The 128831-nt window shown below is 40.0% G+C and overlaps 2 protein-coding genes and 2 pseudogenes across 24 annotated transcripts; 3 read left to right on the top strand and 1 right to left on the bottom strand.

Moving 5' to 3' along the window:
• Window positions 1-16654: 16654 nt before the first annotated feature.
• Window positions 16655-18004, top strand: LOC116274129 (annotated as a pseudogene). The gene has a single exon (XR_004182643.1). The product of XR_004182643.1 is annotated as a WD repeat domain phosphoinositide-interacting protein 4 pseudogene (transcript).
• A 3323-nt stretch (window positions 18005-21327) lies between these two features.
• On the top strand, window positions 21328-36418 carry LOC101014630 (annotated as a pseudogene).
• Window positions 36419-37309: 891 nt separating this feature from the next.
• Window positions 37310-110461, top strand: TLR2 (toll like receptor 2). Of its 19 annotated transcripts, none has more exons than XR_002522260.2 (8): window positions 37310-39006; window positions 42545-42652; window positions 67295-69869; window positions 75310-75420; window positions 76197-76236; window positions 77999-78124; window positions 103561-105144; window positions 109714-110461. XR_002522260.2 is itself a non-coding variant. In XM_009207730.4 (3 exons), the coding sequence occupies exon 3, from the start codon at window positions 57748-57750 to the stop codon at window positions 60100-60102; it is 2355 nt and encodes a 784-aa protein (XP_009205994.2). In that variant the 5' UTR covers window positions 37365-39006; window positions 42545-42652; window positions 57732-57747; the 3' UTR covers window positions 60103-63664. The 19 variants fall into 19 exon arrangements, 3 of the variants coding, with proteins under 3 accessions (XP_009205995.2, XP_009205994.2, XP_017814631.2); XR_004182639.1 differs by having other exon boundaries at window positions 75310-75469; XR_002522263.2 differs by having other exon boundaries at window positions 67295-67646; window positions 69806-69869; window positions 75310-78124.
• On the bottom strand, window positions 65006-114141 carry RNF175 (ring finger protein 175). Of its 4 annotated transcripts, XM_009207726.3 has the most exons (9): window positions 114082-114141; window positions 106038-106075; window positions 103199-103380; window positions 82921-83075; window positions 78181-78288; window positions 75002-75122; window positions 70339-70472; window positions 67300-67401; window positions 65215-65335 (listed from the first exon to the last, which is right to left on the bottom strand). In XM_009207726.3, exons 3-9 carry the CDS (start codon window positions 103361-103363, stop codon window positions 65215-65217), a joined length of 906 nt encoding a protein of 301 aa, XP_009205990.1. In that variant the 5' UTR covers window positions 103364-103380; window positions 106038-106075; window positions 114082-114141. The 4 variants fall into 4 exon arrangements, with proteins under 4 accessions (XP_009205993.2, XP_009205989.1, XP_021794573.1 ...); XM_009207729.3 differs by lacking the exon at window positions 103199-103380 and having other exon boundaries at window positions 65006-65335; window positions 114082-114135; XM_009207725.4 differs by lacking the exon at window positions 114082-114141 and having other exon boundaries at window positions 65006-65335; window positions 103199-103340; window positions 106038-106227.
• Window positions 114142-128831: the final 14690 nt, after the last annotated feature.

Raw genomic sequence — 128831 nt, 5'->3', positions numbered from 1 at the left:
TTTTTTTTTTTTTTTTTAAAGGACAGGATCTCACTCTGTTGCCTAAGCTAGAGTGCAGCAGCACAATTTTGGCTCACTGCAGCCTCAACCTCCAGGGCTTGAGTAATCCTCCTACCTCAGCCTCCCAAGTAGCTGGGATCACAAGTATGTGCCACCACGCCCAGCTAATTTCTTATTTCTTGTAGAGACAGAGTCTCACTATATTGCCTAGGCTGATCTCAAATTCCTGGGCTCAAGTGATCTTGCCACCTCAGCCTCTGAGTAGCTAGGACTACAAGCATGCACCACCACACTCAGCTAATTTTTGTATTCTTACTGTAGAGACAGGGGTCTCATTTTGTTGCCTAGTTTGGTCTTGAACTCCTGGGCTCAAGTGATTCTCCTGCATTGGCCTCCCAAAGTGCTGGGATTATGGGCTTGAACTATGTGCCCAACCCCCTTTGATTTTTTTGTTTTTCTTCTTGTTTGCTTTACTCATAGGAAAGAATATACACATTTATAAATCCTGATTCAAAGACTACTTTTGTGTGAGGGTATTGAGTTTGATTTTTTTTCTCTTTCCATCTAGGTCGTGTGGCCTTTGGGAGGTGTGTGTGTGTGTGTGTGTGTGCGTGTGTGGTAGGATATGTGTTTAATTTTTTAAATTTATATTTTGGTGCTGTATGTTGTGAAAGATTTGTTCATAGTGGATCAATGAACCATCTTTTCTAGGCAGTTTTGTTGAAAATGAAGGTTTCTCTTTGATTTCAAGAATGACTAAATTAAAAAACAACAACAAAGTATTAATTTTCTATTACTACCATAAAAAATTCTCACAAACTTAGTGGCTTAAAACAACACAAAGTTATCTTAGTTTTGTATATCAGAAATCTGACACCTGCCTCCCTTGGCTATAATGAAGCTGTGGCAGGGCTGTATTCCTTTCTGGAGGCTCTAGGGGGCAGTCTGTTTCTGTCCTGGCCTTTTCCAGCTCCTAAAGGCCGTCTGCATTCCTTGGCTTGTGGCCTCTTCCTCTGTGGTCAGAGCCAGCAACGCAGCATCTCCCTGACCCTGCTTCTGTCTCACATCTTTTTCTCCGAACACAGCCAGGAAAGGTTCACTTATTTTAAGGACTCATGTGATTAGATTGGGCCCATCTTAAGGTTCTTAATTTAATCACGTATTTTATTATGCAGAGTCACATATTCAGGGGTTCCAGGGATTAGGATATGGACCCTTTTGTGGCAGGAGTTATAATTCTGCCTATTACAAATGATGTAAGAGCATATACATTACAGTGTTTAAAATAGTAATGAGTTGGAAATAAATATTCTACAATAAGAAAATGCTTAAGTTATAGGACAAACAAATATTGGAGTACTAGGAAGCCTCTAAAAGTCATTGTAAGAGAATAACATAGGTGATGAAAGAAGTAGAATACAAAATTTATAAACAGTGTGATCCAGTACTGCATGTGGGGTGGGGTGATGCCCCACTGGGTGTGTAGAATTGTGAGTGATTTTCATTTTCTTTTTTTGTATCTTTCTTTTTTGGGGAGGGAGGGTACTGTCTGCTGTAAGAATGTGTTACTACTATCACATCCATCTCCCCCAAAACTTTTAATTAAATCTTAAGGGAAAGTGTATTTTATTTAACAGTGGTAAAAAGTAAGTATCTTAAAAGCAAATGCTAAAGTCCTAATAAAATTTACATTATGCTATAAAGGGACATAATTTAAAGGCAAAGGCAAAGTGAAACTTTCAGTAAGCATTCCCTAATAAAAGTCCTATAAAATGAGGTATGTAGTAATTACTTGGGCTGGGATTAAAGGGACATAAGAATGTCTTTACATACAAGTATAGCCAATATACAAAATGCACAACAGTCTAGTTACCATTAATCAAAATGGTGGGCAAGTATTATAAAAGTCACCAATAAAATACAGCTTTGTTAAAATATATATACCATAATATTTATGCAAACTAAAACTGACATTTCAAAATAATTATTTCTGTGTGCCCTAGACATTTGAGCAATTTAATACTTCTGCTGGAATACAGAGAGGAAGTCAGTAAGATGGAATGTATTTGGATTTCAACCAGTTATTTTTAAAGGAAAGCTATTACTTTAGAAACTAAAAACAAAACAAAAAGCAAAAACTTTAACCAGTGTCCCTTCATCTAGCTAATTAAATGTTGTTCATTCACTATAGATATAGAATTTATTTAAAACCTCAAAATGATTGAAGTAACAGACTCAGCACTGTGACTTTGGGATTGAGTAGGCTATAAGACTAGGGTGAAATATGACCACACATTCTCTAATTCAATATTAAAACAAATTCCTGCAACCAAAGAAACAAGTAGCACTGGGTTAGGCCAGGTTCCCAAGTTCATTGTGTATTCTAGATCCATAGTGCTAATAAAGAGAAGACAATCACTTGTTTGCCTACCTTATTTCATTGTTAAAAAAAAATCACTAGGTCAAAATAATGGGTCAAGTTGTTGATTGAAAAACCCAGAACTGATTTTTTGTATTTGCTGGGATAAGCGAGATGTCTTAGTTCATTTTGTGCTACTATAAAAGAATACCACAGACTAATTTCTAAAAAAAACAGAAATTTTCTTGTAGTTCTGGAGACTGAGAAGCCCAAGATGAAGACACTGGCATCTGGTGAGGGCCTTCTTGCTGTCTCATCACATGGCAGAAGGGCAAGAGCACAAGAGAGAGAACCCATTCCGGAGAGTGTTTTTCATAATGGCATTAATCTGTTCTTAAGGGTGGAGCCCTCATGTCCTAAACACCTCCCATTAGACCCCACTTCCCAGTGCTGTTACATTTCGGATTCAGTCTCTAACACATGAATATCTGGGAGACACATTCAAACTATGGCACTAGGTTATTCTGTAGTAACAAATTATTCCCTAAACAGGCACAGATGACGCTCCAGGGCAACTGTCCCCTGGTGTGAATCAGCAATTCAGGTCACTTGACTCTTGTGACTGTGGCATCACAGGGAGACAAGAGGTCTCCCTGTTTTCTTTCTTTTTTTTTTTTTTTTTGAAACTTTAAGTTCTAGGGTACATGTGCACGACGTGCAGGTTTGTTACATACGTATACATGTGCTATGTTGGTGTGCTGCACCCTCCCCCCTACCCCTTCCCCACAATAGGCCCCGGTGTGTGATGTTCCCCTTCCTGTGTCCAAGTGATCTCATTGTTCAATTCCCACCTATGAGCGAGAACATGTGGTTTTTGGTTTTCTGTTCTTGTGATAGTTTGCTGAGAATGATGGTTTCCAGCTGCATCCGGGTCCCTACAAAGGACAAAAACTTATCCTTTTTTATGGCTGCATAGTATTCCATGGTGTATATGTGCCACATTTTCTTAATCCAGTCTGTCATTGATGGACATTTGGGTTGATTCTAAGTCTTTGCTATTGTGAATAGTGCCGCAATAAACATACGTGTGCATGTGTCTTTATAGCAGCATGACTTATAATCCTTTGGGTATATACCCAGTAATGGGATGGCTGGGTCAGATGGTATTTCTAGTTCTAGATCCTTGAGGAATCGCCACACTGTTTTCCACAATGGTTGAACTAGTTTACAGTCCCACCAACAGTGTAAAAGTGTTTCTATTTCTCCACATCCTCTCCAGTATCTGTTGTTTCCTGACTTTTTAATGATTGCCATTCTAACTGGTGTGAGATGGTATCTCATTGTGGTTTTGATTTGCAATTCTCTGATGGCGAGTGATGATGAGCATTTTTTCATGTGTCTGTTGGCTGTATGAATGTCTTCTTTTGAGAAGTGTCTGTTCATATCCTTTGCCCGCTTTTTGATAGGGTTGTTTGCTTTTTTTTGGTAAATTTGTTTGAGTTCTTTGTAGGTTCTGGATATTAGCCCTTTGTCAGATGAGTAGATTGCAAAAATTGTCTCCCATTCTGTAGGTTGCCTGTTGCCTGTTCACTCTGATGGTAGTTTCTTTTGCTGTGCAGAAGCTCTTTAGTTTAATTAGATCCCATTTGTCAATTTTGGCTTTTGTTGCCATTGCTTTTGGTGTTTTCGACATAAAGTCTTTGCCCATGCCTGTGTCCTGAATGGTATTACCTAGGTTTTCTTATAGGGTTTTTATGGTTTTAGGTCTAACATTTAAGTCTCTAATCCATCATGAATTAATTTTCGTATAAGGAGTAAGGAAAAGATCCAGTTTCAGCTTTCTACTTATGGCTAGCCAATTTTCCCAGCACCATTTATTAAATAGGGAAACCTTTCCCCATTTCTTGTTTTCGTCAGGTTTGTCAAAGATCAGATGGCTGTAGATGTGTGGTATTATTTCTGAGGGCTCTGTTCTGTTCCATTGGTCTGTATTTCTGTTTTGGTACCAGTACCATGATGTTTTGGTTACTGTAGCCTTGTCGGATAGTTTGAAGTCAGGTTTGAAGTCAGGGAGATTTTGGGCTGAGACAATTGGGTTTTCTAAATATACAATCATGTCATCTGCAAACAGGGACAATTTGAATTCTTCTTTTCCTAACCGAATACCCTTTATTTCTTTCTCTTGCCTGATTGCCCTAGCCAGAACTTCCAACACTATGTTGAATAGGAGTGGTGAGAGAGGGCATCCCTATCTTGTGCCAGTTTTCAAGGAAATGCTTCCAGTTTTTGCCCATTCAGTATGATAGTGGCTGTGGGTTTGTCATAAATAGCTCTTATTATTTTGAGATACATTCCATCAATACCTAGTTTATTGAGAGTTTTTAAGCATGAAGGGCTGTTGAATTTTGTCAAAGGCCTTTTCTGCATCTATTGAGATAATCATGTGATTTTTGTCTTTGGTTCTGTTTATATGCTGGATTACATTTCTTGATTTGCATATGTTGAACCAGCCTTGCATCCCAGGGATGAAGCCCACTTGATCATAGTGGATAAGCTTTTTGATGTGCTGCTGGATTCAGTTTGCCAGTATTTTATTGAGGATTTTTGCATTGATGTTCATCAGGGATATTGGTCTAAAATTCTCTTTTTTTGTCATGTCTCTGCCAGGCTTTGGTATCAGGATGATGTTGGCCTCGTAAAATGAGTTAGGGAGGATTCCCTCTTTTTCTCTTGATTGGAATAGTTTCAGAAGGAATGGTACCAACTCCTCCTTTTACCTCTGGTAGAATTCGACTGTGAATCCATCTTGTCCTGGACTTTTTTTCGTTGGTAGGCTATTAATTATTGCCTCAATTTCAGAGCCTGCTATTGGTCTATTCAGGGATTCAACTTCTTTCTGGTTTAGTCTTGGGAGAGTGTAAGTGTCCAGGAAATTATCCATTTCTTCTAGGTTTTCTAGTTCATTTGCATAGAGGTGTTTATAGTATTCTCTGATGGTAGTTTGTATTTCCGTGAGGTCAGTGGTGATATCCCCTTTATCATTTTTTTATTGCATCTATTTGATTCTTCTCTTTTCTTCTTTATTAGTCTTGCTAGTGGTCTATCAATTTTGTTGATCTTTTCAAATAACCAGCTCCTGGATTCATTGATTTTTTGGAGGGTTTTTGTGTTTCTATCTCCTTCAGTTCTGCTCTGATCTTAGTTATTTCTTGCCTTCTGCTAGCTTTTGAATGTGTTTGCTCTTGCTTCTCTAGTTCTTTTAATTATGATGTTAGGGTGTCAATTTTTGATCTTTCCTGCTTTCTCCTGTGGGCATTTAGTGCTATAAATTTCCCTCTAAACACTGCTTTAAATGTGTTCCAGAGATTCTGGTATGTTGTATCTTTGTTCTCATTGGTTTCAAAGAAGATCTTTATTTCTGCCTTCATTTCGTTATGTACCCAGTAGTCATTCAGGAGCAGGTTGTTCAGTTTCCATGCAGTTGAGCGGTTTTTATTGAGTTTCTTAGTCCTGAGTTCTAGTTTAATTGCACTGTGGTCTAGGAGACAGTTTGTTATCATTTCTGTTCTTTTACATTTGCTAAGGAGTGCGTTACTTCCAACTATGTGGTCAATTTTGGAATAAGTGTGATGTGGTGCTGAGAAGGATGTATATTCTGTTTCTTTGGAGTGGAGAGTTCTGTAGATGTCTATTAGGTTCGCTTGGTGCAGAGTTGAGTTCAATTCCTGGATATCCTTGTTAACTTTCTGTCTCATTGATCTGTCTAATGTGGACAGTGGGGTGTTAAAGTCTCCCATTATTATTGTATGGGAGTCTAAGTCTCTTTGTAAGTCTCTAAGGGCTTGCTTTATGAATCTGGGTGCTCCTGTATTGGGTGCATATATATTTAGGATAGTTAGCTCTTCCTGATGAATTGATCCCTTTACCATTGTGTAATGGCCTCCTTTGTCTCTTTTGATCTTTGATGGTTTAAAGTCTGTTTTCTCAGAGACTAGGATTGCAACCCCTGCTTTTTTTTTGTTTTCCATTTGCTTAGTAGATCTTCCTCCATCCCTTTATTTTGAGCCTATGTGTGACTCTGCATGTGAGATGGGTCTCCTGAATACAGCAAACTGATGGGTCTTGACTCTTTATCCAATTTGCCAGTCTGTGTCTTTTAATTGGACCGTTTAGTCCATTTACATTTAAGGTTAATATTGTTATGTGTGAACTTGATCCTGTCATTATGATATTAACTGGTTATTTTGCTCGCTAGTTGATGCAGTTTCTTCCTAGCATCAATGGACTTTACATTTTGACATGTTTTTGCAATGGCTGGTACCTGTTGTTCCTTTCCATGTTTAGTGCTTCCTTCAGGATCTCTTTTAGGGCAGGCCTGGTGGTGACAAAATCTCTAAGCATTTGCTTGTCTGTAAAGCATTTTATTTCTCCTTCACTTATGAAACTTAGTTTGGCTGGAGAGGTATCCCTGTTTTCAACTACAGCAGAAAGCATGAGGAGTATGCAGCCCACCTCTTCTATGCTTGGCCCAGTGGTGATATACAGTATATTTCTTCTGCTTACAGCCCATTGGCCTGAAATGGTCATGTGGTCCCACTCAAGGGGGAAGGAGACTGGGAAATGGAAGCTTCTATGTGTCCTGAAAAGAAATGATTGGCATACTGCTGAGCACTACTTATGTTTAAACACACCCATACAATTTTGGAGAAGCTTTCCTTTATTTTTTATCCAGTTGGAGAGACTTTGGTCTCTAAACTTCAGAGCTGCGGGTAAGACCTGATCCTCATTCTAGAGAAAGTAGCTCTACTGTCCCAGCAGAAAGAAGCCTGACTTGAAGCTCCACCACTTTGGCTATCTTCAAAAGTGTTGGGTGTTCTTCAAAAGTGAGTGCCAATTCACTGTGGTACCCGGCACCTGGCCTTCCATGCTTTCATGTATTAGGGAAACTAGATATGTAGCACAGCTACTGGAGAGTACTTCGATCCTAGTAACCTGGCTTTACAAACATGGTGTGTACTGCCTAGTTTTGCTTTTATTTCAGAAAAAATAAAATGTAAGATAATAAGAACAAATACATTTGAACTGCTGGACAACTATTCAAAAATAGTTTGCCAGAGTAACTTGTAAGCCTGAAATCTGTGTAGCCATGAAAGGGCTCATCATCAGCTTAATTCTGAAGCAGAACTTCGTGAAACACGTGGTAGTTATCTTGGAGGTAAAATGCTGGCTTTCCGATGGGAAGTGAAAGTGTCAATCAAGTTGTGTTGGGAGATGCAATAAAGGCTGAGGCAGTCTTGCAGCCCATGATTGTATGCACGGGCTAAGATGAGAAGGATGTTTCAAAAAACCAGGGGATATTATTGTAGCTTTTGAGCATGAGACAGCCTCAAAGCACTGGGAAAACTAGATGCTAGCAGGAGGCAGTAGAAGTGCAGGTGTGAGAAAAATAAAGGCTGGGCCAGCGTGCTGGTAGGAAATGGATAAAAAAGACAGGTTTGATAAATGTTTCAGAAAAAGAGAGCTGTCAGGATGAGGTAGAATGAGCTTGGCAGCCTGGGTGTTGGCATGCCACTGATGGTCAAGACCAAATGCTGCTTATCCTATGCAGCCAGAAATTTTGCTTTAGAAATGACACTAGGGTTTTTCCTCACAGCAACCACTGTCCTCTCTCTCATTCTCCCTGTCACTGGGTTACCTCCTCCTTGTCAATGACCTCTTCTGTGATACTGTCTCTTCAATCCACCATGGGTTTTTTCTCTGATTTTTTAAGAATAAGTGGAAATACCTAAATTGTTTGTTCTTTCAGTTGTAGAAAACATTGAAAACCAAAAGGAAAGAATTTAAAAACACTGTAATTGCACTACCCACCAAGAAGCACTTATGTTGGTATACAGTCATGTGTTGCTTAATGGTGGGGATATATTTTGAGAAATGTTTTATTAGGTGACTTCATTGTTGTACAGATATCATAGAGAGTATTTATACAAACCCAGATTGTATAGCTGACTACATACCTGTGATAGATGGTACAGCTGGCTGCTCCTAGTCTGCAAACCTGTACAGCATGTTACTGTACTGAATAAGGTGGGCAATTTTAACGCAATGGGAATCATTTGTTTATTTAAATATATCAAAACACATTTTGGTACAGTAAAAATACAATATAAAAGATAAAAAGATTAAAAATGGTTCACCTGTGTGGGGCACTTACCATGAATAGAGCTTGCAGGACTGGAAGTTGCTCTGGGTGAGTCAGTGAGTGGTGAATGGATGTGAAGGCCTAGGACATGGCTGCACACTACAATTCATAAGCACTACACTTAGGCACCTGACATTTATAACAAATATTGTTCTTTAACAAGAAATTAACCTTAGCTTACTGTAATTTGTTACTTTACAAACTTTTTAACTGTTAACAACTTTTCGATTGTTTTTTAAGCAACATTTAGGTTAAAACACAAACTCATGTACAGCTGTACAAAAATATTTTCTTTTTAAATATCCTTACTCTATAAGCTTTTTTTATTAAAAAATTATTTTTACTTTTAAAACTTTTTGTTAAAAACAAAGACACAAATACCTACATTAGCCTGGGTCTACATGGGGTCAGGATCATCAGTATCACTGTCTTCCACCTCCACATCTTGTCCTGCTGGAAGGTGTTCAGGGGCAATAACCCACATGGAGCCGTCATCTCCTATGATAACAGTGCCCTCTTCTGGGGTACCTCCTCAAGGAACTGCCTGAGGCTATTTTAGAGTTAACTTAAATAAATAAGTAGAAGGAGTACACTCTAACAATAAAAAGTGTGTAAATACATAAGCCCAGTAATAGTCTATTATGATTAAGTGTTATGTACTATACATAAATACATATGCTATACTATTGTAAGACTGGTAGTGCAGTAGGATTGTTTATGTACAACATCACCACAAACGTGAGCAATGCATTGTGCTATAACGTTCTGATAGCTATGACATCATTAGATGATAGGAATTTTTCAGTTCCGTTATGATCTTATGGAACAACTGTTGTATCTGTGGTCCGTTGTTGGCCAAAGTGTCATCAGGAGATGCATGACTGTATCTCCTTCCAGACTTGTGTTTATGTGTGTGCTTTTACAAAAATGGAATATACACACTATTCTGGGAACTCCTTTTCTCATTTAATACTCTGTGAAAAGCTAGACTTATTTATGAATGCTTATGAGACGTTTTACTGGCATTTCACACTCAATATGACAACACCATCCTTATCATTTCTAACCTATGCCTCATTTTAAAAAATTTTTCATTTCATTAACTTATCCAACATCTTTTGAGCCCACAATAGGGGCCTAACCACTTGATAATTGTCTTAGTTTGTTTTCTGTTGCTCTAACAGAATACCATGGACTGGGTAGTTTATAAAGAAAAGAAGTTTATTTAGCTCCTGGTTCTGGAGGCTGGGAAGTCCAAGAGCATGTCACCACCAGCATCTGGTGAGGGTTGTCCCATGGCAGAAGGGGGGAAGGACGGAAAGTGGAAGCAAAGGCACAAGACAGAGAGAAAATTTGGTCAAATTCATCCTCTTTATAAGGAGCCCACTCCCGTGATAACTAACCCACTTTCATGATAATGACATTAATTCATTAATCCATATAATCACCTCTTAAAATTCCCACCTCTCAACACTGTTACAATGGGGATTAAGTTTTCAACACATAAATTTTTGGGAGGACACATTCAAACCATAGCAATGGTTAAAAATAAGCTCAGATACTCTCTTTTTTCCTTACCCTTCTCACATTTAATTATCTCTAAATCACTCATTCATTCAATAAATATTTTTTTCATCTGTCCTTACATGGCCTGTATGCAGGCTGTGCCCTCATGATTTTCTCATTCAGTAAAATTGAGCACCTACTATGTGTCAGATTTTGTTTCTGGCTCTGGGCATACCAAAGTGAACCAAATGGGGAAGGTACCTTCTATCATGGTGCTAGTATTCTAGAGGGGGAATAAATAATACTTCAATGTATTAGTTATCCATTATTGCATAGCAAATCACCCCAAAACTTAGTGACTTAGAATAACGACATTTACTATTTTGCTGTGTTTGTGGGTTAGGAATTGGGGCATGCTTTAGTAGGTCCTCTGCTTCAGGGTCTCTCACAGGCTGCAGTCATCTCAAGACTCGACTTGGGGAGAATTGGCTTTCAAAGTCATTCATGTGGTTGTTGGCAAGATTCCGTTTCTTGCTGTGTTGGCTACAGGCTACTGTCAGTCCTGGCCATATGCACCTCTCTGTTAGGGCAGCTCACAATGCAAGCAAGAAAAGCCAGAGAGAGACAGAGAGAGAGAGGGAGAGTGCCGGGAAGATAAGAGTCATAGTGTTTTATGACCGATCTTGAAGTGACCTCCCATCACTATGCCATCTCCTATTTGTTAGGAACAAGTCCCTAGGTGGCCCACTGAAGAGGAGGGCATTACCCAGGATTTGAATACCAGGGAATGGGGATCATTGTGAGCCATTTTAGAAGGCTGCCTCCCACAGTCAAGAAACAAGACAATTCCAGATCATACTCAGTGCTAGAGAGAAAATAGGATGGGGATAAGACAAAGAGCATCTGGGAGTGTTGGGGAGGTAGTCTTCAGTGTGTGTCTAGAGAGGACCTCACTGAGGAGGTAACAGTGAAGGAGAGAACTAAAGGGCAAGAAAGGGCCCACCTGGAAAGATTCAAGCCTTCCAGACGGAGGGAACAGAAAAGGCAAAGTGGCAGAATGAGCTCTGCCTGTTTGAGGAAGAGCGTGGAGCCCAGTGACATGGAGTGAATGAGCATGAAGGAAGTGGGCGCTGCTGAGATGAGGCCCTGGTAATGAGTACATGAGTGCATACCGTCTGTGTTTTGAAATACTGAGCAACTTCCCTATGTCACACCTTGTAAGTGACACAGCACATACAAGGATTTGAACCCAAGTCCATCTGATGCTAAAATCCATGTTTTTGCCACACTAGTGCCTTACAGAATTTACTAGAAGGGGATGCTGCTGGGTGGTGGTCAGCCACTCCAGGTGCCCACCACGTAAGTAAGACTTTCAGGGCTAAAACCAGGATAGTCTTGAGGAAATTGGGATAGCGGGTCACCCTCAAGACACAACAGGAGCACTGAGTTCTCTGACGTGATATGAAACCCAGCATGAGCCGGCAGCCCAGAGTCAGCCTAACGAGAAGTCGGCTGTGTCTTTTGTTACCAAGAAAACAAAACTGTAGCATAACCCCACCTTGTTGAAACAAAATGTTTACATTCTTCTGTTCCGCTTTGCTTAAGTCATTCCTGTGGGACAAGCCGGCCTAACATACAGGTGTAGTCAGGGGCTAGGAGAGACCTAGACGGCCCCCGTACATTCTCAGTCACTGAAGCGAGACCTTCCTCAGGAAGGACTCCCAGCTCCCTTAGTCATCATTCCCTCTGGGCATCCTGCTTTTGGCATAATTACTGATACGAGCACCTCATGTCCCTTCCTGAATTATACCTACCCCCCCCCCCCCCGCCTCCCCACCCCCTGTACACACTTTGCACAGTATCTGGCCCACGGAAGTGACTTCATGGAAATTCAACGGATGAACGGCTGGACGATGAACAATGCACAGCAATGTGTGGTGTGGCAGAAAAGACTGCACCAGCAAAAATTGGAAGCTGAGCTTTGCGTATTTCCTTGCCTTGGTCACTTTGCAATTTCCTGGGTGCTTGAAACAGAAAGTCACTGATTCTAAGCCCCTGTGGGATCTGGGACCTCCCATCAAGGTATCTGGAAAGTCCTCATTCTTCACTTCTCCACGCGATCCTACCCTGCAGACTAGCCCTGCTTTCGGAACCTCTCCTGTTACACATTCTGTGACCCTGAGACTCTCTTTTATTTTATTTTATTTATTTATTTTTATATTCCCATGTTTCCAAAGGCATAATAGGGCAGTTAAGTATAGCTATGACTATGCCTTTCCATAGCCCAGAAGAGTCTGGAAAACTGGGAATACCCAAAGCTCAGGATGATATTGCGTACACAAAGTACTAGGTGGAGTAATGTTTAGATAGAAAGCAGACTCAGTCATATAAAATATACACATGATAGCATGATCTGCATTTCTGTGATGCTTCTGAAGTACAGAAGCATTCAGCGCTTTCATAACTCTTATTGCAAGTTACCTCTTCAATCATTTTTAAAAATGCTTTAAAAATTTTTTAGCTTATTGAGGTATGACTGACAAAAATTGTATATATTTAAAGTGTACAACATGTTTTGATATATGTATACATTGTGAAATGATTACCACAATTAAGCTAATAAACATATCCATTATCTCACATTACATTTGTGTGTGTGTGTGCACGCACACACATAGTGAGAACACTTAAGATCTACTCTCAGCAAATATCAAGTATTTCAAGTATATCAAGTATGCAATATATTATTACTATACACTCACCATGCTGTACGTTAGGTCTTCAGAATTTATTTATCTTATAACTGAAAGTTTGTACCCTTTGACCAATGTCCCCGTTTCCACCATTCCTAGTGACCACTGTTCTACTCTGTTTTTATGAGTCTGGCTTTTTTTAGATTCCACATGTAAGTGAGATTATGCAGTATTTGTCTTTCTGTGACTGGCTTATTTTACTTAGCATAATGTCCTACTGGTTCATCTATGTTGCTGCAAATTGCAAGATTTCCTTATTTTTTTGAGGCTGAATAGTATTTCATTGTGTATGTATACACTATGTTTCTTTATCCATTCATTCATTGATGGACACTTACATTGATTCCATATCTTGGCTATTGTGAATAATGCTGCAATAAACATAGGAGTGTAGACAGCTCTTTGATATACTGATTTCATTTTCCCTGGGTATATGCCTAGAAGAGGGATTGCTAGATCATATGGTGGTTCTAGTTTGAATATTTTGAGGAACCTCCATATTGTTTTCCATGATGGCTATACCAATTTACATTCCCACCAATAATGTGTAACAGTTCCCTTTCTCCACATCCTTGTCAACACTTATCTTTTGGCTTTTTGGTACTAGCCATCCTAACAGGTGTGAAGTGACATTTTATTGTGGTTTTGATTTGCATTGCCCTGATGATTAGTGATGTAGAACACCTTTGTATATACCTGTTGGCCATTTGTATGTCTTCTTTGGGAAAATGTCTATTCAGATTCTTTCCCCACTTTAAAATCCAGTTATTTGTTTTTTTGCTATTGAATTGTATGAATTTTTTATGTATTTTGGATAGTAACCATTTATTATATGTATAGTTTACAAATTTTCTCCCATTCTATAGGTTCTGTTTAAAATTTTACTACAAAGTTTAAAATTTTGTTTTAATTTTTATGGGTACATAGTAGGTGTGTATATTTATGGGGTGTGTGAGATGTTTTGATACACGCAAATTGTGTCACAGAAAATAAGATATCCATCCCCTCAAGCATTTATCTTTTGTCTTATGATACAATTATACTCTTAGTTATTTTAAAATGTACAATTAAATTATCAAATAGTAGGTCTTATTCATTTTTTCTAACTATTTTTTTAGGTACCCATTAACCATCCCCACCCCCACCTCCTCCTTACCCCCCTCTATAGGTTCTTTTTATTTTGTTAATTTTTTTCCTTTGCTATGCAGAATAACATGTTTTCAAAGCAAGTTAAAGCTGCTCTCTACTTAGATTAAGAAATCAAAACATCTGACGTGGCTCCAGCAGAAGGAAAGGCAAGATGGGAATCAACAAAGTTTAATCTACATTCTTTCTGCTTCTCCTTTTTTACCAACACTGTATTCAACTGTATAACAATTGCACCAATAAGCACGAGAATGATAGTTTTTAGTTTAAAGACTATTTCAGTTTTAGTCAGACTACTTCAGACCTCAGACTCCACATTTCAGACTCCAGACTTTAGACAACAGACTTCACACTCCAGACAACAGACTTTTAGACTCCAGCTTCAGACTTCAGACTCCAGATTGTATACTTCAGACAACAAACCCTAGACAACAGACTCCAGTCTCCACACTTCAAACAACAGACTCCACACTCCAGACAATAGACTTTTAGACTCCAGAACACACTTCGAACTTCAGACTCACTCCAGACTTCAGACTCCAGACCCAGATTTCAGACTTTAGAATTCAGACTCCAGACTTCAGACTCCAGACCAGACTTCAGATTTCAGACTCCAGACCAGACCTCTGACTTCAGACCTTAGACCCCAGACCCCAGATTTCAGACTCCAGGCTTCAGAGTTTGGATTTTGGACTACTTCAGCTTTAGTCAGACAGACAACTTCAGTCAGACCACTTTTCACCTCTACCATCTAATCTCATCTTTTAAACAACCCTCTAAAAAGGTAACATTCCCAAGAAACTGAGGCCCAGAAACACTGAATGACATACTCAAGACTAACCACCTAGTAAGGGGGAGGCCACAGTTTCCCGTGGCTTTCTACTCTACCATTCATGGTAAATATATCTATTTACCTCTTCACCCTTTGAAGGCAGGAGACAATTTGAAAAGCCTAGATTGTTATTCAAGCCCTTACCCTGGCAACATGCACACGGTAGACCCTTCACTTAGCTGGTAGAAAGAACACAGGCTTGGGAAGATGTCTGACGTTCACTCTGACGACACTCTTGCTTGCTTGTCTGATCTCTCTGAGCCTTGGGTGGCCCATCTACTAAACAGGGATAAGTTATTTCCTGGGGATGCTAAGAGCCTTCTGCCTCATGCCTGCAGTGCTGCTCATGTTGCCCCCTTGGAATTACTTGTTCAACTTCTTTCTTCCCCACTAGACTGTGAGCTTCTTCAGGGCAAAGACCAGGACTTTGTTGCTGTTAACCCCAGCAACTATCACCATGCCTGACCAAAGGGCATGCTGAATAAACATTGATTGTTCAAAACCACATGCCTGGTCCCTAGTAGGCACTTGCTGGTTACTGCTTTCTTCCCACCCTCCCTCTGCCACCCCTACCTCTCTGAGTCTGGAGAGGATGGCCATGTACTTGGCAGGAGGCAGTGTCCATAGGAAGTTCAGGTCCTTTGCAGCAGTCAGTTTCATTTCCTATGATTAAAATTTCTGTGAAACATATTATGCAAGAGCAGAATTTTAATATAGTCATTCCCTGGACGGTCTGGGCAAGACAGACCTACCCTGTACCAGTTCCTGGCACGGCTGGTGTTGGCCCAGTTATGCAAGTTTCTGAGGTTTAAAACAGAACAACAAACTTTCAGTGTTGCTATGAATGCCAAAGCAAACTTTCTCAGCAGAGTGGTTCCTCATTCTTGGAAAAGAGAGGAATGTCCTTTTCTTTTCCCTGTCTCCTCTTCTCTGAGAGAAAAGCGATAATTTATTATTGAGATTGCAGATTGGGCCTTGACCCCTTCTCCTTTGACAAAGAGGCAAAACAAAATAAAATAAAATTTTCATTAATGCATTCCTCTTTCCCCTTTCTCTGTCCCCTCCCCTTTCCTGTTCTCTGTATCTCTGCTTCTGAATGTACCCCCAACTTGTTTCCAAATACTTCCTCCTGCACTGTCCCACCTGACCCTCTGCTAGGTAATGCCCTCTGCTCCCTTTTTGCCATCAACAGTCTCATTTCCTGAGAGACACTTAGCTCATCTAGTTGGTTAGAAGAAAACATTATGATTGATCTAATTCATATTGAAGTGTGAATGACTGAAAGCCCAATATATTTACATTCCTTCATATAATTGCCTTTTAACCAAAGGGGCTTATTAATCCAAGTGAACACTTTCCACGTAGAATTCCTGTAAAGAATCTTGGGCTGGTTATTCCTCTGAGTGTCCCTCAGGGAATGACAATTTCTTCATAACTTCTGTCTTTCTCTTCAAGAGTAAAATGAAGGGAATTGTCAGTGATCTCATATTGGGTCTACATTGGGGATTATACCCTCAGTGAGCTAGAGATGGGACAAGTTTAGGGACTGATTTTCTTAGAGGCAATCATTACCTGGTAATTTTCCTGGCAATTGAATTATGATCTTAGAAACAAATGCTTTTAAATAAAAAGTCAGCTGGGTATGGTGGCTCATGCCTGTAATCCCAGCACTTTGGGAGGCCAAGGCAGGCAGATCACTTGAGGTCAGGAGTTCAAGACCAGCCTGGCCAACATGGTGAAACTCCGTCTGTACTAAAAAAAAAAAAAAAAAAAAAAATTACAAAATTTAGCCTGGTGTGGTGGTGCACACCTGTAATCTCAGCTACTTGGGAGGCAGGAGAATCGCTTCAACCTGGGAGGTGGACGTTGCAGTGAGCCGAGATTGTACCGCTGCACTCTAGCCTAGGTGAAAGAGCAAGACTCCGTCTCAAAAACAAACAAATAAACAAACCTTCTGGTCTTGGTGGGTGGTAGTAGTAGCCCCAAGTTCTCAGAGATCTCAGTGCTGATCTGGGACGATGCCCGGGAGGGCAAGGACTCCAAGGAGAAGCTGGTGCTGGAGTTCACCTTCACTAAGCCAGTGCTTTCTGTGCTCATGCGCCATGACAAGATCGTGATGGTGCTGAAGAACCGCATCTGTGTGTACTCCTTCCCAGACAATCCCCGAAAGCTGTTTGAGTTTGATACCTGGGACAACCCCAAGGGGCTCTGTGACCTCTGCCCCAGCCTGGAGAAGCAACTGTTAGTGTTCCTGGGACACAAGTGTGAGAGTCTGCAACTTGTGGACCTGGCGAGCACAATGCCTGGCACCTTGTCTGCTCCATTCACCATCAATGCACACCAGAGTGACATAGCCTGCGTGTCTCTAAACCAGCCAGGGACTGTAGTGGCCTCAGCCTCCCAGAAGGGTACCCTTATTCACCTCTTTGACACACCATCCAAGGAGAAACTGGTAGAGCTGCGCCGAGGCACTGACCCTGCCACTGTCTACTGCATTAACTTCAGCCACGACTCCTCCTTCCTCTGTACTTCCAGTGATAAAGGCACCGTCCATATCTTTGCTCTCAAGGATACCCGCCTCAACCGCCGCTCCGCACTGGCTCGCTGTGGGCAAGGGCCTATCATTGGGCAGTACGTGGACCCTCAGTGGAGCCTGGCGAGCTTCACTGTGCCTGCTGAGTCAGCTTGCATCTGCGTCTTCTGTCGCAATACTTCCAAGAACGTCAATTGTGTCATTGCCATCTGCGTAGATGGGACCTTCCACAAATAGTCTTCACTCCTGATGGAAACTGCAACAGAGAGGCTTTTGACGCGTACCTTGACATCTGTGATGATGATGACTTTTAAGGACCCTGGGGGCTGTGCTAGGGACCTGCGGTGGCAGACTGCAGAGCTGAGCCTTGGCAGTGGGGCGTGCTTGGAAGCCACCAGCCAGCAAGTGTTAATGGGGCCGGTGCCTACTTTCCACTCAGCAGAGCTATGTCTAAATAAAGAGCTCACTTCCCCCCAGCACTTCTTGATGACTGTGTGCCCCAAGGGCCAGGCCAGAGACCTAGGAAGGCAGCAACCCCTTGGGATCCCTAACCTGGAGGAAATTGTCAGGGACCTAGAAGGAGTGCCCTAATCCAACCTGGGGATTTTTAAAAAGCTTCCTAGGAAGAGATGATCTCTGATGTGATGAATACAAATAAAAGACCCTTAATGGCAAACAACAACAACAACAACAGAAAAACAACAAAAAACAAACATCAGGTACTGTTGGTAATTTACATGTGCCATCTCACCAAATTTTCATAACAACCCTATGAAGTCCATTTCACAGAGACGATAACTTGCTCAAAATCATGCAGTTAGCAAGATGGCTCAGAATCTCTATTCATAACCACTATACACACTGCCTTTGTTATGTTTCATGTTATCAGAAATGTTATTACTTTGGAATGTTATTTATCACAACAGACAAAACCTAATCAACAGACATCATCCTAACCTTCTAAAAGTCAATCTGAACAGTTTGACAGAATGAAAACTTAATGTAGACTAAGACCCCATTGTACCCAACTTTGTATACTCAAGGTTGATGAGGTACTATGCCTGCTATTCTCTAGTTACTTGGTGAGGCCATCACTAATCTCAGTAGATTCTGGGGATTTGAAGGCAGTGACCACTTGAATCAAAAAATAAAATGTTGACTACAAGCAGAGCAAGTAACTGTATGATATTCCTTTTCCCCAGGACAAATGTTTCCACTATTTTCATTCTGATCCATCAACAATGTGATTAGACTTCCTGGTCCCACTGCAAACCAGAGATGGAACTAAGTTCTCAGTTTAAATCCTAAGGCCATTCTTGAGAATAATAGCTAACACTGAGCATTTAACCAGGTTCTAGGCACTATATTCTGGATAAGAATTACCTCCATTTAATAAATGTGAAAACTGAGTCTTGGGAGATCTGCTCAGTTATAAAGATAATGTGGAAGAATTAAGATTTGAATCCAAGTCTGTCTGACCGCAAAACATTTGCCCTTGCAAACCACACTACATTGCTCCCATAATGTGGATGGTAGGCATGACTGAATTGTGCTGAGCCCGGGGAATCAGTGGACATAGCTTTGGATTTGAGGCGCATGGGCCAGAGTTGATGGCTGCCTTGAGACAATCCAGCAGCTGATTTATGGCAGTGATTCATAGTGGGTCCTTTACAGCAGGAGTCCCCAAGCAGGTACTGGTCCGTGGCCTGCTAGGAACCAGGCCGCACAGCAGGACATGAGAGGCAGGTGAGTGAGCATCACTGCCTGAGTTCTGCCTCCTGTCAAATCAGTGGCAGCATTAGATTCTCATGGGAGCATGAGCCCTATTGTGAACTGGGCATGCAAGGGATCTAGGTTGTGTGCTCCTTATGAGGTTCCTTATGAGAATCTAATGCCTCTGAAACCATTCGCCCCCACCTCCCTGGTCTGTGGAACTGGTCCCTGGTGCCAAAAAGTTGGAGACTGTTGCTTTAGAGCCAGTATAGCATATTTTTAAGATACTATATTTTAGTATTATGCAATAAATAAATGAAAAATTTGCAACGAAGAGTTCTTGCTATGTTGCAGGTCAGGGATGATGATGATGATGGTGATGATGGTGATGATGCTAGCTAACAACGATTGAATTCCTTCTTTGTGTCAAGCATTCTGTTAAGCACATTATATGCATAACCTCATTTAAACAGGAAAGAAAATCAACTGTCATTTGAGTGGTATCCTGTACTTGAGCCATTACTCAATCATCATTTGACTTCCTTCTTGGACTTAAAATAGTATATGGCATTATTTCAGGCAAGATTTGTTGTTGCCTCTCATTTGAGGCAATCGTACCTGAATTGTGCAATGCATTTGGGCAATATTTGTATGAAGAAACCATGTGACAAAATGGGAACATGCACACACACATACAAAACAAACAACAAAAAATAAATAAAAATAAAGAATTCAGCCTTTTCAGGAGAATCGCTTAAACCCAGGATGCAGAGGTTGTAATGAGTCAAGATCATGCTACTGCACTCCAGCCTGGGTGAATCAGCGAGACTCTGTCTCAAAAACAGCACAAAATTCAGCCTTTTGTATTATTTGAGTGTTTGGTTATGCTCTCATGGAATAACAAGATTATGAAAATGGGAAGTTGGTTTATGGAGATCTAGTGAAATGCATGGCATGTGGGCTTTGAAATCAAGTGGAGGTTCCAATCCCAACTATGTTACTTGGCAAGTTTGTGAACTCTTCTGAGCCTCCTTGACTAAAATGCAGATAATACCTGCCTCATAGACTTCTTATAGGATTAAACAAAAACACTTAAAACAACCAGAAGAGATCTTAGCTCAAGATAGGGTCTCAACAGAAGTAATTGACTTCCACTCCTCAACCTTATTTTGGATTCTACCTGCCAAACTCTACAATGTTTACTGACTTCTCCTTCCTTCACCCTCTGTTCTAGGTCCCATTTTTACAGTTTTGTATTTCCTAATTACTTTTATTTACTCATTTATTTATTCAAAGGTATTTACTGAACAACTGCTATATATGAGGTACTAGAACAAGCACTAAAGGAAACAATGGTAAGCTGAAACCAAACAAAATTCCTGAATTTGTGGAGAGAATAGACATTAATCACACAAGAAGGGAAAGAAAGCTACAAACTGAGCCTATGCTTTGAAGAAGAATCATCTAGACTGAAGAGTGAGGGGAAGTGAAGTTGGGTGGGGAGCCACAGAAGAAAAGAAGAGAATGAGCATGGTCTATAATCAGTGGAAATACCAAGTACTAAAATAGAGTAAGTAGTAATAAATACAAAGTGTCATTAAGTAATAAAATAAATTAAATAATATAGAAAATAAAGTAAATGTCGTGCAGTGTCTCGTAATAATAGAAATGCGTCTGTCATTACAGTGTAAATAATAAGTAAGTAAATAATGTCAGTAAGTAATAATAAAATTAAGTAGTAATAAATAAATTAAGTAAGTAATAAAGTAGAGATTAATAAAGTAATGTCAGCAATAAAATAAATTAGTAAATAGTAATGAAATTATAGTAATGTCGTAAATTAATAAGTAATAAAGTAAAATAATGTTAAATTAATAAAATGTCAGTAAATATAGAAATGTCATTACAGTCAATAAAATATCCATCGTAATGTCGTAAATTATCAATAATGCGTCATTAATGTCCGAGAATTAATAATAAATATCATGCTCATCGTCGTAAACCGAAGTGTAATAAAATATAAATGCGTAAAATGTCGTCGAAATTAATGTCATTAATAATCCGAATCGTCAGTGTCGTAATGTCGAAGAAATAAATAATGTCATCAAAATGTCGATAAAAATGCATCGTAATCACAGCCGAAATTATCACCATAATAAAGTATCGTAAAGATTAATAATATCCATCGTAAATATCATCGAAATTAAAATAAATGTCATTAAATTAAAGTAAATATCAGAAGGTGGTGGTGATGGTGGAGTTATTGATAATTGATGGAAATTAGTGATGGCAGTAGAAGTTGATGGCAATAATGTGGTGGTGGTGGTGATAGTGGAGGTACTGGTGATGGTGAAGGGAATGTGGTAGAAAGTAGCATTCAAAGCAGAGGGAATAGTATATTCAAAGAATCGGTAGAGGTGGAACCTCTGCACGTCTGAGAAGCTGAAAGACTAGTGTGGCTGGCATGTGGATGGTGAGAGAGAAGGAGCAGAGATCAAAAGGAAAGTAGAATCCACACCACAGACTCTGGAGGGCCTTGTAGAATATGTTAAGCATTTGAATCCTCATCCTAAGAACTAGATGCCACAGAAAAGCTTAAACATGGGGCGAGGTGCGGTGATCAGATTTGCATTGTGAAAAGATCATTCTAATTCTTTATGGTCCAATAATGGTAGCTACTAGCTACACATGGCTACTGAACACTTGAAATATTGCTAGTTTTAGTAGAGATGTAAAATAATCACAGGATTTCAAAGACTTAGTATAAAAAATGTAAAATATCTTATTAATTTAAAAATATTAATTATATCTTGAAAAAATATTTCAGATTAAATGTAATTAAAATCAATTTTAAAATTATTTATAAAAACAATTACTAGGCCAGGCGTGATGGCTCATGCCTCTAATCCTAGCACTTTGGGAGGCTGAGGTGGTAGGATTGCTTGAGCCCAGGAGTTTGAGACCAGACTGGGCAACATAGGGAGACCTTGTCTCCAATAAAACAAACAAAACAGTTAGCTGGATGTGGTGGCACACACCTATGGTCCCAGCTACTCGGGAGGTTAAGGCAGGAGGATCACTCGAGCCCAGGAGGTCGAGACTGCAGTGAGCCATTATCATGCCATTGTACTCCAGTCTGGGTGGCAGAGAAAGACCCTGTCTCAAAAAGAAACAAACAAAACCCATTTCTCCCACTTCCCCAAAAACCAATTACCTGTTTCTTGTCAACCTTTTAAAATATAGCTATTAAAAATTAAAAATTGGGGGTGGGCGTGGTGGCTCACACCTATAATCCCAGCACTTTGGAAGACCAAGGCGGGTGGATCACTTGATGTCAGGAGTTTGAGACCAGCCTGGTCAACATGGTGAAACCCCGTCTCTACTAAAAAATACAAAACTTAGCCAGGCATGTTGGTGGGCGCCTGTAATCCCAGTTACTCTGGAGGCTGAGAGAGGAGATTTTCTTGAACTCAGGAGGTAGAGGTTGCAGTGAGCCAAAATCATGCTACTGCACTCCAGCCTGGGTGACAGAGTGAGACTCCATCTCAAAATAATTATAATAAAAAAATTAAAAATTGCATATGTGGTTCCCATTGTATTTGAACTAGATGATGCTACTCTAAGTGCAGTGTGGAGAAGGTGCTACAGAGAAGGCACAGTAGATGAGAACATTTAGGAAGTTGTTTTCGTACTCCAAGAAAGAGAGGAGGAGGTAGCTTGAATTAAGATGATGGCAGTGGGAATAAAAAGAGTTGGATGAATTCAAGGTAAAATCAGCAGGACTAAGAGCTGCAGCAGATGCATCTGGATGGATGGGGAACTTCATGTTGAAATACAGAACACCAGAAATAAATCAGCCTTGGTGATATGATTTGGCTCTGTGTCCTCATCCGAATCTCATCTTGAGTTATATTCCCATAATTCCCAGGTGTTGTGGGAGGGACCTGTTGGGAGATAATTTGAATCATGGGGACAGTTTCCCCCATACTGTTCTCGTGGTAGTGAATAAGTCTCATGAGATCTGATGGTTTTATCAGGGGTTTCTGCTTTTGCATCTTCCTCATTTCCTCTTGCTGCCACCATGTAAGAAATGCCTTTCACCTCCTGCCATGATTCTGAGGCCTCCTCAGCCATGTGGAACTGTAAGTCCAATTGAACCTCTTTTTCTTTCCAGTCTCAGATATGTCTTTATCAGCAGTGTGAAAATGGACTAATACATCTGGCAAAAAATATTTTGAGCTCAGATTGGGACATATTGAATGTGCATGCTCTGAGACACCCAAGCAGACAAATGTCTCAAGTAGGCAGTTGCCTATCTAGATCTGGAGCTCAGGTGAGATATTTGGGCAAGAGATTTAAATTGGAACGTTATTGGGTTATGGACAGCATAAATGAGATTCATTAAGAAGAAAGCAGCCCGTGAGAAGTGGCCTCAGACCTAGACTTGGGAAATGGGGCAGGGAAGGATAACCTTGAAAAAGAGGGTTTAAAGGAAAGACTAAGTATATGGGCTCATACAAGCAAAGGGAGAGAATGTTTAAGAAAGGAGTGGCCAGCTGGGTGCAGTGGTTCACACCTGTAATCTCAGCACTTTGGGAGGCCAAGGGGGGTGAATCACCTGAGGTCCGGAGTTCCAGACCAGCCTGGCCAACATGGTGAAACCCCATCTTTACTAAAAATACAAAAAATTAGCCAGGTGTGGTGGTGTGTGCTTGTAATCCCAGTTACTTGGGAGGCTGAGGTAGGAGAATTGCTTGAACCTGGGAGGTGAAGGTTGCAATGAGCCTATGAGCCAATCAGCCTGGGTGACACAGCAAGACTTTGTATCAACAAAAAAAAAAAAAAAAAAAAAGAAAAAGGAAAAAAAAAGAAAAAGAAAGGAGTGGCTAATCACATCTGCTCTGAGAGGTTAAATAACATGAGGACCAAAAATTGTCTGGGGGAGTGAGCAATGCAGTGGTCCCTGGTAACCTTTGCAAGTGCTGTTTGGATGGAGTGATGGGGTGGAAGCCAGACTGGAATAGAGGGAAGACTGGGTAAAAGGAGAGGAGATAGAGACTGTAGGTACAGAAAACTCTTTAAAGGTGTTGGGCTGTGAAGTGGAGAGAGAGAGAAAGAGAAAAGCCTGAAAGAGACCAAAAAGATTTTTTGCTTGTTTTTCATTTTAAAAATAAATATGGAAAACTTGAGCATGTGTGAATATTGGTAGGAATGGTCTGGATAAGATGGAATAGTAGAACACAAGAGAAAAGGGAGGGATAATAAGCAGAGCATCTAGATAACATCTACATAGGACAAGTGGGTACCAAGCATCCTGGGAGGTCCCCTCTTTTACTGTGGTAGGAGGGTGGAGGGGGTGTGTGGGTAGAAGTTCAGGTCTGGGAAGTTAGAATTTCTCTAGATGGCTATAATTTTCTCTGTGAAATAAGCAATAAAATCATTCCTGGAAAGGGTGTGAGAAGGCAGAGGCTGCTAGTGGCTGGACAAGAGTGGAGTAAGCTTGAGAAAGCATTGCAGGAATTGCAAGAGAGCTGGCTCAAGAAGTACAGTAAAGTGCCTGGTCTCCTCTAAGAAGGCAGGTCACAGGGTTCTTTTAGGTTGGGGGTTTTGTCATATAGGGACATAAGGAAAAGAGACAGTGGTGGCTCCAGAATTTCTATTTGGTAGAGCTTTAGAAGAAGCAATCTGATTTGGGGATAGGAGGGCTTGAAGCATCTTGTACAGTATTTTACGTTAGGTATATTAAGAAAACATCAATTGTTCATATAGAAGAACAGGGAAGATGTAGGAAAATTGAGAATGAGGTAAAGCCCTCTCCTGCAATCTTGTGTTCACCAACACCACTGGAAAGAGAGTTTCTGGTTTTGGCAAGGGTGATATGGAGATTCTGAAGCCCGGGAGCTCTTCCAAAAGTCAGTAGGAAGGGCTGTGCACTGTCTGAACTTCCCTGAAGTAGTTCATTCCAGCATACCTGGCAGCTGGCATTCATGTTCAGACCATCTGGTGGCAACACTCAGGATGTTTTTTCCCCTATAAAAAGGGGTCAGATATCTCTTTTGCAATTAGCAATTTGGGGGCCAAGTATGACTCCCTATAGTATGCTATGAGAATGGGAAACCCAGGGATCTGCTGATTCTTCTGCTGTGAGCTCTAACTTGAACCAAGTGTTTGAGAAGAATGGAGGTAATAAATGGATTGGAGAGAGGAGGGATCAGTGGACTCTGATCAAGATGTAGGAAGTTTGAATGAGTCGTTTTGAAGGCTGGTTAACTGTAGGTAATGACAAAGTCCAGGGCGTGGCTGAAGTGGCAAAGAGGAGAGGATCCCTGCAGAGGAGGAGGTAAAGGAACTGAGCAGCCAGGGTGTTGGGTAGGTAATCTTTGGGAACACTGAAGGCATCGGGTCTCCTGGAAGATCTTGAGAAGAAGAAGACTCTGAGCAGGTCTTAAAGTCTTCAAAAAGTAAGAGGAGTAACTAGGAGGTCAGCAGATGGTGACAGAGGTTGAAGGGCATGAGGACAATGTGGTCCAATGGCATAAGACCAGAGCCTCATGGGAACTGGTTTTCTTACACCATGTTGCCCAGGCTGGTCTCAAACTCTTGGCCTCAAGTGATCTGCCCAGATGGACTTCCCAAAGTGCTAGGATTACAGGTGTAAGCCACCACGCCTGGCCTATTTTTAGTTAATTTTTTTTTCTAAGACAGAGTCTGGCTCTGTAACCCAGGCTGGAGTGCAGTGCCATGATCTTTGCTCACTGCAACCTCTGTCTCCTGGGTTCACGTGATTCTCCTGCCTCAGCCTCCTGAGTAGCTGGGAATACAGGCACCTGCCACCGTGGCTGGTTAATTTTTGTATTTTCAGTAGAGATGGGGTTTCACCATGTTGGCCAGGCTGGTCTGGAACTCCTGATCTCAGGCGATCCACCCACCTCGGCCTCCCAAAGTGGTGCGATTACACACGTGAGCCACCGTGCCTGGCTATTTTGAGTTTTTAAAGGAACCTCCATACTGTTTTCCACAGTGGCTGTATTAATTTACATTCCTACCAACAGTGTACAATGGTTCCCTTTTCTTCACATCCTTACCAGCTCTGATATTCTGTCTTTTTGATAAAAGCCATTCTGACTGGGTGAGATGGTATCTCATTGTGGTTTTGATTTGCATTTCTCTGATGATTCATGATATTGAACATTTTTTCCTATACCCATTGGCCATTTGTATATTTTCTTTTAGGAAATGTCTATTCATATCTGTTTTCCCATATTTTAATCAGGACTTTTTTTTTTTTTTTTTGCTATGGAGTTGTTTGAGCTCCTTATATATGCTGGTTATTAATCCCTTGTCAATGGATAGTTTGCAAATATTTTCTTTCATTCTGTGAGTTGTCTCTTTACTTGGTTGTTTTTCTTGCTGTGTGTAAGCTTTTTAGCTTGATAAAGTTCCATTTGTTTATTTTTGCTTTGATTGTCTGTACTTTTGAAATCTTATGGAAAAATTGTTTGCCCAGACCAATGTTCTAGAGTGGTCCCTAAAGGTTTCTTCTAGAACTTTCATAGCTTCAGGTCTTAGATATAAGTCTTTAATCCATTTTTATTTGATTGCTGTATATGGTCAGAGATAGGAGTTTAGTTTCATTCTTCTGCATATGGATATCCAGTTGTCTCAGCACCATTTATTGAAGAGACTGTGTACTCCCCATTATATGCTCTGGTGCCTTTGTCAAAAATTAGTTGGCTGTAAATGTGTGGATTTATAGCTGGGTTTTCCATGCTGTTCCATTGGTCTATGTGTCTTTTTTTTAATGCCAATATCATGCTGATTTTGTTACTATGGCTTTGTAGTATATTTTGAAGCCAGATAGAGCTATGCCTTTGGCTTCATTCTTTTTGCTCCGGACTGCCTTGGCTATTTAGAGTCTTTTGTGGTTCCATATAAATTTTAGGATTGTTTTTCTATTTTCGTGAAGAATGTCATTAGTCTTTTCATAAGGATTGCACTGAATCTATAAATTATTTTGGGTAGTATTGTCATTTTAACAATATTAACTCTTTCAATACATGAGCATGAAATATCTTCCCATTTTTTGGTGTGTGTTCTCTTTAACTTCTTTTTCCAGTATGTTATGATTTTTCTTGTATGGATAAATGAAATTGCAGATTGTTCACTGTTAGTATATATAAATGCTACCAATTTTTTTTTTTTTTTTTTTTTTTTTTTTTTGAGACAGGGTCTGGCCCTGTCATCCAGAATGGAGGGCAGTGATGTGATCTCAGTTCACTACAACCTCCACCTCTGGGGCTCAAGCAATCCTCCCACTTCAGCCTCCCAAGTAACTGCAGGTGCATACCACCATTGCAAGGTAATTTTTATATTTTTTTGGTAGAGACAGGGTTTCACCATGTTGCCCAGGCTGGTTTTGAGCTCAAGCCATTTGCCTGCCTCTGCCTCCCAAAGTGCTAGGATTATGAAGTGAGCTACCGTGCCCAGCACCACTGATTTTTTGATTTTTTGATTTTGTATCCTGCAGTTTTACTGAATTTGTTCATTAGTTCTAATAGCTTTTGTGTGTATGTGTGTGTGTGTGTGTGTATGTGTTTAGTTTTTCCTAAATATAAGATCATGTTATCTGTGTACAAGCCAGATTTGATTTCTTCCTTTCTAACTTGGGTGCCCTTGATTTCTTTCTCTTGCCTAAATTCTCTCACCAGTACTTCCAGTATTATGTTGAATAAAAGCTGTCAAAGTGGGTATCTGTGTCTTGTTCCAGGTCTGAGAGAGGAGACTTTCCATTTTCCCCCATTCAGTATGACATTGGCTGTGGGTTTGTCATATATGGTGAGTTATATTCCTTCTATACCTAGTTCATTGAAGCTTTTTTTTATCATAAAATGATGTTGAATTTTATCAAATGCTTTTTCAGCATCTATTAAAAAGATCATATGGTTTTCATTCTTGGTTCTGTTAATGTGACAAATCACACATATTGATTTGCTTACGTTGAACCATTCTTGCATCCCTTGGACAAATCCCACTTGATCATAGTGAATGATCTTTTTAATGTGCTGTTGGATTCAGTTCGCTAGTATTTTGTTGAGGATTTTTGTGTCTATGTTCATCAGTGATATTGACCTGTAGTTTTTGTTGTTGTTGTTGTTGTGTCCTTCTCTGGTTTGGGCCTCAGGACAATGTTGGTTTTGTAGAATAAGTTTGGGAGAATTCCCTCCTCGTCAATTGTTTTTGAAGACTTTGACTAGAATTAGTATTAGTTCTTTAAATATTTGGTAGAATTTAGTAGTGAAGCCATCAGGTCCTGGGGTTTTCTTTGAGATAGACTTTTTATTATGACTTTGGTCTCATTACTTGTTATTGGTTTATTGAGGTTTTCTATTTATTCACAATTCAGTCTTGGTAGGTTGCATGTGTCTAGGAATTTACCCATTGCTTCTAGGTTTTTCAATTTGTTGGTGTATAGTTGTTCATACTAGTCTGTAATGATTCTTTGTATTCTGTGATATCAATTGTAATGTCCCCTTTTCATTTCTAATTTTATTTATTTATTTCTTCTTTTTTCTTAGTCTAGCTAAAGGTTTGTTGACTTGATCTTTCAAAAAGCCAACTTTTTTTTTGTTGGTCTTCTGTATGGTTTCTTTAGTCTCAATATTATTTATTTCTGCTATGATCTTTATTATTTCTTTCCTTCTATTTTTGGTTGGTGTGAAAGTTAATACTGAGTGTCAACTTGATTCGATTGAAGGATGCAAAATATTGATCCTGGGTGTGTCATGACGGTGTTGCTAAAAGAGATGAACATTCGAGTCAGTGGACTGGGAAAGGCAGACCCACCCTTAATCTGGGTGGGCATAATCTAATCAGCTGCCAGTGGGCTAGAATATAAGCAGGCAGAAAAATGTGAAAAAGAGAGACTGGCCTAGCCTCCCAGCCTACATCTTTCTCCTGTGCTGGATGCTTCCTGCCCTCTAACATTGCACTCCAAGTTCTTCAGTTTTGGAACTCAGACTGGGTCTCCTTGCTTCTCAGCCTGCAGACAGCCTATTGTGGGACCTTGTGATCATGTGGGTTAAAACTGAAAAAACTTCCCGTCATATATACATACATATTTTAAATATATATATGTGTGCATATATATACAAATATTCTATTAGTTCTGTCCCTCCAGAGAACCCTAATACAGTTAGTTCTTGCTTTTCTAGTTCCTTGAAGTGCATCATTAGGTAAATTTATTTGATGTATATTTACTTTCTTGATGTAGACATTTGTTGCTATAAACCTCCTTCTTGGTATTGCTTTTGCTGTCTTATAGATTTAAATTTGTTATGTTTCCATTTTCATTTGTTTCAAGAAATTTTAATTTTTTCTTCTTAAGTTCTTCATTGACATTCAGGAGCATGTTTCATTTTTATGTGTGTGTGTAGTTTCCAATATTCCTCTTGTTATTGACTTCTAGCTTTATTCCATTGTGGTCAAAAACAATACTTGATATGATTTCTCCTTTTTTGAGTTTGTTGAGACTTGTTTTGTGGGCTAAAATATGGTAGACTCTGGAGAATGTTCCATGTACTGATTCAAAAGAATGTATACTCTGCAACAGTTGGGTGAAATGCTCTGCAAATGTCAGTTAGGTCTATTTGGTCTAATGTGTAGTTTAATTCTGATGTTCCCTTGTTGATTGGCTGCCTGTATGACTTGTCCATTGAAGTCCCTTACTATTACTGAATTGCAGTCTATCTCTCCCTTGAGCTCCATTAGTATTTGCCTTATATACTTTGGTGCTCTGGTATTGGGTGCATAGATATTTATAATTGCTATAGCCTCTTGCCAAATTTACCCCTTTATTATTATATAGTGTCCTTATTTGTCTCTTTTTATAGTTTTTTACTTTATTTTATCTAAGTATAGCTACTCCTGGGTTTTTTTTTTTTTTTTTTTTGGTTTTTACTTACATGGAATATCATTTTTCATCACTTCACTTTCAGTTTATGTGAGTCTTTATAGATGAGGTGGGATTCTTACAGTTGGATCTTGTTTCATTATCCAGTCATTTTATGTCTTCTAATTGAAGAATTAAATCCATTTACATTTAGTGTTATTATTGATAAGGGCTTACTACTGCTATTTTGCTGCATGTGTTCTCCTTTTTAAACTCCTTTCTTACTGTCTTCCTTTGTGGTTAAGTGATTGTTTTGGTAGTATGTTTTAATTTGTTGCTTTTTATTTTTAGTGTATCTATTATAGGTTTTTGCATTGTGGTCACCATGAGGCTTACAAAAAATGTTTTATAGATATAACAAGTTATTTTAAAGGGATGACAATTTATCTTAGATCATAAAAAAAGAATAGAAACGAAGAACAAACTATCCTTCTATACTTTAACTCCAATATCCACCACATTTTGACTTTTCTTTTCTCAATTTACATGTTTTTATATTGCCTATCTCTAAATAGGTTGCTATAGCTATTATTGTTTTTCATATACTTGCCTTATAGGTTTCCTACTAGAGTTTGAGTGGATTGCATACCATAATTATAGCACTGGAGTATTCTAGGGTTGTCTTTGTACTAGTGGGTTTTATACCGTCAAATGTTTTCTTTTGGCATGTTATTGTTTTTTTTTCTTTCAAATTGAAGAACTCCCTTTAGCATTTCTTGTAAGACAGGTCTGGTGGTTGTGAATTCTCTTAGCTTTTGTTTGTCTGGGAAGAGTTAATTTCTCTTTCATATTTGAAGAACAGCTTTTCCAAATATAGTATTCTTGGGTGGCAGGGTTTTTTCAGAACATTGAAAATGCTGTTGCACACCCTCCTGGCCTGTATGGTTTTCGTTGATAAGTCTGTTGCCAGATGAACTGGAGTTTCTTTATATGTTACTTGCTTCTTTTCTCTTGCTGCTTTTAGGATCCTCTCTTTATTCTTGACGTTTGGGAGTTTGATTATTTTATGCTTTGATGTAGTCTTATTTGGGATGAATCTGTTTGGTATTCTCTGACCTTCCTCTACATGGATATTTCTATCTTTCTCAATTTTTGGAAAGCTTTCTGTTACTATTTATTTGAATATGCTTTCCATCCCTTGCTCTTGCTCAACTACCTCTTGAACAACAATACATTTTAGATTTGGTCATTTCCATGTTTTTTAGGTAATCTTTATTCCTGTTCAATCTTTTTTCTCTTTTGACTGTGTGATACTGAATAGCCTATCTTCAAGCCAACTGATTCTTTCCTTTGCTTGATCTATTCTGCTGTTGAGAGCCTCTAATAAATTTTTCATTTCAGCAAACGTATTCTCAGTTCCAAGATTTCTGTTTGATTTTTAAAATTATTATTTCAGTCTCTTTTTAAAATTTCTTTGATAAATTTCTGAATCACTTTTCTGTGTTATCCTGAAGGCCACTGTGTTTCCTTAAAATTGCTATTTTGAATTATTTGTCAGAGAGGTCGTGTATCGCCATCTTCTTAGGGCCTGTTACAGGTATCTTGCTTTGTCCAGTTAGGGAGGTTTTGGTTCCCTATTTGCTGTTGTTTTTTGTGGATATACATCTATGTCTTTGCTTTGAAGGATTTGTTATTTATTCCAGTCTTTTCTGGCTTGTTTTGGTTTTTACTTGGTATATTTGCCTAGAGATTCCTTGTAATTTACTTGTTAATTTCTTATTTCCCCCACCACTAAGTTGCTGCCTCCTTTTTGATGCTAGATGATGCCTTAAGCACAGGTTTGCCTCAGCTCTAGCAAAGAATCAGAGTGCTGTGAGTCCCAAATGGAAGAAGTCCCAGTGGGGATATCTTGCCAGTGTGGGAAGGCTGGCTAGAGGTTCATGCCCAAGGGACCTGTGGAAAATACTTCCTACAGTTGGTGCTGCTCAACAGTCACTCTGATTTGGCATCTCCTTAGGCTTAATTACAGAACAGAGTTTCCTGGGCTAGGCAAGGTAGTCCCACCTCTCACCTTGTCTTTTGCTGTTTGCAGGGATATTTCTCTCTTCAGGCACTTGTGATGTTTTCTGTGGGTTGAGGCAGGTACAGGTCTCCTGCTAGGGAACTCAAGGTGATGGGGAAGCTGATTGTCTACCTCTATCTCACTTTTTCCAGGGTAGAAACTGAGTTGGGAGGAATTTTTCCCATGCTTCATGACAGGCAGATTGTGGGGAGGGGCATCGTGGATGTAGAAATCTGATTCTCTTAGTCTATTCCAGGCTTTTTCACTTGTCTGTGGCCCCCGGAACTGACTCATCCTCATATTTGAGTTCTGGGGTATTGCTGGTGATAATCTCTGCACTGTCTATTTGTTTTGAGTTTTCTGTGGACAGGAAAATGAAGCCAGTATGCCACCATTTTGGAACTGAAATTCTCCAAAGTATACATTTTAAGTCGCTATGATAAGCAACTCTTATAGGCCAAATTCTTTTAAACATGACAAGTTTTAAAAATCAAGTATCCACAGATTCTTTAACACAAAATATTAATATAAATACTAATTATACATCTTCCAGAGGTTGCACCTGGAAACTTTTTGGAGTGAGTAAGACTGTCCATATAATTGCCCAATAGGATGGCAGCCTTGCAGGCTTTGAAAGATTCTTACGCACCCATAGGAAACGATTACATCATTGTATGTAATTTGGGGAATTCCTTCTTAGATATTTGGCAAGCGATATTGGGTGAGAAGCTGACAGGACTCTTGTCTATGACCCTGACCAGTCCACACTGAGCTCTAGTTATACTTAATAATAGGAACTGAATGAAAAGAAAACAGTGGCTACACAGCTTGTTCCTGACTTTGAATCATATCATGACTCATTGTTTTTCCATCTACATGGAAGTTGGCAACCCCTACACAGACTGGCATACCACAGAGAGAGAGAGAGACAGACAGACAGACAGACATGCGGAGTCTTGCTGTGTCTTGCTCAGGCTGGAGTGCAGTAGTGCGATCTCAACTCACTGCAGCCTCTGCCTCTCAGGTTCAAGCGATTCTCCTGTCTAAGCCTCCCAAGTAGCTGGGAACACAGGCCTGCACCACAATACCCAGCTAATTTCGTATTTTTAGTAGAGATGGGGTTTCACCACGTTGGCCAGGCTGGTTTCAAACTCCTGATCTCAGGTGATCCACCTGCCTCGGCTTCCCAAAGTGTTTGGATTAAGGCGTGAGCCAGGCTATTTAAACACATTTTCAAGGCGCTCCAAATAAGTTAGAACTTGATAAAATTCTGCTTTCTTTTCATGTTCTTCTCTGAAGTGGTCTGAAAGGCCATATAACCCTTATTGTATTAAAATGATACCAGTCACTCATGGTTTTGCTTGACTACGTGGGTGAAAATAGTGCACTATATTTCTTCATTCCCATCTTTAAATGAAGTCAGCTCTTCTGCGGTGGAGGCAAGATGTCAGTCAAGGGGCCTGGTCTAGGCTTCTCTCCCCTGAAGTCTTGTCTCTGCAATGGCCACTTCAGATGTTTATACTCCATTCCTCCAGGCCTAGCCCATATTCTGAAAAGGCAAGGCAATCCACCACTCAACAAGTATTCATTGAGTGCCTGCCATGTTCTTAGTGATGAGAATAGTTCAGTGCATAAAAGAAAACAAAATCCCTGCCCCCATGGGATTTACATCCAGTCACACTTAGCAGACGTGTGTGAATCTGGAAGGACCTTTTCTATAGCCTGATAGAATTCTTACAACAGGTGAAAACTACTTGCCTTGTCTTTGGAAGTCTTGTGCATTTGGATCTATCCCTTAACAACTAACCTTGTCTATCATCCTCACAGTCTGGCCCTTTACTTCTGGGATAGTCCATCAGAGACTTGAGGAAAAGTTTCTTTCTCTTTCTTTTTCCATTTTTCCAAATTTAAATTCATGAAATATATACAAGTTCTCTAAATTAAAAGACAACAGGATATTTTACCGACTTTCTGTTCTGAACTAACTTAAAATTTATGTTTCTAATCCCCAGACATATGAACTAAAAAGGCTGAAATAAATATAGATCAGTCATGTGAGCTGACATATGAAGCAGTCAGCTTTACTCTGAGGGGTTTTGGTTGATCTTTCAAGTTTCTAAAAGTATTTGGAAGTGGAAAGCACTGTTCTTCATATGAAATAAAAGGAAGAAAAAAGGACCTTACAGTCAGACTCATTGTCAAAAAACTAATATTAAGATAAGCTGAAGGAATCAAACAAGAGCATTTGCAAATCACTTGTTGGAGGTAAAGCTGGAAGCCTGTGCAGTTCAGGAAAATGGAAGATGAGATGGCTGAGATCCCATGAACAGACCAGGCCCAATAGAAACTATAATAACAACAGAGCTCAGTTACAGGAATTTTCGATGATGACAGAATTTTAAAGACATGCTTCTTCCTTTGTATTGACTAAAGATCTTCAGGTTGAAAGTGTCAAGATATGCTTAATAGAATCATCCTCTGTTGCAATATTCAAAATCATCAGGATACTTAGATCTCAGTGAAAAATTGATGGTTGAAGAATAACTGAAGTATTCAGTCCATAAGGAAACCTGAAGCTCCCTACACACCTTGAATTTCATGCTAAATAATCTACAAGTTCTGGAAAATGCTGCTTACTCTAGAAAAACTGACTAACCTTGATCTTGGTCAGCATATACTTGGTTCTTTACATATCACTTATCAATTTTCAGAAAGGGAAGAATACTTGAACGTATCCAATACAAAAATTCACAATTTAACCAATTGTTTCCCAGATACGAAGCTTACTAGATGTGAGCATTGTAAACTTTTATTTAGCTGCAACTTAAAGAACTTGACATTTTCAGATACGTGTTGAAGACTCTCCCAGATGCTTTCTCCCTCTTTGAGAAGAAGCAGGAAAAGAAAACTTTCTCTAAAGGGCAACTTGACTCTTTTCACACACTGAAGACTTTGGAAGCTGGTGGCAACAACTTCATTTGCTCCTGAGAATTCCTCTCCTTCACTCAGGAGTAGCAAGCGCTGGCCAAAATTCTTATCGGTTGGCCAGAAAACTACCTGTGTGACTCTGCATCCCATGTGCACGGCCAACAGGTTCATGACGTCCGTCTCTTGGTATTGGAGTGCCATAGGGCAGCACTGGTGTCTGGCATGTGCCGTGCCCTGTTCCTGCTGATCCTGCTCATGGGGGTCCTGTGCCACCGTTTCCAAGGCCTGTGGTACATGAAAATGATGTGGGCCTGGCTCCAGGCCAAAAGGAAGCCCAGGTAAGCTTGCAGCAGGGACATCTGTTATGATGCGTTTGTTTCTTATAGTGAGCGGGATGCCTACTGGGTGGAGAACCTTATGGTCCAGGAGCTGGAGAACTTCAATCCCCCCTTCAAGTTGTGTCTTCATAAGCGGGACTTCATTCCCGGCAAGTGGATCATTGACAATATCATTGACTCCACTGAAAAGAGTCACAAAATGTTGTGTTTTCTGAAAACTTTGTGAAGAGTGAGTGGTGCAAGTATGAACTGGACTTCTCCCATTTCCGTCTTTTTGATGAGAACAATGATATTGCCATTCTCCTTCTTCTGGAGCCCATTGAGAAGCCATTTGCCTTAGTCCATCTGGGCTGCTATAGCACAAATGCCAATAGTCTGGGTAGTTTATAGATAACAGAAATTCATTTCTTACAGATCTAGAGGCTGGCAAGTCCAAGATCAAGGTGTTGGCAGATTTGGTATCTGGTGAGGAATTCTTCCAGGCCCAAAGACAGCTGTCTTCTCACTGTGTTCTTACATGGTGGAAGGGGTGAGGGAGCTGTCTGAAGTTTCTTTTGTAAGGGAACTAATCCTGTTCAGGAAGCTTCTGCCCTCATGACCTAATCACCCACCAAAGGGCCCACCTCCAGTACCTCACATTGGGGGTTAGGATTTCAATAGCTGAATTTCAGGAGGACACACGCCTTCAGTCTATGGCTAGGATCATTCCCCAGCACTTCCGTTAAGCTTCAGAAGATAATTAACACCTAGACCTTTCTGGAATGGCCACTAATGAAGCTCAGCAGGAAGGGTTTTAGTGAAAGAAAAATTCTAGTTTTTAAAAGGAAGATATATACCACATGAAATATTCTCAGTTTTCAGAACTAGGTTCTATGTTAATTTAGAAGTTTACTACTATTATTTTGCATAGGTAGTATTTTTGAAATGTCTCCAAAAATTACAGACATATTGACATCTGTTCAGAGTAAAAAAATTTTGAAGAATGTATGTTCATGTATAAAGATCTGTAAAATAATGCAGGATTTCTGACATATTTTCATTAAGTGGTTTTTGGTGGATGAGTTTGTTGTTATTTTATTTGACAATTACAAAATACTTTATGTGAAAAAGACATAGACTGTGTGTTTTGTTTTGTTTTTTTGAAACAGGGCCTCACTCTTATCTCCCAGCCTCAACCACCTGGACTCAAATAATCCTCCCACCTCAGCCTCCTGAGTAGCTGGGGCTACAGGGACAAACCACCATGCCTGGCTAATTTTTGAATTTTTGTAGAGATGGGGTCTCCCTATTTTGACCAGGCTGGTCTCAAACTCCTGGACTCAAGTGATCCTCCTGCCTTGGGTTCCCAAAGTGCTGGGATTACAGGTGTGAACCACTATGTTTGCCTTGTGGTTTTGGATAACTTTCGGATAACAGTTTAGGATTTCAGTTAGATGCTCAAAACTATGAATATATACAATGAAAGTTACCCTTTCCCCAAATATTAATACATTTCATATGCCGTGTTGATTTTCTAACTTTAATCAACATTTTTTTTTTTTTTTTTTTGGTAGAGAGTTATAGGAGGTATTATATCTAGATACAGAAGGAGATTTGGAGTCTAACCTGGGATTTGCCACATGTTAACTATGAGCCATGCAACTAACTCTGGGCAAGTTCTCTAATCACTTTAACCAAAGGAATAATAATATCAGAATTATTTATTGCATGTGTTATTGTAAGATTCAGATGAAATAACAGATGTGAAGGTGCTTTGAAAATGTCAAGAACTAGGCTGGGTGCGGTGGCTCACACCTGTAATCCCAGCACTTTGGAAGGCCTAGGCGGGTGGATCACTTGGTGCCAGGAGTTCGAGACCAGCCTGGTCAACATGGCAAAACCCCGTCTCTACTAAAAATACAAAAGCTAGCCAGGCATGGTAGTGTACGCCTGTAATCCTACCAACCTGGAAGACTGAGGCAGAGATCTGCTTGAATCTGGGAGGTGGAGACTGTAGTGAGCCAAGATTGCACCACTGCACTCCAGCCTGGGTAACAAAAGGAGACTCCATCTCAGAAAAAAAAAAAAAAAAAAAAAAAAATGTCAAGAACTGAACAAGTATAAGGACTGTGTCTGAGTTGGATGTGCTAATAGCTTTGTGGACTGTGTACAACTACCTTCAGTATACGCAGAGGACACTGATAATAATTTGTGGCTAAATAAATGATTTCTACTTGACTTTGCCAGAATATTCTAATTGACTTTGGGATTACAGAGCAATAGCATCAAAATTCATCTTAGGCAGTTCAACTAAGGAAGAGAAATAGAGAAAAAACAAATTTTTAGTTTCAGGAGAAATAATTTGAAGGAAGTTTTCTTGTGTCAGAAATCATAAGGTAGAGAGCTGGAGATTTGGAATTAATAAGAAAGCATTTTCAGCCAGCTGGACAACCTGATGGTCAGGATAAAGAAAAATAGTAACATAGTGACCTGTATACAAAAACCTCTCAATTTCATGTTTATGTCTATTGATTAAGTTTCCCTGATGTTCCAACCATCAGAGAGGATTAGGGATGTGGAACAGAGTAGGAGAAGCAGCCCTAGATTTAAGGTAAAATTCTGGTTTCAAATCTCAGTTCTGTCATACATAATACAATTCGTATGACATTTTCTTGTGTAAGGGAGATACAAGGATGCTTGCTCTGCTTCATATCTCACTTTGTGAAAATCAAATGTAATTATGAATATAAAAGGTAGATTATTAATATTAAGGCAGTTGAATTTTAAAAGCTTGTTTTCTTCCCTTATACGTATTCCTAACCGTGGAGACAGCTAGGTTCTGTGGCAATGAAGAAAATTGATCGATGACTGTGTTTGATATTACTTCGGGAAATAGGGATGGAATGGGAGCAAGGAAAGGACTTAGCTTCAAACTGTAGATAGAAGTGGGAAGCCCAGATCTTTTCATGATGAGAACTCGGATGGAATGTACGTGCTAGAGATGGTGCACCAGTAAGGACTGTCACAGGATTGGGGAAAAAAAATCCGGGGCTGTCCTTATCTGTTCCCTTAGGCAAAATCATTCTGTGTTAGTCTGGAGGGTGACTGGTGAACCTATTTTAATACAGGAGAGCACAGACTTCTGGGTGGAAGTGGACCCTGGAGATGTACTGGCAGGTAAATAGAGTGTGGAAAAGCGGGGAAAGGAGAAGTGTGATTCACAAGCCTGAATTTGGGCTTCCATGGATGGAGAAGCATCAAGAGTGGAGTTTAAAGACGGTGTGTTTCAGGTGATGTGAGGTCCTGGATACCTGAAGCTTCAAGAAAATACTGGTTGGGCACGGAGCCTTCCCTCTGATTGCCATTCCCACACAGGCCTCCTGTGGCCTCTCGCTTCGCTTTTCCCTGACCGGAACCTCAGCCAAGCCCCCAGCTCTCTTCTTCGACCCAGCCTTCCACGGGGCAGCAATCCGGGCAGGACCTGCCTCTGGCCTGTCGCAGCCTAGCTCACGGTCCGGGCGGGAGCCTGCCGGGAAGCGCCGCCGCGGTGGCTCGCTCTGGGCCACCTGCCTGGAGCGCGGCGCGAGGTCCAGCGCTCCCTCCTGCTGCGCGGCGGCGCGCGTGCCCCGTGGAAGGGGCGTTCCCGCACCCCAGAAGGAGGGGGCGCCCGGCCGCGCGGACTTTCCCTTTCGCTTACTTCCTAGTCCCGGGCAGGCCGGCTCGGAGGCAGCGAGAAAGCTCAGCCAGGCGGCTACTCGGCGTCCTCCCAGGTAAGTTGCGCGCGCCGCTAATGGTCTCTCTGCACCCCTTCCTGGGGTCCGGTCGGGAAGAGGTAGAAGGGAACCGCGGCCTGGTCACGGACTCCGGGGACCCCGGGCTCCCACTCGGTTGCACCTGGGCCCCTAGCTCCTGTCTGGGCGGGGACGGCGGGGAGTGCATCAGGCCCCCGGGATGCCGGTGCTTCTCTGCGCCGCCCGGTGCGGGAATGTGGACACTAGCGAAAACGGCTCAGGTTCGCCCTCGGGAGAAGCAGGAACTACACGGAAAGGGAGCCCGCAGGTCCTGCGGAGCCCGAGGTCCGGACCCCGTGAGTGCAGTGCAAATGGGCTGTGGCTGGGCGGAGCGCCCTTCTAGCCTTGCAGGCCCCTGGGGGTCGCCGTGGCGAGCTTCCGCCTGGGCTCCGGGCTGCTGGCCGCCACCTCCCTCGGGAGGCCCTGGCCCAGCCCTCCCGTTTCCCTGATTCCCGGTAGGGTCGCCCTCCCCGCCTCTTGGCCCCTCTTGGCTCGGAGCGTGGATGACAAAGATTGGGTAAAGGCTTTCAACGAGCCAGTGGAGTTGAATGCTAGCGTCTCGCGGGGGGTGTGTCCTCTGTCACTGGTTACTGCTAGGATGGAGCTTGGATTTTGGTCATCGTGGCTCAGAGGTGGGAAAGGTTCCGTGCTCTGGGTCTGTCCAGGACCCTGACTCCCTAACCCAAGTCTGGCCTCTGCTCCCTGGCAGGCTTCACCCCACCTCTGCGTTCCTTCATTCTTAGGATGTGCGAGTTAGGTATCTGATTAGAAAACAACTTACAGCGTTTAAGCAAAGTCGAGTTCTTCAAGTAAGGATGCTTTGAAGTGCCCTTTATAACTTCTTCAGTTTCTATAAATACGAACTTGTATTTAGAGCTTAAATGCAAGCCAGGAAAGTCTTTTTCCTGTTTGAAAGAGAGAGAAAAAGAGAGAAAGAGGTGATCGGAGGTGGTGGGTGGGAGAGGAGAAAGAGAAGGAGAGTAATTGTTCTGGGTGTAGACAACTCAGTTTGCTGAGATGACTTTAATCTTTTGACTCTGTTATTAAGATTTTTACCAAAGAGCAACTGTAGATATGGTGGCCTGACTTGAAGGGACAGACCAAACAAAACACAAAACATAACAAACAACAACAAAAGCAAGAGCAGAAAATATTGGAAAATGATTTATTCACCAATATTTTAAAGTTTCTTCCTGTTCTAAGCAAAGAACATCTTTAAGTTCTTTATAATGTACCCATTTTACATTTACAAAAACTGCCAGAAGTTGACAGCTTGTTTTGGGAGTTTCTAAGCTATCAGTTAATTTTTTGGGGGTACAATTTTATTGATAAACTAATAGAGGAAAAAAAATCTAATGGAATACCCCCAAATTTAAAAGAAGGCAAGAAAAGAGAGACAATAGAACATAAAACAAGTGGGACAAGAATAAAGTACATAATTGTCACAGTCCCTTTGGTGCTGCTGTAACAAAATACCTGAGACTGGGTAATTTACAAAGAACAGAAATTTATCCATTCATGGTTCTGGAGTCTGGGAAGTCCCAGACTGAAGGGCTGCATCTGGTGAGGGTCGTCAGGCTACATTATAACATGATGGAAAGCATCACATGGTGAGAGAGAGCAAGAGAGGACAGAACTTAACTTTTATAACAAACTCATTCTGACAATAACCTGCTCCGTTGGTGATAATGTTAATCCATTTCTGAGGGTAGAGCCTTCATGACCTAATAACCTCTTACAATAACCTGCTCCCTTGGTGATGACATTTCTGAGGGCAGAGCCTTCATGACCTAATAACCTCTTACAAGGTCCCACCTCTCAACACTGTTGCATCAAAGATGAAATTTCCAATACATGAGCTTTGGAGCACACATTCAAACCATAACAATAGTTCAATTACTTTAAAGCCTAAAATATCAGTAATTATATTAAATGCAATTTTAATGTATCAGTAATTAAATGAAAAAGACTAAATTTTATGATAATCAGACTAATATTGTCAGACTAGACTTCAAAACAACCCAACAATCATATGCTGTTTACAAGAGACACATTTATGGATACTAAAAGGTATAAAGTGAACAGATGTAACCATTTATCAAAAGAAAGCTGTCATGGCAATATTACTATTAGACAAAATAGAATTAGGAAAAAGGTAAAAAAGTCATAACTGTAGATAAAGAGAAACATTTCACTAAGTTAAAGGTTTCACTGAGAAGAAATAAAAATTCTGAATTTATAAGTACCTATAATAACACAACATTAAGAAACTAGAAAATAGAAAAAGAATAGAGCCAAATTGACAGAACTAGAAAAATATAGAAAAATAGAAAATTCATAGAAAAATCCACAATCATAGTGGGAGATTTTATCATACATTTCTCAGTAACTGATAGAAAAACCAGACAAAAGATCAGTAAGGATAAAGAAAGTGCGAACACAATGTAGTTGACATAAGGAACCTACACTACTTCCAACAGCTGCTGAAATCACAGAACGTACTTAAAATCTGACCATATACCAGCTCATAGAGTAAATTGCAATACATTTTAAAGAATTTAAATCATACAGAATATGTCTTCTGACCATAATGCAATTAAAATAGAAAAGAACAGAAAAACTTATAGAAAATTCTCATATATTTGGAAATTAGTAAATACATTTCTAAATAACCCATGGGTCAAAAAAAATCAGAATGAAAATCAGAAAATATTTTTAATGAATTATGAAAAAAATTACATATAAAAACTTGTCAGATGCCCTAAACTACTGCTTAAAGGAAACTTATAACCTTAAGTGCATATATTAGAAATGAAGAGTGACTAAAAATGAATGAGCAAGCAAATACCTTAAAAACAAGAAATGGAATAGTAAAATAAATCCAGAGAAATCAGAACAGGGGAAATAATAATATAACAACAGAAATTAATGAGCTAGAAAATAGAGGATCTATCAAGTCAGAAGTTGATTTTTTGAAAATGCTAATAAAAATGACAAACCTCTAGCAAGACAATAAAAGCTGGTACAAATAACTCATCTAAGGAATAAAATTGAGGACCTATCTTTTGTTAATGACATAAACAGGAAGCCATTAGCCTGAGACTGTCTCTATACTTTTAGTTGTTACATAATAAACTGCAACCTAACTTAGTATACTACATAAACAAACTGAAACCTTACTTAGGAGTAATTTTTTTTGTAATTAATAGCCAAATTTCTACCAACCATAAATAGCCAAGCTTTAGCCAGTCACAGGCAGCCAGCTGATCAGACTATGCACAAACAAGGTAAATGCCTATTACACCATGTGCAAATAAGACAGACTTCTAGCTGAAGCAAATCAGGTGATTACTATGCTCTTGTGTTTGGCCTATAAAAGCTCACTGCTCACACTGTTGGGTGCTCTCTGAAACTTTTGCGAATCTGAGTGCTGCCTCATTCATGAATCATTCTTTGCTAAAATAAACTCTGTCAAATTGAATTTGTCTGAAGTTTCTCTTTTAACTGTTGCAAGCAGGATCCAAAGGAGACCTATAGTGACCTTCAGGAGCTCATAGTGACCACGTGAAGGTACCTGCGGGGCTCATTGTGCCCATTGCTCTTTCACTGCAACTGGTAGTTGTGGGTAAGTTCCTGCTCAGACTTGAGTGCTATACATTTGCATTTTCAGCTCTCTGACTTCATTTGAGCAGTTATTTGACTGGATTGGCTCCAGAATTGGATTGGATTCAGTGAAGAAACTGAAACTGGACTGGTGCTCTAGGAGGCCTCCAGTAGATAAGGTTACTAGAAGACAGGGAATCATGGGCTTATCTGGATTTAAGGAGTCTACAACTCCTCTATCTGCAACTCCAGCTGATTTCATTTATAAGAATTATGGACCAAGAACCTGTGCTTTTCTAGAGAAATGTGTGAGCCTTACTAAAGGTAACTTAGAATTACAGTGGACTGCTGAGACCAGCTCAGTTGTGGAGACCCTAGCCCAGCAGCACTAGAGGAATTAAAGACACACACAGAGAAATATAGAGTGTGGAGTGGGAAATCAGGGGACTCACAGCCTTGAGAGCTGAGAGCCCTGAACAGAGATTTACCCACATATTTACTGACAGCAAGCCAGCGATAAGCATTATTTCTATAGAGTATAGATTAACTAACAGTATTCTTTATGGGAAACAAAGGGATGGGCTGAAACAGAGGGATGGGCTCGGGCTAGATATCTGCAGCAGGAACATGTCCTTAAGGCACAGATTGCTCATGCTATTGTTTGTGGCTTTGGAATGCCTTAAGTGGTTTTCCGCACTGGGTGGACCAGCTGTTTCTTGCCCTCATCCTGGTAAACCCACAACCTTCAGCGTGGGCATCATGGCTGTCAGGAACATGTCACAGTGCTGCAGAGATTTTGTTTATAGCCAGATTTGGGGCTAGTTTATGGCCAGATTTGGGGGCCTGTTCCCAACATGTCCCCCTTTTTTGTTTTGCAAAGCAATAAAAGCAAAGGCAACTTTGTCATGGTGGGCTACTTCTCGCAGGAGTCAGGATTCGCATCTGCGTACTATTCAAAGACAAACAACACAGATTAAAAGCACAATCATCATTGAAATCACAGAGCCTCCAAGTGTCTTTATCTATTTTAATGGGTTAATTGCTGCTAATCTGTCTGCAGCTCCTTCAAGCACTCCAGTTCCTGGCATTAAGGTCAGGTGTGCCTGGGATACTTTAAATATTTGTTCTTTTAATTTTGCAATATCCAAAGACAAGTTTATAGAGTGTCCTTCTAGATGCTTTTTTTTTCTTTCCTGAATTTTGATCTTATTTAAGAGCCATTAATAGTTTCCACAAATCCTTATGTTTAGCTCCTACAGCGGGCCATATCATTTGAGAGTGAGGTGCCACTATACCTTCATGTTTCCAGATAATAAGAACTCTTGCCATATTTCTTACTATTTCTACCATCTGACCATTTTGTTTAGACCAGCTGAACATAGTGTGGCCATGGGATGCAGACTGAGAGGTGCAATTTAAGCTGAACATCCCCTTAGGGAACCAATCAATAATGATTCCAGAGGAATTGTTGCACAGCACCTCTGCCTGTTCTGCAATGCAGTCTTCCCAAACAAGTATGTTCATTATTTCTGGCCAGGTCCAATTCTGTTTACAAATAGGTTTTTGAGGACGGTATGCCTCAGTTATAGAAACAGATTTATTGTGGTAAATACTGAGATAAGAAAGCATGTGTAACTGTGTCATAGAGTGATTACATCCAGGCATTATTGCCAGCCAAGATTGATAAATATGGCCAATAAGTATAATTGTTCTCTGTGTCAGCCCTTGTTGAAGGAATACTCATGGCAATGGTGATCACCACTATCATAGCTATCATTAAATTACTCATTGTGACTGGTTGTCCTGCTTTCCTCAGGTTTTCTTCCACCATCTGTGACAGTTTCTTGCTCTGTCCCCAAGTAGGTGGCTGTGTTCGATGGTTGTTGCTCATGATAGTTGGGGTCCTCCTTAGCATCATTCTCGACATGGCTCCAACCAGGGGGTCCTTGGGATCCTCCCAGAATCTCTTCTTTGGCATCTGGCTCATGATAAAGTTTCAGGTGTCTTGATGGTGTCCAAATCGGCTGTTGATTCTGGCCTGGAGAAACACAAGCATAACCTCTACCCCAAGTTATTATTTTACGTATTTCCCAACTTTTTGTTATCAAGTCTCTCTGCCAAGCCAGTTGTTTTGCTTCTGTCTTTGCAGCTGGTTTCTGTAGATGCTGTTCAGCTGCTGATAGCATCTGGCCTTTTAAAAAAATTTAAAGTCAATAATGCTAGATTCAATTGTACATGGGGTGTCCCGTAATCCCTGTTTCCCCCTTTTTGCTTTTGCAACTGCTGTTTCAGGGAGAGATTCATTCTTTCTACAATGGTTTGTCCTTGAGAATTATATGGGATGTTAGTAATGTGTTTAATATTCCATATAGACAAAAATGTAGCTAGAGCTTGGCTAGTATAGCCTGGGGCATTATCTGTTTTAATAGAAGCTGGAATGCCCATTACTGCAAAACACTGCAAAAGGTGACACTTAACACAGGCAGAAGACTCTCCTGATTGGCGTGTAGCCCAAACAAGGTGAGAAAAGGTATCCACCGATACATGTACATAAGCTAGTGTCCCAAATGAGGGAACATGTGTGACATCTATTTGCTAAAGATAATTAGGTTCCAATCCTCAAGGATTAACTCCTCCTGTAAAAGATGAGGAATGCACCATTTGGCAAGTTGGGCATCACTGGATAATAGCTTTAGCTTCTTTCCAGGTACCATTGTATCTGCGTTTGAGACCAGAGGCATTAACATGTGAAATTGTGAAAGTGTCTAGCATTAGATATTGCAGCAGCTACTAGGCGATCAGCCATATGATTCCCTTCAGTTAAAGGTCCTTGAAGAGGCGTATGAGTGATTTAAAAAGGGTGCATTCTATTCCTAACTGCTGTTTGCAATTGGGTAAATAAAGTCGTCAGTTGTTCATCTGTATGAAATAATAACTGAGCATTTTCAATTAATTGTGTGGAATGAACCACATATGAAGAATCAGAAATCACAAAAGCAGTCAATATCTCAATTACAGCTACAAGCTCTGCTTTTTGAGGTGAAGTATAGGACATCTGAAAAACTTTACCTTTCGATCCAGAATAAGAGGCTTTACCATTACTAGACCCATCTGTAAAAACATTCTCAGCACCTTCAATGGGTTTAAATTTAGTTATTTTAGGGAGAATCCAATTAGTTAATTTCAAAAATTGAAATAATTTTGTTTTAGGAAAATGATTATCGAGAATACCCACAAAGTCAGCCAAATGGGTTTGCCAAGTAAGACTATTTATAAAAGCTTGCTGTATTTATGCCTTCATGAGGACAATAATTTTTCCAGTATCATATCCATGTAATTTAACAATCCAAGTTCTCCCATTTCTTATCATCATAGCGATTTGATCCAAATAAGGAGTTAGAGTCTGTGAATTAGTATGTGGAAGAAAAAGCCACTCTACAAAGTCCTGCTCTTGTACAATAACACCAGTAGGTGAATGCTGAGTTGGAAAAATTAGCAAATCTAGGTTCTTTTCTGGATCTATTCTATTTATTTGAGCTTTATGGACTTGCTTTTTGATTAGCTGCAGCTCTGCCTCAGCTTCATTTGTTAATTGCCGAGGGCTAGTGAGACTAGTATCTTCTCTAAGGATAGAAAATAGATTACTCATGGCATAGGTAGGAATGTCTGGAGCAGGTCTTATCCAATTAATGTCCCTTCATAATTTTTGAAAGTCATTTAATGTTTTCGGTTGATCCCTATGTATGGTTACTTTCTGTGGCACAACAGTAGTGTCATTTACTAAGGTCCCCAAGTAGGAGTAAGGAGTAGTAGTCTGAATTTGGTCAGGAGCTATAATTAAACCGGCATGAGAAATCAAGTTTTGCAAGTGATCATAACATTGGAGTAACATTTCTTGAGTGGGGGCAACACAAAGTATACTGTCCATATAATGAATAATGTAACACTGAAAATTTTTTATGAGTAGGTTCAATTGCTTGCCCTACATAAGTCTGGCAAATTGTTGGACTGTTTAACATGCCTTGTGGCAATACTTTACAATAAAAATGCTTTAGCAGGCTGCAGGTTGTTTACTGCAGGAATTGTAAATGGAAACCGTTCACAGTCTTGCTCGGCTAAGGGGATAGTAAAGAAACAGTCTTTTAAATCTATGACTATTAAAGGCCAATTTTTTGAAATCATAGCAGGAGAAGGCAGTCCTGGCTGCATGCCCCCATAGGTTGTATAACTGAATTAATGACTCTTAAGTCAGTTAACATTCTCCATTTACCTGATTTTTTCTTAATTATGAAAACTGGAGAATTCCAAGGGGAAAATGTTGGAGCTATGTGTCCTTTTTTAATAGTTCAGCAACTAAGTCCTCTAAAGCCTCCAGTTTATCTTTACTTAGCGGCCATTGTTCTATCCAAATTGGCTTATCTGTTAACCACTTTAAAGGTATAGGTTCTGCAGGCTTATCAATGGCCACCATCAAAAATGATATCCTAAACCTTGGTGGGAACTTTATCTTTCTGTTTGAAGCATTTCCTTCAAACCTTGCAAATTTTTCCTAGTCCCATACCATGGTCGTACCCCATTTCATGCATCATATATTGACTTTGAGGGCTATATAATTATTCTGGAATTAGAACTTGTGCTCCCCATTGTTGTAATAAATCTCTTCCCCATAAATTTATAGGTACAGAAGTTATAATTGGTTGAATCAGGTTGTCCATTGGGTCCTTCACAATGCAAAATATAACTACTTTGATATACTTCAGGGGTTTTGCCAACTCCAACTATGTTAAATTGATCAGGTTGATTTGGCCATGCAGACTGCCAGTGCTGTAGAGAAATGATTGAATTGTCCGCTCTTGTATCTACCAAACCTGTAAATTTCTTTCCCTGAATAGTTATTTCACAGGTACGACATTTATCAGTAATTTGATTCACCCAATAAGCTGCTTTGCCTTGTTTATTTGTGCTTCCAAATACTCCTGTTCGTTTAATTTCGCTTTTCCCCGTTTCCACATATGACATAATCAGGAGCTGTGCTATATGCTTTCCTGGCTCTGCTTTCTAGGGAACAGAAGTAGATATAACAATTTGAATTTCCCCATTGTAATCTGAATCAGTGACTCCTGTTTGTACTTGCACTCCTTTTAAATTTAAACTAGACCTACCTAGAAGTAATCCTGCCATCCCTGCTGGCATCATCTAACTGGAGACAGCAACCTTCTTTAACAGTCCCATTACAAAAGGAGAACCTGGTCCATATTGATTAATAGCTTGTTTAAATTCTGTGAGTAATTTAAAAGGAAAAGGCTCAAATGTAGCTATGACATTTCCCTGTTGATCTGGGGGGTGTATTCTAACAGGGAACTGCCAAGCCTCTATATCACCCTCTTCTAGCTTGCTGAATTCCTGGCTGAATAGAACTGAGAGTGGTCGCTCGAGGTGCTATTCAAACAGTCACTGGGGCAACTACTTTTTGCCCAGTGTCCTCTGGAAAAGAAAGATCTGGAGGGTCAGGCCACTCTTTTTCTTCAAAATAATGAGGGCATGCAGAAGGGTAGGGACAGACCTCTCCCTCTTTTGCCACTTTAGCTGGCAAACAAACCTGCTCTGTCACCTCTTCTGTTACTTCGTTATACTTTCCTTCCTCCTCATCATTAGTGTGAAAAGGTTCCAAGGTGGAATGAACCAGAGCCCACACTTGTCCCATTGTTACCCGGATGCTTCTGAGTTCCCCTTCTTACTCACCACAGGGTTTGCTTAAGAGTACTTGGGTGTCCTCCAGCTTAGTTCCATGTTTTCCAGCTGTCGCTCTGGTGAGCCTTTGACCTAGGTTTGAGCCCCTACGTTGGGTGCTGCTTGATGAGACCAGCTCAGTTGTGGAGATCCTAACCCAGCAGTGCTAGAGGAATTAAAGACACACACACAGAAATATAGAGTGTGGACTGGGAAATCAGAGGACTCACAGACTTCAGAGCTGAGATCCCCAAACAGAGATTTAGCCCACGTATTTATTGACAGCAAGCCAATGATAAGGATTATTTCTATAGATTATAGATTAACTAAAAGTATTCCTTATGGGAAACAAAGGGATGGGCCAAAACAAAGGGAAGGGCTCTGGATAGATTATCTGCAGCAGGAACATGTCCTTAAGGCACAGATCACTCATGCTGTTGTTTGTGGCTTAGGAATGCCTTGAGCAGTTTTCTGCCCTGGGTGGACCAGGTGTTCCTCGCCCTCATTCCGGTAAACTCACAACCTTCAGTGTGGGCATCGTGGCCATCTCGAACATGTCACAGTGCTGCAGAGATTTTGTTTATGGTCAGTTTTGGGCCAGTTTATGGCCAGATTTGGGGGCCTGTTCCCAACAGTGGACAAAGAAGAAAAGCTTCTTAAGGCAAATAGCCAGACAAACCAAGAGAATCTTGTGTATGTTTTACTTTTGTATTTTTATTTTTAATATTTGTGGATACATAGTAGGTGTATATATTTATGGGGCACTTGAGATATTTTGATACAGGCATACAATGGATAATAACAACATCACGGTAAAAGGGGTATCCATTACCTCAAGCATTTATCCTTTCTTTGTGTTATAAACAATCCCATTAAACTCTTTTAGTTATCATAAAATGTACAGTAATTATTGTTGACTGTATAACCCTATTTTGCTATCAAAGAATAAATCTTATTCATTCTATCTAACTATATTTGTGTACTCATTAACCATCCCAATCCCCCTCCAACTACACTTCCCAGCCTCTGTTAACCGCCATTCTATCTACTCTCTTATCTCCATGAGTTCAATTGTTTTAATTTGTAGTTCCCACAATTAAGTGAGAACATGGAATGTTTGTCTTTCTGTTCCTTATTTTATTCCACTTAACATAATATCCTCCAGTTCCATCCATGTTGTTGCATGACAGGATCTCATTCTTTCTTATGGCTTAATAGTACCCCATTGTATATATGTACCACATTTTCTTTATCCAGTCATGTGTAGACAGACACTTGGATTGCTTCTAAATCTTGGCTACTGTGAATAGTGCAGCACTAAACATGGGAGTGCAGATATCTCCTTGATATATTGATTTCCTTTATTTTGGGTCTATATCTAGCAGGGGGATTGCTGGTCATGTGGTAGCTCTTATTATTAGTCTTTTGAGGAACCTCCAAATTGTTCTTCATAGTGGTTGTACTAATTTACATTCCCACCAACAGTGTACAAGAGTTCTCTTTTCTCCACATCCTTGAAGCATTTTTATTGCCTGTCTTTTGGATAAAAGCCATTTTAACTGGGGTGAGATGATATCTCATTGTAGTTTTGATTAGCATTTCTCTGATGATCAGTGATGTTGATCTGTTTTCATATATCTGTTTGCCATTCATATGCCTTCTTTTCAGAAATGTCTATTTACATCTTTTGCCCATTTAAAAAATTGGATTACTAGATTATTTTTCTTATTGAGTTATTTTATCTCCTTATATATTCTGGTTATTAATCCCCTTTCAAATGGATAGTTTGTGAATATTTTCTCCCATTCTGTGTATTGCCTCTGCACTTTGTGGATTATTTGATTTGCTATGCAGAAATTTTTTAATTTGGTGTGATCCCTTTTGTTCATTTTTGCTTTGGTTGCCTATGCTTGTGGGGTATGACTTAAGAAATCTTTGCCCCGACCAGTGTAATGGAGAGTTTTCTTAATGTTTTCTTTTAATAGTTTCATAGTTTGAGGTCTTAGATTTAAGTCTTTAATCTATTTTGTTTTTATTTTTGTATATGGCAAGATATAGGGGTCTAGTTTCTTCTGCATATGGATATCTACTTTTCCCTGTACCACTTATTGAAGAGACTGTCCTTTCTGCAATGTATGTTCTTGACACTCTTATTGAAAATGAATTCACTGTAGATGTATGGATTTGTTTCTGTGTTCTCTATTCTGTTCTATTGTTCTGTGTGTCTGTGTCTGTTTTTATGCCAGTACCATTCTGTTTTAGTTGCTATAGCTCTGTAGTATAATTTTAAGTCAGATAATGTGATTCCTCCAGTTTTGTTCTTTTTGCTTAGAATAGCTCTGGCTATTCTGGGTCTTTTGTGGTTTCATGTAAATTTTAGGATTATATTTTATTAACATACTTTTGTGAAGAATGTCATTGGTATTTTGATAGGGACTGTATTACATCTATAGATTACTTTGGATAGTAGGGACATTTTAACAGTATTGATTTTTCCAATCCATGAACATGGAATATCTTTCCATTTTTTGGTGTCCTCTTTAATTTCATGCATCAGTGTTTATAGTGTTTCTTGCATCAGTGTTTATAGTTTTCATTGTAGAGATCTTTTACTCCTTTGATTAAGTTTATTCCTGGGTATTTTATTTGTAGCTATTGTGAACGAGATTACTATCTTGATTTCTGTTTCAGATTGTTCACTGTTGGCATATAGAAATGCTACTGATTTTTGTATGTTGATTTTGTATACTACAGTTTCACTGAATTTGCTTATTACAGAGAGATTAAAGGTAGTTGAGTCTGTTACTAAATGTGTTTTCTGTCACATTGAAAAATTATACCATGAGAAGGCACATGCTTCTAGAAATTATAGCTCATAGATATGTCAATGTACAGAATGCTGGTGTGACAGTTCACAATTGTTTACTTTCTAGTTTTCACTGGAAATTAAAGTTACTAAGGGTAAAGCAATCCCAGCACTGTGGGAAGCTGAGGCAGGATGATTGCTTAATGCCAGGAGTTTGAGACCAGCTGGGGCAATGTAGAATGACTTCATCTGCAAATAAAAAAAAAAAAAAAGAATTCTAATTAGTATATGGTACTAGAATTACCAGAAATAATAAGGGAAACAACTCTGAAAAGAAGGTAAGATGTGTTTTGGGTAAGAACAACTATAAAGTATGAGGGGATGTTTGTTTTGTTAAGGAAAAAATAAAATAATATTTGTCCCAAAGTAGAATGCCTGGTTGTTAAGACAATGAGAAAGAGAAAGAGTATAGAAGAAAAACTGAATGGATATTAGAAAGTTGTAGAAGGTTGTGGGATAGGAATACTGGGAAGGGAATTTTATATGTGATCAAGCTAAGATTTGAAGAAAATTCTAAGTTTTTTTTTTTTAAATTAAGCATTAATATCAAAAAAATACTGATACAGAACTAGAAATTTGTCCTCTTTGTTAAAACAACAAGGTTTTCTTGGAGTATTGGTCTGTTCTTAATAAGAAATTGAAGGACTTTTCTTTACCTGCTAAGTAATTGGCCTAGGAAATGCGATTCTGTGTTTTATCAAGATAATTTATTGTGCTTCATGTTGTCTTTATTAGATCTTTGACTGCCTCAGAGACCTGAGTCCACCCTATTAAAAGAGCAAGAATTTCTACAATTATGTGGCTTTCTTTATTTGCCTTTGAAGTCTTTTACCAATCACTCTATTTAAATGAATAAATATTGCTTCATAGAGACCTGTGATCCTATTTTAATCAAATATTTTAAACCTTTTGATATTTTTGACATCTCAAAATCAAATTCTAAATTAAAACCTTTTGACGTTGAACAAACTTTGGAAGCTTCTAGATGGGCTTCTCGAATATCTCAAAAGAAATTCTTTTCTCTCCTGATTAAAAAAGAGAGATGTTAAACTAATTAGGCTTATTTGATGTGTTATATTACATGGGAAGCATTGTCAAATTGTAAGTGATGCTGAACTTTCTTTAAGTCATATTGTATGGGTATGTTATTAATGTATGCTTCAGAAATAATATAAAATTCTTAGAAACCAGATAGTCATGGTATAACACTATCAGCCAAAATTCTAATTATCATGAAATATTATATGTTGTAGAAGTAATACAATTTCCTTATCAATTGCATTATTGTGAACTCTCATCATATCTTTAACCAAGTCCATTTTAAGCCTTGTCATCTACAAAGAGTTACTTTTTTTACACTGGTACTTTCCAGAACACTGTGAAAAACAATTATATAAAGTGTGTGGACCTATAGACAACCAACCAACCAAATCATAAAGTGTTCTTTTAAAAGATTCGTGGAAAGGACTCTGACAAGTATAGGTTTCTGATAACTTTAAGATCATACTACTGGACTGGGTAAGAATTTCCAGAACTCTAGTGAAGAAATGGATTGGTTCATAAAACTGCCAAACCAACATTAAGCAGAATTAGAATTAATTGAATACCAGGGAAATGCTTTGGCAGATTTTCATGCTAAGTCAGCTAGTACTGAAATTGTTAAGATATGCAATTAGAAAAACACCATAAGATTTATCTGAATTAAATTATCTATGATAACCTATTTAAACGAACAGCATCATGCACCTGAATTGGAGAAACAAAACTGATATTTAAAAGGATATAAATTTAGTGTTAAATGTGGCCTCATGGATCAGACAGCTATCTGGTCGTTTCTGAGTCCATATAGCTGCCATTATTAAAAGTTCTGCACTCTGACTCATCATAGACTAGATAACATGAAATTATGAAAAAAGATTGGTGTTATGACTGTTCTAAAATTGCTAAAATGGCTTATAATCAATGTTTGGTTTGTCAAATCCACAATTTTTATAAGACAATAAAAACCTCAGTTGGTACATTTCTACCATCCACTGGACTATTTGAACATTTGCAGATGGATTGCATTCAGTTGCCTCATTGGGAATCTGCAGGAAACTTAGGTATGCTGGATATGTCATGTTGAACCAAATACTAATATGCTTTTAAAGATCTCCTAATTTACCCTATAACAGATTTCAACTGATATTCCAAGGTGACTGCCTATTGAGATTGAACATCTGGTCTTTCTATAGGGTTAGGCTTTTTGAGTAACATATTCAGATTTCGTGTTTAAAGCTAACAGTAGACAAAACATAGGAGAGGCTTTACAGTTAAATTCTTCCAGAAACTGAATAAGAAAACCAAAAGGAGAGATAATTAGATAGTTTGTAGACGAATTCATAACCCTAATTCTCTAATTGTTGGTAGCCTCCATTGATGACAATTAATAGTGGAGCCTTAGATAAATACGACTATTGCTTCCCTGTTGATGACTCCTGTAGCACACAGTGGGAACAGGGAACAGGGAACTCTCTCTTGTGCCCCTCCAGCATATGTTTTTATCTGTGAAGGATTTAACTGTCAATCATAGGCACAGGCAACTCCATGTCCCAATCAGTAGGAAATAAGAAGTCAGCGTGGATTAGGGATTCTAACAGGAACACTGTCACTCCATAACCAACTGGAAATTTGACATTATTCTCTACATCTCAATTTGCACTATGGTATAAAAAGGAACTTTCTAGCAGGTGCAAATCCCTCTAAATGGGCATCTTTTGTTCAAATGCTCCTTCCCTGGCTTGGAATAAATGTAAATGAAGTTATTATTAGAAATCCCTTTCAAACATTAGCTATTACAGCTGACTCTACTGCAAAGGCTATAGTTGCCCAGTGAAGTTCTCTAAATTCTCTTGCTAAAATTTCTTTAAATAACAGGATTGCCTTGAACTATCTGTTGGTTCATAGTGGGGGTGGGCGTGTGTGATCGGGGATACTGTGTATAATAGCTAATATATCCTACTGCACTTGCGTAAAGGAATCTGTTATAAAGAAAATGAAATAAGGTATAAAAGTTGGAAAGAAGAAAACCATCATTATGTCTTGAGGATGATTGGGGATACAGAAAATGAAAAGAATCCACAAACTATTAGAATTACTAAGTTAGTTAAGCAAGGGTACTCAATGCATGGTCAGTGTACAAAATTTAATTGAATTTTGACATATATGTATATGCCATATTGTGTTAGATTGTTTTGCATTGCTATAAGGGAATACCTGAGGCTGGGTACTTTATAAAGAAAAGAGGTTTATTTAGCTCATGGTTCTGCTGGCTGTACAAGCATGGCACTTGCATCTGTCTGACCTTAGGAAGCCTTTACTCATGGTGGAAGAAGGGGCAGCAGGCATGTCATATAGTGAGAGAGGGAGTGAGAGGGAGGGAGCAAGAGTGAAGGGGGAGGTCCCAGACTGTTTTTAAACAACCTGAAATCCTGTGAACTAACAGAGTGAGAACTAACTTATTACCATGAAGAGCACACCAAGCCATTCATGAGGGATACACCTTCATGACCCAAACACTTTCCACCAGCTCCTACCTTCAACACTGGGGATCACATTTCAACATGAGATTTGGAGAGGAAAAATATCCAAACCATATCACATATATAAATATGTAAAACTATTTAAATGTTTTAAAAGTATCGAATAAGAATAAATCTTACAAAATATGCTTAAGAACTTTAAGCAAAAACCATAAAATACTACTGTGATAAGTTAAAGAAGACCTAAATAAATGGAGAGATCTGTCATGCTCATGGATTAGAAGATTCAATACTGTAATGATGTGAATAGTTCCCAAATTGTTCTATAGATTCAATACATTGCCAATTAAAATCTCAGTGGACTTTGTTTTTTGAAACTGACAAGCTGATTCTGCCATTTATTATAATATTCAAAGGAGCAAGAATAACAAAGACACATTTGAAGAACAAGAAGGAGGAAGAAGAACGTATTTGAGGAAGAATAAGGAACTCTATTAAATATATATCTCCTAGATATTGAGATATACATTTGAAATACATCTATTGCCTAGATATTGAGATATATTATACATTTAATATAGTGTGTTGCTGGTATAGGGATAGACAAATGAACATTGGATCAGAATAGAGAGCACTGAAACAAGATCTACCCCTATATGGACATGTGCCTATTGACAAATAAAATACTGTTGATTATTTCCCCAAGATGGTCTGTAAAAAATAGGTTAATCGAACATCCATATGGGAAAAAAGTGAATCCTTCTGCTACCTCAAATATCAACCTCAGGTAGACTATAGATCTAAATGTGAAAGGCAAAGCAATAAAGATTTTAGAAAACAACAAAGAGAATATCTTTGTGAAAATATAGGAAATATTTTAAAAATAGGCCAGAAAACTCACTATTAAAATATACGAAATATAAGAACATCTGTTCATCAAAGTACTATAGTTTGAATAGTGTGTCTCCTCCAAAATTCGTATTGAAACTTAATCCCCATTGTAACAGTACTAATCCTAAAACTAAGTATTAAGAGGTGTGACCTTTGGGAAGTTACTAAGTCATGAGGGCTCTTTCCTCAGGTATAGGATTAGCATCCTTATAAAAGGGCTTGAGATTGAAGGTAGTGCCCCCTTGCCCTCTTGCATTCTCCCATGTGAGGACACAGCAACAAGACACCGTCTTGGAAGGAGAGAGAAGCCCTCACCAGACACCAATGCACATGCCTTGATCTTAGACTTTTCAGCCTCCAGAGCTATAGTAAATACATTTCTCTTTTTATATATTACCCAGTCTCTGGTATTTTGTTATAGAAGCACTAATGGACTAAGACAAAAATATTCCATTATGAAAGTGAAAAGGCAACCACAGAGTGGCAGAAGCTTTTGGAGATGATGAATATATTTACTTTCTGGATTTTGGTGATGATACCATGAGTGTATACATATGTATGTATACATAATGTGTACAAATTATGTACATTGATTATGTATAATGTACATAAGTTTCTTTTTTTTTTTTTTTTTTTTTTTTTTTTTTTTTTGACGGAGTCTCGCTCTGTCACCCAGGCTGGAGTGCTGTGGCCGGATCTCAGCTCACTGCAAGCTCCGCCTCCCGGGTTTACGCCATTCTCCTGCCTCAGCCTCCGGAGTAGCTGGGACTACAGGCGCCCGCCACCACGCCCGGCTAATTTTTTGTATTTTTAGTAGAGACGGGGTTTCACCGTGTTAGCCCGGATGGTCTTGATCTCCTGACCTCGTGATCCGCCCGTCTCGGCCTCCCAAAGTGCTGGGATTACAGGCTTGAGCCACCGCGCCCGGCCATAAGTTTCTTTGTATACCAATTATACCTTAATAAAGCTAAGAAAAAAAAAGAGTATGCAGAATAAATATGCATGGAATGGCCCATTTATTTAAAAAAATAAGAGGAGGGAATACGAAGCAGTGGTTTTGGTGCAAACATAAAAATTCTGGCTCCAACAGCATTTACATTCCCAAACCAAGCATATTTATGTTTTAATTCTTTGTGGCTATAAATTGTACAGCTCAGGCCTTTATAATCTCTCAGATTCTGTGAATGTGGGAAATTAGTTTTACCCATAAAAATGTTTTGTTCTTGGGGATAAATTTGAAAAAAATTTTTGCATAGTTAGCACACTGAGAAAATACAGACAAAGGCATACAGATGCAAGGAATGGGGTAGCTGAATAGAGCCAAAGAATGATATAGGGCCCGGAAGGTGGGCAAAGAGGAAGTTGTTGGATTTATGGTTACAAGTAAACTAGCAGTTGTGGTACAGATAGTTTTATTTCCCCCACATTCATCTGAACAGCCCATCCAGACTTAAACACTGCTTTCTGCATTTACTTCTAGGCAGTAAGACAGGGTTCTAATGGTGTGAGTCTCCTTCAACCCAACAAACCACCTAGGTCTGCCTGGAGTTTCCCACACCCCTCCTGCCTGCTAGTGATAGGTGCGAGGCAAGTCGATGCACATGCAACTTTTGTCTTTTGGTCCCAAAGCATGCTACTCCTGGAGTTTCCTTCAGTGAATGAGAACTATAGTTTGGTTCTGTGAGATCTGTATGAATCAAGCGGGGCATTGAAGCAGAGAAAAGAAATGCTTAAATGTTAAGAAAGTTTGAAGTGCAGAAAAAGGTGATTGTAAATCCATATGGTTAAGCCTAACCCATTTCTTAAAAGGCTTGATTGCTCATTCCTCCATTCATTGATTTACTCATTCTTCCAGTCTGTGTTATTGAGTCTTGCTCTGTATTTCCAGATGGTTGTGCTCTTAAGTACTGTATAGTGGTTGTATATCTGTGTTAGTGTTGCTGAATGTATCAGGGAATTAATTTTTTATCCCCATTCATTCTTTCCATTTGTCTGTTTCTCTCTCTCTCTCTCTCTCGAAAACATTTCTCAAGAATTAGAATTATGATATGCTGTCAAACACAATGACTCATTTGAACCTCTTTTATTTGTAGGTTGAATCACTGGACAATGCCACATACTTTGTGGATGGTGTGGGTCTTGGGGGTCATCATCAGCCTCTCCAAGGAAGAATCCTCCAATCAGGCTTCTCTGTCTTGTGACCACAATGGTATTTGCAAGGGCAGCTCAGGATCTTTAAACTCCATTCCCTCAGGGCTCACAGAAGCTGTAAAAAGCCTTGACCTGTCCAACAACAGGATCACCTACATTAGCAACAGTGACCTACAGAGGTGTGTGAACCTCCAAGCTCTGGTGCTGACATCCAATGGAATTAACACAATAGAGGAAGATTCTTTTTCTTCCCTGGGCAGACTTGAACATTTAGACTTATCCTATAATTACTTATCTAATTTATCGTCCTCCTGGTTCAAGCCCCTTTCTTCTTTAAAATCCTTAAACTTACTGGGAAATCCTTACAAAACCCTCGGGGAAACATCTCTTTTTTCTCATCTCACAAAATTGCGAATCCTGAGAGTAGGAAATATGGACACCTTCACTAAGATTCAAAGAAAAGATTTTGCTGGACTTACCTTCCTTGAGGAACTTGAGATTGATGCTTCAGATCTACAGAGCTATGAGCCAAAAAGTTTGAAGTCAATTCAGAATGTAAGTCATCTGATCTTTCATATGAAGCAGCATATTTTACTGCTGGAGATTTTTGTAGATCTTACAAGTTCCGTGGAATGTTTGGAACTGCGAGATACTGATTTGGACACTTTCCATTTTTCAGAACTATCCACTGGTGAAACAAATTCATTGATTAAAAAGTTTACATTTAGAAATGTGAAAATCACCGATGAAAGTTTGTTTCAAGTCATGAAACTTTTGAGTCAGATTTCTGGATTGTTAGAATTAGAGTTTGATGACTGTACCCTTAATGGAGTTGGTGATTTTAGAGGATCTGATAATGACAGAGTTATAGATCCAGGTAAAGTGGAAACATTAACAATCCGGAGGCTGCATATTCCACGGTTTTACTTATTTTATGATCCGAGAACTTTATATTCACTCACAGAAAGAATTAAAAGAATCACAGTAGAAAACAGTAAAGTTTTTCTGGTTCCTTGTTCATTTTCACGACATTTAAAATCATTAGAATACTTGGATCTAAGTGAAAATTTGATGGTTGAAGAATACTTGAAAAGTTCAGCCTGTGAGGATGCCTGGCCCTCTCTACAAACTTTAATTCTAAGGCAAAATCACTTGGCATCATTGGGAAAAACCGGAGAGACTTTGCTTACTCTGAAAAACTTGACTAACCTTGATATCAGTAAGAATACTTTTCATTATATGCCTGAAACTTGTCAATGGCCAGGAAAGATGAAATATTTGAACTTATCCAGCACGCGAATACACAGTGTAACAGGCTGCATTCCCAAGACACTGGAAATTTTAGATATTAGCAACAACAATCTCAATTTATTTTCTTTGAATTTGCCGCAACTCAAAGAACTTTATATTTCCAGAAATAAGTTGATGACTCTACCAGATGCCTCCCTCTTACCCATGTTACTAGTGTTGAAAATCAGTAGGAATACAATAACGACATTTTCTAAGGAGCAACTTGACTCTTTTCACACATTGAAGACTTTGGAAGCTGGTGGCAATAACTTCATTTGCTCCTGTGAATTCCTGTCCTTCACTCAGGAGCAGCAAGCACTGGCCAAAGTCCTGGTTGATTGGCCAGCAAATTACCTGTGTGACTCTCCATCCCATGTGCGTGGCCAGCGGGTTCAGGATGTCCGCCTCTCAGTGTCGGAATGTCACAGGGCAGCACTGGTGTCTGGCATGTGCTGTGCTCTGTTCCTGCTGATCCTGCTTATGGGGGTCCTGTGCCACTGTTTCCACGGCCTGTGGTACATGAAAATGATGTGGGCCTGGCTCCAGGCCAAAAGGAAGCCCAGGAAAGCTCCCAACAGGGACATCTGCTATGATGCGTTTGTTTCTTACAGTGAGCGGGATGCCTACTGGGTGGAGAACCTTATGGTCCAGGAGCTGGAGAACTTCAATCCCCCCTTCAAGTTGTGTCTTCATAAGCGAGACTTCATTCCTGGCAAGTGGATCATTGACAATATCATTGACTCCATTGAAAAGAGCCACAAAACTGTCTTTGTGCTTTCTGAAAACTTTGTGAAGAGTGAGTGGTGCAAGTATGAACTGGACTTCTCCCATTTCCGTCTTTTTGATGAGAACAATGATGCTGCCATTCTTGTTCTTCTGGAGCCCATTGAGAAAAAAGCCATTCCCCAGCGCTTCTGCAAGCTGCGGAAGATAATGAACACCAAGACCTACCTGGAGTGGCCCATGGATGAGGCTCGGCAGGAAGGGTTTTGGGTAAATCTGAGAGCTGCGATAAAGTCTTAGGTTCCCACATTTAAAGCCAGTCTTTGTCTAGTTGGGATCTTTATATCACTAGTTGTAGATAAGTTCATTCAGACATAATTATATAAAAACTACATGGATGTACCATCATTTGAGGACTTCCTTACTAAAACTACAAAACTTCAAATTTTGTATAGGGTGCTGTTTTGTAAACATATGCCAGATTTAAAAATTGGTTTTTGGTTTTTCGTTTTTTCTATGAGATAACCATGATCATAAGTCTATTATTGATATCTGAATATAGTCCCTTGGTATCCAAGGGAATTGGTTGCAGGATCCTCGTGGATATCAAAATTCATAGATGATCAAGTCCCTTATAAGAGTGGCATAGTATTTGCATATAACCAATTTACATTCTCCTGTATACTTTAAATAATCTCTAGATTACTTATGATACCCAATACAATGTAAATACTATGTAAATAGTTGTACTGTCTATTTGTATTATTATTGTATTGTTATTTTTTATTTTCAAATTTTTTAAAACATACTTTTGATCCACAGTTGGTTGACTTCATGGATGCAGAACCCATGGATATAGAGGGCCAACTGTAATCTGTAGCAATTGGCTTAGTTCATTAGGAAATAGCACAAATGAATTTAAGATTCTCAATGACTGTGTCATTCTTTCTTCCTGCTAAGAGACTCCTCTGTGGTCACAAAAGGCATTCTCTGTCCCACCCAGCTGTCACTTCTCTGTGCAACTGATCTCAAGAGCAACAAGGCAAAGTATTTGGGGCACTCCCCCAAACTTGTTGCTATTCCTAGAGAAAAGTGCTGTATATTTCCTATTAAACTTTACAGGATGAGAAATACTTAGAGGGTGTATTTTCATGTGATCTGGATCTGTCTTTCTGGCTATTTGATGGGTTTCTCCAGCCATAGTTACTTGAGAGAGTGAGTACACAGCGCAAGGTACAGTAAATTATGTATTTCTGTAATTTAACAAAACAAACACTCAGTTTAGGAGAATTTGAAAGATAGTTCCCACATCTGGACTCTGGTCTTCCTCAGCCTCTAACTATCTTTTGAGTTCTAGTTATTGTCCAATCACTCTGACTCTCAGTTCCTGTTTTTTAGTCTATTTCCCCAGCATCTTGTTGCTTTTTCCTTCTTTGAAAAGTCTGGTTTTTAATTCTAAAAAGGCCTGCCCTTTTCCCCCTTCTGAACATTTTAAAAAGTACATGTGAGTTAAATAGATTTTTAAGCAAATATATACCTAGAGGTTCCTCATAGTGGCTCAAAAATAGTTTGATACACAATAATTTAAAGGTAGATACTATTACCATATGTTAATTTTGCAATCTAGGCATAATAATACCACACATTAAATTTTGATGCAACGTTCTTTGGTAAGAGCTATTTGCTGATTCTATGCAACTTTCTTCTTAAGCTGGGAACCACGTGAAAGGAAGTGAGCCTTCTTTGACCCCTGCTCAATTCTCAACCAGAACTGGGTTTATGTGGTTAATTGGGCACTGGAGTCAGAAAGACCTGGGTTAGTAGACATGTAATCTTTGGCAAGTCACTTGACATGACCTAAAAAGTTTTTCTGTCTTTAAAATAGGGAAGATGATCTCTATATCCTAAGGTACTGAGAGTATGAAATGTAGGAATGTAAGTAAACCATGAGCCTAAGCTCCTTGATTCCCATTTTCTCTGGAGGGGTGAGGAGGGCAAGCGTACCACGCCTAAGAGAATGGGCACCATGGGTTCGTGTGTGGGGTGAGGGGGATGTCTGTAGTAGATGTTAGCTATTATTATTATTTTCCAAGAAGAGATTTCATTCCCTGATATATTATGGCTTCTAAATGGATATTTTTCTGTTATGGATACTAGCAGGGATATAAGGGATCCTGCTGTTTGCAGAAAAATACCACTAAGAAATATGCTCATTAAGTGCAGAACAAGCTTGTCCTTGGGGAACTCACACAGGGCTGCTTCTGTGTCACGCAACCTCCCGGAAGAGTGTTATGGAGGAAACGGTAGCCAGCCTAAAAAAAAATCAGGCCCAGTGTAATCCCAGCACTTTGGGAGGCTGAGGCAGGAGGATTGCTTGAGCCCAGGAATCAGAGACCAGTGTGGGCAACATGGCAAAACCCTGTCTCTACCAAAAAGTACAAAATATTAGCAGGGCATGGTGGCAAGTGCCTCTGGTCCTAGCTACTCAGGAGGCTGAGTTGGGAGAATCACCTGAGCCCAGGAGGTCCAGGCTGCAGTGAGCTGTGATTGCACCACTGCACTCCAGCCTGGGAGAAGAGCAAGACACTGTCTCAAAAAAAAAAAAAAAAAAAAAAGTTTAGAAGAAGGAAACTTGAGGAGATTCCACAGACACCAAACACAGCAATGGACTTTCTGCTTTACTTCTCTGTTTCCTACATTAAGCACCATGTTAATTATGAGAACAAGGTAGATTTAACATCGACTTGATCTATATTTAATTTCAAGAACTTAAAATAGCACCTGAAATAGCTTCATAGTTAATTGATAGCTTTAAAATAATCTTTAAAAAATCTTTAGGACAGGCGTGGTGGCTCACGCCTGTAATCCCAGCACTTTGGGAGGCTGAGGTGGGAGGATCACCTGAGGTGATGTGGTGCCTATTCACATTAAAAGTGGGTCTTCCTCTCCCAGTCCACTGACTCAAATGTTAATCTCCTCTGGCAACACCCTCACAGACACACCAGAAACAATACCAGCTATCCAGGCGTCCTTCAATCCAATCAAGTTGACACCTAGTATTAGCCATAATACTCTCCAATCTTTTTTCAGTGTATATATACATACTACTTGACAAAATTGGGATTAGACTGTAAATACTTAAACTTTATAAAGAAAATGGCATCTTCATTTTTTTTTCTGAGGCTGTTTAGTGATTATCTGACATTCCTGAACTCTGAGGGTCATTGTGAATCCCATTCAGATAAATACTGGCTTATTTGCCCAGAGTTCTAAATGGTTCTAAAAGCTACCATTGCGGCTATCCATAAAAGATAAATGGGAACTAAATTAGAGATCAGTTTAAGGGTTCTTTTTTTGTTTAACAGAAGAGAAACTAATTTTTTGTTAGTGCTTTATCCAAATGCGAAGTCTTTTATTTGTCAACAGACTACAAGCTCAAGAATCTTGTTTTATCTTCCTACCCCTTGGACATGCCTACTATATAATAAGTGTTGAATTATTGGAACGTTTTCAGAGCAGAGAAATAATTAAGAATTCTATAATCTGGATGCTGAATCAATCATAATGAGAGAGGAGAACATGAAAAATCAGTTGTGTAGACAGCTAAGGCTCGTCTTCAGAGAAGCAGCCTGCCTGAAAAATCACAGCTACAGGCAAAAATAGAGCAGCCTGGGGAAAACTGAGACTGCACCTGCACAGATAAGCAGGCAGGGTCCAGCATAGGAGCCTTTTTTCTTTGTGTGATTAGCAGGCTTCCAGGAAAATGTTACCTCCCCTCTCAGACATGAACAAGGGGGACTCCATGGGAGATTGCACTGCAAACAGAGGGGGCTTACCTAAAACAAACCCACAGTTATTCAAATGAGAAAAAAAGCTATGCTTTGTGCTTACCTAGAGACATCTCACAGCTTTATAGACAGGTGGAGTTGTGAAGACAGGTTTCCAAATAAGAGAAGTTACTCAAACAGCTACAGAGATGAGAGGAGTTTCTTATATGAAAGCTTTTACATTCGACTGTAAAATGGCACCCCACATGGGCTCTCCTCTCCACTGTGGAGAGCTTTCTTCTTTCACTTATTAAACTTTTGCTCCAACCTCACCCTTTGCGTCCATGCTCCTTAATTTTCTCAGTTATGACACAATAAGTTCAAATAACACCTGAGACAACGAGACCATGGACCCTGACCTATTTCAATAATATTGAAGCATTGGGCAGTTTGAAAGAGGAAAGTTCTCAACAGTTAGAAATTGTAGTGTGAGTTATCTTAATGATGGACCTTTGAATAGCATTGAGTACAGTGCCAATATCTGAACAAGGAAAATAATCATTGTATTTCCTTTCTACTTCATACAAGTGTAATGGCTTCAAGTATTGCAGCGTAGATGTCTGGTGTTAACGTATGCAGTGTTGGTTGTTTAAAAAATGACCAGTAATTTAAAACAAATTAATTTTGAGAATCTAACATACCATTCATGGGTTAATTCTTTCTGACTGGTCTTCTCCATTCAGTTAATTTTGTTCCTTTCTGCCAGATTAATTTACTCTTTCAACAAATATTTTTTGAGTGCCTATTATGTGCTAGGCAGTGCTCAAAGTGTAGGGGATATGGTAGGGAACAAAACAGATAAAATTCCTTGTCTTCATGGAGGAGAAGACAATAAAATTTATGATAGGATTTCAGGAATTGATAAGTGCTATGAAGAAAATAAAAGCAGAGTGCCACAATGGAATGACTGTGCACCTTTGTGTGTGCACGCACACGCACACGCACAGTGGAACAAAAGAAAAGTGATTCTTCTTCTTTAGTACAGCTGTTGCATGGGTTTGAGTACTTTTGGCAGCTCCAGGAAACCCAAAGTACCTGTGGCCCATTGAGAAGGTGTGGCCCCTGCTGCCAGAGGCTTTAGGAGTAACCTACTTTCTACAGAAGAGCTCTGTGGTGCAGAAGCTGCCACATGGTAACAAGCACATGGTGCAGAAGACAAGCACAATGTCCTTAACCACAGATTACTTAACAACTCCACCTACTTTAAAGATGTTGAACTGATGAGAAAGTATTAGCTACGGCTCAATGTTGTATGTGAGAAGTACTTTGCAAACCTCTGAAACACTTTACACATACTGTTATCAGTCAAACTGGAAGTAGAATGTCCACAGTGCAGTGTAACAAATGTGACATAAGCATGAGTTAAGAAACAGCTGTAATTGGAAATATGAAAAAACATGCTTTATTTGTTTATTCCATTGTTCAGCTTCTCTTTAAATTCTTTCCACATAGACAAACTACTTGACAACAAAGTTTACTTAGTTTTCTAAACATTTGGGATCATCTCTAAAATTAAAAAAATTAGTATTAAATGTAGGATCAAGGATTTCAACCATACAATATATTGCTTCTGGGGTCTGCTGTACTATTCCAGCCCTAGTGAATAGTTAATGCCTTGAACTATTCCTATCACCACAGGTTGCCAGGCCACCAAATAACGAAGCCAATCCAGGATTTGTCCGTAGAGAAAATGTGTGCGCTCCCAGCTAAATCTCAGTTAAGGAGGTTGTTCTGTATACAGCCAAGTAGCAGAAATATTTATAAATATTCATAAATGTCATTTACAAATATAATAAACAATGTAATGAATGGTATTTCCTTTCTTGTTAATTCAATGTACTCAATTAAAAGCCCCTTATGTGAGTTTTATAGCATTATCGTTATCATTGTTAACTTACACCACACCCAATTTCTGAAAATAAATTGAAGCTCTTTACAATAAAATCCCAAACTAGAAAACAAGAATCAAAGAAAGGCAAGGGTATATGCTAAAAGAAGGAAGAGGGGAATGACTGTATTGGAAAACCAAGGATAGTGGAAGCTGCTCTAAATGAGCAAAAACAGCTCTGGCTTTCCCGTAGTCATACACCAGAATGAACCCACTGTATATTACAAAGAGTAACACTGGTTCATCAGATAAGAAAGACCTTTTTCTGCTATCTTTGATAAACTGTGCTAGGGAGCTTAATGAATGCACAGTGTCCCTAACAACAATTTTACAAACAAAATGACAGCATTTTCACATGTAGTTTTTTCTTATACTGAGTTTCAATAAAAGAGTAGTACATGTTTTGTTCAAGTTTACTTTCTCAAGACTACATAAAGAAATGAATTGCCCTTTGTTAAAGTATCATTTGAGGTGACATTTATGATCATATTATCAATTTTATAACAAAGATTTATGCACTGAGGTTTTATAAGTTAATAACCAAGAACTGTTCTGGATTTGGTATCCTCATTTTAGAAGAGGAATTCCGGGACAGTGGATGAACAGGAAGGTGGAAGGATCATCACACACCTTTAGCCTTGAGTTGTGCTTGAGAGGCACTGACTCACCAAGAAAGGCCAGGTCTGTGGATGGAGTGGGCACTGCAGAGCGTGGTCTCTTGCAATGCTATGGGCCTTGAGACCCAAAGATCCACTGATGCTGCCTCCTTCTCTGATGCCCTCCTTGAATCCCTCCCTGATCTGCAGTGCCCAGAGATGAGGGCATTGCTGCCAGTAGCCACTGTTAAACCATATGTGTAGGGTTGGTGAGGAACAGGGGAGCAGAGAGCAAGGAAGGTGATTCCTTTAGCATAGTAAAATTTAGCTGACGGTTACTTAGAAAGTACAGAAAGGCTGTCTCTTAGAGAAGAGATAGTACTTGGCAGGTTGATGCCAACCTCTCAGGGCTCTTCTGCTTAAGGGAGGATATGTTTTAATTCCATTCCCACCCCGCTTCCTGAACAAGATATACTATGGTCTTGAGATAGTGAGGTTGAAGACTAAGTCTTTCTAGTTAGCGCTTTCTAGTTAGCGTCATTACCTTCCTGCGACCTTAATGTGACTTGACTTTATTCTGTTGTGCATCTCTGACGTCTATACAAATCTCAGCTGCTGCCAGAAGCTGACCAACTCTGTAGATCTTTATTTCTTTTCAATATTGTTATCACTAGTGTTTGGCCTAAGAAGAGATGATGCACGGCATGGAATTTAAAAAGCCAAAATCCAGACGGGGAAATAACTACTCATTTCTGGGAATAATAAAATTTGGTACACCCTAAAATATTTAAAAAATAGTTTTCTGTACTCTAGTTCACATTTCAGCTTTTAAAATTTCAATTCCAATTTTTCTATTTATGCACCTATCCACCCACCCATCCAATTCACCCATTTATTCATCCATCAAATGTGATGCAATGTCTCATCACATTTCCACTACAGCCCTTAATGTGGAAAATATAGAACATAAAGAGTGGCATGTTTTCTGGCATTTAATTTTCTAACCAGAGTAGTAATATAGGCACAGAGGAGAAAAGAGACCATAAATCATTTTGAAATAGATGGTTAGGGAAAACAGGAAATTTTCTGCTAGAACTATACAAAAACACTGAAACTTTTCATTGAAGAACATATCCCCAGAAACATTCAAGATAATCTCTTATAACCTTTTTGTTTTAAAGGATATGGATTACTGATCATCCTCTTCAAATCAACCTTCTCTTTGCAGTAAGGGCAAGTCTGCTTTTTCCCAACGATACACCAACCTCGGATGCAGAATTCATGAAAGCTGAAGCATCTTGTTAGGGAGGCTTCTAGATATGAAAAAGCAATGTCTGGTTCATGATGGTATGAAATGGTCCCATCTTTGGGGTCTAGTGGTGGAGTCAAGACTTGATGAGGCACGTCGCTTTTTTTCGGGAGGTTCTGTAAGGGACCTGACAATGACAGTGAGCTTGGAGTCACAGCAGCATTCGCTTTATGACCCTGAGGAATTTACTTAGCTTCTTGGCCTTCGTGCCTCACTTGATTCTGGTAAGAATTAGATTAGATAAAGAATGTGAGTCCTTTTTTTTTTCCCTTTACAGTGATGTCTTCCATAAGTGTATTGTTGTATTTCCCCACCTGTTATTGTGCATTTCTCATGCATTTACTGAAGCATTTCTCCATTCTACTTTTTGTGCATTATTCATTAGCTTCATGTAATCAGACTTGTCTTAGACAGTTAGACAAGTTAAAATTATTTGTGGTCATAAAGTTACAAATATTTCTATTAACTTCATAATTTTTTTCTTTTAAAAGTACTAATAAGGAGCCAATTATTTTTAATAGAATATATGCCTACTAAACTTAACTTCTCAAACTCTAGGCATTTACAGATCCATTTGTATACATCTCCTGGTCCAGAAAGTCTGACCCTTTGTCCCCAAACTTGAGAGTGACCCCAAGTGTTCTCACAGCACCAGGGACTTACTCTAGTGTGGCACGACTTTTGGCACTTACATGTTTATCCTAGACCATGTGTTAATAGTAGGACTCTGTCTCATTCATTTCAGTGTCCTCAGCACCTTAAGCCATGCCTAAGAAATATTTATTGAATGAACATTTGAATGACTCCTTCAAAACTGATTATTTTTGGAAATCTATATTTCCATGTTCCCTGATACTATGGATTTGGGCAAAATGAACTATAATGAAATCCATCCTATTGATTTGTTTATTTCTACAATCGCTGCTCCCCATGTGACTTTCTGGGCCAAGATCACATGATCTGACTGGCCTGCTACACACCCAGGTGAACAGCAACGATGTAGAAGTTCCCTCCCTAACAAATGGAGGAGCTTGGAGGTGTAGCAAGTCAAGGCCATGTATATAACTCCTCAGTATTAAATTTCAGTGTAACCAGGAGTTTCCATTATTTTGTTCTTGGGATTGGGGTCATTTTTGCAATATGCTTTAAAATAAAGTGGTGTATTATAACAAAGATTTTGAACCAAAACTCAAACAACCTTTCATTCAAAAGGGCTGGAATACAGCTCCATCTTCCACAGAGGTACAGAATTCAGGAGCCACTGAGCCAGCACTGAAATGTCCACATTCTGTCTAATGTTCTTTTTCATTTTCAAAATCTCAATGCTGAAAAAATTCCACACTGGCAGAACTGCTGCAGAGCAAGACTCAGATAACCCATCCTTGTTAATATGACTCATATTTGCCCATTTCTCACTAATATGACTCATGCTAAAATGGGCCATTAATAATACTCCCTGAAAAGCAAATTTAAAGGTGACTACATTTTTGATTATATATGCACACATGTACAACAATCCCTAAGGGCTTTTAAAGGTGGAGAGAGAAAATATTTCCATTTGCAAATGGCAGAAGGGGCTCTGTTCCAACATTTGAAAAATAAATCATATTTAAAACTAGGGCCAGACTTGGAAAATTGCTACAAAGAATGAGTTTTTTGGGAAAGGTATCACACTGAAAAAAACACTACAGAAATCCACAAAGGGGTATCTTTGTGTTTCTTCCCTTAAGATTTTAAGTCTTATGTGTTGGAGTAAAGGCTCCTATTACTTTTGAGATGCATTTGGTCCAGGTTTTACTCTCAGGATTGAATAAGTGGAAACTGTCCAGATTAAACAGAATTGAATCATAGGTACTGGACACCGAGGTATGAGTGACTAAATTAAGTGAGATTTAGGCAAAAGACAGATGGTTTAACCATCTCATAATGCCAGAGCTTTGAACTAACTGGCTACATAGCGAGGACATTATTAAATTGATACTGTACTATAAAATAAAGATAAATGATGCCCTTTTTTGTATTTAGGAAGAATTAAAATACTGGTGATTGGCCAACCTAAGCCTAACTTTGGTATCCATAGCAAAAGTAGTATCCATACATGTTCAGGCAACACAGGTTGATTTGTTCAGGGGTCTCGATGCCAGCATTTTTCAGCACATTGTGGTTTTCCTTAATGGTTACTGGAGTCCCCATAGAATGCTGGTTTCCAAGCCCAGGCCATCTGGTTCCTATCATATGAAGATCCCTCAGCCAATGGATAGCTATTTGGGATAGAACCCTTTGGTAAAGGAGCCCAATGGTCCAAGAACAAATGTCCAAATTTTGGTCCCTGCTTTTGTAATCCAAGGTGTCTTGCTGATTGTGGCTGTATCTTCTTCTAAAGACTGAAGCTGAGAAGAAGGCTTGGTTTCCTCCCTTGGCTGTCCCCAAGACTACTGTTGCCACAGGTAGGTTCCTAGGATTATTTCTAGGCAAAGCACTCTTTGTATTTCTTGGTCTGCTAAGATTCAGACCTGGGGCTCCACTTGGATAGTCTTAAGATCCCCCCTGCACCTGATACTTCACTCTTTTTCTCACCTCCAAACCCCTTCTTTCCCTGATCTTTCTTGGCTATCTGCTTACTTATGACTTCAACCAATTTCCCCCACTAGCACCCTGCTCAGATACTGCCTTCCTGTCTATGTGGCATTAACAGTCCTCTTTAAAAAGGAAATTACTGGAGGAGGAGGAGGTTCACCTTAATTGGCAGTTCATTATTCAGCAGAAAGACCCAAAAAGAAAGACCAGGTGGGAGGATAAAGGATTGGGGTTTGGGCATGGAAGGTAAGCAAGATGGAGGATATAGGGACAGGAGGAAGAGAAGGAGGAAAGAAGGAGGGTTGGTGAAGGCCAAACGATTTCCTTTGAAAAGGATACACATGATTACAGGAAAGCTGGTAGGTGTTCTCAATGAGCCCTTCTTCATCAAGCTCCACAATGATCTTCTGCCCACAGACTGCACAGATATTGTCTGATAAGCTCCTTGTAGGCAACCCGCTGACACTGTAGAACTATCAGAGGAAATGGACAGAGCACAGTCGGAAAGGAGAGCACATGCCACTCTCTGAATGCCAGGCACTGGGACAGGCAGCCCTTCGCACATAGAATCTCCACTGTGGCCAGGCATGGTGGCCCATGCCTGTAATCCCAGCACTTTGGGAGGCTGAGGCAGGTAGATCACAAGGCCAGGAGTTCGAGACCAGCCTGGCCAACATGGTGAAACCCTCTCTCTACTAAAAATACAAAAAAATTAGCCAGGTGCAGTGGTGGGCGCCTGTAATCCCAGCTACTCGGGAGGCTGAGTCAGGAGAATTGGTTGAACCCAGGAGGCGGAGGTTGCAGTAAGCCAAGATTGCACCACTGCACTCTAGACTGGGTGGCAGAGCAAGACTCCATCTCAAAAAAAAAAAAAAAAAAAAAAAAAATCTCTACTGCTTCTAAGATGGTTTAGAATGTGAAACACCATTTCCTGTAAGAAGAATGCTACAGAGGGGTTAAGGTTTCCAGGCAAAAACCCATTGAATTCCAAATGGACCCAAAGCACATGGCCAATTATAACCTCTCATCTAACCTCCACATTGAGGAATCCTTTCACAGGAATCATTTTTATCCAGGGCTGGAGTTAAGAGGAAGCTTCAGAGGAAGCCTTTGAGTTAATCCATAGATTGGCCCTTCCCTTTATTGTCCTGGAGATTCTGACTCAGATCTCTGGAGTAAACCTAGGCATCTCTCTGTCATTTAAATCCCCATGTTTTAATTGGATGCACGCTGAGTAATCACCATTGGAAGGCAATGCATTTAGAACTTCACCTTGGGATATCTGCATCTTCCTGTACTGTGGATAAGGAGTGGTTCTCAATATTGGCAGCATATTAGAATCCCTAAGAAGCTTTTTTTTTTTTCCCCCAAAGAAAATTATTTTATAATAGTTTTAGGTTTAAAGAAAAGATACAAAAATAGTACAGAGATTGGCTATATACCACATATCTAGTTTCCCTATATTATTATTAGATTGATTTTAAGGAATTGGCCCACACATTTGTGGGCAAGTCAGAAATTTGCAGGGCAGGTTGGCAGGCCAGCAGGTTGGAAACTCTGGCAAGATTGATGTTGCAGTCTTGAGGCAGAATTTCTTTTTCTCTAGGAAGCCTCAGTTTTTGCTTTTAAGGCCTTTGACTGATTGGCTGAGGTCTATGTGGAATATTAAGGGTAATCTCCTTCATGTAAAGTCAATTGATTACAGATATTAATCATATCTGCAAAATATCTTTGCATCAACATCTAGACTAGTGATTTTACCAAACAAATGAGTATCATAGCATAGGCAAATTGACTCTAAAATTCAATCATCACAACCTCTTTAAGGGAGGAGAATTTGTATAAATTATATGGAATTCTTCTGCACAGATTTGACTATTCTCTTCCACTTATTTATTTATTCAGTCATTTATTGATATCAATGTGGACTCATGGATATTTATTTTATGCTTTGGGTTATAACCCAATACTACTACTATTACTATTTTGTTGCTCAAATTCCAGCTTTGGCCATTGGGAGCTCTTTCAGTTGGCCCCTGTGTCTCTTTGATATATCCCCAATCACTGTGGAGTTCTTTTGTTTTGTTTTTAGCATTTTCTTGCTTTTGGTCACTATGAGACGCTCCAGGCTTATATTGTGTATTCTTCGCTCAGACCTATAATCAGCCATTTCTTCAAGGAGCCCCAGTTCCTTTTATTGTAAAATGATATTAGAAAACAAGATCTGGACACTCTGTATGTTCACTGTTGCTGGGGTGTCATTGTCCCTAGGACCTCTTAGCTGACAGAGCAAGGAATTCATCTGTACATACTAACACACATACACACACACACACACACACACAGATACACACACACACACATCTGTAAATATTTCTATATGTATCCATGTATATCTATATTAAGCTAAACAATTACAACTACAGAATACATGTATGGTGGTATCAAAATTGTTAACCCATAGCCTTGTCAGCAACAACTTTATCAACTAGAGTACAGTGCTTATGACACAGTTTCTTTTGTTTTTAGTCTTATGATCTCCATTCATTTCAAAGTTACTTAAGTCAGCACCTTTTTTTCCCACCCCTTTCAATGAGGTTATTTCACACATTTTTAATATGGTTAGATTCTTTTGGCATGATCTGAATTCTATCCTTGGATTCTCTGACTTCCTAAATTATTTTTTAAATTTTCATAAATTTAAGGTTCACACTTTCTATGGATTTTGACAAATGTATAGTTGTTATGTATCCACCATTATCGTATCACACAGAAGAGTTTCACCACTCTAAATTTCCTGTGCTTCACCTATTCAACCATGCTCCTTCCCTAAAGCCTTGGCAACCACGGATCTGTTCAGCAACTCTATAGTTGCGCCTTTTCTAAAATGTCATATAGGATGCAGTTGTACAGGATGCAGTCACACAGGACGGAGCCTTTTCAGACTGGCTTCTCTCACTCAGCAACATGCGTTTAAGATTCACCCCATGGTTTGGATGGCTTAATAGCTCATTCCTTTTCCTAAGGACTTTTTTTTTTTTTTGGAAGCAGATGTACTGGTTCTACTCCCAGAGATTCTGACTTACTTGCTCTGGTGTGGGGCTTAGGCACTGATATGGGAATGGAGATTGTATCTCCTTACCTCAGTCACAAGAACATGCGCAAGTGTCTGTGGACACACAAGCGTGCACACACACACACACACACACACACACAATCCCTCATTAATCCAAGTCACTGGTGGCCGTACCCATGGCTTGAGGCAGTGGTTTTTGTAGATTTGGTAGCTGGAATAAACAGACAGGATGACAAGATGTTAAGAACTGGTCGGGTTGGATCAGGTGAGAAGTTTCCCAAAAGCTGGTGCTTACAGACTTGGTTGTCTTGCCAGGTAAAGTCTCTTCTTCCTGGTCCACTTGAGAACAGCCACATATAATTCTAATCTTCCTTTTCTGTCCATAAACACAAGAGGCTTTGGGAATTTTCCAAGGAGTATAACTTCTGTTTTTTGTTGGAGAAACTGGGAATTAAAATGCTCCTTCCTGTGCTCACATTAAACCTTATAAGAAAGGCAGTTGTATTGTTCCAGCATTTCACCACAGAATTTGGGTTGCAGGCTTTAGGAAAAGAGTAAGATAGAGCCTATGGTGGAGGGGAAGGACAAATGCGGTGGGGAGGAAGTCAAGGTCATAGCCACTTAGGTTCTGCTCCAGAAATGGACGGAACACTCTAAAAGTTCACCCTTTTCTTACTACTTACGTTTTTTTTCTTTTTTAAAAAAAATTTAATTTAATTTAAAGTTCTAGGATACATGTGCAGGTTTGTTGCATAGGCAAATGTGTGCCATGGTGGTTTGCTGCACCTATCAACCCATCAGCTAGGTATTAAGACCCACATGCCTTAGCTGTTTTTCCTGATGCTCTCCCTCCCGCTCCCCTGACAGGCCTCAGTGTGTGTTGTTCCCCTCCCTGTGTCCATCTGTTCTCATTGTTCAGCTCCCATGTACACGTGAGAACAGGCAGTGTTTGGTTTTCTGGTCCTGTGTTAGTTTGCTGAGGATAATGGCTTCTAGCTCCATCCATGTCCTTGCAAAGGACATGATCTCATTCCTTTTTATGGCTGCATAGTATTCCATGGTGTATATGTACCACACTTTCTTTATCCAGTCTATCATTGATGGGCATTTGGGTTGTTTCATCTTTGCTTTACACTCATTTTCTACTTCACATCTGGCTGTGTACCAGGAGACACACATAGAGGACAGAGATGTGGAATTCTTGAAACTACTAAGTCATCCCTAGAGCTCTTAGTTTGTAAGTTTTTAGGAGATATGCATGAGTCAGACACAGATAAATGCCCTTCATATCTGAATCAGGAATACATCTAACTAGAAGGTATGTCCATTCTGAATTTTAATCTTAAAAGAGTTCAAAAAAAGAAAAGAAAAACAACTGTTAGGGATTAAAAAAATTCTAGGTAATAGTATAGAGTCAGAATACATCTAGCACACTTTTTATATCTTGTACTTCTATGCTATATAATGTAACTGGTATTTATAAGTATTACCCAGAGGCACTGTTGATTCTGAACTGTTTTATGCAGCATCAAATATAGTTTTTATTTGCATTAGACAGTGTTTCAGACAGAGCTAAAAGGTTTTAGTTATTGTTAATGTTTTACTAATCCTTAAATGTTGGCAATTGGAGTGTGCTAGATACAATAACACAAATAATTTGCATATTTTATTTTAAAAGATGCCTTATTCCACAAGTATCCTATATACATAAGACATGTATTTTCCAATTAATTAACAGAGACAATGTTTTGATGCAAGGAGAATTCAGGGAACAACTGGGCTAAGTGAACTAAAATAGTTCCAAAGGAAACGGTAATCAGTATATGGAGAAAGACTTATTTATTTCTGAAAATGGATGCGACATGTAAGATGAGACCATTTCTCCATGTGTCATAAATGGTTTCAGAAAATGAAAGCAACACTTACCCCTATAGTGGAAGCCATGTAGTCTGAGCAGATCTCGGCAAAGTCTCTCCCCATTACTCCATAGTAGAGGCCGTAGAACAAAGACACAATGCCAAAATCCATGGAATCTCTAGCTTTGATTCTGTTGAAAACAACAGTATAAGGAAATAAGAATGTGGCATATTTCAAAACAGCTGGAGTTTGGAAAATATTTCCTGTTGATAGTATCTAAGAGAACCTTGTGAGTATTTTTTTTTTCATTTTTTGTTTGATTTTTCTTTTTTTAAATGAAATAATTTAAAATTCTCTAAATTTCCCTCAAATTGTAGCACTCAGTGCCAACTGGACATAGGAATTCTTGAGACAGCCTTCAAGTGCTTCTTAGGACTGCAGTGCCTAGACAAGCTGACTCTGACCAGTGGTTTCAGGCTCAACTACAGGTAGGCCTCAGCAGCTTGCAACAGTTTCCATCTCCAGGCCACACCCCAGGTAACTCCAATGGGTAGATAACATTTAAAAAGCACTAGAGCAATAGTTCTCAGCCCTAAACATAGATTAGAATCACCCGGGAAAATTTAAAAGCGCATTGACACATGGGCCCACCACCAAGGACTGGAGTTTAGTTGATCTGGATTGGGGTCTTATTTTTGAACAGCTTGTCAGTGATTGATTCTTTAATACAGCAAGGATTGAGTATGTCTGCTGTATAACTTAGATTTTTGTAAAATGCTTTCCAAGGATCTTTCCTAACAAGTGCTTGAGATAGATATTATCACCCCCACTTTGCATGTGAAAACATGGAGACTTAGAAAACATTATTTGCTTGACACAACAAGTGGTACATCACAAAACCACAAATCAAGCTCATATCTTGAAGCCCTTGATTACCATGCCAGAGTTGCTATGTACTAACTGAAAAAAACTTTTTGCAAGTTAAATCACATTTCAATTATGCCAGGATTCTTTGTGATCATCCCCCCACCCAGTTTTTTTTTTTCTCTTAATGGAAAGATCTCTTTTAAAAGTGAATAATGTGCCCTAAATTTAATTTGTGAATCTAAATAATTGCACATTTGTTTTGCTCTATCTATAAAACAATCTCAAATACCAGCAGTGAGCCTTGGTGGTTCTGATTGATTCAGGGAAGGGAGGAAAGTGTGGACAAGAGTTGGGTAGTCTGTCTCTAAAACCTATTTCTGTTTTCTGTTCATTGCAGGAAGAAATGGTGAAGGCAGACAGCTTTGTAGATTTAGAAGGTACAGATTTTTGGGTGATATGAACTGAGGCTTCCAACACATGTGGTAGCTTCATCCTTTCAGGATTTGTCTGGGTATATCTGACAATTAGGACAGTGGGGGAAATGAAGAGTATTTTCCCTCCATGTCCAGGGAAATATGTATTTATAATTTTATTGATAAAAAGTACAGTAACACACTTGTGGCCCTAGGAAAAAAGCTTAATACAATGATAACCATCAAGTAGTGAAAACAAAATAGTTAATTTTCTGAAGGGTTAAGTTTTTGGTATGCCTTACTGTAGGAAAATTCATGAATGAGGATCTTGAAATCTTATGAGGTAATAGTCTTGGAACAGCTATCGTTCCTAGTGATTTCAAAAAAATTCTTATGAGTATTTTTATGTTCACTAAAATAAACCAGTATAGAGAGTATGTTAAAAAAGATATTACAGTGTCTTTCTATATCCTAGCCTAGCAATAATAGATCTGTACAATTACTTTCTACCCCTTTTCTGCTAGAAAATGTTAGATGCTCCCGCTCTGAAAGTTTTATGAAATGCTTACAAAATCAGATTGCTACACTGCCCTAGGAAGAGCCCTTTCACCCGGGGCTGACTCTCCCTCCAACTGCCTTCCCTATTTTCTGAGTAAAGGATTGATGATCTCTCCTTTACAATTTCTGTTATGGTCCCAGAAGTTTAGAGTAATTTTGATGTGAGAGCTATTCTGGGGGATTTGTATTTGAGCTGCTTTCCATAGGTATGCTTTGCATACCATAGTGTGGTATGTCTTCAATCCCCTTTCCAGGACACAGGCTGGTTACTCAGCCTCAGTTGTGCCCCTGAGAATGCCATCCACAGCATGTCTCAGCAACCACCTTAAGTGGGAGCACAGCTCTAGTCAAAGATGTGGTTATCCCAACTTCCTTTATCTCTCCCTAGACTTTCTTGCTCTTTTACACCTTTACTTCTCTTTCAATTTCTTTTTTAAAACTCCCCATCTATTAAACAATAGATATTGACATGTTTTCTATCCTTCAAATCTTTTTTATTTGTTTATTTGGTTTCCCAGCTTATATTTTTTTCCAATTAAAATTATTTTTGAGACAAGGTCTGGCCATGTTGCCCAGGCTGGTCTGGAACTCCTGGCCTCAAGCAATCCTCCCACCTCTGCCTCCCAAGTAGCTAGGATTACAGGCACGAGCCATGGCACCCAGCCTCTTGCAATTTCTAAGCATTCACTTTTCCTCCTTTTCCAAGTATCCCCAACACAAGGCATTTCATGACTATCAGAAACCAAATTCAAGAGAGCAGTACTGTCCAATGGAAATACAGTCACAAATAAAATTTTAAATTTTCTGTAGGTGCATTTAATATGTCAAACAACAACAACAACAACAAAAAACAGGTGAAATTAATCTCACTGATACATTTAAATTCTATCATTTCAAAATGTAATTGATATAAAAATGTTTTTTATGTAAGTCTTTGAAATTCAGTATGTATTTTACACTTAGAGTACATCTTATTTCATATTTTAGGTGTTCATTAGTCACATAAGCTAGTGGCTACTATATTGGACAACATAATTCTAGAGGTTTTAGATAAGAAGATATATATAAAAGGAGATCTAGGTTCTTGAGAATTTCGTAGAAGAGAAATGAGTTTAGTAAGAATTACTCTAGCACAATTGTAGGTCCACTCTTAATAGTAATCTTTTAAATTTGCAGACCCAATATAAATTCTCCTTAAAGCTCCTAATTTTAAAAAATTATTTTGTAGGGTGCTTCTTTCTTCCCTTTCTATTGGTTTTCCCCAGACAAGACTATGTGTGGATATGTACTATAAAACATGTGTGCATGGAAAATTGTAGGGCCAGATGCTTCCGGATTAAGAGAACATGACCAGGTGAGTGTGCCACGCAAGTGCTTGGAGATATTAATGTCTTAATTGGAGATACTTACTTGAAAAACAGATTGAATCCACACATTGTAAACATGATCGCCAAGTAACCCACAACACCAAATGCATAGCTGAGTTTGTAGATCAAAAGAAACCATTTGTAGACCAACCTGTGGAGTGAAAAATGGGGAGAAACACAGAACATGGTATTATTAGAAAATATTTTGTCTTTTTCAAAGACTTATAAATCAGTTTTTAGTTTCTAAAATTATAACACACAGAACAGATATGTATAGCAATAAGCATTATATGAATAGAACTATCATGCTTATGTGTTTCTGTGTATATGCATATGTGAATTCTTTTTAAATTTGTCTACATCCCTCAGATGCTTCACTTAAAAATAGCATTCAGGAAAGGTTACTTTTCCTGGGACCCTGCCTCCCCACACCACCCCCTTCTCATTTGGTCCTAGGGTTAAGCTTGAGTGGTTTCAGCAGGAGTGCCTTGGAGGTGAACAAAAAGTGGGATGAGAAGTCAAAGGGAAGTCCAGACCTTCTTCCCCAGGAGTTTTTCTTCCCTCTTGTTCCGTTGCCCCTTTTCCCCCAGCCCCAGTACAGATATCACCAGTAGTGGGCCCAGCCCTCATCTCATTTCCCCTCCACCCAAAGAGCCCTCCCCTAGCCCAGGGGATGAAATGATGAGTACCCCAGGCTACTTCCTTCTGCTGTGTGGAAGGGTCCTGTGTGTACCCCAACACCCTCTGTGACCTTCTAAGGCCTTTCCTTGTTCCCAAAGGGTCTAAGTGGAGAAGGAAAAGGATGAGGATGGAGGGTGATTGGAGAGAATATAGAAGGAAGCCCTCCCCTCTGCTGGTTTCCTTCTTCACCGGCAGTAAAGGCCCTTAGAAAAAAACTACAAGAAGGACCACGTGACAGCTTCATGTTTAGGAAGACAGGGGAAGAGGTTGGGAGCCTAGTTCCATTCTTGGAGGGCCACAGCAGAGGGGCTATGCCCATTGGTACAAGAGGTGGTGGATGGAAAAGCTGGGGGCTTATCTTTGTTGCTCAAAGAAAATGAAGAGGTGGCTGGAATGCTGCTTACAAGGGTGTGCAATGGCAGAAGGTCCTGTTTGCCTCACAACCCTTTCCCTGCACATCCTCTTGGAGTCTCTTTCCTGCCTTTCACCCCAAACTGCATTCAGAATCTCGTTCCAGAGATTTAGTCCCACCCTCTCACCCCCAAGCCCCGAGCCCCGTCTCTGACTCTCTCACCTTCCCCAGCTCACTCCCTGTTGGAGCCACTGTACCAAATGCTTAATATCTATGATATTACTAGCGTAAGGTTTCAATATGATTTTAATAGGTGCTCCATTTCACTGAGTTCCAGTCAGAAGGGACCTTCTAAACATTATGGTTTAAATGGGTTTTGGGCTAGCCCATGAAATGAGTTGTCATATACATCACTTCTATGGTGAAATGCCTTCTGCACTTCAAGCAACTGATATTCAAGGACAGTCTGTGCTGCTACCTCCTTCACCAGGTGTGATCCTGCCCTGGGGGGGGAGTAGGCAGGGGTGAGCTACATGGGGGAGCAGGCAGGGGTGAGCTACGTGGGGGAGCGGGCAGGGGTGAACTACATGGGGGAGTGGGCAGGGGTGAGCTGCATGGGGGAGTGGGCAGGGGTGAGCTGCATGGGGGAGTGGGCAGGGGTGAGCTGCATGGGGGAGTTGGCAGGGGTGAGCTATGTGGAGACAGAAACTTGCATGGGCTGCAGAAGTTTGCTCAAATTACTGTGAGGCTGTGTGGCCTCAAAAGGAAGCCAGAGAAGGCTTTTGGGGTCTTTCTGCCACAGTGACTCTCAAGCCATGGGTTCTTTTCATTTGTCAGTACTGAGCAGCTTAGATCATTGCTCAGAGCAGCCAGATCAAGGCAGAAGTTTATGTTACTAAAAGTGGTGATGATGGAGAAACAGGCAAGCTCTGAGAAGGTCCCCTCTACTGGGCCCCCAACACCTGCCAGTACCAGAATATGGTTCCTTGAACTCCACACACACTGGTGACCCATCTCCCTGCCTGAAGGGGCCGCTTTCGAACTTCTGCCAGCATTAGAGATGTTCTAGGACTAATAACCTTTAAACGGCAGGGTTTCTCTGTGCAAAGCGGTTTGTTGAGTTGATGAAGTCATAGCATGCTTTTGGGAGCAGGAGCTTTGCAGCCAAGTAGTTCTTTGGTCTGATCCAGGGCTTTGCTGCTTACTGCCCATGGGACTTTGGTCAATTTACTTGGCATTCCTTCCTATGATTGTCTAATTTATAACGTGAGGATGATAACACTAGCTCCTATAGTTGTTGTGAAGATTGTGTGAGCTAATGTATTGATGTTTATTGACTTGGCACACTAAATGCTCAATATGTCATATCACTGTTATGGATGTGTTCGATTTTCCAAATCTCAAGCCCCCCTTCTCCTGCCATTTTCATGCTTATTTGGGGAACCTATTTTCAGGAACAGTAGAGTCCAGAACTTCCTCGCTACCCAGACTTACACTGTAAGGCAGATAAGCCAGATAGGAGATTGTGTAACTGCTTCAGAGCAGCCTCCAAAAGGAAAGCTTGGTCTTGGGTTGGATTTGATGTGATCAAGCCCAGCTCTCTGTGGCTAGTGTTTGTGTGTGTGTGTGTGTGTGTGTGTGTGTGTGTGTTTGAGGTAGAGTCTTGCTCTGTTGCCCAGGCTGGAGTGCAATGGCGTGATCCTGGCTGACTGCAGCCTCTGCCTCTGGGTTCAAGTGATTCTCCTGCCTCAGCCTCCTGAGTAGCTGGGATTACAAGCACCTGCCACCACACCTGGCTAATTTTTGTATTTTTAGTCAAGCCAGGACTTCACCATGTTGGCTAGGCTGGTCTCAAACTCCTGACCTTAGGCGATCCACCCACTTCGGCCTCCCAAAGTGCTGGGATTACAGGCATAAGCCACCACATGTGTGGCTTATTTCTGACTCTGAACTTCACTGCTTGCCAGACAAACCAACTGTAGTTGAGAGGAAATTCACTTCCCCTTCTCTGGGCACCCTATCCTGAAACAACAGCTTGATGTGCTCTCAAAGAGGAACAGTAGGCTTTGAACTGCTGGTGTTCTCCAGCACTCCTCTCCACTGCTCTCAGGTCTGCCTTCTACAGCAATGCTGATTTCTTCACCCAGCTCCCCTCACCTGTAATGAAGTCCTCTGCTTCCAAATGGAAGATAGTTAAAATGTGACTCGCCTGTATTACAATAAGTAAGCAAAGATCCATGATAATTCTGGGGCCTATTGCCTCTTATGTACAGGAGCTCCATCCTGACTGCTCTTCTAGAAGAGGCCCTACTTCACCTTGCTCACTGATGTCTCTTCAAATGGCAGCTGAGTTTGCTTTGTAATGTCAGTGGAGCCTCTTGACTCTAAGACTATCCTTTAGGGCTTGGAGTTGTGCAGGCAGGAAGAAGCTGAGAGGACATGCTTTGGGCATGGGAAAGAGAGTGGACATATGCAAGCCATAAAGGGTAATAAGGCAGCATTTGGGTATTTCTTGTAATAAAGTTCCTCTGCATTGCACGAACTGAAGTGCACAAAAACACTGCCTTTAGGTAGGGTAATTCATTATACAGTGGATAGGCAAACCATTCTCACAGAAATACAACATAGATTATATCCAGGGGATGAAAACAAGCACATTTTGATTCATCCCAAACTCAGAGCACTTTCACAAATCTTAAATAACTTAGAATATTTTCTAAGAAGGAGAAAGGTACCATACATTCACTTTACTGATTGATAAGCCAGACACTACAAGGGCTGTCCGAGACCCCAAATTGGCCAGTTTATAAGGTCTCCTACCAGCACCCCAGACCTCTTCCTTTTTAGTTTACTGGAACTAAACTAAAATACTCGTAACATGAATTCATGTATTTGGATTTCCATTTTTATCATCACATTTATTTATCTGATTTCTCATTGGGTATTTTTCCTTCTCCTAACTTGAAGGAAAAGTTGACATACGTGTTTCCTACTTTTTTAGAGGATGAAAACAAATGTCTAAATAATCATAAAAGTATTTCACTGGAGCTTATGATGTATTCTCCCAAAAGGTCAAATTTAGCATTGTTTTATTACTATTTTCCATTTTATACACTTTATCTCATTCCAGTTTTATCTTGATGAGGTTTCGGATTTTACCCACAGAACAGGGAGGGCAAAAGCAAGCCTGAGGGCGCAGTATGTGAAGATAAGCACTTCGGAAAGATTTGTGAACAATACAATGGAGTTATACACATCTTTGGAGGCTGACAATGGTCATTAAAGTGACCATTGAAAATTAAAGCATCATTTGTTATTACAGTAATAAGTTGTCTATGACTTATGATTTATCATATATTTTCAGGTTGAAACACAACTTTCAACTCTTGCTTTATTTTAAAATGTGTGACACAACGTATAGTGGAATAAAGCAAAATGCTGAGGTAAAAATAAACTTGCAAATAATGCTCTAGAAATTTTAAACAATAGTTTCACTTCCCTTTCTTCTGCATTTCACTAGCTAATATCTGAAGTAATAAATTTTACATGCATATCTGAATTGCCATTAAATAATGAAGGCAAACTAACAGTAGTGTAGCTAATTTCTCAAGAGTTTTGCTACCAAAGGTAAAAGACAAGTAAAAGAAATGTAACGCCCCCACTCCCCAACCCAGGAAAATGGCTATAAAATATGCTTTTTAATATTTAAAATAAAGGGGCTCCTGGGGAGAGAATGTATGGAATACATACCGTGGTGTCCTTCCTGAGAGGGGTTTTCGGGTAGCTCTGAAGAGGATGTAACTGGTAATAACGGAGAACATCCCCCACATAGACAGAAACCGCCACCAGTATAGTTTTATCGTGAAATATAAGGGGACAATCCACATCTGCAACAAGGTCACCAGCTGTCATAGAAATGAACAGAAAGTCTCTTTCAATGACCAAGTGCCTGAATGGCATCTCCATTATTAAATGAGTCTGAAGCATCTCTGGGAGAACCACCTTCACCATCATGTCTGTACCATGCAACTGCTTCACCATCAAACTGTAAGCTTCCTTAGACAGGCCAGGCCATGGAAAGTATGGGCACAATTGTCTGAAAATTCCAATGGGAAACAATCCAAAATCCCCGCCTTCTGTCACTTCCTTTCGTCTGACTATTTTAGATGAAAGGCCTTTGGGGCCTCCACAGAGATGTGATTTTGGACAAGGGAGCCTCACTTTAGTTGTATAATTGGGGGTACTGATGCTTGCACTGCTTCCCTGCACTGACTGAGGCGGGGTTCAAACAAGATCAGGAATGGAAAGCACTCTGAAAACCATACTGCACTACACAGAGCCCAGGGGCTTTGTTTCTGTCATGTGCTCATATGAAAGTGACAGCAATGTCAAAGGAGGAAGTGGAGGTCAGAGTTTCAGAGAAGCCCCTGGGAAGTCTTCTGCCTGCAGTCCCTGGGCACTCTGCAAGGTTTCCTGTTCATTTGGTGCATAAACCCTTGGTGACCTATGCCATTGACCTGAGTCCAAGTAGCCTTCAGAGGCTCCTTTAATCTGGTGCCATTCCCATAGGTCAGGGAGCAGGGCAGAGTGAACTGTCTCTGGGTCACTGATGTGATATGGTTACCATAGCTACACTCCTACTTTTCAAACCAGGCCAATACCAGCTAGTCAACCCTCTTGGGAAAAACAGACAGCTTTAATCAATAGCAATATCGTTTGGTCTTTTATGTTTTCTCGCATTCAGACTAACCACCTGTTATTTGCTCAGAATGAATATAAGGGGAATGGCAAAGAGGTTTTTGTTTCAAGGGTGTACGTTAACTAAGTTTTAGTGACAGCCTGCAGTGCTTTGTTGAGGATTCTGAGTCTGGATCCTGGTTTAGTGGTAGAGTCTTATGATCAGTTAATGAAGTCTGCCAGCAATGTGGGAAGAGTGGTTAGAGCTTGCTTATCGCATATTCATCATTCTGAGTATTAAAAAGGCTGCTGCCATTTGTTTTCTTTACCTTCTCAATCTTCGCAATAGAAAAGGGAGGCTTAGAACAAAAGATCTATGGATATATTGTTGGGTCCTTTAAATAGGTCTTGGTGATAATAGTCTAAGGTCAATAACCAAAGCTCTTGGACAGGACTTCAAGATAGAAATGAGAAAGGCAAGGCCACAGCCATTCTTCTTTCAGTGTCAGATAAGAAGACATTTCCCAGGCTCATCATTCTCCTTTGATGGCTTCATCCTCATAAATGATCTGAAGTCTTCTTCGAATTGCTCTGAATCTTCTTTCAGAGAACCCTAGAGTTGCTATCATAGATATGCACTTGAACAAAAACATACACGGAGCAAGTCTGAGGTCAGTATCTGAGGAGTTTGGGAGCAAATCCTATAACTTACATTTTTTTTTTTTTTTAACTTCAAGGAATACTTTCAGGGGAAAAAAAAAACTCTTTACTGTTGCCTCCATTTATCAGATAACTGCTTTAATTTTCCATCCTACTTTGTGGGTGTGGAAAATGAATGAGTTAGCACCTTTATGAAACTGATATAAATACACATACATACATAGGAAAAACAAGCTTTACTTAAGGAAGTAGAATAGTTTTTAAGAGGACCCAAAACCACATGCTAAGTAACCAAGACTCAAGATGTGCTTACTTAAGCATTCAGCAACTTTGACCCTCTGCTATTGACAGTAAAAGTATGCAGCACCATGGCCAGGTGTGGTGGCTCATGCCTGTAATCCCAGCACTTTGGGAGGCTGGGGTGGATGGATTTCTTGAGCTCAGGAGCTTGAGACCAGCCTGGGCAACATGGCCAAACCCTGTCTCTACAAAAATTAGCCAGGCATGGTGGTACATGCCTGTAGTCCCAGCTACTCAGGAGGCTAAGGTGGGAGGACCACCTGAGCCCCTGAGGTCGAGGCTGCAGTGAGTTGGGATTGTGCCACTGCACTGGGTGACAGAGTTAGACCCTGTCTTAAAAAAAAAAATGTGTAGCCCCTTAACAAAAATCTCATCAGCATATTGGTCATTTATTTTCTGTAGCTGATTTTGGAGATAGTTCTCTATCATAAATTATGCATTTGCTGACTTAAAAGTTCACTTCTGGTGAACTTTTAAAGAAGGAAATGGACATGAACTTCGTCTTTCAAAGTCTGATCATCTGTTATTTGCATTTGTCATCTATTTTAAGAATTTGATTCATTTTTACATTTCCCCATAAAAATCCTGGAGTTTTTTAAAATAAAAACTTGAGTTGGTTCATTTTAACTCAGTGGAACTATTATGCTCTTATTTTTGTACTTTAGATCTAAACCAAAATATAAGACTAATCAATTTCTTCTAATCTATGGAGTTACAATCCATGATAGTTTGGAGCTATAGCTGGACTATATTTTAATAAAACCAGTTCTCTTCCTATAGATCTATAAGTATGAACAATTTCTAGAAGACGTCAAATTTCTCTTGATGCCTAGATTTAATTAATAGTGAATAACAATATTCAATGCACAGACATGTTACTTTTAAAAATAGACTTTGGAGATCAAAAAGGAAAAGAAAGCAAAAAATCATTTGAATGTATTATGTATGTAAATATTTTATTTCTTAACTATCTTTAAAATGCAAGCCAGCACCATATTTTCTCAATATATGAAGGGAAAGTTCAGAAATTTGCTCTGGGAATTCAATGATTGCATGGGTAGTCTTTTTGAAATGACAGACACATTTCATATCAATTTAAAAGATTCTTTAACCATTTCCAGAGTAGTTAAAAGTTCTCATTTTAAATAGTAACTGCCATATGTGAAATGTAGGAATGCTGTCCCTCATAAACAAACACATGAAATACGTGAAATCGAGGCACATACATGCAAAGAAGGAAGCCTGGCATCTGGAACTCATTAATAATGCCACAGGGGTCACCATCTGGGCATGTGTGTATAAAACACATCTGCACTACTGGCGACGGGTAGCTCATGCATCTGGATCACATCACTCACATTCTCACCAACCACATATCATAGCAGGAGGAATTTCCTGATGAATCAGATGCTGCCCAAAAGTACCATGTTTTTTTTTGGGTTGCCATGCACATAATGAATCTGAAAAGAATTACAGATCAAGCCAAAACAAAGATACCTTTCATTTGTCTAATTGTACAGAATGATGAATGGGCCGTGCAATATTAAAAGAAAGAAGGAAAGAGAAAGAAAGAAAGAAAGGAAAAAAGAGAGAGAGACAGAGGGAGGGAGGGAGGGAGGGAAGGAGGGAGGGAGGGAGGGAGGGAGGAAGGAGGAAGGAAGGAAGGAAGGAAGGAAGGAAGGAAGGAAGGAAGGAAGGAAGGAAGGAAGGAAGGAAGGAAGAAAACAAGGGAAAAAAATAAATAAATTATGTGTGTTCATTTCCTTTGCACTGCAAATCCCAAACTATCTGCAATCATTTGTGTGTGGAGGGTGGTGGGATGGTGGAGGGAGGGCAGAGGTGTGCTCAGAGGTAAGCAGAAAATTATCATAAAAATAAACAGGAAACAATGCTGCTTTCAGTAAAAGACAATGAAGGAGAGTGTGAATATAAAGCAAGTAGGAAGAAAGTATGGGCGGGCACGTGGTGACTCATACCTGTAATCTAGGACTTTGGGAGGCCGAGAGGGGTGGATCAGTTGAGGCCAGAAGTTTGAGACCAGCCTGGGCAACATGGTGAAAGCCCATCTCTACCAAAAATACAAAAATTAGCTGGGTGAGGTGGCACATGCCTGGAATCCCAGCTACTTGGGTGGCTGAGGCGTGAGAGTTGTTTGAACCTGGGAAGCGGAGGTTGCAGTGGGCCGACATTGTGCCACTGTACTCCAGCCTGGGCAACAGAGCAAGACTCTGTCTCAAAAAAAAAGAAGAAGAAAGTATGGAAATGGAATGTTGGCATACAAAGATTCCTTAGATTTTCAGTTGGTTCACTTTTTAAATCTCCACATAAATCTAGATGGCTGATTTTGTTATTTAAACTTTTAAAGGAGATTCTGCAATGTTATGTACATATGTATTTAAGTATGTATGTATTTTTGTCTTGCCTCATTTTAAAAAGATTTGAGCAGACACAATGCTTTATTGGCCCAGTAATATTTTCTAGTATTTCACAGCTATTAATAGGCAGGAAGTTTGATTTAAATAGATCAATGCTTCAATCTGGAAAATTATTTGCACTGTATTGAGGCAAGTTAATAGTGTGTCTGAAACCCAAGTTCTGGGGATGTAGTCATCAGGCGTTCTACTGATTTGTGGAGTAAGAGAAGGATTCTTTTTTGGCACTCTCCTGTCTACCTACTGCAGATATGGAAAGTAACTGCACATAAAGGAAGGTGGAGAGGGTGATGTTGAATGAAATTTTATTTCCAGTTAAATGCTGTTCAAAGCATTTGGAAATGATTTAACTTTGAGGCTTTGCCTACATCTATAACATATCAAGATTACCAGCTGGAAAGGGAAAAATTCAAACAACCAGATGCTTGGACTATGCTGTGCTAAAAACGTGACTATTTGAAAACACCCAGGTATTTATAGTATCCCACATAAAATAAGAATTTTCTACCTTCTTTCCACTTTTGACATCACATAGGAGCAGTTAACATATTTCTATACTTTATTTTCTAAATAAACCATTTCTTTTGCTTTAGGTATTTATAATAAACTGCTCTGATGTACACAGCTCCTACAGACAACAGAACATAATCTATCTACACAAATTTAAAGGACCACTTCAGAAGACGGGCATACTTGTTAAAAAGTTGTATCTGAAAATATTCTGAGCTTTTTGAATTAGTCCATGTCCTCTTTAAGTACATGATCTGAATTATGCATAAAAGAATGTGAAAATAATAATCCTTTATAATAAATAATACCTTCAGGGTAAAAATAATATGCATACATAATAATACATTAAGTGTACAAAGCTTTTACACATATTACTATAAGTGCACTTCCTACTTTTTTTTCTAATTTCCATCCCTTGCTTTTCTGTAAACTCCCATTCCAACAGTAAGTAACCTGGCTGCTATTTACTTAATTGTTCAATTCCTGTATACATACACAGCAGTATGGTAACTGTTAACTTGTATCCCCATGGGGAACAATTTTATCAAGTGGAATACAGTGCTTTTGTGCAGTTCCTATTGCCTTCCTCGTACAGACTGTTCATTTCCAAAGTTACTTAGAGAGGGGATGATACTTTTTCCCTCTCTACCCTTCAGTGAGGTTGTTTTCCATATTTTTAAGGCAGTTAGATCCTCTTGCACAGTCTGCATTTCTCCCTGGAATCCCCCAACCTCCTAAATGATTCTTAAACATGTTCATATTTTAAAGTCCGGTTTTTGTGCTGTACAGGTCTATGACATTTGACAAATGCATAATATATTGTACCCACAAATACAATATTACACAAACTAATTTTACTACTCTAAAATTCCTGACCTATTTATTTTCCTCTCTTCCCCCCAAATCACTGATTGTTTTACTGTCTCTATAGTTTTGTGGTTTTCAGAATGTCATATCATTGGAACCATACAGTATGTAGCTTTTTCATACTGGTTTGTTTCACTATGACTTGTTTCACCAAAGTTCATCCATGTCTTTTCATGACATGATAGCTTATTTCTTTTTATTATTGAATAGTATTCCATTGCATGAATGTACCACAGTTTATTTATCCAGCTTTTAAAGGATATCTTGGTTGCTACCAGTTTTGGGCGATTATGAATAAAGGTGCTGTAAATATTTGTATGCAGGTTTTTGTGTGAATGTAGGTTTTCAATTTAACTGGGTAAATACCCGGTAGAGCGATTATATAGTAAGCCTATGTTTAGCTGTGTGGGAGACTGCCAAACAGCCTTCAAAAATAGCTTTACCATTATTTGCATTCCCACCAACGAGAGTTCCTGCTACTCCACATTGTCATCAGTATTTGGTATTGTCAATTTTTTGAATTTTAGCTATTCTAATAGGTGTATAGTGTTAACTCATTATTATTGCTTTAATTCTCTAATGACACATGACGAGATGATGAGCTCCTTTTTATATGCATATTTGCCATCTGTAAGTTTTCCTTAGTAGGAATTAATTAATTACATGTGTAATTAATTACATAAGTTAATCCAGATCTTTTGCCTTTTTAATGAGTTGTTTTCTTGTGGTTGAGTTTTAAGTATATTTTAAATATATTTAAGTATATTTTGGATACAAGTCCTTTATCAGATATATGTGTTTGCAAATATTTTCTCCAAGTCTGGCTTGTTTTTACATTCTCTCTTTTTTTTTTTTTGAGACGTTGTCTCGCTCTGTCGCCCAGGCTGGAGTGCAGTGGCGTGATCTCGGCTCACTGCAAGCTCTGCCTTCCGGGTTCACGCCATTCTCCTGCCTCAGCCTCCCGAGTAGCTGGGACTACAGGCACCCGCCACCACACCCGGCTAATTTTTTGTGTTTTTTAGTAGAGACAGGGTTTCAACATGTTAACCAGGATGGTCTGGATCTCCTGACCTCATGATCTGCCTGTCTCGGCCTCCCAAAGTGCTGGGATTACAGGCTTGAGCCACTGCTCCTGGCTTCATTCTCTTAACAGTATCTTTTCCATAGCAGTTTTTAATTTCAATAAAATCTACCTTATTTATATTTTCTCTCATGGATCATGCTTTTGGTACCATATCTAAAAACGCATCATCAAATACAAGTAAACCTAGATTTTTTTCCTGTGTTATCTTCTCAAAGTATTATAGTTTTGCATTTTACATTTAGGCCTAAGATCCATTTTGAATTAATTTTTCTAAAAGGTGTATTGTATGTTCTGGGTCTGTGTCTATTTTTTTTTTGCATGTGAAAATCCAGTCGTTCCACAACCGTTTGTTGGAAAGACTATCCTTTCTCTATTGAATTGCCTTTGGTCCTTTGTCATGGATCAGTTGACTGTATTTGTTTGGGGGTCTATTTGTGGGCTCTGTATTCTGTTCCATTGACCTATGTGCCTATTCTTTCACCAGTACCATGCTGTATTTATCACTGCAGCTTTACAGTAAGTCTTGAAATTGGGCACTGTCAGTCCTCCAACTTTGTCTTTCAGTGTTGTATTATCTATTGTAGGTCTTTTGCTTTTCCACATAAACTGTAGAATCAGTTTGTTGATTTACACAAAGTACCTTGCTGAGATTTTAGTTGAGATTGTGTTTAATCTATAGATCAAGTCAGGAAGACTGGACATATTAATGATATTGAATCTTCCAATCTATGAATATGGAATAATCTTTCCATTAATTTATATCTCTTTTCTCTGTATAGATCCTGTACATATTTGGATAGATTTATGCCTAAGTATTTATATTTTTCTGGTGCAACTGTAAATGGTATTGTGTTTTAATTTCAAATTCCAATGGTTCATTACTGGTAACAATCGACTTTCGTATATTTACTTTGTATCTTCCAACCGTGCTATAACCACTTATTATTTCCATGAGTTTATGTTGATTCTTTGAGATTTTCCATACAGACAATCATGTAAGATGGTTTTAATTTTTCTTTCTAATCCGTATAGCTTTTATTTCCTATCTTGCTGCACTAGCAAGGACTTCCCTGTACAATGTGGAATAGAAGTGGTGAGAGAGGACATTCTTTCCTTCTTCCTCATCTTAGAGGGAAATCATCTAGTTTCTCACCATTAAGTATGCTAGTTGTAGGCTTTCCATAGGCCTCTTTATCAAGTTGGGAAATTCCCTTCTATTCCTACTTTGCTGAGAGTTTTACATGAATGCATGCTGGACCTTGCCAAATGCTTCTGCTACGTCTACTGATATGATCATAGGACTTTCTTCTCTTGCCTCTTGATGAGATTATTTACATAAATTGATTTTTAATTGTTGAGCCAGTCTTTCATATCTGGAATAAATCTCACTTGATTGTGGTGTATAATTCATTTTATACATTGTTGGATTTGATTTGCTAATATTTTGATGAGGATTTTTGGATTTATGTTTTTGAGAGATTTTGGTTTACAATTTCCTTTTCTTGTAATGTCTTCATATGGTGAGTCTTGAAATTGGGCAGTGACAGTCATCCCACTTTGTCTTTCTGGTTTTTTTATGAGGGTAATGCTGGCCTCAATGAATGAATTTGCAAGTACTCCTTCTGTTTCTATTTTCTGGGAGAGATTGTAGAGAACTGGTATCATTTCTTCTTTAAATATTTGGTAGAATTTACCAGTGAAACTATCTGGACTTGGTGCTTCCTTTTTTGGAAGGTTATTAATTATTGATTGAAATTTTAAAATGATATAGGCCTATTCAGTTCATCTATTTCTCCTTGTGCGAGTTTTGGTATAGTTTGCATCTTTCAAAGAATTAGTCCACTTCATCTAATTTATCCAAATTTGTGGGCATAGAATTGTTTGTAACCTTTTCTTTTTATGTCTACGGGATTAGTAATGATGATCTCATTTTCTTTTCTCTTTTTTTTTTAGGGAGACAGGGCCTCACTCTGTGACCCAGGCTGGAATGCAGTGGCACAATCATAGCTCACTGTAACCTCTAACTCTCGGGCTTAAGCAATCCTCTTGCCTTAGCCTCCTGAGTAGCTAGGACTACAGGCACGTGCCATGATGCCTGGCTAATTTTCAAATTTTTGTAGAGATGGGGGTCTCATTATGTTGCCCAGGCTGGTCTTGAACTCTTGGCCTCAAGTGATCCTCCCACCTCAGCCTCCCAAGTGCTGGGATGACAGGTGTGAGTCACTAAGCCTAGCCCAATTTTCTTCAATAATATTAGTAATTTGTGTTTTCTCTCTTTTTTTTTCTTGGTTAGTCTGGCTAGAGGTTTATTAAATTTATTGATCTTTTCAAAGAACCAGCTTTTGGTTTTATTGTGTTTCCTCTACTGATTTCCTATTTTTAATTTCATCGATTTTTGCCAAAATTTCTATTATTTATTTTCTGTTTGTTGTAGGCATGATTTACTCTTCCTTTTCTAGTTTCCTCAGGCGGATTCTTAGATTATTGATTTTAGACCTTTCTTCTTTTCTAATATATGCATTCAATGCTATAAATTTCCCTCTAAGCACTGCTTTTCCTGCATCCCAGAAATTTAGATAAGTTGTATTTTCATTTTCATTTAAATTATTTTAAAATTTCTCTGGAGTTTCTTCTTTGACCCATGTGTTATTTAGTATTGTGTTATTTAATCTGCAAATATTTTGGAATTTTCCATACTATCTTTCTGTTATTAATTTCTAGTTTAATTCATTGTGGTTTGAGGGCATAGATTGTGTAATTCAAATTTATTTTGGAGTCTTTTATGGTTCAGCATGTCGTGTATTTTGGTGAATGTTCCATGTGATGTCAAGAAGAATATATACTCTGTTGTTGTTGGATGAAGTATTCTATAAATGTCATTTAGAGCAAGCTGATGAATGGAACTTTCAGGTCAATTATGTCTTTACCAATTTTATGCCTGCTTGATCTATCAACTACTAGAAGAGACGTATTAAAATCTTTAACTATAATGGTCAATTTGTTGATTTCTCTTTGCAGTTCTATCAGTTTTTGTCTCATGTATTTTGATGCTCTTTTGTTAGATGCATACATATTAAGGATATCTTCCTGAATAACTGACCCTTTTATCATTATGTAATGCCCTTCCTTCCTTCCTTCCTTCCTTCCTTCCTTCCTTCCTTCCTTCCTTCCTTCCTTCCTTCCTTCCTCCCTCTCTCTCTCTTCAGGCAGAGTCTCACCTGCTGCTCCAGGCTGGAGCAACTCATGCCTCATTGCAGTGCACTGATCCTGGCCTGCTACTCCTCCCATCTCTCAGCCTCTGAGGTTGACCACAGGAGACAGCACTATGCCCGCCAGAATTATTTGAGGAGATGGAGTTTCATCATGCCACCTGTTGGTTTTGAACCCAGGCCTGGTGTCCTCCCTCCTCAGCCTCCATGGCTGGGATCTCACAGGAACCGCTACATCTGGTTATTTTTAGAGATAGGTAACATCAAGCTGGTCTCGAGCTCTTGGCTCAAGCAATCCTCCTACCTTGGGCTCTCAAAGTGCTGGAATTACAGCTATGAGCCACTGTGCCAAGCCAAATGCCCTTTCTTATCCCTGACAATTTTCCTTGTTCTGAAGTCCACTTTGTCTGAAATTAATATAGCTGGTTCAGCTTTCTTTTGATTAGCGTTAGTATGGAATATCTTTTTCCAAATCTTTACTGTTGATATATCTGTAACAACATATAATTGCATCTTGTTTTTGAAAATTAATCCACTCTGACAATCTTTGTGTTTTAATTTTTATATTTAGACCATTCACATTTGAAGTGATTATTGATATAGTTGGATTAATATCTACCATGTATGTAACTATTTTCTATTTGTTGCACTTTCCTTGCATCTCTCTCTCTCTCTCTCTCTCTCTGCCTTCTCTGGTTTTAACTGGGTATTTTATGAGATTCCATTTTCTCTCCTCTATTACTGTATCAATTAGGCTCCTTTACAATTATTTCTAGTGGTTTCTCTACAGTTTGCAAAATACATCCATAACTAATCCAAGTCCATTCTCAAATAACACTATACACCTTTATTGGTATTATAGGTACCTTATAACAGAAATCTCAATTCCTCCCTCCCATTTCTTATAATATTGCTATCATTCATTTCAGTTATCCATATAACATAATCACCCAATACATTGTTCCTATTTTTACTTTGAACAATTAATCTATTAGAGGAATTAAGAATGAGAAATAGGGCTGGGCGTGGTGGCTCATGCCTGTAATCCCAGTTCTTTGGGAGGCCAAGGTGGGCGGATCATGAGGTCAGGAGTTTGAGACCAGCCTGACCAACATGGTGTAACCCTGTCTCTACTAAAAATACAAAAATTAGCCGGGTGTTGGGGCAGGCACCTGTAATCCCAGCTACTTAGGAAGCTGAGGCAGGAGAATCACTTGAACCTGGGAGGTGACGGGTACAGCGAGCCGAGATCACGTCATTGTACTCCAGTGACACAGTGAGACTCCACCTCAAAAGAAAAAAAAAAAGAAAGAAAGAAAAAGTTTTATTTTATCTCTATTTATTCTTTCTCTGACACTCTTTCTTTATGTAGATTATCTGAGTTTCTGGCCTAAATGACTTTACTTCTTTCTGAAGAACTTTTAAAAAACATTTCCTACAGGTCAGAACTACTGGTAATGAATTCCTCATTTTTTGTTTGCCTGATAAAGTCTTTATTTCTCTTTCACTTTGAAGTGAATTTCTCTGGATATAGAATCCTAGATTGCTGGGATTTTTTCTTTCAATACTTTAATATTTTACTTCACTTTCTTCTTGTTTGCATGGTTTGTTTTTTCCCCTCTCTGGCTGCTTTTAAGGTTTTCTCTTCATCTTTGGCTTTCTGTAATGTGAATTTGACATACCCAGGTATAGATTTCTTGGTATTTACCCTACTTGGTGTTCTCTGAGTTTCTTGGATTTGTGGTTTGGTGTCTCCTTAATCTTGAAAAATTATTGGTCATTATTATTTCAAATATTTTTTCAGTTCCATTATCTCTTTCTTCTCCTTTTGCTATTCCAGTATGTGTATGTTATGTTTTTTGAAAATGTTCCATAGTTCTTAGATATTCTGTTCTATTTTCTTTTCACTCTTTTTTTCTCTTTGCATCTCATTTTGGGACGTTTCTACTGACATTATCTTCACGTTTACTGATTCCTTCCTCAGCTTCATCCAATCTATTGATGAGGCCATTCAAGACATTCTTCCTTTCTGGTACTATTTTTTTTGTTTGTTTTATTTTTAGCATTTTAAAAGGTTCTTTGTAAGTTTCCACTTCTCTGATTACATTACCCATCTATACTTGGATGTTGTCTACTTTTTCCATTAGAGATCTTAGCATATTAGCCATCATTAAGTTTTATTTTATTTTTAACTGAAAAATAATAATTGTATATCTTTATGAAGTACAATGTGATGTTTCTGTACATGTATACATTGTGAAATGATCAAATCAGGCTAATTAGCATATCTATCACCTCAAATATTTATCATTTTTTTGCTGTGAGAACATTTAAAATCCTCTCTTAGCTATTTTGGGACATACGATATGTTAATGTTATAGTCACCACGCTGTGCAATAGAATACCAGAACTTATTCCTCATATCTAACCAAAACTTTGTACTTGTTTACCAATAATATCTCCCCTTTCCCCATCTACCCACCCTCCTATGGCCTCTGGTAACCACCATTCTACTCTACTTCTGTGAGTTTGACTTTTTAATCATAATTATTTTAAATTCCTAGTCTGATAATTCCAAAATCTCTGCCATATCTGAGTCTGGTTCTTTGTCTCTTCAGACTGTGTTTTTTTTCTCCTACTAGCATGACTTGTAATATTTGGTTGAAAAGCAGACATGATGTATTAAGTAATACAAGCTGAGATAAACAGCTTGTATTAGTGTGAGGTTTTATATTAATTTGGCTAGGAGTTGGGCTGTGTTTAATGTTTGCTGTAGTTGTAGGTGTCAAAGTCTTCAATTTCCACTAGTGTCCTTGTTTCTGTCTCTGCTGTTGTCTTTGGGTTTCCCTAAACATTCCTTCTTATATAGAGTCTAAGGCTTGCAGCTCTTTCAGCTCTAACCTTTGGCTATTACACTGGACACCTGTTCATGTGGTGGCAGGGTGTAAGGGTAGTGAGAGCATTCTGTTATCATATGGTTAAGTCTCTTTCAGGCCTGTGTCCCTGGGGTGGCCTTTACAAGTGTTTCTCAACTATTTTGTTTCCCCTTAGGTGACACAGGAAGGCTAGAGGAAGCTGGAGTTGGGTTATTTCTCTCCCCTCATATTGGATGAGGCTCTTATTAATCTTTTCCCTTGCTGTGGTAGGCCTTGTTATGGAGAACATTCTGGATCTGGTTCAAAGTGGTCACTTTTCCCCTCCCCTGCTGGAAGCATGAGAACACTTCTTGGGTTTTCATCATAGGAACCCGGTGGGGTAGCTGGAGGTAAAACCTAAACAAAATGTGGGGTCCCTGACTGTGGCTCCCAGGAGTTTTTCACTCTCACACTACTTTATGCACTGCTTCCAGCAATCCTTCAGAGTTACTACATTTGAATGTATGGCATTGTCGCTTCTGCTTTCAGGAAGGAGATCTCAGCTATGATTTCCTGCATTCACCTGTCTCTCTAGATTTTGAGGTGGTGGTTTTCCCTGTGACCTCAATTCTCTGACAGGTCTAAGAAAAGTCATTGATAATCAGTTTGGCCAGTTTTTTTCTTGTTGTAAGATAAAAGTGTTGACTTCCAAGCTTTTTATATGTTGGAGCTGAAACCAGAAGTCCTTCCTATTTTTAAAAATTTCATCATTTTAAATATCAGGAAACAAAGGCTCCTTGTAGTTAAATGAATAGCTAGAATCTTCCTATTTCTAAGCCAGTACTCTTTCCTTTCACCATCCTGCCACATTAGGTTGGTGCAAAAGTAATTGCTATTTTTGCTATTAAAAGTAATGGGAAAAACCACAATTACTTTTGCACCAACCTACTGTATCTCACAAAATCAGCCCAGGAAAATGTCCTCAGAAAAAGCATGAGACTGAATAGCTGGGCATGGTGGCTTACGCCTGTAATCCCAGCACTTTGGGAGGCCAGCCAAGGCAGGCGGATCACCTGAGGTCAGGAGTTCGAAACTAGCCTGGCCAACATAGTGAAACCCTGTCTCTATTAAAATAAAAAAATTAGCTGGGTGCAGTGTCAGGCACCTATAATCCCAGTTACTTGGGAGGCTGAGGCAGGAGAATCTCTTGAACCTGGGAGGCGGAGGTTGCAGTGAGCCAAGATCGCACCACTACACTCTACCTGGGTGACACAGTGAGACTCTGTCACACACACACACACACACACACACACACACACACACAAAAGCATGAGGCAGAATAGAAGGGGTGGCAAGGCAGTAGATAAGCAGATGTACTGCTTTGTAAGTCAATGTTTGAGCATTCTCTCTAGCTTTACAAAAGTGTCCAGGAAAGGATTCTTTTATTAGCAAACTGCTTTTACAGCATATGATTACGTTTGCACAAATGTTATATACAAACAGTATCTCTTGGATGCTTTTGGAGTCAACTAATAGTATTGAACATTTACTATGGATCAGTCACTGTACTTGAAATTCAAAGATATTTAGTGAGCTTGTTCTTGATACGAGAGCAAATAACTAGTGAGGTTGAATTCTAGCCTCTCTGCAACTAATTAGTTATATGTCTTTGGCCAAGGTTTTTAATTTCTCTGAACTATATTTCACAAAGGGGATAAAAAATAATTACCTCTCAAGGTAACTGAGGTAAAGTACAGAAAGCACTTATCACAGCTGTAATAATAATAGTAATTTACATATAAATTTATATGTAATAATTTTATGTATAATTATGAGTATTATAATAATTATAATATATATTAATATGTTACTAATATTGATAGAGGTTACAATATCAAGTCATGGAGATAAATTTCACTATATAGCCCCTTGTAGAAAAGAGCCAGCAATGTTGTGAATCTTATAAACATGTTCAAAGCTCTCAGTAGCTAGTCTTATACATGCCAAGAAAAACAATTAAAAGCTAGGTTCTCTCTGGATGATAGGGCAATTTAGATCAGCATTTATGCACACATGTCTGTCAAATTCCATCCCAAAGACTTTAAATTCAGTAGTGTATTAGGCAGTGGGTTTTTTTGATATTGTTCACCCAAGTATAAGAAAGCTGGAAGCCAGTGTTAGAATAAGCTAGTGGTACTCTAGGAACAATTTCCAGCTCAGATGGTTGCAAACATCACCAACAGTGCCTGAAATGGCTGTGCTCTGATGACCACTCTGGAGGTGAATCCCCAAGAAGGGATGCAAAGCATGAGGCAAAGTCAAGGCTACAGCATGGGAAAGCCTGGCCTCTCATCTTGAGCTACAGATTGAGTAGCCCCTCAATAGAGACATGCAGGGGAATGGGGCTACTCAACCTGTTCCTTTGGGATGATACCAATAATTAGATGGATTGATGTGCAAAGACGTAGAATATATTCCAGAGACCAACCAAGTCTATGAGCTAACTCAGCAGTCTCAAGGCACCATGAGACCTGAATCTGTCCTTGACTATGGTGGGGGCGACTTTATGCAGGCTTCTGGCTTTGTCAAAGTGCTAGACAGGATCACCATGATCATTATCATCATGAGAGGCATGATCACAGGCATCTGGTCACCTCCAAGGTGATTCTTAGGACTACAGAGCCCCACTGGGTAGCCATAAAACATAGAAGCTGTGTGACAGAGGGACACAGAAATAGCAACCTTAGAGAGCAAAAGTGGGGTGACTAAAGGAATCAGGGGGAGGTGGCAGTCAAAAGCAAGTCCCTGGAGAGGCATTGCAGGTAGCACAGCTTGTGCAGTTAGCAACAGGAAACAACTCAGATGACTCCAGCTAACCAACAGAGGTCAGGGTCCAGGGTGTCCACCTAGTCCAATGTAGCTGAGTCATCTACGGTCAGACCCTTCCATGGCCACAAGTCCTTAAAGGGGATTCTGAGGCATAAGCAGGTCTGTCTTTGGCCAGGTAGAGCCAAAGTGCTTCAATACAGGACAAGGATGGTCTTTGTGCATATGCCACCTCAAAAATCATCAAATCTGGCCAGGCGCAGTGGCTCATACCTGTAATCCCAGAACTTTGGGAGGCTGAGGTGGGTGGATTACCTGAGGTTAGGAGTTTGAGAACAGCCTGGCCAACATGGTGAAACCCCATCTCTACAAGAAAATACAAAAATTAGCCGCATGTGGTGGCGGGCACCTGTAATCCCAACTACTTGGGAGGCTGAGGCTGGAGAATCACTTGAACCCGGGAGGCGGAGGTTGCAGTGAGCCGAGATCACACCATTGCACTCCAGCCTGGGCAACAAGAGCAAAACTCCAACTCAAAGAAAAAAAAATCATAAAATGAAAATGTTGCAGGAGTGGTACGACACAGTGCAAGTCAAGGGCTCCTGGGGCATTGTTTCCTTTCACGGTCAGGGGGCTTCTTATGCAAAATCCACACCTGTGTTACTATGAAAAAAGAACATTTTTTTCTACATCAACCCAGAGATAATGATTAATTATAAAGAAAGAATGAATAAGGCTATGAACTGATTCCTTATGAATCCAGGTTTCTTCCTACATGAGGACTCTAGAAATTTTATCTTAGATACTTCCATTTTGCAGATAAGGAAACCATAGTTAAGATATATTTAAATAGCTTTTCTTTGATATGAGTGAAGTACTAGTGAGGTTTGATTCTAGTTTCATTTACTTAAAAACATTATCCAAGTGCAATATAAAGGGTGTTTATTATAATTGATAAGACAGTGGTGACATGGCAGAAATGGATACATTTGCTTTAAAACAATAAAATGAGATTCCCCTTTCTAAAGAAAATGTTCAAAATTGCCTAAACTTAAATATAATACAGAACTCAAAAGAATTTCTTTAGACCCTGTACTATATGGGAAATAAATTCTATGACAGGTAATAATAAAATAATATATTGGTCTAAGTCAACACTTCATGTGTTGCAGGCAAGTTGAGTCCCTCAGGCTCTATAATGGCCATTCCAAGACCCAGAACCATGTAGAATGTTAACTGAGGACCTTCTCCCTTTGCAACACTTCTCCATTTAGTCCATGTTTGAATCTAAACCAGAGGATTTTAAAGTGTAGTTCCAGGACTGGCAGCCTCAATATTACCAGCACCATGAGGGAAATTGTTAGGCAAGCAAATTCTTGGGTCACTATTGAATCAGAAACTCAATGGACAGGACCTGGGAACTTGATTTAACAAGCTCTCTAGATGATTCTGATGCACCCTGCTCTAACCATTGAGAACTACTGCTGTAAACATTGCGATGGCAAGGTCTCAGGCCCAACAAGGCCCACAGTATGACTCTCAGGCCCTGGTGGTGAACATGCTTGAATGAGATTGGTCTGTGAAAATGAAATCTGGCTCCATGTTGCTGAGGTCAATGCAGTGTGTGCATGAACACATTTCCATGGATATGTAAACAATTAATGCCAAGATAGTTTACTACTAATGAAACAACATTAGAGTGTCTTAGTCCATTTTGTGCTGCTATACTAGAATATGACAGATTGGGCAATTTACAATGAAAAGAAATTTATTTCTCACAGTTCTGGGGGCTCAGAAGTCCAAGATTGAATGGCTGGCATCTGGTGAGGGCCATCTTGCTGCATCATCTTATGGCATAAGACAAGAGGGCCAGAGAAAGTGAGAGTGAGAAAAGGTGGCTGAACTTGTCCTTTTATAAGGAACCTACTCCTGCAATAAAGGCATTAGTCCATTCATGAAGGCAGAGCCCTCATGACCTAATTGCCTCTCATTAGGCCCCACCTCCCAACACTGTTGTATTGAGTATTATGTTTCCAACACATGAACTTTGGGGGACACTCGAACCACAGCATTCTGCCCTGGCTCCAAATTCATGTTTTTCTCACACATAAAACATATTCATTCCATCCCAATTGCTCCAAATTCTTAACTTGTTCTGGTGAAAGTCTAGGGTCTCATCTAAATCAGATATGGGTGAGACTCAAGGCATAATTCATCCTGAGGCAAATTCCCCTCTAGCTGTGAGCCTGTGAAATTAACAAGTTCTCTTCCTCCAAAATACAATGATCGGTCAGGCAGAGGATAGACATTCCCATACCAAAAGGAGAAATAGGCAAGAAGAAAGGCCCCAAACAAGTCTAAAACTCGACAAGGTAAACAATACTAAATCCTAAGACTTGAGGATAATCTTCTTTGACTCCATGTCCTACTTTCTGGGCATACTGATGTAGGGTTTGGAACCCTGAGGCCTCAGGAACAGCCTTGCCCCCATGGCTTTGCTAGGCTTAGCCCACATAATTCTCACAGGTTGGAATCTCATGTCCGTATCTCTTAGGCTCGAGTTGCATGCTGCATGCCCATAGCTCTCCTGGGCTGGAGTTGCATGCTGGTAGTTGTATAGTTCTAGGACTTGGGGGCATCCCCACCCTGAAGGACTCCCCTAGGCCTAGTGAGGACTCTCTGCTATGGCCGTGACTCCACACTTCTGCTGGGTATTGTCCTCCTAGGCGCTCTCTGTGGCAGCTCTACCCCAAGACAAATCTTTGCCTAGGCCCTCTGGTTGTCCGCAACACCCTTTGAAATCTAAGTGGAGGCTGCCATGCCCTCACAGCATGTGCCTACAGAATTAGCGCCACCAAAGTTTAGAGCTTGTACCTTTCAGAGCAGCAGGTTGAGCTGCACCTGGGCTCCCTGGAGCCACAGCTGAAGCATCCAAGGAGAGTGATGCTGGAATTCAAGGAGCAGAGTCCTGAGGTGGCTCTGCTCACTGGTCCTGTGTAGAGCACACTGGGGAGTCACCCCAAACCACTCTGCTCTCCTGGAGCCCTGGGCCTGTGATGAGAGAGGCAGCCTTGAAGGTCACTGAAGTGCCTTCAGGGTCATTTTCCTGTTGTCTTGATTACTTGCACCTGGCTTCCTTCTGGCTGTGTTAATCCCCTTTATCAAAGGGTCACTTGGCTGCACCCTTGCAAACCTTTTTATTCTTTACGTAGCCAGGCTGTGAGTTTTGCAAATTTTATATTGCTTCTCTTTTACTTATAAATTTCATCTTTAAATCATTTATCTCTTCTTTCATTTTACTATATGCAGTTAAAAGAAGCCATGCAGGTCCTTCAATATATTGCTTAGAAATTTCTTTCACCAGCTATCCTGGTTCATTGCTCTTGAATCTGCCTTCCATAAAGCCCTCCAGCATGGACACAGTTAAGCCAAGTTCTTTCTGACTTTATAATGAGGATGGCCATTACTTCAGTTTCCGATACCTTGTTCCTCATTTCTGTCTGAGACCTCAGGAGAATGGCTTTTACTGTTCATATTTTCACTAATATTCTGACTATGACCACCTAAGTAATCTCTAAAAAGTTTCAGCCTTTCTCTATAGTTCTTTTCTTCCTCTGAGCCCTAACCAGACTCGTCTTTCATACTCCATTGTTACAGCAAGACCAGCTGTTTCTAGCTTGTTCCTTCAAACTCTTCCAGCCTCTGCCCAATTACACAGTTCCAAAGCTGCTTCCCCATTTTCAGGCATTTGTTATAGTAACAGACCCACTTCTTGGTACCAATTTTCTTTCTTAGTCTGTTTGGTGCTGCTATAACAGAATACTACAGACTGGGTAATTTATAATAAACAGCAATGTATTGCCTCATGGTCTGGAGGCTGGAAAGTACAAGACAGAGGGGTTTGCATCTTGCAAGGGCCTTCTTGCTGTGTCATCTCACGGCAGAAGGTGAGAGGGCAGGAGAGAATGAGAGAGAAAACGGGCCCACATTCATATTTTTATAATAAACCCACTCCCACAAAATTAATGGCATTAATCTATTCACAAGGGCAGAGCCCTTATGGCCAAATCACCTCTTATTAGGCCCCACCTCCCAGCACTGTTGCATTGGGGATTACATCTCCAACACAAGAACTTTGGGGGATACCTTTAAACCATAGCAGACAGCCTAAAGCATTTCTTTTGGCTATTCCTAATCCTTCTTTTCCTGGACTATTGGCAGAAGTTGTTCATGCATGAAAGGAAAACTGGTTTACTTAAACCAGGATTTCTCAGTCTTGGCAACATTGACATTTTAGGCCAGAAAATTTTTGTTGTAGGGAGCTGTTCTGCATTGGAGGATGTTTACCAGCATCCCTGGCCTCTATCCACCAGGTGCCAGTAGCAACTCCCCTCCCCATCTACACCCCCCACAAGTCTTGACAGTCAAAAATATTTCCAGACATTGCCAAATGTCTCCTGGTAGTGAAATTGCAGCTGGTTGAGAACCACTGACTTAAACCAAGGCAGTTACTTCAAAGTGGTAACCAAGGGAGAATGTGTCCTGGAAAAAAATAGTCAAGCTGATACAAGCTGGAGCAGGCTCCCAGCAGCTACAGGGGTGACTCACATTGTAGGATCGACCATGCCTCTGTCTCCACTGAACCAGCACTATCTGGGCAATGACCAGAATGCAGAGGAAGATCAAGATCATTTCCACGTGCATGGATTCGTGGCCCCGGTGCATCTTGTACATCCTCTCCTGCTGCAGGCTGGAACCGGCAAATGAGGTCATCTGAAAAAGCCCTCAACCTTGTGTGTTTAGCCAAAAAAACAAACAAACAAAAAAAAACCAACAACAAAAAAAAAAACAACAAACAAAAACAAAACAAAAAAACGGGTTTGGCTCACAAAAAGCAACAGGGGGTTTCAAAGGTAAGGGTTGGTAAGTTTTGATTGTAAAGTTTTTCTTGGTTTCTTCCCTTTCCCTAGATCTGGAGAAGGAGCAGCTGGGAGGAGGAGCCTGACTCTCTTAGTAAAACTAGTTCCTTTGCTTTCCCATGTGGTTGGCCTCAGCCTTGTCTTTTAAGTGATGGGGCTAAAAAAACTAATGAGCCCCAGGAAGACCTGGGTTCCAGTCCCTGATCTGCCACTTCATTGCCTCACAACCTTGGGGAAGTCATTTATCCTCTCTGAGCCTCAGTTTCCTCATTTGCAAATTTCAAATAACCATCCTTCTGTAACTGACAAGGTTGTTGTAAGACTATAAAGCACATGTTATTGTATTTGTATCTACATGAGGAATAATTATTATTGAGCTGCATCATATGAAACGTCAATTTTGGAAAGTCAAAAACAGTCCAATGTTGGTAATTTTAAATCATTTGCTACTATTCCAAGTAAAAGAATACCCTGCAGATGGTGCTTATGCCAGAGGAGAGAATATTATCCATGGGGCAATGGAAAGCTTTTGAATGAGTTGTATAAATTGTTACAGAACTATTATATAGAGAAAGAATAGGCTTAAGTATTATCTTAGACACGCACAAACATTCCCGTGATGGCTGAACGTTACCGTTTTAGTTGGATGCTTAGTTTTGCACAATTGTAGAGAAAATCAACAAAATACTTTGTCACCTGGTTTAACGTTCTGGAGTAGCCTTGATGAGAACCTAGAGCAGTGGTTCTTGACCTTGTCTGTAAGTTAGGAATCACTGGGAAGCTTTAAAAAAACCCTTAACCCCCCCATATCCAGATCAATTAGATGACCATTTCTGGGTGTTAGGGGGCTGAACTGCACCCTCTCGAAATTCATACACTGATGTCCTGGTCCCCTATACTTCAACATACCAACCCAAACCTGCCAGCACTTTAATCTTGGACTTCAGCCTCTAGAACTGCGAGAAAATAAATTTCTGATTTTTAAGCCACCTATTCTGTGGTATTTTGTTATGGTATTCCTAGCAAATAAATACAGATTTTCAGGATGGGATGTGACATCAGGAATTTTTCAGGCATCCCATGGGATTTTAAGGGGCAGCCAAGATTGAGAACCATGAGCCTAGAGGAAGAGAAAGAGGCCCAGGGTCAAGATGAGTGAACATGGGGAAAAACTATGAATGCTGTCAGTTACTTTCTGAATATTGGTTATCATTATCTTTCATCCCTAGTGTGGCACCATCAGTCACAAAATCTCTTAAAGTTTCCACTTACATCTGGTTACAGTATGCAGTTAGCTAGTGTACCACCCAGAAAACACCGCAGGGTAAGTCTGTGCCATGAGATAGTGACCTTTTAAAGGCACTTGATGGGTATGTGGGTTGGGTTCTCTCCCTCTGCCAGCATTTCTACAGCTACTCCAAAGAGCAGTGAATGTTTCAGAAAAGGGTCTCATCCAAATCCCAAGGGTTCCCCCTGCTGGAAAAGGTGTGGAAATCAGCCCACAGAGCCCAGTAAATACTACTGCTGAAGTTCAGTTTCTTTGAGAGGGATTCGCAGAATGTCAGTGCTGGAAGTTACCATAGATGGAATGAATCTCCTTCATTTATCAAATGACGAAGCTGAAATCCATATCAGGTAAGCAACTTGAATAAAATTACATGGCTATTAGTCTCTGTATTGGAAGCTGAGCTCAGGAGACAAGAATGATTTCTAGAAGCTCATTTAAACAAACAAACAAACAAACAAACAAAAAACCAAACTTGTTCCCCTGAAGAAATGGGAAGAAAAATGAAAAACTACAAGTGCTTAGTTGTGGTTTATACAGCTCCAAATCTAAAATAGCTTTTTAATATTCTATATAATTAACAGACTTTGAACTTAGGGCATATAGATAAAAGAGTGACTTCATCATCAGTCTAAAATAGGACTTGCATAGATATAAAATACACTTTATGAGATTATTAATCTATTATATCAGATTAATCTATTATAAAAATGCATCTCAAATTGGTTAGCCTATGTTGAAGTACTTTGAAAAGTATATATTGGTGTACAAATGTAGTAAGTATTTTCTTTTTTGAGTAGGAATGCATCCAAAATTGACTCCTGTAATACAAAAAAGGAGGAGCTTTTCATTCTTATTTCACTTCATGTGGTACTCACAGGGCCCAATGGCCCTACAGTATGTACCAGAACACAGGGGCAATGTGTGTAGGAACAAAACCGGTGTATGTTGTGCCTAAAATAAATAGTAACTTGTGCCTAAAATAATAGTAACTTGACACAGTCATATTTTGAAGGATATATTAATCCAGCTTTGTGTGACTGCATGATCTTTTCCTATGGATCATGCTGTAGAAAACAGATGAAATCCATGTGTTTTGGTCTATAGTATTTGTGTATCCTACCCCATCTTCTCTATCCTGGAAAATTTACAAATAAGATTATGACTTCATTCAATTTCTCAACTGTTAAGATAAAAATCTAATTTTTAGCAAAACAACTCTTAAAAAATACTAATTACTTACTTCCACGCATCTTCTGCAGAAAGCTTTGTATGAGAGATCTGAAAAACACAAAAAGGGCCCTTATCAAAAAACATCTTTGTTTTCTTGTTTTTTCTGTTAAAACCAAGACCATGTTGAAACTCAGACCATGAAAAATAACAGCATCACATAGTATTTGAATAATTTGGGATAAAAGTTCTAGTAAAATAATTTGCTTACAGAACTAAAACAACATGAAACAAACAAACAAAAAAAGAGTAATCAGGTCACTATTAATAAGTATTTGATCCTGTTCCTGGATCAGAGAATCAGATGAGGCTCCATTTCAATGGTTCTGTTTTGGCAAATCAGTCAAAGTTACAGAGAGTGGTCTCCCAACAGGCCATGCTACTCTGGCTTCTAGGATATGAAGTGTGAGTCTGAGCATCCCTAAAAAACATCTGTTTTGCTGATATCTTAAATGATTGCATTGAGTACATATCTCCAATCTCAGTGAGTAAATATCATTTCCAAGTTCAAAGTTTCAGAGACAGAGCTGACCAGAGGCTCCGCTGATTTGGAGCATTCTTAATTCTCCTGCTAAGAAGGCATCATTACTGACCCCAGGAAAGGGAGTAATCTGGGCTTGTTGCCTTACAAATTGAGCTGGAAAGCACAGAGATCATCTCCAGAACTGTGCTTTTTGGATGACCTACAGAGTCCACCTACGGACTACCTTTTCTAGATTATTGCTAACCCACTACATCTGGTCATTTGAAACCTTTAAGGCCAATCATTGGAAAGACATAATCGTGTAACTTTGATGGAGAGCACAGAAGAGCAGACAGCCAATGTTTTTGCCCCCAAAGTAGAACTTAGCAGAAAGGGACCTGTGGAACAAAGGAGGAGATTCATGCAGCTTGATTACCTGAGGCTTGCTTCATTCTTGGAACTCAACACTTGAGCCCAGCTGTTGTGACTTCCATTTGAATATTAGGGACCCACCTGGTGGGACCACCTGGGGACAGGGAGCCATTGAGAAGTTGCCAGTATTATCCCCTATGCCATCCCCTTCTTCTTTCCTGGCATCACCCAGAAAGGTCCTGGCATTGTGCAAATACTGCCTAAACGTATACTTTTCTATTTCATCCAAAGCCTTGTTCTCTCTTAAATGTGTGAAAGAAAATCTTAAAAGTACTAGAAGAAAACATGGATAAACATGTTTATAATTTTGCAGTGGAAAAGGCATTTTTAAGTATACTGTAGAGCCCAGAAATTATAAAGTTAAAAAAATGACAGATTTTGAGGACATTTAAAATAAAATGCATTATAGTCCTCAATATTTGAAAGACAAATTGAACTGGGGAAAGCATAACATATGTGAGGGGCAAAAAGCTAATAAGCATATGTGAAAAGGGCTTTTATAATTTAATCAAAAAGAGACAGATTGTCCAAAAGGGCAAAGTACATGAATGAGAAATTCACGAATTGAGATATACAAATGACCAATTTACGGAAAGGTGTTTAAACTCACTAGTAATAACTGTGTTTAAAAAAAAAAGTAAAAATGAGGTCTTTTATTGAAACATGTTAAATAAAAAAAGTGCACTTACCTCCTCTCCCTCCCCAAACACCACTAGAACAATAGCAAAAGGATATAAGCCTCCAAGTCCAAAGAGAATGAGAGAGGAGTCCAGAGCAGCCAATTCTGAAACTACCGGTAGATGGGCCAGCAGAAAGGGACACTGGGACACCATAGGGCAAAAGACACCGAAGCCCACCAGCATGTGGGCAGTGCAGAGCAGAATGTGTGTGCAAATACCCTCAGGAGGGTTGTGGATTGCAGGGTCCTGGGGTGTCTAGAAGTGGGGGATGCAACTGGAATTAGTAAAAGAAGGTTCACCGAAAGTCAGTTTAAGGTTTGGAGGCCCCCACACTAGCAGAATACTAGTGGTTAAACCAGAGGCACCGGCAGAGAGGCACCAGGCATGTGGAGGGAGAGCAGAGGACACTGGCAGCCCTCACCTGAGTCTAGAGAGCCCTAGCACCATCCTCCCTGGCAGCATCAACTCTAGATCAGGCTGCAGGGGCCCTGCCTTGCTTTAGAGGACCCCAGACATCTCAAACCCTAAAACGCAAAATAACTGTGTTTTTATCTTTTCTTTTTCTTTTCTGTGTTTTTATCTCTCTCTTTTTTTCTTTTCGAGGTGGAGTGTTGCTTGAGTGCAAGACTAGACTCCAGGCTAGAGTGCAATGGTGTGATCTTAGCTCACTGCAACCTCCGCTTTCTGGGTTCAAGTGATTCTCCTGCCTTAGCCTCTTGAGTAGCTGGGACTATAGGCACCCAACACCATGCCTGGCTAAATCTTTCTATTTTTAGTAGAGACAGGGTTTCACCATGTCGGCCAGGCTGGTCTCGAACTCCTGACCTCAGGTGATCTGCGTGCCTTGGCCTCTCAACGTGCTGGGATTACAGGCATGAGCCACTGTGCCCGGTGTCTTTTCTGTCTCTTAAGAAAATATTTTGAAAGTCTGGTAATTGATTGAGTGAGTAGACCCTAAATGGAAAGAGATGATGTAGGGCTGACACCCCAGGGGACTGGCAGGTTGGGGAGAAGAAAAAGAATAGCCTGTGCTCTGGGAAACTGGAGATAAAGTTTTGAAATTTGGCCATCCCACACCATCTAAGTGGGATCTTGGTTGATGAGGCTCCTCAATTAACTGCAGTGAGGTAGTCTGGGAGCAGCTTGGAACTGCTTAGAAATCCCAAGTCTGAAAAGTGAGGTATGTGGTGGGAGATCCTATCTACCACAGCTTCCTTGGGAGTCAGTGAGGTCAGTCCGCATCCCTGGTTTAGGCACTGTAGTGGGTTGAATTGTGTCCTCCCAAAAGATATAGTTTGAGTTATAACCCCCAGTACTTGTGAATGTGATCTTATTTGGCAATAGGGTATTTGCAGATGTAATTGAGGACCTCAGAATGAGATCATCTGGATTTAGGGCAGGTCCTAAATCCAATGACTAGTGTCCTTACAAGAGAAAGTAGTGGAAGGTTTGACATCCAGCAACACAGAGTAGCAAGGCAGAGTAGATGGCCATGTGAAGACAGAAGCAGGGACTGGAGTGATGCAGCCACAAGCCAGGAACACCTGGAGTCACCAGAGACTGGAAGGGGCAAGTAAGAAGTCTTCCCTACAGTCTTTGGAGGGAGCATGACCCTGTTGACACCTAGATTTTGAACTCCTGGCCTCCAGAATTGTGAGATAATACATTTTTTGTTGTTATAGCAGCCCTAGGAAACTAGTACAGGTACATTGAAACTTCCATCTTCCCTGTCCCAGCAGATCCCTGCTACCACTCAAGCCTGCAGCCAGCAGTGCAGGTAGGGAGAATGTGGCTACACGGGCCACAGGTGGACCTGCAGGCAGGGCTGTGAGAGCAGATCAGTTGATAAAACTTAGACATGTGGCATGAGGCCCTCCATTTGTGCTCTTGGCCTAGGCATGTTAGACATGGGCTTGCCCACTTAGCTGGTAGCCAGACATGCCCCTTACACACAGAATGAATCAATCTAAGCCAAGAGAACAGACCTATAGATATGGACAGTCCTTGTTCTCTCTATGAAAAGGCCCAGCCAGGTCACCCTCCACTGAAGACTGCCTGTCAACAAGCTTTCCCTGGTACCAATAACTTAACAGTGCTGTACTGTCTCACCTTAGATACAAGTGGACAATCAAACATCACAAGACGTTTGAGACAGGAAAGAGTTCTGCACCCATGATGACAAGAACACTGTGCTTTAAAGAATATAGAAAAACAACCGAAAGCTCTTAGAAATTAAAAATAGGAAGACAGAAATAAAAAATCAAATGAAGAATTGAAGATAAATTGAAGAACTCAGAAATAATCAAAGAGATGGAAAACAGAAGAGAAAATATAAGAATATCAGAGAATTGGGCCAGGAAATCTCCTCATGTCCAAAAAAAAAAAAAGAGTTCTAGAATCAGAGAAGAAGATAACAGATGGCAGGAAGTTTAAAAGCAATTATACAATAAAATTTCCAAGGACTGAAAGATACCTGTTTTAAAAATGAAATACCCACCTAGTACCCAGCCCGATGGATGAAAAAGACCCATATTTTTGTATATCTACATAAAACAATCTGTAAGCTATAAAATGATAACACAGATTCATATTTACTGACATAGAAATATTTTCATGACATATTGTTAACAGAAAAAGCATGCTTCAAAACAGTTGTGTATAATCTGAACCTATTTTTGTAAATATAAAGTTACATAAAGAGACATGTGGAATTAAAAAAGCCCAGAAGAATGGCTCCCAAGACATTAACAGGAATGTTCCATGGGTGGTGATACATCCTGGGCATTTACTTTCTTTTTTATACTTCTTTACATTAAGTGTATTCTACATGAACATATGTCACTAAAAAGAACAATACAAAAGTAAGCTTGCCTCTGTCCTCTCTTTTATTCCTTTCCTTGTCTGATCAGTTGCCATGTCCTTTTTTCCTGTTCCAGCACTGTATTTGTATCGATCTCTTATATCTTTCTTTTGGCTAGCTAAATCTGTGTGAGCTCCAGATGTTTCTGAATGCCTCCTACAGAGCCCCACTTGGGAATCTCTCTCTCAGATATGTGAATTAACCTGCCCTAAAATGAATATAGTTGTTTGCCCCCAAGCTGTTCCCACTTCGTGTCCCCCCCACCCCTTCTCGGTTAACCGCACCCTGTTCTATCTATCCAATTGCTCAAAGCAGAAAAGCCTGGGGCATCATCCCTGCCCCTAACCAACTCTGTACCTCCAACCCACTACTCTCCTGTTGACCCTGCCTATAAATGCCTCACAAACGTGCCCCCGTCTCTCCTCCCCTATGGCTTCTATGCCATTCATTTTGTCATTCATTCAGCAAATATGGAGTGGTGCCTCCCGTGTGCCAGCCACTGGGTTAAGAGCTGGCATTCAAGGGTGAGAAAGACAAAGTACCTGTTCTCATGAATAGGACCTTGTGTTCTAGAGGAAATGATGCACAATAAACAAGCAAACAAAACAACTGCCTAATGAAGTAAATTCTATGAAGAAAATAGAATGTGTGATAAAGAATAACCAGCAGGGGGCAAGGGCTGTCACTCCTTAGGCTAGGGTGGCTAGGGGAGGATGAGATGGAGGCCAGCATGCAGGGTGTTCCCCTCCTCTGAGGCCCTTGCCTTCACTCTCTTCCCTCTTCAGACAGTAAGAGTGCTCCCATTAAAGGTAGACTGATCCTATTGTCTTTCTGCCTGAAATCCAACATGGCTCACAAGGCCCTGTATCCCATTTCAGCCTCCCTTCTCTCCATTGCCCCTGCACACACCCTCTGCTCCAGCCAAGCTGAGCTTTTCTGTCCCTGAATGCTCTCCGTCCACTCCCAGCCTCCATGCTGGGTTGCCTCATTTCTGCTCATCCTTGGGTCCCACTTACTCCAGGACACCCTTTCAGTGAGGCCCCTCCCAGGATATCTACTCACCTTGAACATTGTTACCAGACTGCATTGTTGATGACTTATTTACTTACCTGAATCTGTAGGGGGCCGGGGCTGGCCTCATCCCCACACTGAATCCCCATATCTCGCACATGGCACACTCCATGTGTTTGGAGACTGCCACCCCACGCCTGGAATTGGCTCTCATCATCTGTCACCTGAACTGCTGCCTCCAAACTGATGTCCCCACTTTCAACTCTTCCCTCACAAAATCCACCTGTTAGAAAAATCTTTCTAACCCAAGTGGCAAAGCCAGAACAATGAACTCAGAAACTAGTGATGCCCCTGGGCCACATGTGAGTGCCAGGTAGGAATGTTAGGTTTAGAGGGCTGTATTCATTGGTAAGGAATTCATGTCACAAGGCAAGGCTGCATGCCTGTGGGTGCAGAGGAGGGGCTGTGTGTGGCCTACCCCAAAGCAGAGAGCAGTTTTGGGGAAGTGGTGGGTCCTCTCAGCTCTCAGGAGAGATCCGAGCCAGGAAAGCCAGCCTTAGACAAACAGAAGAGGGAACTCCTAAACCCATGCTCTCTGCTCTCTCACACTTCAAATTTAAGGAGTTTCAAACATACCTAACCAGTTGCAGGCTCAAAAGACCCCGGGGGTTGTAGCTGGGGAGGTGGAAGATGGGAATAGGGAGATGGTGTTTGTCCAGTAAGGTACGCTGGAGTTAGGGTCTCACATCCTAAGGTTGTATGTTACTGTTCATTTATTCATTCCATATTTATTGAGGCCCTGCCATTTGCTGAGACTGTTCTAGATCCTGGAAATACAGGAGCAAGCAAGGCAGACCACCTGGCTTGTCTGCTGGAGCTTTCATGCTGAAGGAGGTTCTTAGACAATCAAATACACACATAGATGTACTTCGGGTAGTAATAAGTGTGGTGAAGGAAAATAAAATAGTGTGAGGTTCAAACTAAAGGGAAGCTATCAGATAATAGGCTGGCCAGTAACTATCTCTATTTTCCCTTTCTTATCCCCAGCTCTAGTAAAGTCAAGAAACCAGCACTTCTTGAACTTTGATGTGCAGATGAATCACCCTGGGGTCTGGCTAAAATGCAGATTTCGATTCAGTGGGTCTGGCATGAGAACTGAGACTCTGCATTTTTAACAGGCTCCCAGGTAATGCCTTGGCTGCTGGGCCCTGGACCACACTGTCTTGCCATAGGGATTAAGGGAAAAGCTGTGAGTCCCTCCTAGGGCAGCCTCAACAGAGAGGCCCTATCTCCTGAGGGCAGCAGACTGGGCAGTGATGCCAGCCTTAAGGAAGAGCAAAGATCAGCAGCAAAGCCACCAGTACTAGATCCGCTGGCCCTCCTGGCATGCATTCATCAATTCAGAACCTCCCTTTCGATGATCTGGGTTTGAAACCAGCAAAAAAGTCATGAAGTTTCATGATAAGTTTCCCCATTTTGTGGTATACAAGTCCCTCCACAGCCTAGCCCACCCTTATTTTTTGCTATAAGCATTCCTGACCCCTAGGTTTCTGCCAGTCAGAGTGGACAGTCCCCTCTCTCTGCCTTTTCCCATGGCCATCCATCCCAACATTAAAAATAATCTCCAAGCCATTTGGTACTGCTGTTCCCTCCATCTAGAATTCTCTGGCCCATGAGGTCAGATCCTGTTCATTCCCCAAAACCCAGCTCGAACGCCACACCCTCACGGGTTGGAGGAGAAGAAGGGCAGTCAGGAGCAAGCCCTTCTCAGAAATCTTACAGCTCTTTGCCTGAACCTATTTTGGGACACTAATCTCTTCCTACCCGCTCTATGAGTGATTTTTGTTGTTGTTTAAGAGTTATTTTTGTCCTCATTTTACGGATGGGATTTGGGTTCCTCCAGGTAAGACCTACCCTCCGCCACCCCCAAACTCTCCTGGTACCTGGATGCAGCCTAAGAAGAATTGTCCTATGAATAAAGAATAAATTAAGATTGGGTTTGCAACTGACGCCAGCAGGAGCAGAAATGGGCTAGGGTGAGCACCAGGCAAGACAAGCTGACGATCAGGGTACACATCTTGAATCAGAAATCCTGGACACAGACCAGCAGTTTGCGTGGTAACAGGTCCTCCGAGTGATTCTGAAGACACTCGAGTTTGAGAACCAGAAAGGTCTAGCCAAGAGCCTGGAGCACACCCCTTCCCCTCCCTAGGTGCTTATGACCTTGACCCTGGGCCGTGGGGGCTTCTGCCGAGGAGGGAGGAGGGCACGGGCGGTCACTAAGGAGGGCGGAATTGTAAGGGGTGAGCCTGGAAGAGAAAGTGCAAGGATGCGAGGAGAGGGATGGAGCGAAGGAAGAGGATCAGAAGGAAGAAAGGAAGGTAGCGGGGACCGTAGAGAAGTGGGAGGGAGGGAGTGGAGGAGGGACTGGCACCCCTCGCGGTGGCATCTTCCAGAAGGTCATCTGTCCGTCCCCACGTCCTTCCAGGGCTGATTCTTCCCGGTGGGGCCCGGGGTCTCGGAGACCAGTCTGTGCAGCCTGCCCGGCACCAGCGTGAGCCCCGGGACCCCGGCCTGGCGTCCCCCACGCCCGCATCCCCAGCGCCAGTACCTGCTCCTGCTGCGGGGGCGCCTCCAGCACCGACTCTGCCTTCCGCGCGGCCGCCCCCGCCCCCGCCCCCGCCCCCGCCCCCGCCCCCGCCCCCGCGGCCATGCCTGCGCGCCTGTGCCTTCCAGCGCACAGCGCCTGCGGGGGAGGGTCCCGCAGAGTCCGCAGAAGTAGGCGCCGCGGGGCCGGGGGAGCCGAGGGTGAGAGCCGGATCTGCGGCGGAGCGGCGGCTCCGCCTGGGTTGTGCGGGGCGGGAGATGGGTGCCTCCCGGCGCGCCCCGCCTCCGCCCCCTGCACGCTGGCCAGCCTCCTCCCCAGCAGCGGCCTCGAGGTCGCCAGCACCCCCGGCTCCTTCAGGACCTCAGGCCTCTCTGTTGGGAAGCTATTCAGCCAGCCATCGCCGCCAGTAAGGCGTCCTGAACCCTACCGGGTGCGTGTGGCGGGAACCAGCGGTTTTGTTACCCGACCGCAGGACTGGAGGAGGGGTCAGAAGTGGGTAGGGAGAGATAGGGGAGTAGAGGAGTGGAGTGAGAAATGGCGCTGGGGAGGGTGCAGCGGGGGGCTGGGGAGGAGGGGAAGGAGGGGGAGAGAGATAGAGAGAGATAGAGATAGAGATAGAGATTCCTCAGCTGTCTTCCTCAGAGGTGTTTATTAGGAGGCAGGAGTTCGGATGGCTGTGCAGATACAGACTTTCCTCAGTTATCTGTGCTTCCACCAAAGATGGTGCCGGAGAGAAACTCCCGTTTAGGGAGAGCGCAGACCCTCTTGGCCCCTGTGCTGCTGCAGGTCATGCAGGGCCCCTGGGACGCAAGCATCTTGCCTTTGCCCCTCTACCTCCAGGGTTTCCCCTCCCCCTTTACAGCTTGGGCCTAAGCCTGGCTTCAAGGTTGAGAACAAGCTGGGACGTTTAGGCAAGACTTTAGAAATACCTGGGTGTTGATTTGGGGAAACAGAAAAGAGGAGCACGGAATTAGATCTTGTGTCCTACGAAATATGGCTTACTCCATTCCAGTGTGTGATGGCTCCTATTTGTCAACACCTACAAAGGATATAAACGGACTAAGATGGACATTTCTCTGCCACTGTGGAACGTAGAGCCTAACAGGGGATAGAGAAAAATAAGCATCTAAGTACAATTATCACGGATGATGCCTTGGTTTTCCAGCCTTAACTGGGCATCAGAATCCCATGGAGGACTGCTGAGTTTGTTAAAACTCGGAGTGCTGGCCAAGCACAGTGGCTGATGCCTTTAATCCCAGCACGTTGGGAAGACAGGGCGGTCGGATTGCTTGAACCCGGGAGTCTGAGACCAGCCTAGGCAACATGGTGAAACCCCATCTCTATAAAATATACAGAAGTGAGCTGGGCGTGGTACACTTGTAGTCCTGTAGTCCCAGCTACTCAGGAGGTTGAGGCTGGAGGATCGCTGGAGCCCGGGAGGTTCAGGCTGCGTGAGCTGTGATGGAACCACTGCACTCCCGCCTGGACAACAGAGCGAGACTCTACCAAAAATCAAAACAAAACAAAAACCTTCAGATTGCTGGAGTTGAGCCCTAGAGTTTCTAATATAGTAGGTCTAGGGTGGGGCCTGAGCATTTGTCTTTTGAACAAGTTTTCAGGTGCCGCTGGGGCTGTTGCCTACATCTGAAGACTACCTTGTAGCATGATCAGAATGTGTTGGAAAGAGTGTCTGAGATGGAGAGAATAGGGGATGTGAGGGCCCGGAGGCTGGAGAAGGCATAATGAATTGGAGAAATAGAAATCATGGTTAACACTGATAGAATGCATACCGTGTGCCAGGTGCCGACCTGAGCACTCTACCTGTGTTAGCTCATTCAGTCTTCGTGACAACCCTGTGAGGTGGGCATTGTGACTGTCCCCTTTTTACACAGGAGAACACGGAAGCACAGAGAGGTCCAGAAGTTTGTTCAAATTTTGAGGCTAATAGGTGGGGCAGTGGGAATTTGAACCCAGAGAAAACTGACTTCATGGTCTGGGTTCTTAATCTCTCAAGGAAGTAGCTGTGAAGGTCAGCAAGGGCCGAATCCACCAGATCCACATAAATAATATTAAACAGTTTGGACTGTAGCCTCAGGAGAATGAGAAGCCATTACCGAGTTTTAAGCAAGAAAATGACATTACCAGACTTGCCTTTTGGCTTCAAGAGTGGGGAAGAGGGCTATGACTATGACTCAAGACAGAGGGATCAGCCAGAAAGCTATTGCTGTAGTTTTAGCTCTCAGGATGACAGTGGCCTTGATGGTGAGAGTGAGTGTGTGCAGGGATGGAGTGGAGGGGAGATGGAGAGATGTGTTTGGGGATGGGAGAACTAGGTAATAGAATCTATCGTACTTGATTCATCTCCAAGCATGGTGCCCAGGCATGTGGCTTGGGCAGTGTAGCATTTGGGCAGACAGTGCTGCCTTTACTGAGAATGGGAATATTGAAAGAGCAGCAGATTTGGGGACACAAAAATAGTGGGTTCATTTGGACATGTTACATCTCTACCCATCTTGTGGCCTGTGTTCATGTGGCAAGAGCCATTTTTTTTTCTCTCCAGCCCAGGATATCCTCACATTCATCTAGATTCTCCCAAGGCAGCAAAATAATAAAGTGAAAATAGTCCATATGGAGATGGATGTTCCCTTTCTATAAAATTCTGACCTGTTATTGTTATATAAGTCTTAGGTCCCTGATTTGAAACTCTCTCTCCTGATTGATTGGCACCAAAAAGACCCACATACTTCACTGGAAACCCATGTACGTACAAAGGTATCATCTTCCTTCTGTCTTCAGCTCAGCAATCATATCAGAATAAAACTCAAAAAGTGCATTTCTCCCCCGTCAGTAATGATGGCTTTGCTCTAATCTATCCTCCTCTTATACCTGGTTTCTTCTATGATCAAATTGCAGATATTCAGAACGAAGATCTAATTTCCCAGTAAGTTAGGCAATGCTTTCTGGCGTAGTTCACTGAACCAAGGTTAATTAATTTGAAATTTTGTTTTCCAAATCAAATGGTTGGCGGCTGACTCTGTCTTCTGTCCTGGAATAGATGGACTGTGTTCTGCTGCTTAACACTAATCTCTTCGGCCTTTTAGCTGTAGTCTGTGCATCCTCCTTCATGTCCTGCAATCCAGAGTCCTGAGGTGGTTGTAATGATGCAATGGAAGAAATTAGCTAATGTGGTAAATGTGTTTGAGAAACAAGGTGGGGTCAAGAATCACTAGCCAGTTGATTGTGATATTTGGTGCAGGAATCAACAGACTCAAGGAACAGAATGGGCACATACATTTATGAAAAACTAGTTTTATGAGAGGAGTGGCAAATCAGCAGAAAAAAATTGATTATTTAGTAATCGGTTTATCCATAAGAAAAAAATTATATCATACCAACACAAAACTGGTGGTTAGAAAGCAAAAGTTTAAGATGATCTAAAAGAATGTTTTTACGGTCTCAAGATAAGAAAAGATACATTAGGCCAGGTGCGGTGGCTCAAGCCTGTAATCCCAGCACTTTGGGAGGCCAAGACGGGCGGATCACGAGGTCAGGAGATCGAGACCATCCTGGCTAACACAGTGAAACCCCGTCTCTACTAAAAAAATACAAAAAACTAGCCGGGCGAGGTGGCGGGCGCCTGTAGTCCCAGCTACTCGGGAGGCTGAGGCAGGAGAATGGCGTGAACCCGGGAGGCGGAGCTTGCAGTGAGCTGAGATTCGGCCACTGTGCTCCAGCCTGGGCGGCAGAGCGAGACTCCATCTCAAAAAAAAAAAAAAAAAAAAAAAAAAAGAAAAGATACATTAAACAAGACTCACAAAGAACAAATTGCAAAGAAAAAAATGTTAGCCTATATTAAAATGAAAATTTTCTGTACAACAGAAACTTGCCATTAAAAAAGAGGCAAGCCATGAACCAGAATGTATTTGTATATATCTCATTGACAAAGGACTAGTACTCAGAACAAGTAGAACTGCTAGAATTTAATTTTTAAAAAGCATAGATCAATATAAATGGGCAAGGGATATAAATCAATTTGTATAAATAAAATTTATGAGACTTTAAAAATAATTTTAAGGGAATTAATGATTGAATTTATGAATATGTGGATCAATTCAGAGTCCACACTTCACAGCAATGCTTGTATATGTTTGGTTACTTGTTCTGCTGTGGCTCCATTCAGCCTTCCTACCCACAGACCACTCATCAATTTTCCCCCTTTCTCCTCCACTTTCTTGGGGCCACCAAACTACCTTGGGCCCATGGTGCCACCTAATGGTTAGATCTTGCAGAATTCCATTGTATTGCTTTGCAAATGACCTTTTTCAAGTAACTTCCTTTTTCAATTTACTCCTTTCCTCTTTTCTTGTCTTTTTCATATTTCATATACCATATACAGATATCTCATGTCTTTTTCATATTGCCAAATAAAATGTGTATTTGATCCTTAGCTTTAAGCTAGATTAAATGATTCAGAATGTCTCCAGCCAGGTGCAGTGCTGGTCATATGTGGAGTACGATGGCAGAGGGAGACTCCAGGCAACTGGCAAAACTTATCTTCTGTGAAGGGGATAGCAAGCGAGAGGTTCCTCTACATGGGGGCAGGGCTGGGAGGTAAAAATCCATCCAGTCTGTGTGAATATCCAAGAGCTTGTCTGATCTCAGAAATCAGTATGAAAAAGACACCAAACTTTCTGGACTCCAGTGATTCTTGGGGCCAGGGTTGGATTTGTTATAAATAGGAATAATCATCCAAGAGGGAAAGGATGCTGAAGCCAGGTCCCATTTTGACTGATGAAATAGCTGCATAGGAATAACCAGGCTAACTTCTTTTCAGTCATCCTAACCCTCCATTCCACCCCCGCCTCAAACTCCTTTCTGGGTGCTAGGTTGGTCTTCACATGCAGACACTAGCTCCTTAGAGTTGGCAGAAATCCTGCAAGTTGGTCTGATTACCAACTGTCAGGGTTCCTGACTTACAGTCCCAGTTTTCCTTGGCCCCTCTGCCTAACTGGATAGAGTTTTCATCTTCCTTTAGTTAAATCTGTTTTTGCCTAAGCACTAGTACTCAAAACAAATGAAAGACTTTTTAATCTCATCCTTTAATTATTAGTATTGTAACACTATTGATTTCCACTCTTTTGGGCTAAAATGTGTGGTGTTTAGATATATCATGGTTACATGGCTTTTTGTGAGCTGGCTTGTAGCCCTAATTGCCATTTATAACATTGCTTCTATGGAAAAGTGCATTCTGCCTTTCAAACCACAGCCTTCCAAATGCACGTTTGAAACACAATTCATTTGTGAGCTGGGAACCATCAGTATTAATGTCTCTTGGCCCATGGCAGCCCCGCAACCAAATGACATGTGGTTTAAGGTTTGTGTAACAGCCGGTTCATTTAAATAATGTTAGCTAGGACTCAGCTTTCAGGTTCTCGGATTTCTGGTTAATTTCGAATAGAAGAGGCAGCAGAGTCGCAGCATTCAGACAGTGTATGCATGGTGCTCCCTGCTCCCTATTGAGTAATGGCACATTCTTTCTTTTAATGGTTTACCCTGCAGGTTTTAGGATTGAGCCTCTTCCGAGGGCAAGCTTTTCAGTTCTGTTGAACAATTGATCTTGAAAAAGAAGAACTCCTTTTAAAAAACAACTATACTTTCAAGCCTGGAAGTTCAGCTAGGGTCATTCCAGTTTATTGAGTGCAGGGGCCCTCTCAGCAGGAGGGAAAACCACATTTAAATCCTTGATGGGGCTCCTTCTCCTCCCCTCTCCTTGTCTTCCTTTCCCCAGTGCCTCCTCTAAGAAGTTTCTTCTTTACTAAGAAGCCAAACAGCCCATCCCAGGCAAACTAGTCTCCACTGTCCTACCTATAAAAAGAGTTAATATTTATCAAACACCAACAGTGTGCCAAGGCACTGGCTAAGTGCGATATATGTCTGATATTATTTAATCCTCAAAAGGACTCCCAGTGATAGGTATCACCATCCACAGTTCACAGATGAAGACATTTAAGTCAAAAGAGATGAATTGCTTTATCTAAAATGCGTAGCAGCAACCACTGCTGTTCCAGTGGCCTAACCCCTAGGTTGTGTGGGGAGGCCCATTGCTTCACTGGAGGTGCCCTCAGGGAACGCTGTCCTGATACCGTGTCCTGTGTTTTTGTTTTCATTTCTAGTTAAGACCAAGGACTTGCCCTCATAATTCCTATACTTCAGATTAATTGCCAGAGGTGCAAGATCACGTGCACCTATGTCCCAAAAAGTCACATTTTGGTGAAAGAAAAGTACTAATATTCTTATTTTTTCTTGATTTTAGATATTTGTCTTCCCTAGGGGCTTGAAACAATCAGTTATAGAAGCACCAAGAGCACACAGTTATTTTTTGCCCTCCTTCTGGCCTGAACTCTTACTCTGCTTTCTACCCATGACAATAGCTAAAACATTTTATACTCCTGAATAGTTTCAGGTGCTTTACATATATTTAATCCTAAAACAGCACTATTGAGGCGGGAGAATGGGGTCTGAAGGCAGGGAACCTAAGGCCAATTCACACAAACTTCCTGGAACTAAATTAAAAGGAAGAACCTGCACTCTGGCCTACTGTCGGTCCATTCTAGGACCTTTATTTGCATAAGGCACCAGTCCATGCCAGCGTCTGATTGGCCACGGGCCAAACCTGCACTCTGGCCTATGAGTGGGCCATTCTAGGACTTTCATTTGCATAGGGTGCCAATCATACCTTCGTGGATTGGCTGCAGCCCAATTCACTTTGGCCTCTGATTGGCAGTGAGCTAGCCCTTCATTTACGTATGGTGTAACCAATGAGAGACCTCTAGAGGGTACTGAAACCCCAGAAGACTTTGCTACCCGGGCTGTTGAGCCACTTGTGGCTCTGGTTGCGTTCTGTGAAGTGTGCTGTCGGTCCTATTGCCTTCTGCTTCAGTAAATCTAGGCTTTCATTGCTTACTCGCGGGTGCTGTTCAATTCTTTGTTCAACGCACCAAGAACCAGGACAACTCATGATTAAAACCTTACACTCGGTACCAGGTAGGTTATTATAATAATCCTCATTTTACAAATAAAGATGAATAAGGACTTCTGGGCCATCCCTCTGCTTGTGAAGCCCTTTCATTTCCTCATTTAAATCTGCCAAAGTCCCACCCCTCTGCTGTTCCCTCCCCGGGCTTTCTCAGAACCCAGTGGCAATACATCTCTCAGCCTTTTGCTCCCAGCTTTTTGCATCTCCCTCTACTCCAGACTGCTTTGTTTTAAAGATGCTTGTAAGTATGTCAGCCACCCACTGCAAACGCATGGAGAACAGAGACCCTCTTTCAATCTTCTTTCATTGCACCACTACAGCTTGTAAATACCTGGCCTGGAGCCAAATCAAATGGGCGATCCTGCCCCCAGGCCGCTCACTGGCTTATGCAGGGAGAGTGAGGACAGGTGGTTTTCCTTAGCTCATCACCTGCAGAGGTTCCTCCAGGAAGGAGAGGGTGTCATTTTCAGTGTGGCCACAGCCTTTCCTTATTTATCCATTACAGGACCATTGAGAACTTGGCGCAGGATACAGACTTTAAGAAAAGAGATATAAAATGTGCTTTTCAATTCGCAATTGGAAAAATATGGAACTAGCCCAAATGCCCGTCAATCAATGAGTGAATAAAGAAATTGTGTTATATACATACACGATGGAATACTACTCAGCCATAAAAACGAATGAATCAATGGCACTAGCAGCAACCTAGATGGGATTGGAGAGTATTATTCTAAGTGAAGTAACTCAGGAATGGAAAACAAAACATCATATGTCCTCACTCATAAGTGGGAACTAAGCTATGAGGATGAAAAGGCATAAGAATGATACAATGGACTTTGGGGACTCAGGAGGAGAGGGTGGGAAGGGGTTGAGGGATAAAAAGATACAAATTGGGTTCAGAGTATACTCTGCTTGGGTGATGAGTGCACCATAATTTCACAAATCACCACTGAAGAATTTACTCATGTAAACCAAATACCACCTGTTCCCCAAAAACCTATACAATTTTTTAAAAAATGTGCTCTTAACGTATTTCCATGCAATGCAGAGTGTATACTCCTTATTTTATAATGAGTTTATACTTTTATAGTTGAGTATATCTTATAATACTCATATTTTATGATATATTCTTATAAGCATCTACTACTTATTGTATAATTTATTACTCAAAATGGGATATACTTTTGCCATCACTTAGAGATGCCAAGATATGGGTGGGAGAAGGCAAGCAGTGCGAACGGTAAGGCCTGGGTCTGCTCCATTCCACCTGTTCTCTTAGCCTTGTATTGAGTGAACATACATTTTGGTATTTAGCCATGTAACTGCTGACAATATGTGGCACAAGTGAGTGTTGGCAATACAGTTGGTTTTTAAATTTATCCTATAAATGCAGTAATCCTAGCACTTTGCAGAATAGCTAGAATAGTGCACACAGGAAAATAAAACACATTTACATTATTTGGGAGTATCAGAAATAGAATATCTGTGTTTTGGGGTTTTTTTGTTGTTGATTTTGCCTTTTCTGTGGAAAGGATTTCAAATATTCCAAGTTACTAAGTGGTTGTAAACAAAAATTTTGTGCTAGGCATGTTTTCTAAGTATGAGTATTTTTCTTTTTTCTTTTCTTTTCTTTTTTTTTTTTTTTTGAGATGGAATCTCATACTGTCACCCAGGCTGGAGTGCTGTGGCGTGATCTCTGCTCACTGCAACCTCCTCCTTCCAGGTTCAAGCAATTCTGAAGCCTCAGCCTCCCGAGTATGTGGGATTAAAGGCACCTGCCAACACGCCCTTTTTAGTACAGATCAAGTTTCACCATGTTGGCCAGGCTGGTCTCGAACTCCTGACCTTGGGTGATCCACCCACCTCGGCCTCCCAAAGTGCTGGGATTACAGGTGTGAGCCACTGCCCCCGGCCTAAATTTGAGTATTTTTAAAATTAAATATGTTGATATAAAATTGATTAATATGTTTAATTTTTGTAGTAAAAACGTTCTATGGGGCTTTGAAAGAAGGAAAATTTTAGAAACCATCCTGGATGTGATGGTTAGTAGGTAATCTAAGGAATAGTTAGGCTTTACTAGTGTAAGATTTTCCTGATGATCTTACAGATACCCTTGAAAATGGCCATGGTTTTGGTGGTGACTTTAAGTGAACAACTCAAAGGAAGTTTTAGCTTGTGATAAATGTGGGAGAAGGGCATTGTCTGGGCCCACACACTCACTACAAGACTTGAATCAGAGCCCTGCCTTGCTCTCTGGACTGTTTTGGAGAGAGGGTCTCTATTTTTACCCCTTGGTTAATTTGTCTGTACTGTAAGTATATACTTAAGGCATTATTAGCAGTGAAGTGAAGTTGAAAAAGTCTCTTGGTAATATGTTGTTTGCGTGAAGAATCGCCAAATAACATGGTCAGAACTGGTAACCTAAGCAAGAAAAACTTGATCATTTACTGAACTTAGGGTGGGGTAATTATCTTTGCTTTCTGAATGGCATGAGCAATGGAAAGGACACCAGCCAATAAGGGATTAACTACCAATAAGACTATTCAGAAAAGGAAGAAAAGGTGGTAAGTGAAGTTAAGTTTGGTTTAATGTGTATTCATTTTGAGACACCTCTAGGCTACACAGACATAGTTGTCCACAGTTAGGAGACAAACTGAAGTCAGAAGAAAGGTTAGAGATAAAGATTTAGTTTTCGACAGTGGCAAACTTTCCAGGAGTGAATAACATTTCCTAGGACGTCTATAATGTGAGAAAGGAAGGAGGTACAGGAATGTAGTTGGTGGTTAAGACAGTGGCATTTAGGATCAAACACATTTGGCCTCAAGTCTTAGTTATAATATACCCTAACTCTGTGATCTTGGAACATCTGCCTTGAAAAACAAACAAACAAACAAACAAAAAACAGGCTTGAGGTATCATTTATATACTTTATGATTCATCCTTTTTGAAAAAGTTTATGATTCTGTGTTTTTTAAGTATATTCACAAAATGACTATCACCACTATCTAATTCCAGAACATTTTTATCACCCCAAAAAGAAATAGCTGTCACTCCCTATTTCCCCCTTCTATCCCCTGGCAACCACGAGTCTACTTTCTGTCTCTATGGTTTGTAATAAATATTATATATAAATAGCATCATACAAGAAGCCTTTGTGCTTGGCTTCATAGCATAATTATTTCAAGGTTCATCCATGTTTTAGTATGTATCAGTACTTCATTCCTTTTTATAATTGAATAATATTTCATTACAAAGACATTTACATTCTATCTATCCACTCATCATTTGATAGACCTTTGAGTTTTTTCTACTTTTTGGTTATTATGAATAATGATGCTATGAAAATACATATACAAATGTTTTATGAATATATGTTTTTAATTCTCTTGAGTATATGTCTACAAGTGCAGTTGTTGGTTCATATGATAACTCTATGTTTAAAATTTTGAAGAACTGGTAAACTGTTTTCCAGTTGTAGCTGCATCGTTTTACAACCCCAGTAGCAATGTATGTGGGTTCTGATTACTTCACATTCTCACCAACAGTTATGATCTGACTTTTTGCCTCTAGCCATTCTGGTGGGTATAAAGTCATATCTCTTTGTGGCTTTGATTTGTATTAAATACTTTCCTACAGACTAATAATACTAAGCATCTTTTTGTGTCATTATTGTCCATTTGAATGTCTTTTTTTTTTTTTTTTTTTTTGAGACAAGGTCTCACTTTGTTGCTCAGGCTGGAGTGCAGGGTGTGACAGTGATTCTTTCGCTTCAGCCTCCCCAGTATCTAGGACTGCAGGCACATGCCACCATACCTGGCTAAGTTTTTAGTTTTTTATAGAGACAAGATCTTACTGTGTTGCCCAGGTTGACCATTTGAATATCTCTGGAGAAGAGCCTATTCAGTTCCTTTGTCCATTTTTAATTTGAGTTATTAGTTATTTTATTGTTGAATTTTAAGTGTTCTTTATATATTCTATATGCCAGTCTTTTGTTAGATATATGCTTTGCAAATTTTTTTTCTCATTCTTTGGGTTGTCTTTTCATTTATTTGATAAAACTTTCGAAACATGAAAATTTTAAATTTACCCATTTTTTTTTTTTGGTGTCATATCTAAAAAACCGCTGCCTAATCCGGGGTCATGAAAAATTATTCCTATGTTTCTTCTAAGAGTTTATAATTTTAGTTCTTAGGTTTAGGTCTTTGATTGAATTTGAATCAATTTCTATATTTGGTGTGAGGTAGGGAGTCCAAGTTCATTTTAGTTTCCTTCCTTCCTTCCTTCTTTTCTTGATTTTCTTTCTTTTCTTTCTTTCTTTTTTAGCATGTGGCTATCCAATTGTCCTGGTACCATTTGTTGTAAAGACTATTCTTTCCCCATTGAATTACTGTCTTGGCACCCTTGTGAAAAATCAGTTGATCATAATATAATGGTTTCTTTTGGAATTCAGTTTTATTAGTTTATATGCCCATCCTTATGTCAGTACCACAGTGTGTTGATTGTCGTGGCTTTGTATTAAGTTTTAAAAAAGGAAAGTGTGAGTCATCCAACTTTGCTCTTTCTTCCCTCCACCCCACCAAATTTGTTCTTCTTTTGCAAGATTTTCTTCACTATTCCTGGTGCCTTGCATTTTCATAAGAATTTTAGAATCAGTTTGTCAGTTTCTGCCAAAAAGGCAGCTAGAATATTGATAAGATTGTATTGAATCTATAGACCAATCTGGGACTATCACTGTATTAATACTAAGTCTTCCAATTCAGGAATGTGGGATGCTTTTCTATTTATTTAGTTTTAAAATTTATTTCAATTATGTTTTGTAGTTTTCAGTTTACAAGTTTACACTTTTCATTTGTTAAACTTATTCCTAATTATTTTATTGTTTTTAATGCTAAATAGTTGTTTTCTTAATTTTATTTTTGTATTGTTCATTGCTATAGAAATATATTTGATTTTTGCATATTGATTATGTATCCTGTAAACTTGCTGAATTCCTATTAGTTGTAGTAGTTTTTCAGTGTCTTCTTTAGAATTTTTTATATGTAAATCATGTTTTCTGTGAATAGAAGTAGTTGTTTTACTTCTTCCTTTCCAATCTGGATTCTCAGGCTCTCTGTCTTTCCCTTCTGCTTCTTTCTTTCATTTTTTGGTTTTCTCTTTTTTCCATATTGTGTTGCCTAGAACTTCTAGTACTATATTGAATAAGAGTGGTGAGAGAGTACCATACTTGTTTTTTCCTGATCATAAAGGGAAAGTATTCAGTCATTCACTATTAAGTATGATGTTAACTATGAGATTTATGTAGATGGTTTTATCAGGTTTAGGAAGCTCCTTTTTATTGCTAGTTTACTAAGTGTTATTATCTGAAAAGATGTTGGATTTTTTCAAGTGCTTTTCAGCATCCGTTGATATAGTCATGTGATTTTTCTCTCTTATTCCATGAATATAGTGTCTTATATTGATTGTTCTTTATATGATAAATCAACCTGGCATTCCTGGGATGAATGCCACTTGATCATGTTGTATAATTCTTTTAATATACAGCTTCATTGTTAAGGATATTTGCGTCTATGTTCATAAGGAATATTGGTCTACAGTTTTCCTTCCTTGCGATTTCTTTTCCTGGTTTTGGTATCAGGGTAATATTGACCTCATAGAATGAGTTGGAAAATGTTCCCTCCTCTTCTTTTTTTTTTTTTTGGAAAAGTTTGTGAATGACTGATGTTAATTCTTCCTTAAATGTTTGGAATTCACCAGTGAAACCATCTGGGCCTGAACTTTTCTTTGTGGGAAGTTTTTTGATTACTGATTCAAACTCTTCCCTTGTTGTAAGTCTATAAAGGTTTTCTACTTGCTCTTGAGTCAGTTTTGAAATTTTTTGTCTTTCTAAGAATTTCTCAATTTTGTCTAGGTTATCCAATTTTTTAGCATGTAATCGTTCATTGTATTATCTTATAATCTCTTTTATTTCTGAAAGGTTGGTAGTAATAGGCCACTTTTATCCCTGATTTTAGTAATTTGGGTTTTCTCTCTTTTTATTTTGGTCAGACTAGCTAAAGTTTTGTCAATTTTATTGATCTTTTAAAAGAATAAACTTTTCATTGATTTTATCTATTATTTTCCTATTCTCAATTTTATTTAAGTCTGTTGTAATCTTTATAATTTCATTTCTTCTGCTTGCTTTGAGCTTCGTTTACTCTTATTTTTTAAGGTAGAAGTTTAGATTATTGCTTTAAAAAGATCTTTTTTCTTTTTAAATATAGGCATCTGCAGCTATTTCCCTCTGAGCATTGCTTTAGCTGCATCCTATACATTTTGGCATTGTTGGGTTTTTGTTTTCATTCACCTAAATGTCAAGCACATTTAGGAATGTGTTGTTTAATTTCTGTATCTTTGTGAGTTCCTCAAATTTCCTTTTGTTATTTATTTCTAACTCCATTTCACTGTGGTTGGAGAGCATACTTTGTGTGGGTTTAGTCCTTCTAAGTTTATTGAAGCTTGTTATACAGCCTAATGTGGTCTATCCTGGGGAATGCTCCAGTTGTGCTTGTGTGGTAAGTTCAAGGATTTGGGGGCTAATCAAGGAAAGACAGGAGCACAAGATGGCAGTGTTGTACAATAAGCTTTTTTTGGTGGTATTTGGACAGGGTTGCAGGAGAGGGGAAGTCTCTCACAGCAAGAGACCTTCGAGAGACAGGGCCACCATCCAAAAGGGGAAAAGGGTAAGGGAACTTCTAGAGGGAAGGGGAATTGGAGGTGGGGCTCATGTGTCTAGGTGATGTCACTCAGCAGCAAGGTGGAGAGTTTTGGGATCAGATGGCTTTGAAGGGCAATATTGGGTGGGGTCTTTTCTAGCCACATAGTTTGTCTTATCTATGACAAGCAGATATGGGATACATTTAGAGCCTATTCTGTTTTGCAAAACTGCAGGGCATGCAAAACAGGATAGGCACTAAATGGCAAAAAATATACTTATTTAGGATATATTTATGGCAGTTAGATGTAAGAATTTAGTGTGGTCCTGATGGGCTTTCAACTACTGGTCCCAGCCTCTTGTGAAGAAGTAAACAACATGAGGGCCAATATACAGGGACCATCTTTGGCCTATTTATGTAACAACTTGGGAAAAATGTGCATTTTGCTGTTGTTTGGTAGAATATTCTCTGGATGTCTTCTAGGTTTAGTTGGCTGATAGTATCATTCAGGTCTTCTATTTCCTCGTTGATCTTCTGCTCTCTAAAGTATGGTTTTGAAGTCTCCAAATATTGTTGTTGAATTGTCTATTTTCTCTACTTTGTCCTTTCTCAGCACATCCATCCCCCCTTCTTCTTTGCCCACATAACTCCTTATATCGTAAAGGATTCATATTGGTGATCTATCTGGCTTTGTTGGGCAGAGGTTAACTTTACTGGTTTGGGGATGGTTTTGTTTAATTTTTCTTTTCTAGCCTTGCATTGCTGTGAGCCAGTGCACACATTCTAATCCTCTGTAGGACAAGTGTTTAATGGTTTTAGACTAGGAAATGTATTAGAGACCATGCTTTACTCGGAGCCCTGCCCTGCTTTTCACTTTCATCAGTGAGTGTTAAATTTGTTAGAAGTTCAAAACACTTAAAAGATTATTATGACCTCCCCACACCATTCCCATATTTTATTCCAAAAACAAACAAAAACACCAAAATCCATTAACTTAGTTTTAAAAATATAAATAAGTACACAAT

This window comes from Papio anubis, chromosome 3 (genome assembly GCF_008728515.1).
Source record: "Papio anubis isolate 15944 chromosome 3, Panubis1.0, whole genome shotgun sequence".
Classification (NCBI taxonomy): Eukaryota; Metazoa; Chordata; class Mammalia; order Primates; family Cercopithecidae; genus Papio; species Papio anubis.
The sequence above is the reverse complement of the archived record's forward strand: the minus strand, read 5'-3'. Positions and strand labels throughout refer to the sequence as shown.

Excerpts from the sequence above, each read along its gene's own strand:
- TLR2 (XM_009207731.4), top strand. The coding sequence starts at position 57,748 with ATGCCACATACTTTGTGGATGGTGTGGGTCTTGGGGGTCATCATCAGC.
- RNF175 (XM_009207725.4), bottom strand. The coding sequence starts at position 106,111 with ATGTTTTTTGATAAGGGCCCTTTTTGTGTTTTTCAGATCTCTCATACA. Across the intron at positions 83,076-103,198 it reads GGCATGGTCGATCCTACAAT|CTGGTGACCTTGTTGCAGAT; the intron begins GTGAGTCACCCC and ends TTTCTATGACAG. Across the intron at positions 75,123-78,180 it reads GGATTCAATCTGTTTTTCAA|AATCAAAGCTAGAGATTCCA; the intron begins GTAAGTATCTCC and ends TGTTTTCAACAG.